This window comes from Ascaphus truei, chromosome 21, assembly GCF_040206685.1.
Source record: "Ascaphus truei isolate aAscTru1 chromosome 21, aAscTru1.hap1, whole genome shotgun sequence".
NCBI lineage: Eukaryota > Metazoa > Chordata > Amphibia > Anura > Ascaphidae > Ascaphus > Ascaphus truei.
The window spans coordinates 10,371,033-10,492,928 of record NC_134503.1 but is presented as its reverse complement, the minus strand read 5'-3'; the positions used below and the strand labels follow the sequence as shown (position 1 = coordinate 10,492,928).

The 121,896-nt window shown below is 43.7% G+C and overlaps 3 protein-coding genes and 1 non-coding gene across 10 annotated transcripts; 2 read left to right on the top strand and 2 right to left on the bottom strand.

Annotated features, from left to right (window-relative positions):
* Nucleotides 1–2,872: 2,872 nt before the first annotated feature.
* Nucleotides 2,873–4,612, top strand: BRD3OS (BRD3 opposite strand). Its single transcript, XM_075578944.1, has 2 exons — nt 2,873–3,080; nt 3,776–4,612. Exon 2 carries the CDS (start codon nt 4,243–4,245, stop codon nt 4,495–4,497), a length of 255 nt encoding a protein of 84 aa, XP_075435059.1. The 5' UTR covers nt 2,873–3,080; nt 3,776–4,242; the 3' UTR covers nt 4,498–4,612.
* A 3,579-nt stretch (nt 4,613–8,191) lies between these two features.
* On the bottom strand, nt 8,192–55,809 carry BRD3 (bromodomain containing 3). Of its 6 annotated transcripts, none has more exons than XM_075578932.1 (16): nt 55,533–55,809; nt 51,884–51,955; nt 50,425–50,542; nt 35,788–35,944; nt 35,017–35,331; nt 33,987–34,124; nt 33,040–33,187; nt 30,451–31,101; nt 29,147–29,364; nt 26,005–26,376; nt 21,356–21,484; nt 19,790–19,990; nt 17,687–17,928; nt 16,451–16,749; nt 15,412–15,534; nt 8,192–14,134 (listed from the first exon to the last, which is right to left on the bottom strand). In XM_075578932.1, the coding sequence occupies exons 5-16, from the start codon at nt 35,215–35,217 to the stop codon at nt 14,016–14,018; spliced, it is 2,841 nt and encodes a 946-aa protein (XP_075435047.1). In that variant the 5' UTR covers nt 35,218–35,331; nt 35,788–35,944; nt 50,425–50,542; nt 51,884–51,955; nt 55,533–55,809; the 3' UTR covers nt 8,192–14,015. The 6 variants fall into 6 exon arrangements, with proteins under 6 accessions (XP_075435047.1, XP_075435045.1, XP_075435043.1 ...); XM_075578930.1 differs by having other exon boundaries at nt 30,451–31,104; nt 51,855–51,955; nt 55,533–55,807; XM_075578928.1 differs by having other exon boundaries at nt 30,451–31,104; nt 55,533–55,807.
* An 82-nt stretch (nt 55,810–55,891) lies between these two features.
* Nucleotides 55,892–69,736, top strand: WDR5 (WD repeat domain 5). 2 transcript variants are annotated; one of them, XM_075578927.1, is made up of 14 exons: nt 55,892–56,138; nt 57,361–57,548; nt 58,435–58,543; nt 59,698–59,771; nt 60,726–60,815; nt 61,478–61,567; nt 62,647–62,730; nt 63,412–63,467; nt 65,068–65,114; nt 65,218–65,293; nt 65,967–66,000; nt 66,749–66,823; nt 67,457–67,544; nt 69,348–69,736. In XM_075578927.1, the coding sequence occupies exons 2-14, from the start codon at nt 57,468–57,470 to the stop codon at nt 69,446–69,448; spliced, it is 1,005 nt and encodes a 334-aa protein (XP_075435042.1). In that variant the 5' UTR covers nt 55,892–56,138; nt 57,361–57,467; the 3' UTR covers nt 69,449–69,736. The 2 variants fall into 2 exon arrangements, with proteins under 2 accessions (XP_075435042.1, XP_075435041.1); XM_075578926.1 differs by having other exon boundaries at nt 55,892–56,144.
* Nucleotides 69,737–78,163: 8,427 nt separating this feature from the next.
* On the bottom strand, nt 78,164–78,293 carry LOC142472473 (U6atac minor spliceosomal RNA). The gene has a single exon (XR_012789722.1). It is a non-coding gene; the product is annotated as a U6atac minor spliceosomal RNA (small nuclear RNA).
* Between the last annotated feature and the right edge of the window lie 43,603 nt (nt 78,294–121,896).

Genomic DNA, 121,896 nt, shown 5'->3' with positions numbered 1-121,896 from the left:
CTCTTAAAGTGTTGATTCAAAATAACAGAATTGGAGCTCTCCAATAATTAAAGATGCTGCAATTAATGCAATGGGATTGAGGATGGAGACCGCCGCAGTAGAATTGAAGACGTGTTAGGAGACTGTGGCACAGGGCTAGTTTGCAGGTACAAAAATGCAAAGAGAAGTCGCTTGAGATTGGCAGGATGTCCATAGCAATATTGCTGTATCACTAAACCTATCAGTGCTTTTTAATAACGCATATACTTTGCCCTCTGCTGGAGAAGAGAAGTACTGTATGGTCAATTCTAGTGGTTCTGCATGGCACTATAAAAATAGATTTTTTTAATCACTGATTTGTGCGACAAATCCAATAAAAGAAATGATGTTAAACAATAGTCTGATTGGGATCGTGGCTGCTGCATTTGAGAAGAGCAGGGCAACACAAATAAGGTCTAATTCCAATGTATCAGACTATTCCACGCATTGTGGAAATAATATTACACGCTGAAAAGTAGGATATCATGGTGTTCTGGGTCAATGCCTTCCATCCCACAATAGCCCACCTGGAAAAGGCATAGTCACTCTTATGGCCTAAGAGAGATTTGATTCTGTGAAAGGTATAGTGGTCAGATCCACCGAATTCTGCCAAGTGGGTACAAACCTAAAATCCCCTTTCCATCCTGTACAGGCTGACCTATTAAAGACTTCTAGATCTACCACCTGATTTCTCCATGCTCAGCTAAGGGAGATATGGCCCTTTGACAATAGGCGTCTCTGAGCTAAACATAAAGACCCTGACTGGCTGAGGGTTAGCGAGGGATGTATTGACGGGGTATTTCCGTAGGCCCAACCAGGTACGTACACCTGGTTCTGTATATGTTCATAATGCACCTCCCTCTCATTAGGACATACTTGTAAAAGACATTGGTAATTGTGTTGTTCATTTTATTTTATTAGTCTGATGGTCTTGTTTAGGTTACATACACAATATATTTGTGCTATCAGAGTAGCTTTATATGCTTGGATAAGAAAAAGTTATGTATAGTTTTATGCAAACTGAATTTCAATACAATGCGATGACAGAACTAATACCATTATCTGATCCATGCTACAGTGGCCTATAATATGTGACGGAATTGATGCTCTCCTATAACGCTTGTTACTGTTTGAGATAGGCTAGAATACTCATCTTTAAATCAGTCTCTGTCCATTCTCCTGTACACGACAGCAGATACCCATAGTCACTAGGCTGTTTATATTATGTGAAACTCTGGAATGTCTCGAATAGAAATAAAATACATGTATTGGGCTTGGTTTTATTGCTGTTCTATCATTCAGTTGCACTGGGCTGGGTGAAATCACATTGTCACATGAACTTCAAAATCCCACCAAAGTTTTGATCCTTAAATAAAAAATCAGAATTGAAACGATGGGGTGTTTTAAATTTGGGATATCTCTACATCCGAATACGATGCCATCCCAGGTCTGAAAAGGTCACACTAAAATCTCTGAAGAACTCTCATGTTGCTCCATTAACAGGTATTAACATCTACTGTGAAGCGCTATGTACATTAATGGCGCTATATAAATAAAGACATACAATACAATACAATCTGTATGTCTCCAGCACAGCTACTGTAAGTCCGTGTCCATAGTATGAACGACGGCACATGCACAGAAAACAAAAGGCCATAAGGCAATACGTACGGCCATAGAGCGAGCGTGCACGAGCGACGAGGTGACCGATACTTGGCGGGACAAAATGTTTTGATTTTGCGCGCGATAGACAGGTCACGTGCGTGACTCAGCCAATGAGGGCGAACTGCTCACATGACGTCACGGGGATGTCTTCATCACGCCCTCGCCCCCCCCCCTCTCATCGCGCAATCCTGCAGGCCATAAATCGCTTCTAGTACAGGCACGCCTGCACTATATATCTGAGGCCTAAGGCCTCGGGCATGGTCAGCGCTTATGCGCTGACCCGTGCTGAGGCGCGCTGCTGCTCGGCACTGAGCCCCTGCAGCCGCAATGAGAGCGGCTTTAGCAGGGGCTCGCACACGCTTGCGGAAGCGTGTGTCTCACGAGTCTTCAGATTTGGCGCTCGCCGGAGCGCAGGGCCAGTCACGTGAGGGCGAACCAGCTCCGTGACGTCACTGGCCCGCCCCCAGGCCCGCCCACGGACGGCGCGCTGTGTAAGGCCAGGGAAAGCACCGCTTTCCCTGAGCCTCAGCAAGCCTCCACCCGGATACAACCACTATGTCCCAGGCCTAAGTCTGCCCCATCCCATGAAAGCTTGACTGCACTGGATTCAGGAGTCAGTAGTCATGGTAACTCAAAGCATTAATGTTGCTCCTCCTCCATCCACTAACTGGAGAAAATATGTAATGGTTTTAATCAGTGCTTTTTTTTCTAGAAAAAGGGTGAGGGAACTCTGGCGTGAGGATAGGACAGGTGGGGGGGATTATTTTTGGAGATGAGCAAAAAATATACACATTTACTGACATTTCAAAAGCGAATCTGTTATTTTTGTAAAATAATAATGATTACATTCTAATTATTATAAAACATAAAAATTCTTTTTTTTTTTTTTTAAATATCATCATAATAATGCTATAACGTGGTCTATGAAAAAAGGCACAGGAACTGCGTCCACCTGAAAAAAATCTCAATTTATGCAGCCCAGCTGTACTCTCTGTGTGCAAATGAAATATTCCAAGTGCTGCCAAGTGTAAGTATGCCTTTTCTTGTAATGTGTGCGCGCGCGCGCACGCACGCACACACACACACACACACACACACACACACCTTATTCTAAAGTAAACAAAAATAAACTGTAATCTGCATCTAACATAGCACTTGTTCAATAATGGGGTCTCTATTTTTCCATTCTGTTCCCTCCCTAACACTTCTCTCAGACTCTGGGCCGGAACCTCATAGGCGACGCTGTGTTTCCGGGGAAGACACTTTGCTGCTGTCCTCAGCAGATCTGCTTCCGGCCTGACTGCGAGGGAGCGTTACCATGGCAGCGAGGTGCAGGAACCCTGCGGAGAGATGATATTGGGGCTGCCCGGGAGCGGTTAGTATCCCGGAGGAGGAGGGTAAGTATGCGAGTGTGTGGGGGCATCATGGCCTGTGCCTGGCGGCAGGCATTATCCAGCGATAATAACAACAAGATCAAGGGTTGGGAAGGCCCTCTCTGCTATACAGGGCATCCTGTTCTATTAAGTGCCAATACAATCCTATTGTTATGAATGCAGCAGCAACATAGACTGCGGCGCAGTACACCAGATGAAAACATAACACCAATGTAATCTACATAAATATTTAATTACAGTGTGCCAGTACAATAGGGGCACAGGAGTACACTGATGTAGATGCTACAAATAAGGTGGGAAATTATATATATATATATATATATATATATATATATATATATATATATATATATATATATATATATATATATATTAAAAAAAAAAAAAAAAAAAATATATATATATATATATATATATATATATATAAATAAATAAAAATAAAAAAAAAACATTGAAACCGTTCGGAATCTTGTTCAGGAAATAAATTATTGTAATGATGATTTTATTACCCCTTTCGCTGCCAGAGGGGCGAGCAACGCAAGGGTTAAAGGTTAAAAAATTTCTGTAGTTGGAATATCTTTACATATTGTATTTGACACACACACACAATCTGATATCATGTACATATGTAACGTATCTGTAGGTATATGTGTAGGATGCAGTGTTGGTGTCGGTATAACAGATTTATTTTGTGACAGGTACCATGATTCCCAGCGCCTGGCGAGGAAAAACACATTTAAAAAAAACAGTTCTCCCCTCCAGCAGAGGTTGAAGGAACACTGCTCGAAAGTATTTGATGTAAAGTAAACGACACAAAGAATGTCATTATGAATCCAAAACAAACATTTCCAAACCGCTTCTGGAAACAGCCGATTCAAAGAAGTCTTCGCTTGTGTGTGTACAAACTCCTAGACTACCTACAGCTTTCCAGTCTCGCTATATGAAACATGCATGCACGGTGCACCTTAAACAGCAACTCTGATTTTAGACTGAAAACACTGGTTCCTTAACGGTGCTTGTGAATCAGTAACATTGAGACGATCCCTCAGGATTGAGTGTGTCTATTCTGGGACTGGTGTGAAAGACGCCAGCTTGAAGATTAAACGGAGAACACTTTGCCTCGGTGGACAGCACTCTGTCTATTCTGCGTTTCCCTCCTAAATCAATGAGCGGGCGTGTGCCATTGGCGGAGAAGGCCTTGTCTGAAGGATATGCCAGACTGAGGTACAGAGATACGTCACTGCTCATCTGGCAACAGCAGCAGCAGAAGTTGGAAACGGCCCCTCCTGGAACATATCTTAACCGCAGCCATAGCATGTGGTATTCACAGTATGGTAACCAGGCCATCTTAGTCCGTGACAAAAAGACACTCACTATTTCAAGAGACACTGGACGGTCAAGGTTTTGCTCAGTAATGTGACCAAGTATTATACACCTATAAATGTTAATGTACTTTGTGTCATGCCAAACTGTGTTGCATGTATGCTTGAATGTAAACCTAATTATTAGGTTATTTAAAAACCTACATTGCTGTGTGTCATTTGTTCACAATTGTATTTAAAGGAGGTATTTGTGCAGTTTGCCTTATAATGCTAAAAGCACATTAGTAAGGTGATATAATGTAAAACAGATTCTTACATGTAATATGAACACTCCTTCACAGCAACACATGTCAATATTTTACCTTTTCACAACTGTCTTTTGTAAACCCTTATTGGCTAAATTTGAAACTTGTAAGAGGGGTGGCTCAGTAACCAAAGACATGCACTCTGTAAATGATGACACTACGTTTGAATTGGGGACCCTGGTTCAATTCCTGGTATCTGCTGCTTGTAACCTTGGGCAAGTCACTTTATCTCCCTGTACCTCAGGCACTAAAATCATAGATTGTAAGCTCACCCGGGCAGGGACTGTGTGTATGTAAGCTCACCCGGGCAGGGACTGTGTGTATGTAACATTCCTATGTGCTGCGTACGCTCACTATTCTGTAATTGGGAAGCGCTTTAAGTCCCATTGGGGGGAAAGAGCTATATGGAATTATTGAAAAAACAGCACCCCTTCTAAAATTAACATGCAGCTAGCTTTCATCTACTGCAGCAGTTTTTTTCCGAAGCAAAATCTTATTTTGCTTTATTATATAATATAAAAAATATTATTCACAAATATTAAAGTATTCATATTTTTATGTGGTTTCTATGCCCTTTGAATCCATCATTGTTTTTCAGGTCTCAGCAATGTAACAGGATACAAATAAACAGTATTTTAGAGTGTGATTGCTAGTTTTAAATTGTATGAATAAAAAGAAAAAGCTATTGTTGAGTTCAGTAGTGCTGGCTACCAACAACTACTATTGTAATTACTCTAAATGTTACACTTTTATTGGTATTTAGAATGTATGTCGGGCTTGAGACTATTGTCACCTAATTTATGAGTATCTCATCCTTTTCACTTTAGACTGCTCTGCATAAAGCTCTCTCATTATCTAGTAACCGGTAACTAAAAGTTGCTTTATTAACAAACTGTGACAAATAAGCAAGTTCCAATAAACTACAGCACTTCGGTCATCTTGGAGAGATGGTTGGCATCATAAATGAATGGCACAGATTAGATCTTTTTCACTAGGCTGCAATATGCTAGAGATTTTAGCTCCATTCATAAAAATAGAAATCAGCACAAGCAACAGCGGATTTCCCATTTCCCCGGGTGGCAAAAGTGTACGACAACACGGCATTTGCCGTGCTCTCGGGCCTGATGGGAAGGCACTTGGCTGTTGAGGCAGTCTCCTTGCTGCTCCCCTCCTTTTTCGGAACCGCAATGCCACGTTTGTGACCTCGCTGTGGTTCAGAAGGAGGGTGGTGGCAGCAAGGAGGCGGCTGTCAAAGCTATGTGCCTAAGAGCGGCAGATTTTCAAAGCCGCCGCTGAGCACAAGGAATACATTTACATAACATTTAAAGGGTCTTATTTATCAAGTCAGTGGTAGGCAACATGATATACCTGCATGTGCAGACCTTAAGCTCTCTGAAGGGATATATAGCCAATAAAGAATATCACTTGTGAGCACATTCACGTGTAAAAGCTGTGTGAACAGCAGAGCATTTGCTTATATGGGTTTCATGTTTATGGATGTCAGGCAAAAGGTGACACGTGTGCTCATTTGCATGTCATTTCCCAGAATCCCTTGCTGCAGTAGAAGCTCTGCGTGCTAGGTGATAATGGTTGAAAGGCAGGGTTGCAGACCTGCCTAAGACACTTCTATATTTTTGTAGTAACTGTGAATTTTGTGTGTGTGTGTGTGTGTCAGTGTGTTGTGTGTATGTGTGTTGTGTGTATGTGTGTTGTGTGTATGTGTGTGTCAGTCAGTGTCGTTCTTCTCCCTATGTCACTGATGGCCTCTTCTGCCAGCAGTGACGCCACTTCCATCATGGAATTTTGTTACAACACATGGGAATTTCCTATCAAAACTCTGCAGGTGCAGGAAAGAAGTTTCACTTTAAAAAAAAAACCCCCATTACATACCATGTGAGCTAACACTCAGACAATATAGCTATTTAATGAAAAGTTTAATAGGAAGGGTACAGTAGACACAAAAATAGATTACATACAGTTAGCAGCAATAAATACAAGGGAATGGTACATCAGAAATGAAGTCTACTGGCCACACAAAGCTTGGAGCCTCCGGTAGAGGTTAGGTCCGTGGGGATCAGTCATCTGGTGTAGAGCGTAGTTCCAGGAATGAGGCGGGGTTTCAGGATGCTCCAAGGAGAGACTTGTACAACATAAATTGTTCCCCAGCACAAGACGACTGGCAACTTGCCAGGCAGGGACAATTAAACATTTTCCCATGGATTTGCATGGGGTTTCAGCTGGGGCAATCAGGGAACTTCTGGGCAGGGGCCAATCAAAAGGGGTGTGTGCCTTGACCCCATGCAGCCCTCTGGCCCAATCAGGGACACTGGACGGGACCTAACTGGTAGCCAATTGGAGGGCTGAAATTTTACAAACGAAGGGCTCCTTTTCTGGCGGGAATCAGCACACCTGTGAGAGGGGCAACGGGTGTGGGTATGAGCTTAAACCGGAGAACAATAACAACGGGCAGGAAAAGCCCCAAAACCTTTTTTTACCTGCAGAACCCAAAAAGGGAACACAATCATCCAACTGTAAGAACAAATTTCTAGCCATGCTCAACAGATCATTATGTGTGATTGCTTGAAATGTTCAGCTTCCTCTAGTGATTGGAGTAGAGATTGTATCTTACTTAAATCATGATTTGACCCAATACTCTGGACTAGACACCAACCACCACACATGGTGCTCAAGCTTGAGCCTCCAGACTGATAGAACGTCAAAACAGTAGCAAAAGCCTTTTCAGATAAGCAGGAGAGCATAGCTTGGCTCTCCATACCAGATATGGAGGGGCATCATTTAGTACGATGGCTAGCACCATCTTTTTTCACTCTTCGTCAACACCCTGTTCCAAGATGTACCGGACAATGTAATTCTGTGAGGAGAAGCTACCCCAGCAGGACAAAAATAACTGCTGCAGTGAGGAGAGCAGCAAGCCTTGTAGGGGCTGATGGAACCAGATGTTATAAAAGTTGTCCTAACCCCCCACAAGTGGTCAGGGCTTAAGTCCCATTCGTTTATACTGGCATATTTGGACCAAAATTTGAGACCATATATTTATGCTGCAGCGGTTTACTGTAGTTTGTTGACATGTAAACCTATAAATTCAAGAAAAACCCTGAATGCATACAGTATAGAACAGGAGTTCCAAACTCCTGAAAAACCCCTAACTGGTCAGGTTTTAAGGATATCCCTGCTTCAGCACACGTGGCTGCATCATTTTGACTGCACCACCTGTGCTGAAGCAGGGACATCCTTAAAACCTGACCCGTCGTGGGTTCTTGAAGACTGGAGTTGGGAACCTCCGTTCTATACGGTATGCATTCCATTCATGTTTTTTCCGCATAAATATATGGTCTGAACTCCAACGTAGGCTAATGGTTCAACGAGTAAAAATACATTCCACAGCCTGCAATTGTTCCATTGATTAAACAGCATTGATTTGTAAAGATTGGAAGTAGAATCAAACAAATTAAAACCATAGACCAGCTAAGATTTTGTTGTCGTTTATTATGAAAAAACAAAATGCCCAGGAGAGGGGCCCATAATTACTAGAACACCAACGAGTACGTTCTACCGGTTTTTTTTTAAACTTTTTTTTTCTTAATGTTGTGTTGAGGCCAGCATTGCAATAAACAAGCTAAAACTACTTACATTGACTTGTTATCAATATAACTGACATGTACAGGAATATACTATGAACAGCACTAAAAAGATTTTGGGGGAAAAGGTTACAGTAAACTTGCATGCACAGCAGAGATAAAAGAAACATTTTTAAAAAAATGGTATGCAATCAGAACAGAGCTAAACGGTCAAATTATGGGGGGGCTTGTTAAATTGCGTTGACCCTTTTCGCTGCTACAGCGACTTGCAGTCTCCTCTGGCAGGAAAGGGTTAAACCTTTTGTGCTGGTAGGCACACAACCCGAATACAATACAAAAGCAGGGCGTTCCGTAACCCTTCCTGCACAAAAGGGTTCAATAAAAAGTAAATGCAGTTGGAATAACGTGCAGCTTACAACACAGCATAAAATGGCTGCCAATATTATAGCTTTTCTAAAAGTCACTTCCTAACGAAATTCACGACCTGCCCTAAATCGTTTAGGTTACAGCTTTGTAAAGGGTTCCCAACTTTACCCTGGTATCAAACCTTTATACCCAGTATTAAAAGCAGTTCACTCATTCATTTAAAGCCTTACACACTTTGCATTTGTTAAAATAAAAAAAAATGAAGATACAAATTAAACGTTTGCACTGAAACATTACATTTGCACTGGAGTAAATTAAAACTATCACTATTTCTAAAAGGATTCCTTCCCTCCCCCACCCAGAGTGGTTTTCTCCCGCAGGTTGTAAAATCTTTATGGACTGGCACAAGTGGAGATATATTGAACAGAGGAGAGGAGGCCATTATTTAACCCAGGGGCGGCCAACTCCAGTCCGCAAGGGCTATGAACAGGTCCGTTTTTCAGGATATCCCCGCTTCAGCACAGGTGGTTCAATCGTTGACTGAACTGAAGCAGGAATATCCTGAACTTGATTTGTTGGTGGCCCTTGAGGACTGGAGTTGGCCAACCCTGGTCTAACCCATCCTTTCCTGAGGTTTTCTGTAACCTCCCCACTAAAGGAGGTTAGTTATCGGGAAGGGCTGTAGCACAAGTCAGCAGGCCTTGTATTGGGATTATCTGATGGTAGCCAACATTTCTATTGTTTCCTTTAGCAATTATAGACAACAGTAGCTTCTGAAAAGCACACAAGACCAGGGATGCCGAAGAAATGTAAATAAATATACTAGCACGTCTTTTAGAATTACATGTATAGACTGAGAATATTTGTTCAGCCCAGCCAAATGAAGTATTTACTTACATTGTATTACCAGTTCTCTTGCTGTAAATGTGTAGGCATCTGCAGAATAAGTCCTTTCTATTGTTTTTTTTTTTTAAATTGAAGCAATAACAGTTTACATTTCCTTTTTATTTTTCCATTGTAAAGCCAGTTTAAAAAAAAAAGAGTTTATTTACTGGAAGGCAAGGGAGTTGTTAGAACAAATGTTTTTAAGCCTCATTGGCAAAGCATGCAATTCATGGACTTCTCTAGGACCTTTTAGTACGAAGGAAACAAACGTGAAAGAGCAGATGCAAGAAGACTACACAAAACAATCCTATTGCATTTGCCCCTTGAGCACTTGTAGGACACAACAGCAGGACCCTCTACCACCGACGCGTTCTACATCCCTCCACTTATCCAGGCATTAATATTCACGCACTAATGTCCTGCGTGATCAGACCACTAAACACCACATTACTACAACCAAACGTAACTTTCCAGCCGGTTTTGGCAGTGCTTTCTGTTGAACGCCTTTACTGTGGTTGAAATTGAAACGTCTACAGCAGACCGATATTATTGAATACAGAAAGACAGACCTTTGGATAATGCAAAACTAAAACTGAAATCGGAAACTTTTCAACTGTCAGTAAGACGGATTGATTTTTTTTTTAGTCAGGCCTATCTTGAATTGCTTCCAGTTTTATTTTTTTTTATTTAGGGTGAACATTAAGATTGTGATGCCACTATTCACAAGTTGATTCTGCTTTCAGTTTCGATGACTGTTACCTTCAGTGCCAAAATGTCCCAAGGCAATCTGTTCAAACATTAAAAAAAAAAAATATGGTGGTATTTTTAAACTATTGGACATCCCATATGCTCTAAAGAAAAAAAAGCCATGTCTGATCATCTAAAGACATGACAGTTGTCAGGGATTAAGGGGTCCAACAGAAGTGTAAAAACATGACATATTTACTGCATAACTGTTAAAAATATGGAAGAAAAAAATTGCATTTTTACTGCATTCCCCATTGCGGTGTAGTTTGGGGTTCTCCATCCCCTTCAAAGCAAGTGCTGTGACCTTCAAGACTAATAGGTATTCAATTTGTAGTGGAAACACAATGCTGCAAAATAATGCGTTATACACGAGGGGTTATCGTTTCTAAAGGGCCATTGAATTGTACAGCTGAAACCTCATGGCTAAGCAAGTTCCCAACACGTTTGGGGACACATTGCACTTGTATTTTACATCAAAAGTGCAAAAATCACTGGGTCTACTGGACGCCGATATACTAAAGAATAAGGACAACTTGGTAGCAGCGAGATCTTTGTTATCTGCGAGTGCTCTAGGACTTCCATCTCATATTCACTCAGTCGACAGCTTCAAGTTCTCTTATGTTCATTCAGTTAATGCAGGGGTGCTTAACTCCAATCCTCAAGCCCCCCCCCCCCCCCCCCCAACAGGTCAGGTTTTCAGGATATCCCTGCTTCAGCACAGATGGCTCAAACAGATGTTCAGTCTTTGACGAAGCCTCTGATTGAGCCACATGTGCTGAAGCTGGAATATCCTGAGGTGTTGGGGGGGGGGGAGGGGGGCTTGAGGACAAGAGTTGAGCACCCCTGAGGTTAATGCACAATGAGAGTGGAAAGCAAGGCACAGGTGAGTTCTCGAGTGATAGCTCTAAGATAGTCTTGAATAATTATTCTATTGCCCAACAGCCTTAGAAATCATCCAGCCTTATATTCCATTCTGTTGTGATGTAGCTAGAAAGGATGGTCTTATCACACTGAAATGGTTAATGCTTTTCTACTATGACATCGGCTTATATTGACTGAGAATCATATAGCCAATTGTGGTATTTCGACGACATATTTAAACGGTCAACGCGTTTCACGGCTGGAGGAGACAAAGTGACCCAGGCAGTAAAAAAAAAAAACATTTGTTTAGCATGGTGTAACCAATATTTTAAATTGTGTTATGCTAAACTCTGGCTTGGAAAAAGACTAAAATAAAGAACAATCCAGTAACATAGTCTTTTATATTAAAAGTACAGATAATAAAAGTAAAATTATACATGAATTTAAAAACAAGAAGAAAAACTAATTTCCCGTGTTACCACAATCCCTTTAAAACTGGCAAAGGGAGCTATAGACCTTCGAAGAGCCTTTTATATTTAAATTCTGAAAGAAGCCTTCTTTGGCAACCCTTGAAATAAAACAAGCCCTAATGTGCTCCTAAAACTCTGCATATTATTTTTTTTACATGTAATTTTTTTTATCCCGATTACAACGTTTATATTAAAATTGAAAGGGTTCCCTAAAAGTCTTTTTGTTTTGTTTTTTCCTCTTTTTTAAAGCCTTTCTAAAAGATCTGTGACAAAATACAAAAAAAATAATATATATTTATACGTATGCTGCAGCTGTAGGGGGACCATGAGCTACAAGTCTCTGAACAAACTGTACAAAGAGAAAAAAAAAACATTTAAAAACAAAAATCAGCACCAAAGGATGTGAAAGTGATGAGACACAACAGACCCAAAAATAAAAGAGGGTGCGAGCCCAACGAGAACTGCTAATGCTTGTGTGGTTCGTCCAAAGTTACTACCAAGGCAGCAGGTACATTGCATTGCAATCATATATAATAAACCTTGTCTCTCTCCATACGACTCCTCGATTGGGTGGATATTACCTAAACACAGTGCAATTCCCGAGTGCCACTAAACCTCAGCTCCTTTGGAAGTATAAAGAAACAGCATAGAGCAACACCTAAATTCTTCCTCAAGTATTAGGTAATGTAGTATGGCGATGCTAGAAATCCACTGGTGGATATGTCCACATAACTAGTGTGGTGCAAACAAGGAATTGGAGGAAAGAATACTTTAATATTTCTCCATGGAAAAATAGCTCAACCAGTCTGAAAACCACCATGTCCTCTCTCAGATTTTCAGACAGGCTTCTTTGTAAAGGGAACAGACGCGTCTTTTGAACCCCAAATCTAAAACGTGAAAGGACACCCCAGGCAACGTAACTCAAGATGTTCAGGACAGGCCAGTTTGGCTTTTTTGTTTTGTTTTTACTCATGCTAAAAATCTTCTGTTTCCAAATATATATAAAAAAAGGAACCAGATTACAAATCCCAAAGATTAACTTTTAAACGAGCCGGACCACAGCAGTCCTGATGAGCTGAAATTAGTTCACAGGGACGGTAGAATAAAAATCTACTTTTCCAATGATGCCGTCTGCTTTTTTTCCCCTCCTTTCAGATCCACGTTCCCCGTTTAACTAGTAAATCGCTTTACGATGCAAAATCGACATACAGCCCAAAAAGACCCCTCTTCTTCCCCAGTTGCACCTTTCATGTGTAACCCACAAACCTGTAGCTAAAAAGAATGATATCTATGCCGTGTTTCAGAGATGTTCCTTTATCATTCTAGTTTTTTTTTTTTTTTTGTCCTCTGCTTATTTCCTATGGCAATTTCTTAAAAAAAAAAAAAAAAAAAAAGAATCCTGTGATGTTAATAAATAAAGTGTATATATGTACATGAAGAATCAGGGTGAAAGGCTAATGGAATGTGTTGCTGGGGAGAAGATAGAACTCTCTCACTTTGGACCATCAGTTTAAAATCAAACAAAAAAAAAAATTGCAATGCCTTACAAAATTGTGTCTGTCTTGTTTTGAGGTAAATATTTCTGCATGAACCAGTTAGGAAGAGATTGAAAAAAAAATATATTTTTTTTTTCCCCACCCCAAACTGCAACACGAATTATCACCCATAGTTCAGCTATTACCTACAAGTGCCCAGTTTGTCCATTTTCCAGAAAAGAAAGAAAAAAAAGGGCATGATGTTATAAAACTGTAAACCTGTGATTAAGAATTCTAGGTGGTAACACACAGATACAAACACCTATTTAATTAAAAGGCAGACCGTCGTTTCGAGACAGTACCATGTGCGACAAGAAATTTTCGTTTTGGGGAACAATAATCCTTCGAGTTAAGAGGATCAAGCGTACATGGAGAAAAGTGACATTAGGCTGGGCTACTACCCGTCTGCGTCTGGGCACGGTTATGGGTTCAAAGTTCCTGTCCCAAGCGATACCTTTCAGGCCGAACGAAGAAAAAGAACCTAAGTTAAAACAAATTAAAATCTTTATGCAAAGTAAACCTTCATAAAATCCAATGTAAGCAACAGGGGTCTTCCACGTTGCTGGTTATTGCTGACACCCGTTTGCCAAAACTGGAGGATTCTGCTTTTTCATCTTCTTAAAATAAAAAATAAAAGTCAAAAAAGGAAAATAAAAGAAGTTTTTTTTTTTGTGTGTGTGTTTTGTTTGATTTTTTGTTGTTGTTGTTGTTGTTTTTTTTTTTTTTTTTTTTTTTAAAACTGCACACCAAAAAAGGGAGAAGTGTTACACGAGCCTCGGGTGGGAACAATGCAGAGAAGTAATATCGTTTGTGCGCGATGTCCGTTTGATAGAACCCCACCCCAGGGTTTACTCTGAGTCGCTGCTGTCTGAACTGGAGCCGCTGGAACTGCTGGTACCGGACTCCGAGGAGCTGCTGCTACTGCTTAGCCGTGACGGTCCCCCTGCTGCTCCTGAACTGGACTTCTCTGCAGGGGAGAAGAAAAAGGGTGAATTTTGGACTATTCGTACTCATTCAAGGGACAGCTCCACAGAGCTTACCAAAAAAGAAAAAATAGGTCGTAAAGTTGTATTTGCCAATTCGCACAGTGTTGGGAGATTGGAATCGCCAAATAGTCCTGATTTTAAAATTGACAACGGCAATTTATTTATGCGAATATTCACAAAAAGTGCCAAGTGTTAAACCATATTAGCCAGTATATTTGCAAAAACGTTGCCAATATTTGAAGCCCATATTCTGGAAATATTCACGAAAGTTGGTATCGAAGTGCTCTCCCGGTAAGATATTAATTGTTTCCGGAGATATTTCAACATCTTTGTGAATTTCCCACCAGCCGGAAATATTCAAAATTTACAAACGTAAACAAAAGGATTTGCCAGCGTCTACAACGTTATGTAATCGGCTTCCTTAAACCCATTTAAGCATTATGGAAGAAAAATGTGCCTTTTTTCCCCCCAAACTAGGACCCTAAAAAGCACAATGCATGTCATTCAAACATTTCCATTACAATTCACCCCTCTCTGTCAGAAACCCGGTTCTGAGACAAGTTGGGAGAGGAGCAGTCATTTTGCCCGAGCATGGCCCGGCTTTGCAGGATGGAGGGATACTCTTATGCTTTTGTTGTCTATGCAAACACAGGGTGATTCATCCACAGTAGTGTTTCTTCACTACAACAAAAGCGGGCTGCAGAAAACCATATTATTATCCAACACTTAGGCACACAAATAACCGTCAAGTAATTGTTTTCTGATTATGCAGCTGGACACACAATAACCAAAAGGTAAAAATTAATCTCATTTGTGCACAGTTAAAAAATATAGCGACACATGCACGTGCTAATTGTAACTTCTCTTAATACTGCATGATTGCAAATCCCAGTCCCCTGTGTATATGTATATCTTTATATAGTGCCATCCATTTACATAGCACTACACAGCAGTAATACACGGGACATAATAATATATCACACAGTGGGAATAAGCGCTTGAGACATAAAAGTAACATTAGGAAAAAGAGTCCCTGTCCCGAAGAGCTTACAATCTAAGTGGTAAGTAGGAAGAACATACAGAGACAATAGGAGGGTAACATGTTGCTTAGGAACTTATTCTACACTTGCCCCATTGATTTCAATGGGAAATTTCAGCTGCTTCGGCGGATATACAACAATCCTTAGTATCGAGATGAGTGTGGCAGTCTGACACAGCTAAAAGTTGTAATGTACCCATTGGTCTCCTGAAATCTTACCTTTTTTCGGAGGTTTCTTGTTATTCAATTGGCCGCTCACATCTTGGAGACGCTTTTCCAGCTCTTTCTTCTTTTCCTGAGCCATCTCTTCCTTTGATTTGACTGCTTGTTTCTTCCCCGTTGCTGCAGTGAAGGTGCAGAGATCAGAGACACACCAAAACATAGCTGTGTTTATTACACCTATGATCTCCTAGCTTGCCGTTTGGTGATCAACTGGCCTTACCGCGCAGAACAAAAAGAGGGCAACTCTGTCCCCGGACTACAGATCTTAAAGAATACCAACTAACCACACGCTTCCATCCCTTGCTGTAGGATAAGGAGTTGAATTACAATTATGTAACCCGCTTCTGTGCACCAACAACCTTAGAATTGTTAACCAAAGTTGCTCCTTAATCTGATGGCCAATTCAGCAGCAGGGAAATGTTCCACACTTCCTGCTCTCGCAATTAAACTGAATTTACAGAACATTAATAACAAAGGAGTCTCAACAATTTATAGTGACTGGCTTGACCTTCTTGGCACCAATAGAATAGTCCTGTCCCATAGTAGATTGTTATGGCTATTACGGGAATCATACGTCATTAGGTAAGGTACAAAGAGCAGCAACAGTAGAGCTTGGCAATATTGGATGTCAACACTTGGAAAGCAGCCTGCAGTCTCTGTATTAGTTTGTTGAGAATTATATATTTCTTTCACTATATCTAAATGTAAGCTTATCTACCCTGCATGCAAACTGCTTTATTGCAACCATATAGGCTGTAAAGATTTAAAAATGGTATGTTCCAGCCTAGAAGTAAATATGCCAACACCATCTACATGAATACCCAGAAAGTTAAAGATGAAATGTTGATCTATAGGAAAGAGGTGGGACAAAAGACAGAGAATGACATGATGCGGAAGAACGAGGAAGGAGCCAAGTTGATGGCGACTGGAGTCCTGAGGTGGCTTTCCATTCACGTGCCAAACCAATGACCACATTATCACATTCAGTACACGTTAAAAAGAAAAAAAAACCACTGACAGAAATCTCACAACTTACAAAATGGTTTCCTTTGCTTTTTCTGTAAACAGGACTTGACATATCGCTCCAGTTCTCGTAAAGTGGTAGGTTTTAAAGTTTCAAAATCGATTTCTATCTCGTCGGGGTTGGAGTCTCTAAGGGAAGGTTCCCGAGATTGGATGATGTGAACTACACGTCCAAGTTTCTCTCCTGGGAGTCGGTTGATGTCCAGGCTGAGCTGTCTCTTTTCATCGTAGGTCATGGGCAAACCTTCCTCCTCTTCTTCCGAGTCGTAGGTGGCGGTGGGTGGCTGCTTGCCTCCTTTTTTCGGTTGCTTGCTGGGATTCAAAAAGGAAAGAAATGAAACTTTGCACAAGCACATTCGCTAAAATTCACTTCAATTGTCGGTCCCGACGTATATAACCCAAACTACGATACGTCACTTCTGATTAGGTTTAGACATCTTTAGTCCTCATATATCCAAGTCCTACTAAATGTTTCATCTTACATCACCGGGCAATACTGTATATATCCTAAAGCAGGAGTGGCCAACTCCAGTCGTCAAGCTGGGATATCCTTAAAACCTGACCTGCTGGTGGCCCTTGAGAACAGGAGTTGGCTACCCCTGATCTAAACATACACCCATTTCAGAACAGCCTCTCAATATCAGGGTGTCATCCTATCTAGCTCGGCGTAAGACCTGGAAAGTGTTTAGGTCTTATAAAGGAGTTGCTCGGAAGACCGAACATAGAAAATATTACGTATGATAAGAGAGATCTTTGCAGGACCTATAATGTTTACCGTCAAAATGGAAAGGTTGTGGTCACAAACCAGAGAGCCAAGCTACAAGAAAGTAGACCTTCAAAACATCACATCTAGGATAAAGGCACTCCACAATGCACCTCTAACAATACAATGGGTTATGATAAAGGAACTGGCTTCACAGGTACATCTTGGTTGCGATCTCTTGCCCCAACACTGCCACCAAATCCTTTGGAAAATTTGTTATGGGATATGTTGTGTGGGAAACAATGGTCTGCTAAATCTGAATGATAAAAGGGGCTTGTTATGAAACCTAGAAAGCTCCAAGCCAGGGGTGGCCAACTCCAGTCCTCAACGGCCACCAACAGATCCGGTTTTAAGAATATCCCTGCTTCAGCACAGGTGGCTTAGTCAGACTGGAGTTGGCCGTCCCTGCTCTAAGCTGTTAAGACTGAGCTCCTCACAGGTCTCTGAAGGCTTAGTAAGGATAAAGGATCCGAGAACTGCACACACCTGTTGGTGGTGGTTGTACTGTTGGCTTTCTTCACTGGAGTTTTCTTCGGGGGCACAGGCTTTGCTGGCTGAGCGGCCTTGATTTTTTTCTCCTCCTCCGTTTTCACTTTGTGCTTTTCTTTTTCCTTGTCCTTATCTTTGTCTTTTTTCTTCTTCTCTTTTTCTTTCTTCTCTTTCTTCTTCTTTGGTTTGTTCACTGGCGCCTGCGACAGTGCAGCCAGCTGCTCATGGACTGCCTTAAGCTAGGGAGAGCAAGAGCAGACCCAAATAACACAGTTAGCGCTATTGGCTTGAGACATAATATTCAGTGCCGATTTAGGAGCTCATGGTTCATTATTAAACGCAACCTGTATCAATGTGCTGCATTATGTAAAGAATCTACCTATATTTTCAACTTTCCAAATCATTCTATAAAAGAAAACGCCAACTTAATACAGCTACAACACACAAGTGGGCATATTTTATTAAGCAACTAACTGAAAGTACCCGCGGTTGCTTGGAAATTCTACGAAACTAACCTCATCGCTCCCCTATCCCCGTCTCGCTCTCCCCCCTCTCCATCCCCGTCTCGCTCTCCCCCCTCTCCATGCCCGTCTCGCTCTCCCCCCTCTCCATCCCCACCTCGCTCTCCCCCCTCTCCATCCCCGCCTCGCTCTCCCCCCTCTCCATCCCCGCCTCGCTCTCCCCCCTCTCCATCCCCGCCTCGCTCTCCCCCCTCTCCATCCCCGCCTCGCTCTCCCCCCTCTCCATCCCCGCCTCGCTCTCCCCCCTCTCCATCCCCGCCTCGCTCTCCCCCCTCTCCATCCCCGCCTCGCTCTCCCCCCCTCTCCATCCCCGCCTCGCTCTCCCCCCTCTCCATCCCCGCCTCGCTCTCCCCCCTCGCCTCGCTCTCCCCCCTCTCCATCCCCGCCTCGCTCTCCCCCCTCGTCATCCCCGTCTCGCTCTCCCCCCTCGCCATCCCCGTCTCGCTCTCCCCCCTCGCCATCCCAGTCTCACTCTCCCCCCTCGCCATCCCAGTCTCGCTCTCCCCCTCGCCATCCCGGTCTCGCTCTCCCCCTCTCCATCCCCTTTTCGCTCCACCCCCTTCTCACTCCACCCCCCCCCCATCCCCTTCCCTTTAATACCGTATGATGTCCCCAATTCTTTTCGCCTCTCTCTGCTTCTCCAGGATTCTTACTTCCTCTTTTACTGCTTTCTGTGTAACCTTTATAGCGATCTCACTCTCCTTATCTGTCACCAGGCTATGTGCATTACGATGTCACCAGATACATAGCCTACCAGGTACAACACCCAGTGCCTGACTTGCTTGAGAAATTGTAATAACGTATAGAATTAAAAATAGAATGTATCCAAACAGACAAAAATCTGCTCTTTGATCTCAGGAACCATCAAGCAAATGTGGTTACAATATCTTAAGAGGTGTCCAAATGCATGGCGAGCAGACACAATTTTCTAAATATATTGTGGGTGCTCTTCCATTAGACACCATACAGCCCATTGACTTAATTAGGCTACAAAAGGTTTCTCCCGGGGTGCGGATATGTGTCTTATGGAATAGTACCGCTAACTAAACATGGGACAATATCTCGTCAGGTCTGTAATCTGCTTTTTGGTACCGGTCCCTGCTGCTCGCTAACCCAGTTCAGTAGAGTTCTTGCCACAGCACCCGTTTATTCACCGGTGTATGCAGAGGGGTTGCAGGATTCCAGATTGGGAACGACTTATTGTCATGAGCTGCTTTGCGCAGGTTTTCTCAAAAGAAACTGTGCTCTTGCTGTGACAAGATTAGCAAGCCAGTATCGGCAGTATTATTTTAGACATTGCCTTCCCGTTTGCCCAAAAATCCCACGTGCATCTTTAAAACAATGGACATACAACATTTGGACTGTTACTCCAGAAAGTATAAAACACAAATTAGTCAAACTTCAACATTTCAATACAAAAGAAACAGCAGTTTTACAAATTGGCAGTTACGTCTTTCCAGCACCGCCAACAAGAGATAAACCGCCAAGCGTAAAACTTGTGCCCATGCTGTATTAAACAAACTAAGTAACTAACGCTCATTAACACATATTGATAAGAAAAGGCAGTTTTGGAGCTCACTTCTCTCACCTGCTCCTGGAGTTCGGCCAGGCGCGTGGCTCTTTCTTCCTCGGAATCGGAACTGTCGGAGTCTGAAGAACTTTCCTCGCTACTGTGACTGCTCTCTGTACTTTTGCTAACCACTGGAGCTGCGGTGGGTGGGGGAGCCGGTGGCTCTGCGGGTTCATCTGGCATCTTTGCGAACCTCATCTCAAACACATCCTAGGAAAATGCAATTAACATGGTCACCAAAAATGCACCGAACATGAATTCCCCTCAGGCTTGATATGAACGGCCACTGGCCACCTTCATTGGAAATCCAGCGAGAAGGCAGATTATCCGTATTTGTATTAAATGAACCTCTGGCGTCAACTATTGGGTGGAAAAACTAGCAAATACATAAAATCGGGCCAAACGGAATATGCCTTAATTACAGAAGGTGGTTGGTTTATCCTTCTGTGTCAATTGAATCTTTCCCACCATATTGAATTTGGCAAGATAACGTTCTAAGCTCAGTATCTACCAAAATCCGCAAACGCTTCAAGAATTTGATTTTCTGTATCTAGAACATTATGAGTTCCTAGAACAGGGGTGGCCAACTCCAGTCCTCAAGGGCCACCAACAGGTCAGATTTTAAGGATAGCCCTGAGTTCGACTTATCAGCCGTTGACCGAGCCACTGATTGAGCCACCTGTGCTGGCTCAACCCCCCTCACCCCAAGATATCTACATTTTAGATATCTTGAAAGTGTTTCTACATTATAATCAGGGATTCCAGTTTTAGGTTTTAACTGCCACTTTTGGTTAAAACCGATAAACCGAAATAAAGCATAATTTCCTATTGATCTCCACCTCTTGTAGCAGCCTTGCCATAGCGAGGACACGAAGAAAACACAAGTGGAGCAAGGAAAGGTTAAAAAAAAGTGCACTGATAAAAGCCAAATTCAATGTAGGTAATTCCCCCCCCCCCATTGTTTACACTAATAAACACATCCTACCCCCCCCCCCCACACATACACATACAAAAACACCAAAAAAAAATTGAAAGCCGAAACCTGGAATCCCTAATTAGAACACGTGCCATAATCCTCGTTGCCACATGTAACACCAGAATGTGTTTTTTGGCAACCAGGAGATGACAATTCAACAGCATAGAAACGGTGAAGATCAAATAGTAGCAAACCAATGACAGTCAAAGAATAGTCTCCTCCTGTAGGCCTTCGGAGGGCACAATCCCGTTTTTCCTACAACTAAACATTGCCAATTTGGGGTGGATATTGTAACAGGTAAGACAGTTTCCTGCAGATAGCTTGTTGTCCCATTTGCTTAACATGCCTCCCAAGGGACCAAAAGGTCTCCATCACATCCTACTGTACTCCACTTTCCCAAGTTACAGTTCTTGCTATCACATCTCACCATGTTGCCAAGCTACACATACATCCCCACCGCCCTCTTTACACATCAACTTGCACCTAACAGAAAATATAACCAGATTATAATTACTGTGAAACAATACTTCCAAATGAGGGTCAGAGTTTTCATAAATGCCCGTTAATTATTGGTTTGGAAATTAACAGACTATTATTACCTGCAGTTTCCTGGCCATTGCAACCACCTCATGGTCGGGAGGGTTGTATTTGTAACAGTTTGAAAACATTAACCGTATATCCGCCGCAAAAGCTTGCGCATCCTGGTACTCCCGGACGTCCATTTTTTTCTGCAATCCAAAAATTAAATTAACATGTTAAAAGAACTAGAAATTATTATTGCCAAAAGCCACAGCCCAACAAATTGCATTCATTTTTCTTAAACAATGGATTAAAATCGTATTAAACGGGACAAATTATTCCCAACAGGGGATGAGAGGGGGGCGAGTACTTAAAGCCAGACCACTGCAAAAGCTAGTAAGAGAGCAGGCTTCAACTTGCTACTGTTAAACAAGTTAAGAGTGACGTCACGGTAGGACAGAGGTGGCCCACTACAGTTCTCAAAGGCCACCAAAAAGGCCAGGCATGAGTGATATCCCTGCTTCAGCACGTTCTTCTAGAATCTTGACCAGGGGTGGCCAACTCCAGTCCTCAAGAGCTACCAACAGTTCAGGTTATTAGGATACCCCTGAGCCACCTGTGCTGAAGCTGGGATATCCCTAAAACCTGGCCTGTTGGTGGCCCATGAGGACTGGAGTTGGCCACTCCTGCTCTAGGAAAACCGCAAGAACAAAGCCAAACAACCCCAACAGAAGCGAATAACATGTAACCATAAGCTGCAAAGGAAAAGAATAGTGTGAAAGGAATCAAGTTTACTTTGGAGATTGTATCGCTACACCGACATATTTGCACATTGTGGTTCCCTTATATTGAATTAACAAAAACATATAGGAAAACCTAAACAAGGTTATGGATCGGAAGAACAGAGTTTAGTTTGAAAATCGTCCATCATGGAACTACGTGTTGAATGAATCTGTGTATGAACTCAATGTTGGACCAATAAAAAGGCATGACTACAGCTAGACAAGAACTATACATCACGCATAGTCCAACAATTGGCCAGCTATGACTTTTTAATAATAACCAATATAAAGATATGAAGACTAGCGTCTGATCCAACTGGAAAAAGATACCAACCTAATATGGACGGGTTATAAAACCCTAAGGATAAGGAAATCCTTAGTTCAAAAGGCAATATCTAATACAACATTTGCTTTACTAAATATTCACCCAAATTACATATTATTAATCTTTCTATTGCTGAAACCACTGGAGAAGCTCACGCCTCACATCTGTTCAAAGTTCCTCGGATTATTTTAACATAGTAAAAATGAAATATCTTAACCAACCTACATCAGAAAAATCAAGCTCAGCAAATATTACGGAGCGATACCTGGTTCAATCTCTTCTGCTTTGTCAAATCAGATACATGTCTCATCTTGTAAGTTACTGTAGCCTTAACAAAAAAAACAAACCTGAGCTTTCCAACACTAATCTTAGTGCACGAGCGTGGTTCAGTTACAGGTGAGAAATGCATCAGGACCAGCTTATCCCTTTCTCAAGCTCGAAGTAATAATAGGAAGTTTGGGAACCTGTTGTAGCTAAAACTTCTGTCATCTAGAACAGCCTGTCTAATTAGTATGTGTTCACCTTTTGTGTGCCATTCATTTTCTATACTTCCTAGACTAGAATATTATAACACTCTTCAAATCTTTACATCCACAGTCTGGCAACTCAAGCCCCTTTTCCACTGCATACATATCGGTAATTATGCATCCTGGTCCCTTTAGACGCCCCTCTCCTTTGGATCTACAAGTATGGTGGTTAAGTTCTTCTTTTTACTACTTATATCACAAATGAAGCAACAACCCAGATTAGCTTGCAACCTCTCATTTCCTGATTTAAACCGGACTACATTGTCTTAATATAACAGCTTGTATCATTAATTCAAGGAGCTTTTGAAAACCCATGGAAATTAATGAGGTTAGTTTGAGTTACCTGGTTCCTTGTTTTAGTAATGTAGAAGCTCGGTATTCCAATTCACCATCCAGCCTCAAATGCCACAATTACTCACACAAAGTGGATAAAGACACCATTCACCATTACCAGGATCCCAAAGTTTGATTTGGACAACGTGAGATTGGAAGTGAGCCTCCGTTCAGCAGCCTAGATTGGAACCATGAATGTCTCTCTCTAAATGGGCACGTCATAGTATGTGTGTGTGTGTCAATGGGCATGTCAGTGTATGTGTGTCAATGGGCATGTCAGTGTATGTGTGTCTATTGGCAGGTCTGTGTGTGTGTGTCACTCTCTCTATGGGCACGTGTGTGTGTCTCTTTCTATGGGCACGTGTGTGTGTGTGTCTCTATGGTGTGTGTACCAGCATAGCACCAGTTGGAGATGTAGTTGGTTTTTACAGGCTGGATCATGGAGTGGAATATAATTTGATGCTCAACAAAACATTAAGAATTTGAAATTAAAAGGAAGAAAAAACAAAGTAATGAATTATAATGGAAAACAGCATATCGCCACTATTTCTGACTTATCACTCTAGATTGTCAGCACCATTTTATTCACAAATTGTGATTTTTGCAAGCATCCTTTCCTGATCAAATGATCAATCCCTACTCACAAGAATGGGATCAGGGGCAGTGTCCACCGCTGTGCAGTGCGGCTGGTGCAAGTATGTGATCTCTTCATTACAAAGACTGTTACTATTTACTGTATATAAGTACGTTTTCTATTTACAGCAGCAATACTGGTTTCATTTTTGTTTTTATTACAGGGTTGAAGCAGGTCTTCTGAGCTGAACGGTGTTCATTTCAGCTCCGGGGACCCCCTGCTTCCTGAGATACTTACCTCTGTAGGGGTGCCGATATCTCTCCAGTTTAAATGTCCCGTCACACAGACCAATAGGAAGCCGCACCGCATGACATCACGGCTTCCTATTGGCAGGACATTTAAATGCTGACATTATGTTAGGCACACAGTTTCTCTGACTGTAGAGATACCAGCGCCCCCTACGGAGGTATCTCTGAAAGCAGGGGGTCCCCGCACCCGAATTGAACAGTTCTGCTCCGAAGATCCCGTTTCAATCCTGTAAAAATTAAAAAAATAAATCCTATATTTTTTTTAAGTCAAACTGCCGTATTGCTGCTTTAACAACATAGAAAATGTTAGGCCAAGAATGGAATAGAAATGTTTCTGACAAGTGCTTCCCTGTTGATATGTCCTTGCTAACAAACATCTAACTTGAACTGTTTTATGAGTTCATTAAATCCACAGTATCTCTATGCATAAAGAACAAAACTATGCAAGCTCTATTTTTTCCTAGAGAAAGAGACATACATTTCAAATCAATAGGAGAACGTTCCCACCAAATCCAAAAAAAAGAAAACTGGGTTCTCAATTGTTGTTCGGCATTAAGGCCAAGACAGTAATATTAACTGTAATTATCTACAGAAGGCAATTATGTTAGGATCTTCGCTCTCCAAGTTCTGTAAGCTTGGCTGGAAAGGTATATGCAGAATCAGCACTGCTACACATAGCATGCACATTTTCAGAAGCAGTGGACTATTAAAGATAAACTACTGCTTTCACGGAGTTGCTGAGAAAAAATGTGTATCTGAGCTATACATAAATACAAATGTAGTGTAGATATTCACTGGCTTGTTACTGGAGAGCCATCAGTACAGAGGTTAGTGTGTTGTAAATACTTGTCAAAGTGAGAAATACTACCTTTAATTATGGTGGATCTAGGAATTTTTCAAGTTATAGATCGATATACAACAAAAACAGACTACCTAAATTTGTCCTGTTGGAGAGACTGACTTCTGGCAGCCTGACTTTGGAGGCTACATAATTCCAACAGGTGAAAATGCTGTAATCAACATACTTTAAGTCAGTAATACTTGTCAAGCATCTTTCTAGCACTAAAGATGGACTAACAAACTGTTGCTTTGTCATAATGTTAAATAAAACCTCTCATTCTGAGATCCTAGTGTATCCTGTTGCCAACACTTATTCTAAATGAGCTTCAATGCTCACATGATAGAACTTGCAGCTGAATCTGTCCAACATGCACTCAATGCCCAAACCAATCTAGACTGCGTAGACATGCACCATAGATACGACTATTCTCCACAAAGAGGACTATTCTCCACAAAGAGGTATTCTGTTGGAGAAGGGGTTTTAGTAAATTCACTGAAACAGGACTCCAGGGGGCTAGCACAACACAGGCTTTAACAAATACTTTATCCAACACTTAGATAGTAGATTTGGGAAAGGATTAGGTGCTTTTTATAATAAATGTATTCTGGTACAAATGTATGCAGGGCTGGAAATATCATTAAACAAGAACATGAGTCATTTAACCAAACAGCTTGCAATCTATTTTTTTGTGGACTATTAAAACATCAGGGGCGATAAGGTGACTTTACCGTGATCTTAACAGCATTTGGGCTCAAAACTGGGTTCTTCCACTTTAGAGCAAAGGCTTAAATCACAAGGCTAACTTGGGGAGCGATGCCTGCGACTCGTACTGACCGCCAAAGCCACACACAAAATGTTTCAAACTAATAATCCTTTGTCTGGAGCCTACTGTAGACCATTCTCTTGGGTTACCTACTGGAGAGCACCGTAATAAAAACAAATAAATAGATACTACTGTAGGGAATTGGCTCTGCCGAGCGCGAGAATGGGCATTGAAACAACAAGCAGCATGCAGAGTTGAAGGTCACGGTGGACATACTTTAACACTACTGAGATCCATTGGGTGCTTGATAATATCGTGATAGTCATGCAGTTCCAAGGCCTCTGCATCCACAGGTTTGTAAAAGGGCCAGGCATAGGCAGCGTGTTTTTTCGAAAGCATCTCCTTCAGGATGCTATCACAGTACTTGAGGTGCTCGGTCAGCTTGCCCTTTTTGCCTGCGTGTTGGGGCACCTCGCCCTCCTCCAAGTCCTTCTTTGGTGGCTTAATGGGGCGACCGCCGCTCTCCCGTCTATTCGCTACCTTTGCTTGCTTGGGCTCTAGGAGAGGGATGGGTGACTCACTGCGGCTGGCAGTGATGGCAGACGTTGTGGGGGTGGTGGTGTCGGCTTTTCGCTTCACTCCTTTTTTCTGGCGGGAAGAAAAAATAAATACAACGGGGCATTAAGGAGAGGTCGTTAGACAAAGAAAAAGCACCAGCTATAGAAGTAGCTTGTGTTTTACAAAAGGGTTGTCACCTGTACCTACAATCTACCTCAACAAGTGCACTTCACCATGCTTCTGCAGCGGTCACAAGATCGCTCTTCTATGTGAACCTCAAAATCAAGGAGTTATGTGGTGCCCATGGAGACTATGGAAGAACAGCGATCAGACCATAGCCTGTCAAATGCTGGTGCATGATTGATCATCCTACTTCCACCCAAAACGTTGGACTGAAGCTCAGGGAACATCTACTGTTGGCAACATGGAGCAATCGACACAACTTACTCAAGGTGCTGTAGGATAAGGCACCCCCTCTCAGCCTCCCAACTACCACAGCTGCACCCACATACTTACAGAGCAGGTAATGATTAAGGTATTTTGCACTTTTGTTTCTCCATTCTACACCCCATACATGTGAAAAGGAAACTTATCAAATAGTGGCGCTCTAAATAAATCAAATCTTGCTAGAAATAGTGGAAATGGTGATTCAATAATCTACGGGTGATACTTGTATAGACACATCAAATAAAAATAAAATGAAAACAGTGATTAGATAATCAAAAGGTGATAAGATAATCAAAGGGTGATACTTATACAAACACATAAACTGATGCTGCTATAACCCGGTAAGGATTTCTCTGTCTGTCCTCTTGGTAGATAATGGCGATGATTCTCCAGGAAGCGCAAGGATATGTGAAAGTAAAAGAATATATTGATAGTGCAATATTGTATGTGATGAATATAGATAAGGCTGTTCTATTATAAATATACTCACAAGTGTGAGGAGATTAAGGGCACATAAAGGTATCTTTGAGTGATATGGATGTCACACAACGGTCAGGAGTTCAGTTTCGGCCCCCATGTAAACTCCAAAACACCTTAAATAAGAAGACTGGACATAGTGCAGACTGTATACAAAGGATTTTTAAAAGGTAAGTGGAAAATATTACACTCACATGGTTTCAAAAGTTTAAAAGCATTTCGACCACACGTAGTGAATCTCAGCAGCCGGATAGGTGGTAGCGATGGTTCCCCTCCTCTGTGGCGTGCGTGTCACGGGTTGCGTTCCAACGGCACCGGAAGTGAATCAGAGCCACTACCTATCCGGCTGCTGAGATCCACTGCGAGAGGTACCTTCAGCATTGGCCGGAACCCCTGGAAGTAGATGACATCACTTCCGGTGCCGTTGGAACGCAACCCGTGACACGCACGCCACAGAGGAGGGGAACCATCGCTACCACCTATCCGGCTGCTGAGATTCACTACGTGTGGTCGAAATGCTTTTAAACTTTTGAAACCATGTGAGTGTAATATTTTCCACTTACCTTTTAAAAATCCTTTGTATACAGTCTGCACTATGTCCAGTCTTCTTATTTAAGGTGTTTTGGAGTCTACATGGGGGCCGAAACTGAACTCCTGACCGTTGTGTGACATCCATATCACTCAAAGATACCTTTATGTGCGCTTAATCTCCTCACACTTGTGAGTATATTTATAATAGAACAGCCTTATCTATATTCATCACATACAATATTGCACTATCAATATATTCTTTTACTTTCACATATCCTTGCGCTTCCTGGAGAATCATCGCCATTATACACCCCATACATGTAACACAAACGGGACTTCACCCCAAAAAGGACAGGCAATTATTGTCCATAAATTGCCAAAAATGCGGGAGTGAATAGACCGTGGCACCCGAGACCAATTGTATTATTAAATGAATGACGTATCCTAAGACAATGTTTCCCTTCGTCATAGCGCTTTATCAGCAATTCCCCGACTAGGAGCTATAAAGGACTGACCCTTTGGTCCAAACGAGGATGCTAATGAGAAAAAGAAAAATAGTAGTGATGTACCAAGTACCCGTTGCTTTTTCAGCTACCCGGAAATTTCCTGGACCCGGCAGCAGGGGGCTGGGACCGGCACCGGGTCGAAACCGGTGCCAGGTAATTTCAGAGTAGCTGAAAATACTTCAACACTTACCTGCAGCCGGCGACGGAAGGTGAGGAAGACCAGTGAGGACGACGGCGGTGACATCTGGGAGCAGCAGCAGATGTCCAGGTGGCGGTGGCAGCGGCAGAAATCCGTGTTCAGCCGGCGGGAGCAGCAGGAGTACAGCACACAGCCGATACCAGTGTGAGCCGGGGAACCCTGTGACCGGAGCAGGAGCGTTCCTATTGAACAGCCGGCTCCTCCCCGGCTGTCCACTCATGCTCCGGTCACAGGGTTCCCCGGCATCAGCTGTGTGCTGTATTCCTGCTGCTCCCGCCGGCTTAATACGGATTTCTGCTGCTGCCACCGCCACCAGGACCTCTGCTGCTGCTCCCAGATGTCGCCATGATCCTCCTCAGTCTCCGCAGCGGTCTTCCTCACCTTGCAGCCAAGTGCTGTCCGAGTAACCCGGCACATTGGTTCATTTTGCCCGGGTACCCGTTACCCGGTTTTCTGAAAATGTAGGACACCGTACAACACAAAAAAATAGTTCATGCACATTCGTGCATAGAATTGTTGTACCATGTCTGCATCTTTTTAACTCTAAATCTCTGAAGAACAGCCGCACATGAACTCAATCAAGTACTGCTCTCCCTGCTTGTCAGCTACGTTAGGTGGCAAGTTCTGAGCCAAGGGAGCGTTTAACTTTAACAGACCCTATACACGTGAGGCAAAGCTTAGCAACTTTTTCTTCCCATACCTTAACAACAGGAGGTGCTGGAGGTACCACTGGAACTATGGGAAGAGTGGCGGCTGGAGGTGGTGGAGGAACAGGTAGTGCAGCTGGTGGAGCTACACTTGCCGTTATAGTTGGCACAGGAGTGGCAGCGATGACTTGCGTCTGAGAAATCATGGGGGCGATATTGGTAAGCTGCACCGTCGGGCTCACAGAGGAGATGGCTGCAGCTTGCTTCATTCCTGAACACAGAAAGCCTTCATGTTAACTATTTGGGGATTCCTACTGCATAGAGTACTGTATAAAACAGGAGTGGCCAACTGTAGTCCTCAAGGGCCACCAACAGGTCAGGTTTTCATGATATCCCAGCTTCAGCACAGGTGGCTCAGATTGAGCCATCTGTGCTTCATTAATTTAGCCACCTGTGCTGAACCATGGATAACCTTAAAACCTGACCCATTGATGCCCCTTGAGGACTGGAGTTGGCCATCCCTGGTACAAACCATTTTAGTACAGCAGGGGAATACTACCTATAACCCAGGCAATAAAGGGATTGATCAACAATTGATCCATCAGTAGTAGAGCAGGATAACTAAAAAAAAAAAAAAAAAAAAAAAAAAAAAAAATCCAGGTGCTAGCACAAAATTTGGGAGCCAGAGGTCTGTCCTCTCTTTTTACGGTAGTTACGATTTTCAAACTACAATCCTCAAGAATACACACCAAGAAAAAAAAAATAGCCTTTTTTCACCTTTAGGAACCAACGCCTACAACCAAGTTAATTGCATTTAGGACCAAGTGCTTTTCAACTTAGGCCCCAGAGGAATGCGTTGCTGGACAGTCGTAGAAAAGGGGTTGAACCCTGTTCTGTTATTGTGTCTGAAGAACTGGAGTTGGGCAAAAAAACAATGGGACGTTAGCAGTTACACTACAGGGCAATGAATCAGGACATCCTGGAAAAATTCCTTTACCTCCCTGACCCATGTAAAAAAAAATGCGTATTAAGACAATTGGAGTTGAGATTTAATCCACTCAAGATGAGTGCACAGTCAGTGCTAGATTATGAAAATGAGGCCAGATGTTGAGACTTTCTACCTTCCTATCTGCATGGGCATCAACCATAATAGGCCTGCATGTATATGCCTTCACACAAATATAAAACCAGTGGTTGAGCTCTGAACCTCAAGGATGTCCAGTTAGGTTATCCCACATCACTATCAACTAGAGGTACACAGCATCTCTATGTATGTTCTTTGGGCATTGGCATGACAAAGATCTGAAGACAGTGGCACATGGGTGGAAATAAATAGTTTCTCAAGTATATAATAAACCTTTGTAACGTTCCCGACGGCGTTCCACTGCCGGTACAGCCCGTCTGCCAGCACCACGCGCCCCCACTGCGGGCTTGGGAGTAGGAGGTGGTTTCTCAACGGGAGCAGGTTTGAGTTTCTCAACGGGAGCAGGTTTGAGTTTCTCAACGGGAGCAGGTTTGAGTTTCTCAATGGGAGCAGGTTTGAGTTTCTCAACGGGAGCAGGTTTGAGTTTCTCAACGGGCGCAGGTTTGAGTTTCTCAGCAGCTGTAGATTTAAGTTTCTCGGCCGCAGATTTAAGTTTTTCGGCGGCCGCAAATTTGCGTTTCTCGGCGGCCGTAAGAGGTTTCAGTTTCTCAACGGGTGCCGGTTTTGCCTTCTCAACAGGCGCCGGTTTTGCCTTCTCAACAGGCGCCGGTTTGGCCTTCTCAACGGGAGCCGGTTTGGCCTTCTCAACGGGAGCCGGTTTGGCCTTCTCAACGGGAGCCGGTTTGGCCTTCTCAACGGGCGCCGGTTTGACCTTCTCAACGGGCGCCGGTTTGGGCTTCTCAACGGGCGCCGGTTTGGGCTTCTCAACGGGCGCCGGTTTGGGCTTCTCAGCGGGCGCCGGTTTGGGCTTCTCAACGGGCACAGGATTTTCAACCAGTGGAGCTGTCTCAACAAGTGTTTCTTCTTCTGAAACAGAGGGCAAAACACTCAGCAATACCTGATCACAATGATTCAAATTCTGTTCTATCGGGATATCTGCAAATCACTAAGGCCAATGTCATCAAATGGTACTAAACCTTAGCCCACCATAACTCCTATTCAGAAGGAGGAGACTTAACAGTGCTAAGAAAAAGATTTGGGCTTTAATACACATTACGTTAACCCATTTTTCTTCTCAAATACAGAAAAAACATCAACCATAACTTTTGTTTTAACTATACAGCAAATTATATTTTTGGGAACTTTGGTTATGATGAACTCCCCAATATAATTCTATTTGAGACGCAAATACAGGCAGCAAAGTTGGGATGAAAAGAAGTAGATAAGTGATAAAACCCCAGTTCTTTGCCAAACCTTGGGTACAGATGTGTAAGTTGCAATGTACGCCTAAAGAAACCACCGTATGAAACGTTTGTATGTGTTCTGCTTTGGCACATATATCAAAAGGTTCTCTTTGTGTATGAAACATAAAAAAGGGATGAATATAGGGAAATCAAATGGAAACAAGTTGATAGTATAAGAGGAGTGGTGTACATGAAAACACGGGGATACAGGTCATTTTCTATAATAAAGTAAACAGTTTCCTAACTTGAGTGATACATGCTGCCGTTTGTGTAGTCGCACTGGTGTGTCTAAGTATCAGGGGATAGCTACTCTGAAGTCAGGGCACGAGACTAAAAAGGTACCTTACAGGACATTTTCTCAACCGTATTTCTTTATAAAAAAAAATTCTTCCTAAACTACCACTTGTTCAGATGCTGCGCTATCGAGATTCATTCATTGGAATTTTGCAGATAACGCACTACAGACGGGTTTAAAAAAAGGAAGAAAAAAGTTGTTTTATTGCCAACGTCTTGGTGATATAACCACCCCTCTGCCAGGACAAAAACAGTGAAATGTATAGTTCTTTACATAGGCCGACTACCCGCCCAAAGAAACGTCAAAGAGAAAGCTCCGACATCAGAGGTCATGAGTGATGCCAAAAAATGCGTTGGGGGGGGAAAACACATGAAAGAAAAGGCAAAATAGGAAAATAAATATACAAACCACCATATTAAATAACTGGAAGGAAAACAAGAGAACGAAAAAACCCAGGAAGGGGGGGAGAAATAATAATTATAGCACCAACACTATAATAAAACGACAACAAGTCTGGGGTGCATTATTTTCAAAATTCTCCGCGTATGTGAGCAGCTTACAGCCGATAATGACCAACAGCACCCAGCACCTTTTCCAAAATGCTGCCATGGAGCCTTACTTTGAGTAGGCGTGCAAAACTGTGTACGGTGTACTGTACCAATGTACTTTCTATGGGATTTATTCATGGCCCATAAGAGAAAAGGGCCGGGATTACAAGGTTGCCTCAACAGTCTATTAACAAACAACCCATCGACCGCTCCCGTTCCCATACTGACGGGAGTGTTCACCCTCTCAGCCGTCTTCTCAGTGAACAAAGATCTTACTGGAGCTAGCATAAGGCATCGTTTCACAGGGGGGCTGCAACCCGACGCATAACCATGCATGGATGGCTACTGTGGCAGTGAAGTGGTTAACCTCTTGCAACCATCCCAAAGACATGTCTGCTGTGGTAAACTGCCTTTCTATTTTGGCATAACTGGGATTTAGAGGAGTACCCTCTCCCAAATCAAAAGGGGCCAAGAGGAAGTATTAGTGTGGAAATTACCCTAATACAGAAGGATTTTTGTAACGCTGATACAATGTTGAACAATGTTAAAATATCCCTCAATTACACAAAATTATTTTTAGACCCACATATGAAACATTGTTTTGAAGTTTTATACGGTGCTATGAAAACCCCAGAGAGATTATCTGATGGAATTAGGAGTGTCCCACGAGCGTCCATGTGCTTTACTACAAAGGTAAAAAGGCTGGGTTAGTTACCTGTTTGCGGTTTACTTGGTGCTGCTTTTCGGCCTTTGCCTTTTGGGGCAGGGGGTAACAATTCTACTTCCTCCTGGGGCATCTGGGCTACCTTCTGTAAAAAAATCTTCTCCAAGGCTTGTGCCATCAAAACGATGTCGTCGGTGGACTAAGAGAGAGCATCATCTATTAACTATAATTCTCTCAAATGAAGGGGGGGAAAAGCACACAACTACATTTATTGTGAGAGGCTTCTGTGTAAAATATATTTGAAATTATAGGCAATAATTTCCCTATACTGAAATAATCAATTGAGGCCTAAACATGTAGCCCTGCATTCTGCCACTCAGCCCTGGAGATGGTGTGCACAGTTTCTTGGCAAAGGCTGATTAGATTCCTTAACTCCTACCTTGATTCTGTACAGAGTCAGAAAGCCCAGTGTGAAGCTTACACTGCAGCCCGAGCATGGAATGCTGCAAAGGCAGCTGTGCTGACAGCAGAATGGGAGAGCACTGAGCCTTCATGACAAAGGTTGATACCTGACTAAAAGCCGCTTCTGCGGTTGCTTTGAAGGGGCCGGCCGCTCCCTTTGTTACAACAGGGAAAGGCTCTGTGCCGCGTCTACACATGTTAACAGGTAGAAGTGTAATGTACCAACGCAACAGCAGGAAGCAGGCACAGCTGGAGATTCACTCTTACGTGGGAGAAATAAAAGCTCATTTATTGGAGCGCACAGCTATGGGATGTCTACAGCTTGCAAATTATTCAGCGCTTGGGTTAAGGAGGAGGTATTTGTCCAGGACATTTGATGTAAGTGGGTAAGTGTTTCTGACCTGCTGTGCAGACAATGATGCTGCAGAGAGCCTGTTACCTGCCAGTCTGCCACGTTAAACGGCAAAAGCAGCCACACCAGAAACCATTTAGTAGCAAGAGGCTTTCCCACTCTTTCAAACGCACGCATATTTTACCTTGTTATAGATGTAACAGTTTGTAAACATGGTGTTGAAATCCTGCATACATTCGTTGGCACTCCAGTAATAGTTACTCTCCAGCCTCTTCTTTATTGTCCCCATATCCATTGGGTTTTTAATAATCTTGTGGTAATCCTGTGCAATTGCCAAAGCAAGAGAAAAAAAATAAAGTACATCATGCCACTATAAGGGAATGAAGTCTGAAATGTGTTATCAGGAGCATTTACGGTACTTTCATTATTCGTAACCACCCCCATCCCCCCGACCCATCTTCAACTTAATGGTAGAACAGTGACAGAATCCAAACTCTCCACAAGCCACAGGTACATGTTTTAGATGAGGTTTTAATGATTCCAATGTGACAACCGTTGACTTTCTGTATCAAACAGAGGTCACGGACGTCTTCAAGATGCATCAATGTGATTCTAAAAGCTTATTCACAACAGCTATAAGTAATGTAATATGGTTTTCATTAAAAACAAAAACAAAAAGGGTACCAATGGTGAGAGGACTATATTGTAAGCACAATGCAATGACTGACCATTATAAACATTGTGAAATTGTACATACAATTGTAAGCGGTTCATCTGTAGGAATGTACAAGTGTGTGTGTGTAACAAGATAAATAAGAAAGGCTTAATAAATGTATATTTGAATATGTCTATTCCAACTGTAGTCAACATAACATTGAATTCAGAATGATTTTAGATGCATAGGTTTATATTTCCAAAACAAAACTACCCCAAAGAGCGATGCAAATTTATGTTTTAACAGAGGATGCCCTATTCCACCACTAAATACCTTCTATTATCAGTTATTGTATTGCTGCTACATAGACTAGCTAACATCAGTTAACAGTATAGTGACGTATTATTCGCTTGAATGGAAGTGAATGTGTTGTAAAGTACCCTTTGACCAAACTTGTCACCTTATAGAGACCAAAGACATGATAAACTAATTCTACACTGAAAAGGTTTATCCAACCAATATGGATTGCTGAGGACCACCCGTCCGAACCTTTACTTACAGGTAAACTTAGCTTAATGCAATCCACGGGTTGGTAGAAAGGCCAAGCAAACTGATGCTTCCAAAGGGTCTTAACCACCACATTCTGCATGTACTGTAGTTGGTTGGTCTTACGGCCAGGCTTGGTGGTGTTGGTGATTTCTGGGGGTGGAGGGTTCGCTGGGCCCTGGGGAGCCTGGGTTGCTGGGGTCACAGCTGACATTTCGCCCGACTCGATCTCTCTCACTTCCTTTTGCGGCAACTCTGCAACACAATCTTTTCCTTAATGGTCCCCAAATGGGAAGGACATCCCATTTCAAGGGCCCGACCATAGAACCTGAAAGTGAAATACATCAGTAAACAACCCAAATCCAGACCATAAAACCAGTATTACTATAAACTGATATTATTTATCAAATCATCCAAATAAAATGGGAAATCTGATATTTTGGCCATGCTCCTTTTGGCAGTCCAGCAAAGGACACAGCGATTCTGCGGTATAGTGGATTCATTGCTAATATTTTCAGAGGCCATGTTTCAGATATCTAAAAAGTATTGGGTATGAAGTATGAGTGCTTGGGAAGGCCTACCAGACAAGCTACTTTTTAATTTCACTGTAAGTGGCAAAGCAGCTTTAACCAATTGCCAACACACAAACACACACGTATGTGTGTATGTGTACGTCTATACTGTACGTATGTATTTACGTATACACACACACAATTTAAATATGTTCTACAATAAATATATACACACACACAAACTATATATTAAACAATACAACTTTGCTTACTTTCTCTTCAGTAGTCAGGATGCAGCCATCTTGGTTTGTGATGTCATTCCTGACACAGGAAATACCAGAAAGGTAAGCAGTACACTGAAATTCCCCACCAACCCTCGGTTCTGCTTCTCGGAAAACAGCACAAGGCCCTTTTTCTCGGTTCTGTAGCCTACGACACCAGGTGAACAAGAAGGGAGAACGTTTAGGATGTTCCCCGAAGGGCAGAGCAAAGAGAGATTAGTGATGAATCTAACTAAACTGCAAACTCTTTGGCACTTTACAATTCGAACTAAGAAAAAAAGGAAATGTGTTTCAGAGACAACCTGTATATTTTTCCATTCGTGTTTTTTTTCTTTCAACAAGAGGAGTTGCACTTTGCAATGCTCAGTACAACTAAACGGCACTTCCAAATAACAGTAGTTTCTCACTCGTTCACCGGAGAGGTTAGATGGTCATTGCCTGTTACTAACACAATCAGCAGCATTAATTAATTGAATCAAGCCAATCAAGGCATCTCTTAATGTCTACGTATTTTAAACATTGTCATAGTTACAAAGTCTCAATACTTGAACACACACAACGTGTCACCAGCACAGGTAGCGGGAACAGCTCACAATTCCTGACTCATTGTTGCAGCCCACCATTCATGCAAAGACCATTCCCGGAGTCCCGCATAGTAATGAAAGGCATCAGCGAGGGGAATTTTTGAACTGCAATGTGAATCTGGTTTTCCTGCCAACACGAAAATCGGCAAGGAAGCATCCGCAAAAACTGCAGGTCGGCTATTCTCAAGACATTTACAAGAGACTTCTGTTCAACCAGATACCAAACCGGTGAACAGAAAGTCTGTTATTGTCGTTTATTTGGGAAGCGCCAACATATCCAGCCGCGCGGTACAATGGGGTACAGAGTTATGGATATTACATAAACAGTTACATACAAAGCGAGGACAACATGCACAGACAGATACAAAGGAGATCATGAGGGCCCTGCTCGTGAGAGCTTACAATCTAGAGCAGGAATGGCCAACTCCAGTCATGGGCCACCAACGGGTCAGGTTTTCGGGATCTCTCTGCTTCAACACAGGTGGATCAGTGACAACCACCTGTGCTGAAGCAGGGATATCCTGAAAACATGACCTGTTGTTGGCCCTTGAGGAAGCAACCTGGAGAATGAAACAGTGATTGTACTGGCTTTAGAACTACTGGTTTCAGAGGTCATGGCTCGGATAACCAAAAAAAATACCAGATTTGCCCATGAAGTATGCCTGTGAGAAGCACAGTCGTTTTAAAGGTTCAAGTTCCCCCACCGCCTTATTTTGTGTGTCAGATTGATAGGGAGCAGGCGGGTTCCTTTTTCGCAGCTCTGGGGACCCGCTACATTGGAAGCAGGGGTCCCACGGTCTGTTATCGAGATACCAGCCACTGAAAGTAGTGTCAGTCTGCCCCCTTCAGGGAAAACGAAAAATGTAGGTTTCAATCTCCCTGGTCAAGCAGGCCAACAGGGAAACACAACGTCATTGGCTGTGGCCTCATATTGGCCCATGTGACGTGGGGGATTTGTACACAGGCATCAATCCTAGTAAGAATCCAGGGAACCAATAGGGGGGACCCCCTACTTCCAATTTATTTTTTATAAAAACAGGAATGCAGAGAGGGACTGCTCCTTTAAGAAAACCTCTTGCCACATATACAGTGTGTGATCTAACTATTTGTCGTCAAGCTCGGTGGTTTCAGGTAGCATCTGTGCAGCTAAAGACAAACACTTAAACATGGTGGGGAGAAAAATAGGAGATTATAAATGGCTTTGCGTTTATGGGCAATCACTTGGCATCTTGGGACATCAAGTGGTGTGGCTATGCTTTACTAAATATGATAAAAGAGACGCAACTATGAGAAACTTGAAATAATAATAATTGTATTTATATAGGGCTTTTCTCCCAATGGGACTCAAAGCATTTCGCAGTTACAAAAAGGGAAAAAGAAGAAAACATTTAAGCTTATAAACAAGACCAAACACAGGGAAAGATACAATACAGGATGGGACGGTGCTGTAGTTATTAAATGCCAGACAGGGTGTGATTCATTAATTAAATGCCTGGGTAAACAGGTAGGTCTTGAGCCTGTTTGTATAGATTCCCAGAGAGGGGCCTCTTCAACTGTACGAGGCAGACTGGACCAAGGAGTGGGAGCAGCGCGGCTAAAAGCTCGGGCGCCAATGGAAATAGAACTCAGTTTCATAATAAAATGAAGAGGCATTACCGTGCTTTCGTTTGATACATTTTGTGAAATCGGACAACGCCTACCAAGATGCGTATATACAGTAGCGACATCTTTTATTGCACTGAATGCCGCCGGCAAGCCGGGATCTACCCCAGCTGCCGCCAGTAATAAACGCGCGCCGCCGCGTTTCCCCCACGCACCCCCCCTCCTCTTCGCGCGCAATTTACCCCCCCTTCCGGACCCCGAACCCGGCTTCTGCTCTGCCCCTCTGCTTCCCCGCACCCCCGCTTACCTTAATTTGATCTCCAGGGGTGTCGGGGAAGCCTGCGGAAGCCGGGGAAGCCGCGGAAGCCGGGCGCGCATGTTACTGTGACGTCACAGTGCGCCGCCACGCGCCGCGGCTCCCCGCTTCCCAGACGCATGCAGCCGGCGGGTTTTACTCGAATAAAAGCTGCCGCTGCTGTATATCTATATACTATGTATGTTTTGCGTCATCTATGGCCACAGACTTCCACTTATTTTTGGTGCATAATTTAATGATGTATTCGAAGTAAAAAGTGACATGGTGTGCGCATTTGCATGTCATTTCCCAGAATCCCTTCCTGCAGTGGAAGCATTGTATGCTAAGAGATCATGTGGAAAAGTGGTTACAGACCTGTGAATGTGCTCACAGGTGGTATTTTTATTTGCATTAATAGTACATTGTTGCCTATAACCAAGTAAACCTAGAGGAAATCTGTTTAACTTCATAAACAGAAAGGTACATTTTGCCTTAATTATTCTGCTACACAGAGGCACAAGTTGTACTTTTGCATACGCAAAAAAAAAACACTTTATGATGGTTATTTAAAGCTGCAGACCACACAATATCCTACCTGTGTTTTGTTTAAATAAATCAGTTCTGTACAATGAGAAAATAAGTGTAGCTTTTTTTTTTAATCGACTCTGAATGACATTTTTAATGTATTATAATGTAACAAGCATTTTTTTTCCTATAGTAACCAATTACAAAGTCACATCCCCTTCCTCTTCTGAAACAGGCTCTGGCACACCACTTTTTCAGCTCTGCCCTCTCTCTAGCAGTGCACCAATTGTATCTAGTAACTTCCTGGTCACATGATCTCCCTCACAGAACTTTGCATCTTTGGTCCTCTTCTGCTGCAATGACAGCCATTTAGTGAACCCCATAAACCCCAACCACCCCCCCTTCCCAAAATACTTACCTCTGTAGGGAGTGCTGGTAGCATCTCCGGGTGGGCTGTGCGGGGCTATAGAAACGGCGGATTTAAAGGTCCCGCGGATTGCTATTGGACCGGGAGCTTTAAACCTGCGGGTGTGCGGACCTGAAATGAACGCGGTTCAGCTCCAGACACCATACTACCAGCCTAAAAAAAAATAATCTTCTGCTGCTTTAAAAGGGATCCACATTAAATGGGATAGGAATCAAAGTGACATGCACCGAGTGATCATTTTCAAGTCATTAACCAGAATCCCTGGCTGCAGTGGAAGCATTGCTGAAGACCACGGATATAGTGGGCGTGCGCGACTGACATCACACATGCCTGTCGGCCGAGCGATCCACAGTGACGGGGAGGCGTGGCCGTGACATCACATGAGCGGTTCACCCTCATTGGCTGAACCGCTGAAGTGACCCAGCCGTCACGAGACAAAATCAATTTTGTTCCTTTGGTCGTCTGAAAACGCGGTTGCGCCGTCGCACTCTCTATGGCGTGCCTCAGAGGTGCGGCCTGTACGCGCCGTATGGACGCAGCCTAAGGCAGGTTTAGGGACACGTGAATGTGCTCAAAAGTATTCTTGTTTCCCGAATCCCAGTAACGTGGTTTAGCAGAAAGAATTACAGACTTAAATTTCAAATACTACAAACTATATTTTAACAACAACAAATGACAAACACTGCACAAGACGCTGATAAAGACACTGCAACGCGGTTTAATTCCCAATATTTGGGGGACAGAGGCTGCACATTGAATAATTCCCGTCTGAGTAACGCATTATAACACATGGTTGAAGCAGAGGAGAGGGTTATTACCTTGAGGATGCCGTAAGTAGGACCATAAGGCATGACTGAGTGCTTATGTGCACTGGGAGATTAGTCAGCGGGGGTTGTTCGAGGAGTTAGAGAACAGAAGGAATGCAGGAGGAAGTGAGTCAGGAGACAGAGCAGGCAACCTGCTCTTGGTCACAGCAGGTTGTGCTGCAGTGCCTGCACTATATAAAGCCAAGAGGGAAAAAAATACTAACGTGTTGGCGATGCACATGATCGACTACAGTTGCGAGCAGAGTAGGGAAGAGTAGCTCAGTGGATAGGAAGAAAACATGAAAGTCAAAGCCCCCCGGAGCATATTTTTTGTGACCTTCAATCTTACTGCCACAGAAAGGTGGTGTCAGCATATGGACATACACAGCTAAGATATCCTATAACCTTTTTTTTTTTGCAGCAGGACTAGGGGATAGCTATGCAACAAGGGGCAATCAACACAGCCAGACATAGCTGCGGTGTAAGCTACTGAATGTTGAGAGTAGTGCAAGCCTGGATCCTAGCACATTACTTGGCTTCTTCTCTGCTGCCACTTCTGCTTAAATCCGCTTCTGTTTGAGATACCTCCAGAACATTGTGCTGCAGAACAATGACAAATGAGGGCATTTAATGTGCTTTACTTAAGGTATTTTCTAATGCCAGCGCAACACACAAATCTCCAGTATTTTAAAGCTCCCCAAAGTTCTACCTTTGCGCAGTCCGTCCAACAAAGATGAGAGGTGAAATGACAAAATGCAGCGCGACCTGCACATTTTGTGTAGGTGCTCCTCCGGATACATGGTTAATCCTTCCTTTTCCATCTATGGAGTATTCTAATTGGTGTACACGTCTGTGACAGAAGTACTCTCTTCCCTTAGCATGTTTGACATTCAATGCCGGTGATTAATCTCAGCATCAACCGCTATTGTGGCATCTATAAACAGTCCCAGCTCTTTCTGTGCCACCTCCCATTCAGACTGCTGAATCAGACAAAATGACTGGCCAGCACTAAGTAGGGAACCCTTTATAACTAGGAGAATGCCAGCACATTTCGAGAAACTTTTCTAATACTTTTATTGCCTTTTTTTTGGGACAGGAAGTATGTACAACAACCAATGATCAGTGGAAAGCGTACACCAGCTACATCAGAAAAACCTAAATGCAAGCAAGATAAAACAAATTCAGCAGCTGATTCCCAAAGCATTTCCTGACCACAAATGTAGGAGACATGGAGGGGTTTATAATACAGGAAAGACTTGACAATGGCAACTACAAGTTATTAGTACAAGTCCCACACCGCAATACATATGTATAGGTCCTCACAGACACAGCCATAGCTAAAAGTGGAGTCCAAATGTGTTCTTTATCTGTGCATATTTTCAAATACTACTATGAAAATAACATAGTATACCCGCGGCTGTGGTTAGTCAATATTTAGGGAATAGCAGAGGAAAGAAGGTTGCGGAAATGCCAACATTGTAGTGATCACAGCAGAGTCGTGAAAGAGCCTACACAGGAAAATGTCAACACCGATTCATGTCTAAAATAGAAACCTACCAGAGGAGTCTTACAATAAAGGAAGTAATCAGGGTGACAGGCTGGCAGTAAAGGTACAATTCACAGAAAGTAAATCAGTCTAAGTGTTAGCTTGCCAGTGGGTTTTATCTGCCCTGCAATGCAGTGGGTTAAATGCCAGTGGGTTTTATCTGCCCTGCAATGCATTGTAGGCTCCCAGTGGAACACACACTGAAGTCTGTACATATTGATGACTCTCTGTTCCAAGCTGGTCAAGAACGCACTCTAGTACCGAGTTTCTGAGCGAGTAGCACATACAAAAATAAATACGAATAAACATAAGGGATTCTCTACTTAGAGCTGCAAATAGAACTCATTAGTCCGCATTTAAAACAAGAGAAGTAGTTTGTATGCGTTCATATAAAGAACAAAATATGACCTCATAGTGCTGTTTGTATGACGTAGGGCACACAACACAGTCTTACTAAACAACTATCCAAAAGCTTGCAATCTTATGCAAGTGAAAAGACTTTCCTAAACCCATAATAGTGGCGTTCTGAAACCTAATCCAATTTCTGTTGCATTTACTCATCTGACAATAAGAATTAGTGGCAAAGGTGTTTGAATTTGGCAGAGCTGTAAACCAACAGATTGATCCCTGCATATTTTTTTTTTTTGTTCCCCGTTGAGAACTTTGAAATCTCCTCTAACATTCCGATATGAGCGATGGGCCACTTCGGAGCTTTCTATAAATAAGTGCCTTCCGAAATGTCACTAATTTAACAGATTGGGAGGAAAAAGTAGCCATGTAGTAACAAAGTCCACAAACTGTGCCAACATAAAGTGCAGCTTCATCTGACCTAGTGGAAATACCTTCTCAGTTTAGAACACTATTTCGAACCTCCAACAGGTCAGGTGGCTTAATCAATGGCTCAGTCGAAGTGCTGAAGCTGGGATATCCCTAAAATCTGACCTATTGGGGGGTCTTGGAGTACTAGTGTTGCACACCCCTGGTTTAGACAATACAAATTAGACCCTTCTCTTCAGAACATGGATGCACTGTGCATGGAAATTATCTGCTCTTTGGCTGTGCAATCGATAAATACTTTCAACATTTATACGTATTGGTGAACATTTTTGCACAGAAATGTACCAATGAGCGCAAATAAGACTTTAAAAAAACAAGCTGGTTTAAATTTAGTATGGACATGCTGTGGGTACCCATGAGAAAAACAAAAACTACACAGGACTAATTTCAAGTGGAGTCAACACACCAATGTGTTATTTCCCAAAAGAGGGATATAATCTCTCTCATTGACACCACATTCCCAAATGGCGACATAAATAATCCAACTACCATCATATTCCCTAAAGGAGTATTAAACCAACCTTCTGTATGCAGTACACCACTGAGACACCGATGAACTAATCCCACTAAGGTAATATCTGAAAAATGATGGGTAAATGAACCTATTTACTACAATGCTCCACAAATTACAAAATTACTTTAGTACAGGGGTTCTCAACTCCAGTCCTCGGGACCCCCCCCCCCCCCCAACCGGTCAGGTTGTAAGGATATCCCAGCTTCAGCACAGGTGGCTCAGAGGCTTACTTGAAGACTAATTGAGCCACCTGTGCTGAAGCAGGGATATCCTTAAAACCTGATGTGTTGGTGGGGCGCTTGAAGACTGGAGAAACCCTGCTTTAATATACGTGTCCCCATGTTTACTCACAACTCTGTCATGTAGTTAGCTACGCTTCGTACAGGGTCAAAGACCAGCATACTTCAGTGACATTTTGGTGCCACATTTTAGCATTGATTGTGCATAATAAGGGATGGATTAGGTCGCAAGGAAAGGGAGCAGTGATCTGATGTGCCCCAAAAAACTGGAAGCCATGACCCAATGTGATCACAAAAACAGACTATGCATGACCAGTGCACATGTGCAGAGGTGTCCTGTTATTTTAGGTTAAATAGACATCAAGTGGGCTCATTTTTCCCTGTGTAAAACTACAGCTTAGTTTGGATTGAGCTCTTGACCTTGTATCCTTAACTTAATTCCACGTTAAATAATGGGGCTGGCATGTGTAGGGTGATAGGTTGCCAGCTCTATATTATGTGCAGTACTTTTACCTGTATTAAGACAGTGGGGAAGAACAGGGTAAGGCTAAACAAATGATGCTCTGTTGCACAATCAACAGAAACGTTTGCTGGTAGGTTTGTTGATTATGAAGAAGAAGAAGAAAGTTTGGGCCAAGTCAGGTTTGAAATATGCTTCCCAAGTTGTATATTTATAATAAATGCTATCACGGCTGTCAGTAAGACGGTGTGCGTGTGTGCGTGTGTGCGTGTGTATACACACACACACACACACACACACACACACACACACTTATGCAACCAATGAAGGAAAAATTGCATGCAAGTTTGAAAGTTTTTGTTAACCGTTAAAAAAAATGCAAATATGTTGTATATAGGATTAAAAAGAAATAAAAAGTTGTTAAACTATCCTGAGTTCCTATCTATAAATCTCAGGTCGTGACTGAAGTCAGGTCTTGAGCATGACAACTGTCAGAACATCTGCAACATGACATCAAGAAAAACAGGGCACAGAGAAGGGAGTAAACCCAGATGTTATTTCCAAGTGGTACATAAAGTTTCTGTTTTATCAGAACACCTGAGGCAAACGAAGACAGACCCAATTTAAAAGCCGATCACTTTCTACGCCTTGCAGCAAAGAGGAATTAATTTCCAGTTGCGGTTTTAGTCAATATAAACAAAGAACAAAACTACTAACTTCAGGAGTATACTGCTGAAAATGTTCTAAGGAGATAACGACGCAGACTTTTACACTAAACAACAAAGTCAAACAAGTGCGAAAAGAATGAATGTTTAATATAACTTGAGAGCTAAATAAAAGGTATGTTTGACACGAATATTTAGGGGGTTATTCCCTAAACTGTGCTAGTACCGATCAGAGCACTACTGCACAGAAAGTCACAGACTTAAATAGGTGTTAGTGTGACAGTGCCGCATTCAGCACTATTGCAGTTCAACGAATAACCCTGCGTGTTTGTCATCCTTTGCTTCCCCCAAATAGTAGCATTTATCCCATTTCAATAGCACCCTAAAAACCCAAAAGTCAACTCTCCATATGCCTTCCTTGTGCCCATTCACCAGATCACGACCAACTCCTCATGATTTCATCATTTGTAAGATCTCAATGAAAACTGTACTACTTGATCTAGTGTACTCTCTGAGTGTTACATTTAATATCAGTCATTAGGAAGCAGAATCCCCAACAACACACTTTTGACACAACAAGCCTTTCATATTCCAACTCTTATACTGGAGGATTATTACAGCCTAACCAACAAGACAGAGACTTGTCCTCCAAGAAAAGGCAACAGCGGGTTCAGTCAGCATCCAAACATCTTCCAAGTTATACCCACTTTATTTTACAGAGACAAGATACCCACAGAAAACAGAATCCCAATCAACATCTGGATTCACACCAATAACACCTGTATGTATAATGTTATTTACATCGCGCCAACAATGTACGCAGCGCTGTGCAACATTACCACAGAAGGGAAATACATGGGAAGAAGTGCAACAGGTAAATAAATGATCACATCAGGCAATAAGGAGAGAGACCACCTCCCTGTGATCAAGAAGATAGAAGAGAAATCCTTTATTGGAAGCAGTGTGAAGGAGAGGCTGGGAGGAAGCAGTGTGTGCACTTGTGATGTCCCCGGGAGGGAGCTGAAAGAGAGGGGGGTGGGGGGGATCCCCGATCTCACACAGCCAGACCCACTAGCTGCAACCCGCCTCTCCACCCAGCGCCCCCCCATCCTCCCCTTCAAAAGATGGCGGGCAGGGACAATCCTTCTCATAGGGCTGGCTCTGTCTCCCGCCTGCTCTCCGGGATGTGCAGCCTGCAGCATAGAGGTGCTGGGTGCACACACCCGCCCCCTCCCCGCCTTGGGCCTGTTGGAAAGCGAGAGAGAGCGAGAGAGCGGCACCCCCCCACCCCCATGCCCTACGCGCCCAGCTCCTGCACTCAGCCCCAGAGCGCGCGCGCCCACTGCGAGCAGGAAACCGGCCACAATGTATCAAACCTCCGCGCTGGCTTTGTTACATTGTTGCACGGTACAAAGGCTGCAGCGGCCGGCGCTGGAGGAGGAGGGGAGAGCCCCGTGTATCTGCTGCTCCCTCCCTGGCCTTCCGGCTCCTTACTGCACCCCGTGCAAGGAGAGGTCACAAAGAATAGATAAGAGTAATCGTAAAATATATTACTTTTCCCCCAGCGGCTCCCGTAACGTTTGCCGTACAGTCCCCCTCCAGTTGCTCTTCTTTTTTTTTTTTTTTTTTTTTTTTATCCTCAGCAAGGCAGCATAATAGATGAGTTCGAAGGGGAGGGGGCTTACCGGCGCGCAGGCGCGGGGACCCCGGCCGAGCCTGCTGGGAGTTGTAGTTCGGGGGCCGGATGTGAGGCGTGGAAAGGAAATCAGAAGGGGAGGATCGAGTGACTACAAGTCCCAGCAACCTTGCCCCTCCCCAACCCCCCTCACCTTAATCGACTGGCCGGGGGAGAAAAAAAAGAGAGACAAGTTCGGGGGGTGACTCCACGGTCAGCGGGTTGATGTGACCTTTGTTCTGGGGCTAATGCACTGCGCATCCATGCAGAAACTTAATGTAGTAATGTGCATGTATCAAGTACACAGAAACAAGAGGTGCTGCAATCAGGCTGACTGAGGAGAGGGGACAGTGGGAGCTGCTCTCCCCCCATCTCCCGTGTACATTACTCCCCTCCTATTCTACTTAGGTAAAGGCAGAGAAGCCCTCACAGGCAGCAGCACTGTGCTTATTGTATGCATGCAGTGGGAGCTGTGCAGAGATGTGCTGCTGGTCATTTATATCCCCAGCAAAATACTAAACATTAATGGTTGGCTTCTATTTTTTTTAAAGCATTCACACTACTATTATTTGAACCACTATCTTTATATTCCAAAGAGTGTGGGATTTTGTTCATACTAGATTTGGACTGCGCAATATGAATGGCAAAGAATATTATGGGGCTACAAATACAATACCATGTGGCACGAATAACACAGGGGTAGCTATACACCTCTGTATAAATCAGAAACTGGTAATTCCATTTGCTGCCCTGACTGCTTTTCATAAAACGTCACCGTACGTTATATTATTATTATTACCATACGTTATGTCCCACAAATCGTGATTGAAGAAAATGTATACCGGTATAGTGTAAGAGGTCAGTATAGATTAATTTGAACTCCTTCCCACCCCTGAACATTATCTTGCTGCGATGTAAAACAATTCAGTTATAACAAGTTACAGATTACAGTCTAATGAATGCTCTGGTTCCAAAACCACTATTTAAAGTTGCCAATACATACAGCAAGTGAGCATCTGCCTGCATCTATGGCCCTTTATCACAGCTCATGCGTTAACCCAAAGGTTCTCAACACCCACCAAACAGGTCAGATTTTAAGGATATTGCAGCTTCAGCACAGGTGGCTTAATCAGTGGGTCAGTTGAAGACTGAGCCATCTGTGCTGAAGCAGGGATAGCCTGAAAACATGACCTGTTGGTGCTTATTGAGGACTGGAGTTGAGAACTGCATTAACCTGTACTATACCCAATACTATCTAAAGTCATGGAAAAATGTGTTCACTCCCAATTAAGCGATTACTATACCAAGATAAATTTCCCTAGACAATTCCAATCTGGCTTTCGCCCCAAACACTCTACCGTAACTACCCTGCTAAATGTTTGCAATGAAATCCAGTGTGGAATGGAAAGGGACAACTCACTGGTGCAATATTTCTAGATTTTGCAAAGGCTTTTGATACTGTTGACCATGCTATCCTGCTTAACAAACTCCAGTGCTCTGGACTTGGGAAACATGCTTTAAAAACTGGTTTCATTCCTACCTATCAGATAGATCCCAAAATGTGTCCATCTCAGGCTCTAACTCCGACCCCTTGGATATCACCTGTGGGTTCCCGCAAGGCTCTGTTCATCAATGATCTTCCTACAGCTTGTAAGGAAGCTTCAATACACATGTATGCAGATGACACATTCTTATGCACACAGCCATAGCGTCTCCGACCTTTAACACAGGGGGGCGCAAACTTTTTTCCTGCGCCCCCCTGCCGGCGGTCCCCTCACTCCCGCGCCCCCCCCCCCAACCCCCACTTACCCGCGCTCCGGCGTCATGATGTCACGTTGCCATAGCAACGTGGCGTCACATGACCTCGCAGCGTCATTTTGACACCGCGTTGCTATGGCGACACAGGGAGGAAGCCGCGGTAAGTTAGGTTTACAGAGGCCCTGCAGCTCCCCCGGCACCTAATTTAAGTGCCTTCGGGAAGCGCGCGGGGCCTCTGTAAACCCAGCGCCCCCCGTCGGCAGTCTCACGCCCCCCAGTTTGCGCACCGCTGCTTTAACACATACTTCAATCTGACGTTTTCAGACTTGAAAATTGGATTTCCCAAAGCAAACTGTTTCTAAACACTGACAAGACTGTAACAACGGTATGTGGGACCAGGCTACATTTTTAAAGCTTCCAATGACTGAGCTCCAGATCAGAACCAACGCTAACACAACCCTAACTCCTGTTACTAGTTTTAAAAACTTGGGTATATGGTTTGACTCCCATTTAACATTCGGGATGCACATTGATACCCTGACATCCAAAACCTACGCCAAACTAGGTGTACTTTTCAGGAACAAATCCTCCCTAAGTCTGCTTGTCAGAAAGCGTATCGCACAGCAGATGCTAATGGCAATAACAGACTACGGGGACATAGTATACGGCTCGGCACCCCAAACCCACCTTAGCAAACTTGACACCCTCTACAATTCAATATGCCGTTTTGTTCTCCAATGCAACTACAACACATCATTGCGAAATGCTCAAAGAACTAGATTGGTCATCACTCGAGTCTAGGCGCAAAGTTCATCTTTCCTGTCTTGCCTTCAAATACTTTCTGGGCAAGCTACCCGTCTATCTGAACAAGCTCCTCACCCCTACCACATGCAGCACTTATCTGAGATCTGACTCCAAAAGACTGTTCGTGGTCCCAAGGTTCAGCAAAGTATCCGGCCGCTCCTCCTCTTACCGTGCACCCCACAACAGGAACAATCTACCGGTGACTCACAGCCGCCACCAGTCTAAGTTCTTTGAAAACTAAAGCTGTCTCACATTTTAATCTGGTCTGTAACTGTTACATACGCCTATAACATATATTATCTCTAACGGTGCATGCTATGTCTTGTATATAATGTATACCCTGTTCACTTATGTAACTGTATTTGTATCCATGTATTATTTGTCTTAACTCTATGCCCAGGACATACTTGAAAACGAGAGGTAACGCTCAATGTATTACCTCCTGGTAAAATATTTTATAAATAAATCTGTTAGCTACCAAAGTGGCCTGCTATGCATTGCTATACCAAACAATACAAGTCGTTCAAACAGCCGCGTCTGCTTCCTTCACCACTCAATATTAAAAAAAAAAAAAAAAAAAAAATGTACTTCCAAGAGGTCTACTGTTACAATATACCCTGTTCAATGTGCTACCTGCCACTCTGAGAGCACAGAGGTTATCAGGGGCGTGCTATACCGTTCAATATTAGGCCAGGCCCCAGTGGCCGTGTGTGTGCGCGCAATGCGCGATGACGCGTACGCTGGCAAGGAAGACACAAATTTTGTCTTCCCGTGCCGCAACGGGGTCACGAGGTCGGTGGGCAGCCAATGGAAGGGCATATATGCCCTGTCAAGGCCGCGCCCCTCTGTTATGGCCCAGTGCATCCCATCGCTCCCCTACAGACCGCCGATTGCGACTTTTTATCTGTGCACGTGCCACCAGGTCGACAGGCGTGCGTGCAGCAGTAAATACTGGGGCCGTAGCCTTACTGTGGATTAGAAGGCATTGGGGCAGACACTATACAGAACTTAGTACTGTATGGTCGAAATGCCATGGGTGTGGGCAATATTTTAGGTTATGGTTGCTCTACATTTAAGGATGTTTGGTGCACTGGAAATGTATAAACTGGAATAAATGACACAGGGATGAGCAACTGCAGGATTGCGGATGTGTATGTGGTGAGAATGGGCAAAGAGAGAGGGGAATGTGTCTCCAGCTTGTGAATGAGTTTTTAACCTTTCTTTACCAAGGGAAAACGCATAGCATCTTTGGATACTTCAGACATAGCATGATAAATAAAAGGTCCAGGTTTACTAATCACGTTAAGTCTTAGCGAACAGTGAATAGGCCCTATAAGGCTTTACTAAGGACTAGCACTCTAGTTAGGTAAATATGTCCCTTACCCCAGCCAAGCACATTCTAAAACTGCAAACGTACAATTGGGTTTTACTGCATTTAGCCAGACTGTTCAGAATTCGTAGGGAATGTCCCAACTGCAGCTGATTTGGACAGCAAAAGTCCTACATTTGAAAACGTACTTTTCTATGGTTTTAAGCAATTTCGTTGATTTGGATTTGAGATGAAATTATGTAATAAAATATGAAAGTTGGCATTTTGTCTTGTGACACTGGTAAGGGGACAAATTAAGCCGTTGAGTGTACACGAGAGGTGCGAAATAGGTTGTTGACTATTGGCCTTCAAAGAGAGCGGTCATCTCTGTTATAACTTTTGTTTGTGAGCAATCAATATCAATATAGTTTCAAGCATTAAAAGTAATAGGGGAAAAAAATACAGTTCCCAACCACAGTTCACAGTTAATCGAGCTATTAAAACAGAGCATCTTCCATCCACTGAAACACAGTTTATGGTTGCGCACAAGTTGATGCAGTTAGTGAATTTTTATTTCAGTACCTTCACTTATGTTCTTCAGTTAAAAACTGAAGTCTGCCGGGCCAAAAATAGGGCGATTGGGCAGGCTGGAAACAGGTCGATATTTGGTCATACCGATTCATTGGAGAAACAGGAGACCCTAGAAAATAATACAGATATTCAAACTAAGTAACAAACGTGTATCTAATATATATATATATATATATATATATATATATATATATATATATATATATAAAAAAAATCAGTAGATTTTAAAATCAGATCCACCATCCAAAGATATATAAAGATCTATATAAGCTAGAGCTGCTTTTGAAGTCCCTGTAACATTAAGGAGTTCAGGATCTGTGTCTCTGTTTTAGCATCGGCATTTGGATAGCAATTAAATAGTGTTCTTGTTATTATGAGCTCACAGGTGACATCATAGTCGACTTAATCTATCAATGACAGCAAAAGTTTTCATTTTTATTGTGATGTAGGCAGAAATCGGTACTTTTGTTGCCAGAAAACCCTGTATTCTGCAGCAATTCAATGAAAAAGCCTTCAATTATACAAGACACAGTTCTAATAGAATTCATACAAGACAGGACCCTCAGTCATCAAGTCACTTATCCTGGGTGTCTTCTTAGACCAGGAGTGGGCAAGTCCAGTCCTCAGGGGCCAACGGGTCAGGTTTTTGGGATATCCCTGCTTCAGCACAGGTCACTCAGTCATTGAACCCTTCAGGTTAGTCTGACAGGGGTTGGCAATTCCATTCCTCAAGGGCCACCAACAGGTCAGGTTTTGGGGATATCCCTGCTTCAGCACAGGTGGCTCAGTCAATGACTCAATGACTGAGCCACCTGTGCTGAAGCAGGGATATCCCCAAAACCTGACCTGTTGGTGGCCCTTGAGGAATGGAGTTGCCAACCCCTGTCAGACTAACCTGAAGGGTTCCCCTACTAGAGGCAAACACATTCCAATCTGATTTAATTTTATTTATTGAATATTTTACATTTAAAATAGAAACAAAATAGGCATTTACAGATCATCTTATGATCATACAGTTATTCCCAAAACGTTGCAATTGTAAATGTAACATTTGGTAATTGTATTAGGTATTTCAAGTTAGTTTCTAAGCAGTTTTATAGGAACATTAATTGAACTGCTAATATCTGGATGTGTGTGTTAGCAACTTGATCACATAACAGGTGTTTTCCTGTATAATAATGGTTGATAATGTTGAACTCACACACCATCAGAAGCAAGAGGTTTCTGCAATGTGCTGCGGGTTCCCCTGGCATTGATATCTTTATGGAATTAACCAGGCGCTGATTCATATAATTAATATCTGGAGTAAGTCACTTTGATCCAAATCTTCTAAACCATATTAAGTCATTCTACACCTCAAGTTCCCTTAATAATAAAAAAAAAAATGTATAATCTAAACAATCGCTCATTACTTTCCTCACCAGCAACTCAAAACTAACTCATATCCAACCTTTGCTTGCAGTATATATGGAGAAATCGGGGACATCTCTTCATTATCTCCTGATGCACTGGGATGAAGATGCTGCAGGGGAACAAAAAAGTTGAAAAATTGCAATATCCTCCTTACTAAGTATCAGATTATCTCCCTAATAATTAGGGAGAGTCTGCCAGTTAATAAAGACGAACCTGGAGTGGAGCAACCGCGGCAGAAAAAAAAGACATTTACCATTCCTCAGGGTCAAATTAACAGCCAGACTGATGGTCATTACTAATAGAAGAAAAACAAAAACAGCACACAACTCATAGTGTATTAAAAATTATTATTGTATTATCATTATGAGTTGTGCGCTGTTTTTGTTTTTCTTCTATTAGCTTTTTGTGATGCTGAGCCATCATTGTTGAAATAGCAGCAGACTTGTGTATTATCTCAACAGAAAAGGTTCAATTTTCATTCTTTTTTCACTTCACTTAAGTGATTCACTGACATTATTTTGACACACTTTTCTGATACACTTATTTATCATTATTCACTTTGTAGGATATTGTTTCTACCTTGGTTTATCACTGTATAATATTATTCACCTACACTACTACGTATATTTATCACGATCTGGTGCACATTTATTTCTTGTTTTATTGATGGTCATTAGTACTGAATTATTCCATCTAATAATTTTAAAGAAAACCATTTAATTCTACCAAAACATCAGCAATTCTATTACGACTAGATGTTGAGGAGGCCTTTGATAGAGTTGATTGGCCGTATCTATTTACGATGCTGAAAGCCTATGGGTTTGGAGGTAATTTTCTCACACTTGTGCAAGCCCTCTATAGTTCCCCTTCAGGTATAATCAAAATGTCAACTTTGCCTCAACACCCCTGAATATCATGAACAGCACTAGACTGGGTTGTCCTCTGTTGCAACTCCTAATTGTATTGGCAATAGAACTAATGGCGGCCAGTATTAGATTAGAACTAAAATATAACAGTAGTCAAAACACAGATGACCGAGACTACAAACTCAGCCTTTTCGCCGACGACATATTAGTTATTATCACAAAACCCATAATAAACACGTCCCAATCTTTAAAATACCCTTAAATAAATTTGAATCCCTGTCTGGTTGTAAAGTCAACAGTAGCAAATCAGTGGCCCTAAACATCAATTTGACTCCAGAAACAGTCAAATGTATAATACATTTTTATTTCAAATGGCAAAAAGATCACCTGACTTATCTGGGTGTCAAGATAACACCTACCTATAGTACATTATTCCAAGCCAAATACCCTTATACAGGCATACCCCGGTTTAAGGACACTCACGAGTAAGTACATACTTTAAGTACACTCGCGAGTAAGTACATAATTGCCCAATAGGCAAACGGCAGCTCGCACATGCGCCTGTCAGCACGTCCTGAACAGCAATACCGGCTCCCTAACTGTACCGAAGCTGTGCGCAAGCGGGAGACTATAGAGTCTGTTACAAATGCGTTATTTACATCAGTTATGCACGTATATGATGATTGCAGTACAGTACATGCATCGATAAGTGGAAAAAGGTAGTGCTTCACTTTAAGTACATTTTCGCTTTACATACATGCTCCGATCCCATTGCGTACGTTAATGCGGGGTATGCCTGTATATACAAAAAAACTGAACAAATCTTGAATCCTGGCCCAAATATTCCATATCCTAGATGGGACCAATATATCAAGCCAAGGTGACATAACTGCCCAGAATTCGATACCTTTTCAGATCACTCCCTATGCCCCTGATCGAAGGAGACCTAAAGTCCACGAAACAAAAACTACAGGTATTTATATGGGCAGGTAAGAAACCTAGAGTTGGACAACACATTTTTTTCACTCCCCACATAGGAGGGAGGGGGGGACGGGACGCGCGGTTGGGAGTACCAATTCTCCAACAATAGTACAGCACAACGCAATTGGCCCACACTAGCCTCTGGCACAAAACAAACACCACTATCAGATGGGTACACATAGAAAACGCTAATACCAGACCAATTAAATTAGCCACATACTCTGGCTAAACAAAAAAAGATAGGCAACTGCAGCTACCAACACTTCCTACTATAATTCATTCCCTAAAAATGTGGGATATCTCCATAGTAAAGACTAAAATGACCACTCCAACTAGCAGCAGGACGCCCCTGTTTAATAACGCAGCCTTTCCATCGGGTTTGTCTGCAAGTCAAATTTGATTGGCGGCTGACAAAGGGTCTTATGAGAGTTGGACATATCTTAGACAGAGACCAAATAAAGTCATTTAATTCATTAAGAGAAACCTATCAAATATCCTCCACTGAACTATACAGATTAGACACATCATATCCAAGGGCCCTACCTACACTTCCAGCAACACCACATATGAAAATATTTGCAGGGACAACCCAATATACAAAGGTCTACTTTTCATACTCTACCAAGAATTACTCCTCCATCGCACAAATATGTCTTATATTAAACAATAGGACACAGCTTGGAATACCTCTTGAACCGGAGGATTGGGAAGAGATTTGGCAGACAATAGCTACCATCTATCAATACCCCTTTAAAAAGAGAAAAAAAGAGTTACAAACTGCTTTACAGATAGTACCTTACCCCTGACAAGCTCCACAGAATATTGCTCCAGACTTCATCGCGTTTATCTACATAGTTGGTGGGAATGTTCCTTATTAATAACTATGAACTCAAGTGTTCCAATTTATTAGCCATCCATTACAAACAACAATTCGCCCCAATCCAGCTTGATTTACCAAACGACCTCCTAACATTAGCAAAGTAGCACACAAACTTATTACCCATGTTTTCTCAGCAACTAGATGCTGCATGGCCTTTTTATGGAAGCAACCTGCTCCAGTAATTACAGAATTAATCAAACCATGGTATTCAAAAAGATGACTCATTGATAATTTCAAGAAATCCCAAAGGGTTTAGGATCCATGGCGCTCAGAGGATACCGCCTTCGCTTGCAATAGAAATGTGCTCATTTTTGAACGGGGGTCCCCACTGAGGACAAAACTCTAAAATAATCGACATCAGTTGACCCATATACATGGCTAATGTCAGTGGAAAGATAAAGCTGTATGATACAGATTACACTAAAAGAAAAAAACCTGATGTATTTGCGGATCAGAAAACGATCTCCTAGCGTTTAACCGTACAAATGGTATGTCATGATGTAATATCCATGTAACCCATTTATTTACCCCTGCTATGTTTAATCCCACCCTAGCCCTTATTTGCTTTTTGTATCCCCTCCCTCTTAAAAAAATAAAATAAACCTTTACCAAAAAAAATGTTCAAAGTAAAAAGAAAAGTTTCCCAGACATAGCAACTGCAGTACAGGTAGTCCTTATTATCCAACGTTTCACTTTACGAATAGTGTATGGCTAACGAATGGCATATCCAACGCTTTACAATGAAACCCCAAGGGCTGTTTTTCAACGTCGGAATGCGTTATTTGATGCCGGAATTCGTTATCCGATGCCGGAATGCGTTATCCGACCCCTGAATGCGTTATCCGACGCCAGAATGCGTTATCCGACCCCTGAATGCGTTATCCAACCCCTAAATGCGTTATCCAGACCCCTGAATGCGTTATCCAACGCTCACCGTCACTGATTAACATGGGACTCACTTTACAACGGTTTCACTATCCAACGCTACTTCCAGAACGGATTCCGTTGGATAACCGAGGACTGCCTGTATAGCGATTTGAAGCCAGTCTGACTGATATTCACAATCACATAGACTTAAATGGAGTCACTGTTACAAATCAGCAATAAGGGGGATTCCAGAGCCCTCAAATCTCACTGCTTCAGCGCTTGGGGTTTGCTATCTTTGATTTAATACAGGCGAACAGTACAACACACTTGCTGAATCTCCATTTAAAAATGACAGTGGTAACTTGTCCCTAGTTGCTTGCCATAATTTCCACCCCACCCTTCTTACTCGATGACGTCACGCCACCCAATTATCGTGCTCCGCGCAAGCGCAGTATAACCCAACGAATCGGCCTACCTCGCGCAACCTGCGCCGGCGTGTTCGGGGGGGGATTTGGAGTCCTGCGCATGCGCCATTGGCAGCCTCGGTGTTCCCGTGCTCGCGCCTGCGCTCGCTCCGCTCCCCCTCCCGGCCTGGCGCGCGCGCTCCCTCCTCGCTTCCAGTGTCTGCGGATTCAATGAGCGGGCGGCGGGCTCCGGGGTCACGTGACAACGCGCCTTTGCTTCCAGGCACCCACCCGGTGCGGGTAAATGACGGCGGGGGGAGGGGGCGTACGCGTGGTTATACGGAGGGAGGGAAAGGATGGGAGGGACAAAACCCGGGAGAGGCCTCATATCCATCCTATGAGAGGCCTGCTGTGCCCTCACATACAGGCAGTGAGTGTGTGAGAGGCCTGCTGTGCCCTCACATGCAGGCAGTGAGTGTGTGAGAGGCCTGCTGTGCCCTCACATGCAGGCAGTGAGTGTGTGAGAGGCCTGCTGTGCTCTCATATTCAGCCTGTGGGTGTGAGAGGCCTCCTGTCCCCTCATATGCAGCCAGTGAGTGTGTGAGAGGCTTGCTGTGCCCTCACATTCAGCCTGTGGGTGTGAGAGGCCTCCTGTCCCCTCACATGCAGACTGTGGGTGTGAGAGGCCTCCTGTCCCCTCACATGCAGCCTGTGGGTGCGAGAGAGGCCTCCTGTCCCCTCACATGCAGCCTGTGAGTGCGAGCGAGGCCTGCTGTGCCCTCACATGAAGCCTGTGAGTGCGAGCGAGGCCTGCTGTGCCCTCACATGCAGCCTGTGAGTGTGTGAGAGGCCTGCTGTGCCCTCACATGCAGGCAGTGAGTGTGTGAGAGGCCTGCTGTGCCCTCACATTCAGCCTGTGGGTGTGAGAGGCCTCCTGTCCCCTCACATGCAGCCAGTGAGTGTGTGAGAGGCTTGCTGTGCCCTCACATTCAGCCTGTGGGTGTGAGAGGCCTCCTGTCCCCTCACATGCAGCCTGTGAGTGTATGAGAGGCTTGCTGTGCCCTCACCTGCAGACTGTGGGTGTGAGAGGCCTCCTGTCCCCTCACATGCAGCCTGTGGGTGCGAGAGAGGCCTCCTGTCCCCTCACATGCAGCCTGTGAGTGCGAGCGAGGCCTGCTGTGCCCTCACATGAAGCCTGTGAGTGCGAGCGAGGCCAGCTGTGCCCTCACATGCAGCATGTGAGTGTGTCAGCCTTCACTGCAATTGTACTTATATGATCTATTATCTGTAAAACTGAGATGCCCGAGTCTCGCCCTCATTTCAATGGCAGGCAAAGAAATCTCCCTTATTTTCCTTACAAATCTGAGCGGATTACTCGCACCCACATACATTCAGGCAATCATGTTACAATGAAATGGCCATTAAAGGGATGGTGTCCTGTTGTACCTGAAAATGACTTTGCTTTCAATGTTACCTGCTTGTCAATTTTTGTTTTCTTTGTATCTCCCACCCCCAGCTCTGCTTGGCAACTTTCTGCTGCTTTCTCCAATAAACAAAAAGCGACCTGCGCTGAGGGAGCACGTCATTAGCTGAAGCGCCTAACGTTTTTCCCGTTTATATGCCATGGCAACAGAAGAGAAGAAGCCAGAAACTGAAGCATCTAAAACACAATCCACACCATCATCATCCACAAATCAGAGCAAGGTCTGTCATGTTTCTTTGCCACTTTCAAATAACCCATCACACCGCATTCGGTTGTATGTATAGAGGTGAACATGAAAATATTGAGACGCTCCCTGGAGAAATAGGCTATGAATATGCTGTATATTTGTCTCACCTGCTGCTAAGCGTTTTAACTTAAAATTTGGTGTTCATGTAACTGCTCCGGGATCTAATCAAAATTACGTCTTGTCCTCTTGCACGTCTGAAGGAGTGTCATCACATCGCAAAGATTCTGTTATCCTCAGTATCGTTTCTGTTACTCTGTTATTGTCATCTTTTACAAAGTACCCTGTTTATCAACCTGATCACATAATGATATATTTTATGCTCCTATATTGTCATAGGGTTCACAAATCCTAACGTGGTATTTTTTCAGAGTACCTCCATAAATCCACACCCCAATGCTCCATCATATGGTAGACTACTCAGTAGTTTTGGCATAGATTGCAGGTTCCTGTTATTGGTGTCTGCTACATAGCATAACAGTATTTGCTCCTGCAAAGAAGTTCTGGACCTAGAGAAGTGTAGATTCATCATGGGTTGCGATATCTTTTAATGGTTCTTCATGGGATTTCAGACCTTCTGTACATAGTATTGCATTTATCAAATCTGTTCTTTAGATTAACACTGATACACAGAAGCGGTTTGTGAAGGCTACAAAACATCTGAATGTCCTATTATGTCTTGGACAGACAGTTTATCTTGATGGTCCATTGAGAGAGAACCTAAAATGCAAGTTACATTGTTTTTATTATGACGCTGACATTACAGTTGATAGGTGTTACATTAATTGACTGCAGTTTACAATGTATATGTGAACATCTGTTCCTTATGATATATATTTTAAATCACATTTTTTTTCTTGTAGCCTGCACCAGTAAAACCGAATTATGCGTTAAAGTTCACACTAGCGGGACACACCAAGGCAGTATCATCAGTAAAATTTAGCCCAAATGGGGAGTGGCTCGCCAGTTCGTGTAAGTATTTTCACGTTGTTTCTAAAAATAAAAAAAAATACTAATTTAAGGGGGTGGGGGAAGAGAATTGCCCGGCAAGTATTAAGGCTCATTGACTGAGCAGGATTCACCTAGACTTGGGGGATTGTTCAATTGACTTGAATAGAAGTTGTCTACAAATGCCTGTTCAATAAATGTTGGGAGAGGATTTTCTTTGCAGTGTGCCTGTAGATTCCTATTCTTTTATTATGTTCATGTTATTAAGAACTAGTTTGCTGTTTTGGCAGTGTTACAGGCCTTCCCTCAGAAAAAGAATCATGTACTTGTCTTTAGGGATGGGATTCAGGTCCACTTGATGGACAATTACTGTTCCATTGCTGTTTCATTCACCTTTTGATAGAGTGCTATACAGTTAAAACCCATGTCTACTAGGTAAAAAGCAAAAGTTGTTAACCTCCATCCACACGGGTAGTAAGTACCTCTTTACAGCAAATGGAGCAATGTGATTCCGATCTAATGTGATATAAAGACACGACTGGGATGAAATAGACTTCCTTCCATAATAAAGCAAAATAAAAAAAAAAATTGCAGTCAGCCCTGTACAACGATTTGTTTGTGCAATTATATACTGTAGTAACAAAAATGTCAATCAAATGTGTCTAGGCTGGACTGCTTTTTAAAGTGGTTGTTCTAAAGGAAATGGTGCTCTGAGAGGAAACATTTTTTTTTTTTTATTTCACCTTGATAAAGTGCTTAGGCATGAAACGTGTAGGTGCGTTTCATCTAGCTTCACTATCTTGCTTGAGCTTGCAATAAATTGATCTCCATACTAGAGTTGCCCTGGATTTGTATTCATTTATTTTTTCCCCAATTTTTGGCTGTTCTTTGCTGTGCTCTGTATCTCTCTACAGCTTCTGGACTGCTTTTTAAAGCAAGTAAATTCTTTGTGGAAAAGAGCCTTTTGCAAATGAACATGTTTAACTGCATCGTGATAATTTGGGGTATTTCTAGTTTCTACTTATTAAATATAATATAAATAGTCACCATAAATCTATCAAATTGAGATGAGCACTCTGTTATGTAGAGTAAAAGTCTGAATTTAACATCACTTTATACTTCTAACTATGATTGCTTTCAAAACATTGAGTTGTGTGGTTTTTTTTTTCTTTTTTAAGCGGCTGACAAGTTAATCAAAATATGGGGTGCATACGATGGCAAGTTTGAGAAAACAATTTCTGGACATAAACTGGTAAGAACAATCAACATGTATTTTAGGAGCAACGGCACTAACTGGGCGAAGAGTTGCATATAGTTGAAGAGTAATTGGGAGATCCGCTATCAGCTACAAATGTGGTCTGAAAAGTAACATTAATTACAACTGTTCAGTTTTACTCCTAAGGCTGCGTCCATAGATGGACCAGCCGTGCTGAGGCGTGCGGACGCTCCGCGCTGAGCACCTGCATCCTCAATGAGGATGCCTTGAGAGGGGGCTCACGTGAGCGTCCGCAGGCGTGCTTAGGCGTTGGAGGTTTCAGCCGAGCGCCAAGCTGTTTTTCAGCGCGCTGTCGGCTGAAAACTTCCAATCACTGCACAGCAGCGTCAACGTCACGGCGCCGTGACATTGACGTCAGTGCGTCGCGGGCGATTGGCCCAGCGACGTCACTGCCCCGCCTCCAACCACCTCCCCCCGGCTCCCTTCGCGCACGCTGGCTCGCCTGCAAGTCCATGCAATCGCGCTGACTGAAGCAGGCGAGCCTCAGCGTTAGCGCGCCTCCGCTCTCCCCACACCTCTATGGCCCGGGCCTAAAACAACTGAGGAAGACGCTGCTTTGTGAGTTATAAATGCCTTTCACTGAGACCTCGCTGCAGCATCAGCTTCTGTGTAGCCCAGTTGTAGTGGTTTTGGAAGGTGTTATTGAAGTGGATGTTTGTAAAAATAATACATTCCCAAGAGGCAGGTGTAGGCTTTATGTAGACCGTAACCCAAGACCGTTTACCACCTTATTCCCTAGATTTCAATGGCAATCAACCAATCAATTAGGAAGTCTGCACTTCTCAGACAAACCTCTGATGAGACATGCTTTATTTAGGGTTTATAAAAAATGCATAGGGCTTTTGCTGTATTTTTGTCCTAATTTAGGCAAAGTTACGAAGAGCTGTATCATAATAATTCATAACGCGCTTTTTTATTTTTTACTTTTAGGGTATCTCAGATGTTGCTTGGTCTTCAGATTCTAATCTCCTTGTTTCTGCCTCCGATGATAAAACTCTTAAAATCTGGGATGTGAGCTCGGTAAGGCTTTGCTCTCCGTATTTCTGACGTTGAATCGCCATAACAGAAGCGATGTACACAAGCTATTCCCGTGCTATTGTTTTCTTTTAAGCGAGGTTGAATTCCACAAATAGTCGCTGCCACCTTTAGCTTAGCTCAGGGTCTCTGCTTTGTATAAAGGAGTGACTGTTTCAGCTCGGCTCTACAAAGCACCGTTCAGTCTGTTAAACTCCTATTCTGGTGTTACAATAGGCATATTTGGTAATGCAGCTTTTCTATACACCAGGGATAGTGATAAACGTTGTGCTTGTTTGTTTGGATCCATTGTATTAAAACTAATACAAGACTCTTTGCATATGAAATGTTTTGGTGATTTCTTTCTTTCTTCACGAAACTGGTGTTTTTTTAATAGCTGTGTGTGTTGGCAGAAATTGATATAAAGCTATGTAAAGTTCATTATTTTTGGAACAACTCATTTATTTTTCTTTTGTAATAAATAATTGCGTCTTTGTTTGTTTTGTTTTTGTTTTGTTTTTAGCACGAAAGCATAATGGTTTAAATGTCATAAGACTTTTAGGTCTAAAACTAAAGGTTTTTTTTAATTTCCAAGTTTTATTTGTATACATCTGTAAAATGTACAATTTTGGAAGATTTTCTGCAATTGTTGTCCCTTTTTCTTACAGGGCAAATGTTTGAAGACCTTGAAGGGGCACAGCAACTATGTGTTCTGCTGTAACTTCAACCCACAGTCAAATCTCATTGTTTCAGGATCAGTAAGTTACATAGTTTACCCTCAATTACCGGTATGTGCATTAACAACCTCATCAAGAGCAGGGGTGGACAACTCCAGTCCTCAACCTAACCTGTTGGTGTCCCCTTTCAGGATTTCCCTGCTTCAGCACAGGTGGCTCAAACAGTCATCGACTGCCCCACCTGTGCTGAAGCAGGAATATCCTGAAAAACCTGATCTGTTGATGACCCTTGAGGGCTGGAGTTGCCCATCTCTGCTCTAGAGAACGTAATAGTTTTAACACTTATGGACCAAAGTAATGTAAGTAGTAATTGCTGTACGCTTGTGTTTTCGGCCATGTGGTGTGCTCCTACTTTTCACCTATGCCGTGAAGAACCGTACGGCTCTATGACCCTAATGTAATATCCTGTAAAACCCCCTTTTTTTTCATGCTGGGAATATTTGTAGTCTCATTTAATTGCATCTAAACTCTTCTGCAGCACTGGGAAGTGTCTTGACAGCATATTAAATAGGGGACTGTGTGTTTTCAGATGCTGTAGATAGTATGTGCAGCAGAACTCCTGGGTTTTGCGTATGAACATTTTATTTAATTCACCGGGGGGGAGGGGGTGAATTAAATAAAATGTTCATATGCAAAACGCATTATTAAGTGAATTGGAGTTGAGTACCCCTGGCTTAAGCAGCTGGGGATAAAATGGGTCCCAAGGATTGTGGTACCTGGTGAACAAATGAAGAATAGTCCTGTACAGTATGGGTGCGCAAACTGGGGGGTGGGGGGCTTACAGAGGCCCTGTTCTTTTCCTCAAACCAATTAAATGAAATACTGGGGGAGCGCGCAAGGCCTCTGTAACTTCCCTTACCTGGTCTCCGGTGGCTCCTGGCAAAGCGGGGTCACGGGGCGTCAGAAACGCTGGAGACAAGGTAAGGGGGGGGGGGGGGGGGAGAGCAAGGATGGGGGTCGCAGATGAAAAAGTTTGCGCACCCCTGCTGTACTGTGTCACTATATTTGTGTTGTTTTGCACTTAACTCTTGTCATATTGTCTGATCGCTCGTATTGTGCGTTCATGCAGAAGTGAGTTACATGTCTGTTAATACTTACAGTTTGATGAAAGTGTGAGAATATGGGACGTGAAGACTGGGAAGTGCCTCAAGACATTGCCCGCTCATTCTGACCCTGTCTCAGCTGTAAGTTTGCTTTTGTTTTTTGCGACACATTTGACCACCTTTGGCATATCTTATACTCTTTAAGAAAAAAATGTCATATTTAAAAATACTTATTGTGTATACAGTATTGAGTTCCAAAAAAACCTTCATTGTGTTGCATGCATCTTGGGCAGTGAAGGTATTAAAGACTAGTTGGTCCAAGTCGTACTTTTCTGCTGTCAAATTCTATGTAATACAAAATATATGAAGAATAACAATTAAACAGGACAATAGTCTTTATACATTAGGCAAAGAATGTATGTTTGTGTATATATATACTTCTCTATAGACATTCATCAACGTGTGTTTAACATGCAGTGTAGTCACCTCCGCCATTGTGTTCACTTCTGTTTTTAGTGTAATTGTGTTCTGTTTCGTTCGGTTTTGTGTGGTACTGTATAAGTGTGTTTTCCCATCCGGATCGAGTTTCCTATTTAGTGGCTGTTTTTGTCTCCTATTATTTTGGAGTAATGTTGCATCAGACTACTACAAGTGGGAACACCTTTTTGGCAGCACGCAGGTTATCATGTTTCTCTATCCTGATGCCTGGAGAGATTTTTCCACTAGGGGATACATTAGGAGAGTTGTAATCAACGTATGTCAAGTTCGTCTGGTTCTTTTATATTTTCTTCCTCTTCTTCCCCCTTTCCCCTCCCACAACAGGTGCATTTTAACCGCGACGGTTCCCTTATTGTTTCCAGTAGCTATGACGGCCTGTGGTGAGTGACGGCTATTGTTCTGGTAACACAATAAGCATATATATCCAAGCACCTTAACCTAAAATATGATGGTTGTGCCAATAAATCAGTTCTAAAAAGTATAAACATTGCAAGCGGGGCAGTGGAAAGGCTAAAATGAAAAGGTTAAAAAAATTATAATAATTTTTAAATAAATGTATTTTTTTTTTTTTTTTGTTAAACACTTGTAATTATCCCAATCGCACAGCTCCTTGTCAAATACCCTAGATGTTTTTAATCACCATGAAATATTTATTATTAATGTCAGATAGTTGTGGTGGGTCCTTCTGAAATATGTTTCCCCCCACAAGTTACATCTGTCAATGTAAGTATTGCATGGCTAAATTACTTTCCCATGTTGAAAATGCAGTATATATTTGCTGTATATACTGTAGTATTAATGAGGGAAAAAGTATAAATGCAGTATATATTTGCTGTATAAATGCTGTATAAATACAGTATATATTTGCCTTTGTAAGTGGGGCATGGCTATTGGCGCGTGCAATCTGTTGAATTCCTGTGGATCCTTCCAAAGACAATTTGGATGAACAGTTAAAGTAGGATTTTTAAAAAAAATTTTTTAATGCATTACTCTGTGTCACCATTGTTGATGTCTTTTAAGGATGGAAATATTAAAATAGATAAAAAAAAATTAAATGAGCAATCTGTTTGTGTTTTTTTACACTGCTTTATTCAGGAGATATACGCATTTGGAGTATGATGTCTTAGGGAGGTTCACATGATACATTCCTTGTTGCTGTCTAAAGATTACCATGGCAGACACTAGAGATTACATGGGGGGGGGGGCAGGGCATGCTTGAGGGGCAAGATACTAACATGACTTGAACCAAGGGTTCTCAACTCCAGTCCTCAAGACAACCCCCTCCCCCCTAACAGGTCAGGTTTTAAGGATATCCCTGCCTTAGCAAAAAGACTGAACCACCTGGGCTGAAGCAGGGACTGATTGAGCCAGCTTGGATAGCCTGAAAACCTGACCTGGTGGGGGTGGGGTGGGGTGTTGAGGATTGGAGTTGAGAACCACTGACTTAATCTCGTGTAGCTTCTGGGAGGGGTTGGGGAGCTGCCGCTTTAAACCTTCCTGGGTAACTGTATAATAGCGAATGTGGAAGCATGCTTCTCTTTGTTAAGCATGGGTCCCGCTAAAGCAGTGTGTGTTTCATAAATCCATGGATTTGCTATTGGGCTATCTGGACTTATGTTTTTGAGCCTAAAAGGTATTTTATTTTCCATCTTAAAACGAACAGATATTACATAGATGTACAATTTCCGTGTAATTAAACGTCTAGACCAGGAGTGGCCAACTCCAGTCCTCAAGGGTCAGGTTCTAAGGATATCCCTGCTTCAGCACAGGTGACTCAGTCATAATGATTGCAGGGATATCCTTAAAACCTGACCTGTTGGTGGCCCTTGAGGGCTGGAGTTGGCCACTCCTGCTCTCTATCTCTTGCCAACTGGCACTTGTTGAGGTTTACACTGACTTTGAGCGTGGACAGTAAAATGAGCTGTTTGGGCCTTGTTTGTGTTCAGATAAATGAATGGATTTTTTTTCTTCTAATTGTAGCCGAATCTGGGATACAGCATCAGGCCAGTGCTTGAAAACGCTGATTGGTAAGTAAGACCGGGCTTTCCATCATGGTTTTTTTTTATTATTCATTTCCAGAACAATATATCAAGACTTACTCTTGACTATTTATTTTGTGTTTTTTTTAAGATGACGATAATCCTCCTGTATCTTTTGTGAAGTTCTCTCCAAATGGCAAATATATCCTAGCAGCGACATTAGACAAGTAAGTACGCAAACATTTTCCAGGCATGGTGTTTCGTTGCCAACAATTTTACCTCCGTCTTCGTTCTTCCTTTTTATTTCTCAAATTCCAGCGAATTTTAATTTTCACATGAAATGCAATGTTCTAGGAGTTAGAAGGATTATGGGATTAAAGCAACAATCCAAGATGGTGTTTTTTTAAAAAAAAATTTTTTTTATTTATTTATTTTTAACCTAGGATTGAAGCAAGGGGTCTACGGAGCTGAACTCTGTTAATTTCAGCTCCTGGGACCCCCTGCTTCCGGATATACATAATTCCATAGTGGGTGCCGGAAGCCGCTCCGCTCGACTATCAGGGTTCACGTAATGGCGGAGTTTCAAAGCTCCCTCGTCCTGCGGGCCAAAAGGAATCCGTGATGTCAGGCTTCCTATTGGCCCAGTTGACCCGGGAGCTTTAAACTTTGCTGAGATCCCAGCACCCCCTTTTGCAGTTCTGTATCTCCTGAAGCAGAGGATCCCCGGAGCTGAGATTAATGGGGTCCAGCTATAGAGACCCCCTGCTTTAATCCTGTTTAAAAAAAAACAGTAATTAAAAAAATGCATGAATTGTTCCTTCAAGGTTGGTAATGTGCAGAGATATTAAACTGTTGTGAAATATCTTGACTTCAGAATTCCTGTGTTTGCTTCCTTTTTAGCACGCTTAAATTATGGGACTACAGCAAAGGGAAGGTATGTATGAAGAGTTTGTTTTTCTATCTAGTCTGGGGTTGTTGAGTATACAGGAAATAAATCTTCTATAAACATGTATCACAGTTTTCCCCATGTACACATGGTTTTTTTGCCGTGTATCCTGTGGGAGTGTGGTTACCATTGGTAACTAGCACATTGATGGTGAAAGTACCCAAAATAACCAGGAGAATCAGTAGGAACTGTCAGCGGTATCATTGCGGAAAACTTGTGACCTACTTTAATAGATATGTGTATACAGATGTTAAGATAGCGCTACACTTAGCCATAGCTTATTCACATGCAAACTAGGTGTGCAAAATGCCTTTGCTATTTCTAAACACTGCTGGTCCCTAGGGAGAGGTTTTAGAATCACTAATAATCTCACAATCATATATATAAGGGCCTATAACCCACAGCTCTGTGCAGTGACCACCGTGTGCTCTTACCCTTAACTACCAGTACAGCATATGACCACTCTTTCCATGCTGCAACTTCAAAATACTCATGATAAATAGTTCTGTTTCCGAATTAGGGTTTTTTTTTTTTTTGTAGTCTATACAATTAAACCATGAATCCGTTTAGCACCGCGTCTGCCTCTTTACGGGACTGCAATTGATTGTTACCTCAGAAGGGATTTATCACTCTTGCTGCTCTGCTGTAAGGGAGCAGAGTCAAGGGATCTTGTAATGTTGTGCTCGGCAGGTTGGCCTCTGTCATGCTATGAAGTCTTTCTTGTTTCCTCTCTTAGTGCCTGAAAACGTACACATGCCACAAGAATGAGAAGTACTGCATATTTGCTAATTTCTCCGTGACTGGTGGCAAGGTGCGTGTTGCTGCTAATTGGTGATGGATATTGCTGCTGTTTGTAGCGAGAATGAATGCCCCCCCAAAAAATAGTTTTTCGTCCATGTTATGTACCTGATGAACAGATACGTTAATGCAGCAAGATCGCATTGTGCTGCTTACGGAGAAATCTTTAAAGCCCCAATTACGTTCACACTAAATAGATAAATGCTGCAAACATTGTAAATCTTGATCTGTTCATTTCGATAATGTTATGGAATGAAAAATACAAATTGTGTCTCTCCTTCATTCCATTTCGTGCCTACAAGGTTACAGTCATCATCTTAATACATATTGTACTTTTACTAGTTCAAGCCTCCCTTTTGGCCTTGAACCCATTGATTGCTGGTGCCCCTAGCAAATAAGATCTCTTGTGGTGATTTGTAAGTTTTATAAACCGCTCGTTAGTGATCAATGGGTTCTGGTCTTTTAAACGGGTGAACAAAAATATATATTTTTAAAGTAACTTAGGAGCCAGGTGGAATTTTTTATTAGCCCGAGTTTTTTTGAGCGGCACCCACTGACACACCCTCTTACAATGTCGCGCACACACTCCTTCACCATACAAACTCCTATATTTTAATATACATTTATTTTTTTCCCCCCATCTCAGTGGATTGTGTCTGGCTCAGAAGATAACTTTGTGTATATCTGGAACCTCCAAACTAAGGAGATAGTACAGAAATTACAAGGACATACAGGTAAGAACAGGATGTGACTCGAACCTAAATGCTGTACTTGCAACTCTTTTCTGCCAGTTGTACGAGTGCCTCCTTTCCGATGAATTAGGGCGGCGACGTACTCATGTGAGTCTTTGATATTAGGAGGGCTACACTGAGGCCTAACTGCTTCCACAAATCCATCGGAGGAAGGTTACACGAAAACTAATAGCTACTTTCAGTGATTAAGTTTGCTTTTGGGTGTCTCCTTATTCAGCGTGAGACTTCATTCAACCACTCCCTTTAATTTAAGACTGACAACTAGGCTACTGGCCAAAGAGCATAAACCTATAGGCACTCCGCTTCTAACAGAATTTAAACTTAAAGCTCTAGCTTTCCAAAATAATGTTGTAGATATCACAAATTGATATATCCTTTAAAGCAGCATTAATACCCCCCCCCCCTTTTCTTTTACTTTGTATATGTAAAGCCTGTGACAATGTATAATTCTGCATTCTTAGCTAAGCTGGCAATCGTTTGGTGCTCCTGTTATAAATCTGTCAGAATCCTGATTGTGTGCCTAACATAATGGCTGCCTTCTGACTCTATTCTGCAGTCTGTGAAATGCTGCAGTTGATATGTAATATATTACCAAGTGCAACACATTATTGTTAGAGCTTTCAGAGTAATAGACAGTTTGCCATTTGGAACACAGCAATAGATCGGTTTGTGATACTTTGTTGCCAAAGGGCAGAGCTCAAAAATGTGTTTCAGAGCTTGTTTCCAAAGAGGAAGTGGATATGACTTTCTAAATGGTTGCTGTAGCAACCAAAGGATGATCAGTACACAAAAAAATCATTAAAAAAGGCATTAGGAGTAAAAAAAAAAAAAAAAGGAAACTGCAGACTGTATTATCTAATACAGAACTGATTAAAAAAATGTAAACAAGATTTTTCACGTTTTGCTGCTTTAATATTAAAACATCCTGTTTTTTTAAATCGTCACGTAAGCATTTTATTTGCACTGGTCCCATTGTTTTTACTTCCTGGCAATAAAAATGCAATCAAACCCATCACTGCAGGCAGAAATGCAGTGTATTGCAAAAAAATGCTTGGCCAGCTCCCAGAGGAGTGAAGGGGTTAAATACATCTAAAAGAATAAATAAATACAAATCTTGGGTGAGAATCTCAACCGACTAAATCTAACATAGGTTGAGCATCATGTCTCTCTGCCACCACCTCTACTACTATGTACAACCACATAGGCGAGGAATTACTGCGGGAACATTCATATGTGGTAAAGTTGTATGAATAAACAGACACTTGCCAAGGCAAGAAAAAGAGCCCCTGTTAATAGCACAAAATTCCTATGATGGATAATTAGATTGTGATCTTAAAACTTATCCTTTTATTAAGGTATGCCATCTAAAATATTGATGGACAAACACGTGTTCACGACAACATATACTTGTGTTTGTCCATCAATATTTTCTATAGCATACTTTAATAAAGGTCAAGTTTTAACATTACAATCTAATCATCCATCATAGGAATTGAGTGCTATTAACAAAGGCTCTTTCTCTTGCCTTGGCAAGTTCTGTTTATTTGTGTATCCTTTGGTCCTAGCATCGCTCCATGTTATAGACTGTAGCAACAGCTTTGATCTCCCCTTCCTTTTCCCTTCCCCATGTATCCATCGTAAAGTTGTATGACCATGAAGTCTCAATCATTTACTTTGCGAACAAGTATGTCAGGCGCTGCTGCTTCAATGAAAAAATGTTTTCCTGTGAAGCCCTGCCTTCTTAATGCAGTTGTTTTATTCATCACATTTTTATTTATTTTTTAGATGTCGTGATCTCCACCGCCTGTCACCCGACGGAAAACATCATCGCCTCAGCAGCGCTAGAAAACGACAAGACCATTAAATTGTGGAAGAGCGATTGCTAGAACCTTTTTTTCGCGGTTCTGTTTGCAGACTGTATCGGCCGAGGGGAACACTCCTCACCCAATGCAAGACATCCTTCAAAACAAAAAGCTGTCAAGAATCTGATGCATTTTATATATTTTTATTTTTTGGGGGGAGAGGGGGCAGGTCTTCTATCCAATCTGATTTTTACGAAATCATTACACAATTAAAATGAAACCAAGGAAAAAAGGATGTGTTAAAAAAAAAAAAAATCAAACTCTGGCATATGAGCTTTTCCAAAGCTAGAACCTCACCCGTGACTTTTTCAACGCCATCCTCTTTGCCAACCGCCTATCGACGCTGCTGTCAGGGTGGATTAGGTGTTGTGGGTCTCAAAGGGGTTTGATGCAAGTTTAGATTTGGCCAAAGAAGTTGACCAGTAATAAGGGAAATGTAAAAAGGGGCAATACCTTTTTTTTTTTTTCTCTTTCTCTCTCTTCTTTCTCTCTCTTCTTTCTCTCTCTTCTTTCTCTCTCCCTCTCCCTCTCCCTCTCTCTCTCTCTCTCTCTCTCTCTCTCTCTCCCCCCCCCCCCCCCCCAAGTACATTTTTGTTCATTTCAAATTCTTTGTGCCCTCCCTTTTTTTTGTTTTTTTTAATATATCAATTATCACTTTCTACCTCCCTCTCGTCTATTTTTCCTTCAGTGTTTGATCACCATTGAGGAAATGGCATACATTCTCCCAAACTTTCCAGATCAGGGGTTGGCCAACTCCAGTCCTCAAGAGCCAGCAACAGGTCGGGTTTTCAGGGTATCCCTGCTTCAGCACAGGTGGCTCAGTCAATGACTGAGCCACCTGTGCTGAAGCAGGGATACCCTGAAAACCCGACCTGTTGCTGGCTCTTGAGGACTGGAGTTGGCTACCTCTTTTCCAGACCGATTTGGCTTTTCTACTATGGGGTGCTACAAGAGCCCCCAAAAATAGTGTGAAGTTTTAAGCGGTTTATAGTTCATATGGTGTTTTTGATTTGTCTTGCTTTTTTGTTTTTTCCGGTTGGAATCACACCCAGTTCTGACTGTTTTTTCGTGACCAATTGAGGCAGCTGGGGGAAGCTGCAGTCATCAAAGTTTAGTTTTTTTTTGTTGTGGGGGGGTGGGGGGGAGAGAGTAGGGGTTTAGAAAACAAACATCACCCTCTTACGTTCTACCCTTGTATAGTTGCCTATGTTTTCTTGCCTAATTGTGTTAACTAGATGCTTCTGCAGAGCAAACATTGCAGCGTCTCTTTCTGTCCCACTGCTGGACAAGGACCTGTCAGACAGATTTCCTCAGCAGCAAAGCTGCTAACCCCTTCAGTGCTGGAGCATCACGCCACTCACCGCAGAGCAGCATGCCCCAACATTACAGGACTGTAGGGGTTAACACATTTCTGCTTTGTCCTGGTTCTCTGCCTCAAGTCCTTTTTTTGGGGGGAGGAGTTTGCACCCCATTGTAAAATTATTTCAATGTATAAAGCAACCGCTGTTTTTGTATTTTGGAAATTCATAGTATTGTATTGCTTATGGCATGAGTCTGTATTTACTTAAGAGTTTGTTTTTTTTCCATTTAGTTTTTTTTCTCACATTTTAGTGATCTTTTTTTTTTTTTTTGATGATGAACATAATGCAGAACCATAAGCTGTAATAAAGAGGTGGGTTTTTACGTGCATGGGAGCCAAAGGTTAATGTTCCATTTGCAGTATGAGTTAATAGTTATACCACCTACAGTTTATTTAGGATTCATCCAGTTACTGCAGTTTTCAGTAGATGAGACCCAAAAGAGTCAAATATTTAAAGTGACGGTTATTTTAGAAAACAAACTAATTGGATAAGGCTTTGCAGATATGCGTCCCACTGTATAAAATACATACTGCCTTTTTGGGGATTGCTTTGCTTAAGGAATTAGGATGGGGTGCTCAATTCCAGTCCTCAAGACCCCCCCCCCCGACCCCTGATAGGTCAGGTTTTAAGGATAACCCTGCTTCAGCACAGGAGGCTGACCAAGCCTCTGATTCAGCCACCTGTGCTGAAGCAGGGACTTGTTGAGCCACCTGTGCCAAAACAGGGGAAACCTGACCTGTTGGGGGTCTTGAGGACTGGAGTTGTCGAGAACCCCTAGATTAAGACATACTGTATACAAAGAGACAGGAAAATAGAAAACTTTGACCATGGTTACTATATGGGTATTCTTATAAACTTTGCTCAAGCATAAAGACTAAATCCAATTGGCACAGAAAGGAAGGAGCAGATAAGATAACTGAACAGACTGAAAATCTTAAATGCATGCTTACTAATGCAAGAAGCCTGACCAATTTAAAATGGGTTAGCTTGAAATAATAGTTACAAGGGAGTATTGATATAGGCATTACTGAAACATGCTGGGAAGAAACTCATGACTGGGTAGTCAATCAAGAGGGTTCTTGCCTTTTTCGAAAGGCTAGAGCAAATAGAAGAGGTGGTGGAGTATGTTTCTGTTAAACCGGATCTAAAACCTGTTATAAGGGAAGATGTTTATAAAGGGAATGATGGAAATGTAGAGACCTTGTAGATTGAAATTAGCAGTGGAGGTAAAAGTACAAAGAAAATGTTTGTAGGGATATGCAATAAGCCACCAAATATCTGTGAGCTAAAATACTTTTGCAAATGGAGAAAGCATCAAAACTAGGTTATGTTTGCATAGTGTGTGATTTTAATTATCCAGATAGACTGGCACAAGGAGCCCAGCATTACAACGAAAGGAAACCGTTTTTTTGGGGGGTGCGTGAAAGCAATTGCATGACCAAAATTATTTAGACACCAACCAGGAGAGGGACAATACTGGATTTGGTAATATCAAACAATGTAGAAGTAATAACCAGTATTCAAGTTCGGGAACATTTGGGTAACAATGATCATAACATGGTCTCATTTGAAAGAAATTATCAAAAAACATATTATTTGGGTTCAACAAAGACTTTTAAACTTTAGAAAGGCAGATTTTAGTAAACTGAAGGCTAATCTATAAGGAATAAATTGGGATGATTTTTATTTTATTTTTTTGCAGGGAAAAATGTGGTAGATAAATGGGCAGTCTTTAAAATATTGTTAAAAAAAAAAAGCACACTAATCAGTGTGTATATCCTTGGGTAATAAATATAAAAGAAACAAGTCTAAACCAATGTGGCTAAATAAACAGGTAGATTCTTAGTCAGAAGGGACGGAGGCATTATATAAGAATTATAAGGAATATAAGGAATTTAACAAGTTGCAAAAGGACAATCCAATTAGCAAAAATGTATAGTAATAAAAGGAGTGCAATAGAAAATAACACCAAACCTAACGTGTTCCTCACGTACCTTAATAGCAAAATATATATATATATATATATATATATAAAGAAGATACAGGACCCGTTCAGTTTGAGATGGACAGGCAGATTATTGGAGATAAGGAAAAAGCAGAGGTATTAAACACATTTGTTGCCTCTATTTGCCAGGGAAGAATCAATTCCAATAGTAGTACCGCAGGAGGAAGCTATTGGTTAACTGAGGAAGTTTGTAGGCGGCTTGATAAAATTTATAGTAGATAAGGCATCTGGCCCAGATGGCATACATCCAAGAGTTCTTAAGGAGTTAAGTTCAGTAATAGCCAAATTATTACATTAAATATTCGAGGACTCCATTTCCACAGGCTCAATACCACAAGATTGGCATAAAGCAGATATGGTGCCTATATTTAAAAAGTGTGCTAAATCATTACCGGGGAATTACAGACCTGTAAGCCTGACATCAATAGTGGAGAAGCTACTTGAAGGTTTAGTACAGGATAATATTCAGGAACACCTAACGAAAAACAAAATTATTAGTAATAGCATGGATTTATGAAGGATAGGTTGTGCCAAACTAACCTTATTAGGTTCTGTGAAGAGGTAAGTAGACCAGGTTAATGCAGTTGATGTGGTCTACTTAGATTTTACAAATGTTTTTGATACGGTTCCACACACAAGGTTTGTGTACAAAATAAAACAAATTGACTAAAAATATTTCCACCTGGATCGAAAACTGGTTGACGGATAGAAACAGAGTTGTAATAAATGGAACTTTTTCAGGTTGAGCTAAAGTCGTGAGTGGAGTACCTCAGGGATTGGTACTGGGATGCCTGCTTTTTAACTTGTTTATTAATGACCTTGAGGTTGGCATTGAGAGCAAAATCTCCATCTTTGCTGATAACACTAGATTGTGTAAAGTAGTAGAATCAGAGCAGGATGTAATTTCTCTCCAGAAGGACTTTGATAGACTGGAGACTTGGGCAGGTAAATGGCAGATGAGATTTAATACAAATAAATGTAAGGTTATGGATTTGGTAAAAAAAACAGGCAACTTACAATTTAAATTGTGATAAATTAGGAGAATCCTTGATGAAGAAGGATTTAGGAGTGCTTGTAGACATCTGACTTCGCAATAGTGCCCAAGGTCATACAGTAGCGGCAAAGGCAAACAAGATCTTATCTTGCATTAAACGAGCAATGGATGCAAGGGAAGTAAACATAATTATGTCCCTTTATAAAGTATTAGTAAGACCACACATTGAATATGAAGTACAATTTTGGGCACTTCTGAGGAAAGACATTTTGCAACAAGAGTGCAGAAAAGAACCACCAAATTAATAAAGGGGATGGGCAATAATAATACATTTGAGGAGAGGCTAGCTAAATTAGATTTGTTTACATTAGAGAAGAGATGTGGCTAAGAGGGGATATGATAACTATATACAAATATATTCGGGGACAGTACAAGGAGCTTTCAAAGAACGGTTCATCCCAAGGGCAGTATAAACGACATGGTGTCATCCCTTAAAGTTGGAAGAAAGGAGATTTCCCCAGCAACAAAGGAAAATGTTCTCTACTGTAAGGGCAGTTACAATGTGGGATTCATTACCCATAGAGACTGTGATGGCAGATACAACAGATATCTTCAAAAAAAGGTTGGACATCTTTTTAGAAAGGAAAAGTACAGAGATATACCAAATAAGTAAACATGGGACGGATGTTCAGGGAGTAATCTGATTGCCAATATTTGGATTCAGGAAGGAATTTACTTGTCCCCTTATGATATATAATTAGATGATATTTCACTGGGGCTTTTTGTTGGCCTTCCTCTGGATCAGTGGTTTTCAACCAGGTTTCCTAGGAACCCTTGGGTTATGCAAGCATCGCTAGAGGGTTCCATGCAATATTATGATCATTTGAAAATAATGGCTATAATTATACATGTAAATTGTAGAAAGCTATTACATAATACAGTGGAACCGTGCATTTCAGTGTAGCTTTATAATCACAGACACAGATGGGTTATGCCTCATCATACTTAAAAGTGAAGCAGGGTTGATACTGTTGGTGTGAAACTGATTTGCAGAAAGCTAGACAGAGCATCCCTTTTACTTTACTTTTGGATCCCTTGCAGGATGTCATACTTTATAGGAAGACCCAACATTTAGGGTTCTTCAGAGATGATGTTGTACTGTACAGAGATTTCGAAACCTGAGGATGATGTACCTTGCAACTCAGGAATAAAAGCAGAGTTAAGGCTCTTCGGCAGTAGGGGCTTCTTAGGAAAATCTGAAAGTGCTGGAAATGTCAAAATAGGATTGTACAACAGCAAACCTACTATTGTGAATAAGTGAATATAAGGCGCTAACAACTTAAATACATACAATAGTGATACGTTCAAGTGTAATATTAATTAATATAGGTGCTCAAATAATAAACCCTGCTCAAACCCTCTGGTAGAACCTGTTTCCAGGGTTCCAAGTAGAAAGATGTATTTCAAACAATCCAGGAGGAGCAAAATATAGGGAAATAAAAAACAGAAAACAGTGCAAATTTAAGTGCAGACGTTGAGACTATGATGAAAATATAATGACATTATCTTGGCTCTGTCGGTCTATCTACTCACAAGATGTAAGTGGTAAGTATGCAGTAGGCAGATTGGGCTGCCACCCCAGGTAGTAGCTGTGTATTGTGGATATCCCTCCAGGCTTATCTCGTCAGGGTAACCATGGTGTACATAGGGGAGGAAACAAAGCTACATAGCGCGATCTGTCTTTCCAAAAACTTTATAAAATGAATATAAGCATATAAAATGTGCACTTACAATGTGCCAGAATTAAAAATGCATTTATCACAATCACAGTGATTCTAGGGTTTTTTTTCCGATCTCACCGCCTCCTCTCTGGCTCTGGATATCAGCCGTCTGCAGCCTGGAACACTCAGCTCCGTTTCTCCTCCGGTGCTTGTGACGTCACTGCTCAGTGGAAGGTACAGCTACGGATCCCTCACTAGACCAAAACACCACTCTACGCGTTTCGCCCAGCTCAACAAGCTGTCAATGGCTTCGTCAGGAGTGTGACAAAGGGTGAACTATGAACTACTTAAATGGAGTGGATTTCTGCCTAGGGGTTTTTGTTTTGTATTAGGTGGGAGTCTAAACCCATTCATTTCAACTCCAGGGACTCCTTACTTCCAGGGGTACTTAACGCCGAAGGTGATGCTAGTAGCAGCACTGGCTGAGCATGTAACATGGCGGATCAAATCTCTTGCAGCACAGGAGCCAATAGGAAGCTGCTGTCTATTAGCCCATGTGCAGTGGGACCTTTAAACATGAATGAGATTCCGGCATCACCTAGACTAGAGAATTAAGTATTTCGGGAAGCAGACAGAGATTCAGCTCCGGAGCCCCCTTGCTTCCCACCTAGCATTTTATTCACTTCTTGAAGGAAATGCTGTTTTTTTATACTTAAGTTTTTTATTAAGTTTTTCCAACAGTTGTGTGAGGGGAAGGGGGGGGGGGTGGGTGGTACAGAAATAAAAAAGGGGATGGGGAGGAATGCTATAACATTCCCGATGAGCACATATTACATTATAAAAATACACAATGAATGACCAATGGCAAAAATAAGTAAATATATACATACATATACTTAATATCCAATTATACCCCTCTGTATCTTATACTTTTTTGGTTGGCTGCTTCCCTGGGCGACCCGGGAAACGGAGAAGGTCTTCACTGGAGACTATTGGACTGGTTTATAGGTGGGTGTCCTTGCGTGTTGAGAGTCTCATAAATCAGCCATGGCAGAAATGCTCTTTTAATAATTTGAAGGAACCATCCTACTTAGTTCTTTTGATCAAATTTTTTTTTCTTTAGCAATACAAAATGCAGAGAGCAGGGAATAGAGTTATCTAAAATTAATTTTGAAAGGCTCAGTTTGAGCACCACTGGTGTAAGGCAATATGGTGGGGTTTTAGTCCCCCGAATCCAGAAATACTACTCATTTCTACGGGTGAAGAATATTTCCTCCCGGACATAAAATAGCTTTGTCATACTTAATCGGGGGGCAGCCCAAGGAAGCTTAACCAAATACAGAAGAATTTACAATGCATCTGATCAGATTTTGCGGGGACCAAGACTAGAGTTATGTCCGCCCCCCGTGTCGGCAGTATTGCAAGCCCCCTCCCCCCCATTTCACACCTCTATTTCCCACCATCTTCCCATTTCTTTCTCTCCTCTCTGTCTCACTCGCCTCCCTCCCGCCTCACATGTATTTCTCTCCCCTGCGTCTCTACTCCTACTCCCTCTTTTCTTCACTCCCTCCCTCACCCCTCTCTCCTCTCACTCGCCCCCACCTTCCGCCAATTACCCCATTCTAACTCCATACCCCACCACAAAATACATACCAACCCCCCATTCCATATTAAAAAGACCACCACTCCCCCCCATTCCATATTAAAAAGACCCCCACTCCCCCCATTCCATATTAAAAAGACCCCCACTCCTTCCCATTCCATATTAAAAAGAAACCACACTCCCCCCAATACATATTAAAAAAAAAACACCCACCCCAATACATATAAAAAGACCCCTACTCCCTCCCCCCCCCAATACATATTAAAAGTAGACTTGCCTTGGGGATGGTAAGGCCAGGCCAGGCCCGGTGACCGGTGCTGCAAGCTGGGGCCGACCTTTGGTCAGGCCAGGCCCGGCTGTGTCCCACGCCAAGATTCCAAAGTCAGCGCGCACCGGAAGCTGAGGCCCAGCTTACTTCCGGCGCGCTGACGTCTACGCGCGCAGCGCCGCGGGCACTTAAGGAACTACCTTACACAATCGGGTAAGAGTCTTAAGTGCGCACGGACGCACGCTCACGTAGCGACGCCGCCACGTGAGCTCAGCCTAAGGCAAGGGTGCGCAAACGTTTTGTCGCCCCCTCCCCCCTCTTACCTGCTCTCCGGCATCTCTGTGACGTCGCGGCGTCATGTGACGTCGTGCTGCCATGGCGACCCGCCTTCCCTATCAGAACATGCAGGAGGAGAAGCCGGATAGAAGGTAAAAGGAAGCTACAGAACAGAGGCCTCGCGCTCTCCCCCGGCAGTCGGTTTAAACGCGGTGGGGAAGAGTGCCGGGCCTCCGTGAGCGCGGGGCTCGGTTTGGCGTCCCCCATAGAAAACGTTGTGCCCCCCCCCCCCAGTTTACTTACCCCTGGACTAAGGCATAGGATGTGCCAATCACAAATCCTAATGAACTGCATTATAAATCATAATAACCGTTTTGCTTTTCTTAGTATGGAATGAAAGTACCATTCCTTTTCAGCGTACGCACAGGCAGAGTGATGGTAATGATAGTTTATGTGTGATACAGGAACTGGAAAGCATTATCACCGTATTGTATATTCATTTTATTTTAATAAAAAAACTTGGTTAGAGATGCCACGAAGTAAGTGGCAATGCCTTAACCGTATATGTGTTGTAAAGGCCACTGGGACCTCTTCCATCCTTGTCAAGGGGAGTGCTAACCTTCTCTCCTTTCATACAACACAATTCTGCTCTCAGCCTGAAACGATTATATGTCTTGTCATTTCGTGATTCCTTCAGATTAGAGAGAGTAATTACATTCAATACATGTTTGAATAATTATATCATTAAATAATATATGTGTTGGTTAAAGCATCCGAAGTCTTCGTTTTACACATTTTCTGCAGACTTCAAAGTAAAATGTTCCATGTAGAATGTCAGGATTCACCGAGCCTGCTACTATTTAATTTATGCATAGAAGGGCCCAATGACTGTGAAGAAGGCGGGGCCAACAGTAGACATTGACGATTCTATATCTAGGTGGACGGTCAGCCATGTTGGGATTGGCACGTACCCGGAAGCAGCGTGTCCGCTGCGCCCCCACGAGGTTTGTTGAATTTAGAATCTATGATCAGTTCAGTTTAAAGGGGGCGCCTCATTATGGATTCACATTGTGCTATCTAGTACAGTGGCATTCTCACTGCTTTTAAATACAGTCTATATGGACATAATAACACTTATATTGTCCCGCATTAAAGGTGCATGTCCTATATAAATGGGAGAATTGGTGTTGCATGAGAGGGCAACCCTGTTACATTATTTAGAGAAACTGTCAGGGTCCAATTATTATTATTAGTTTACAATATACTAATGGCAATAAATATTACCATGCTGTTTTTCTTTTCTTCAAGCAAGCAGTAAAAGAATATATAAAGTGTGGTCAAGAGAGGGGAGTGGTGGGGTTAAAGGTTGGGGTGGCCTAGGGCTCCCCCCCTTATAGATTGGAGCTGAACCCTGTTCTTTTACTCTCCGGGGACCCCCTTGTTCCTGAGATATGTACCTCCCAGGTGCCCCTTGTAGCATTAAACATTATGGAGGTTTAAATCCTGAGCGGAACGGGAGCCAATCGGAATCCGCTGCGTCATTTCCTTTTGGAAGGCGCGTTGCAGGAGATTTAATAACCAAGAAGTACAGGCAGCACCTATGGCGTTAAGTGTCACGGGAAGCAGGGGGTCAACAGAGCTGAAATTAAGGTTCCCAGGGACACCTTACTTCGTACCCATATATTAATATATTGTTTTTAGATGTTTTTACTTGGAATGCTGCTTTTAACCTTTTGAGTGCCGGAGCTGTCATGGTGCCCGAGTGCCACGACCCCTCCGGCTCCATGCGGTCAAGGGACCACTGTGGCTATTGTTGGAAGAAACGGAAGAAAGACTGTCCCCCCCCCCCCCCCCCAGCTCTTTGCGCATGAGGTATGCACCACCTGTGCTGCAGCAGGGATAGCCTTAAAACTTGACCTGTTGGAGGGGTGGGAGGAGGAGGGGGTCTTGAGGACTGCAGTTGATTACCCCTTTACTACGCCCCGGAGTACCCGTCCTCGTGCCTCGGGCACTCAAAGGGTTAAGCCGGACAGGATAGCAAATTCGTAAATTCCAGGCACTCGGGACTTATTCATACTGCATATCCATGTTCAGAGACGTATTAGGAGCTAATGCAAATCTTTGGAGGGATAACTGAACGCTGCAGCAGATTACACATTGGCTTAAGACTGGAAGCAGAGCGTCTTCCATGCAGCTGTAGAACTATAAGGAGGATTTGCGAGAGCCGATCTATTTAAGACGGTCCCCATTTAGCGGGGAAGAATGGCAGTGCCAAGTGTCATATGCTTTTAAGTGGTCATGCCTGAACCTCAAGGAGGGGCGAAGGAGAGCAGTACAATGTTGGATTGATTTGTATCACAAATCTTATAAGGAAAGACTAAAAGATCTCAACATATGCGTTGAAAGAAAGGCGGGCATATAATAGTGTGCCTAAAAGGGTGGTGGGTCCATGGAACAGCTTCCCAGCAGAGGTAGTGGAGGTTAATGCAGTGAAGCAGTTTACATTCTCGTGTACTAGACAGAAATGTATCTTAAATATGGGTGGATGGGGTGAGGGGCTTTACACCATGTAGCAACATAGAAGAGGGGGACCATATCTGCTGCCCATTTTCTGTGTTTCTAGGTAGTATATAAAACTTCTGTATAGTCCTGTTATCCGAGTCAGGGGTGCTCAGCTCCAGTTCTCAAGCTCCCCCAACAGGTCAGGTTTTCAGGATATCCCAGCTTCAGATGCTCAGTCAAAAGCAGCCCCTGATTGAGCGATCTCTGCTGAAGCAGGGACTGATTGAGCCACCGGTGCTGACGCAGGGATATCCTGAAAACCTGACCTGGGGGGGGAGGAGGGCTTGGGGATTAGAGTTGAGCACCCCTGATTTAAGTGATACATGGCTTATTTGACTGCAGAAAATAAAGCACCATGAAATTAGATTTCTGAAAATATTTATGAATTAATAGAAATCCAAACTTTTGCCAAACTAGGTGTACTTTAAAGGAGCAAATCCTCCCTAAGCCCGCTAGTCAGAAAGCGCATCTCACAGCAGATGCTGATGCCAATTATAGACTATGGGGACACAGTATATGGCACAGCACCCCAAACGCACCTTGGCAAACTAGACACCCTCTACAACTCAATATGCCATTTTGTCCTCCAATGTAACTACAACACACATCACAGCGAAATGCTCACAGAACTAGATTGGCCGTCACTTGAGTCTAGGCGCAAAGTTCACCTTTCCTGTCTTGCCTCCAAATACTTTCTGGGCAAGCTACCCGTCTATCTGAACAAGCTCCTCACCCCTACCACACGCAGCACTTAACATCTGAGATCTGACTCCAAAAGACGGTTCATGGTCCCAAGGTTCAGCAAAGTATCCGGCCGCTCCTCCTCTTACTGTGCACCCCAAAACTGGAACAGTCTACCGGAGACTATCACCGCCGCCAGTCTAAGTTCTTTCAAAACTAAAGCTGTCTCACATTTTAACCTGGTCTGTAACTGTTCCATACGCCTATAATATATATTATCTTTAACTGTTCATGCAATGTCTTTATATATAATGTATGACCCAGTTATTTAATGTAACTATGTATTTGTAACCAAGTATTTGTCATCATAACTCTGTGCCCAGGGCATACTTGAAAACGAGAGGTAACTCTCAATGTATTACCTCCTGGTAAAGCATTTTATAAATAAATAGCCGTGTTAGTCCAGTTGCGAATAAATCAGTATTAGATGATACCTTTTTTTTTATTTTGACTAACAATTGATATTTTAAGACAAGTTTTCGAGAGTTCTCCTCTCTTCCTCAGGTGAAGCAATTCTGATTCAGGCCGAGTTTATATTCGGGGCGACAGCGACGCGACCGTGTGACATCATCTGTCGCCGCCACACAGCGATTCCTGCACTCAAGAGACCAGAGATCGCGACTGGGGGGGGCGTGGCCGTGAGCGGTTCACCCTCATTGGCTGAACCGCTCACGTGCCCGTGACGTCACCCCTCGATCGCTGGAAATATCAAAATCTTCTGGCTTCCAGCGATCACGCCGGCTGACGTCACACGGTCACGCCTAATATGGGCACCCGTGACGGACAACGTGTACTTGATTCGGCGCTGCGCAACGTTGCTGTCGCCGTAGCAAGTACTATAAACTTGGCCTTAGAAAGATTCCATGAGTTTAACACAGATGTAATAAAACAGATAATAAGCTCCTCTGCTCTGCTCAGGGCCGAAATTCAAACAAGCCTGTCTGCTGAAAATTTCTGAGCCTCCGCACGCATGCGGAAGCGGCTGCTAAAGCCGCGCTGATCACAGATGCAGGGGGTAAGTGCATCTGCTCAACGCGGCTCAGCACGGTCTGCTGTACTATGTCCCAGGCCTAAGATAGGCTATGTGGAGAATGCATTGCAGAAGGTATATAAACAGACAATTGTTCATCCAAATAAAAAACGTATCGGCTAATACTGACGCGCTCATTTACTCTAATAAAAAAAATACGTATGTAATCATTTATACACTAGATTTGCCACTTTGTTGTTTAGAAGCAGTTCTCCCGGTCTGATTTTAGTATACATGTTTTATACAATGATAATGTAAGCCTTTTCATTTTCAGCAGGATGCCATTTTTATATCCTCTATAAGAGGATTGAGACCTATGTAGTTACAATGATTTTTAATGAATCCTTTCAGGTTTTGTATTTTTCCCATTTTTGGGGGGTTCAGTACTATGTACAAATGCATCAGGTCCGTAGTTCAGCGTAGAGAGTGCAATGTCTGTGTCAAAAAGAGAAAAGCGAAAGAAAATGTTTCAATGTGACTTTTCTTTGGCACTATACAAACTACCCAGAATCCTTCCCTGCAGCGTAACTGCGGTATGGCATGACAATGGGGTGAATGAAATGTGTTTGTGGTGACTTGTGGAAGACTTTGCTGTACTTTGTATGCTTTATCACGCTTACCCATCCTAATTTAACTCTTATGTTTTTGATCTATAGGTGCCTACGGCCCCGTGTATAGTGGCAGCGTCGGCACACGCATGCACACAACAAGCCTCTTCTCCTAGAGGCCGCCCTTAGAGCACAAATCTCGGGAAAACAAAGACTTTTGTCTTTGCCGCGCGACAGCCGGGCCACGTGTGCGGTTCAGCCCATTGGGGCGAACCACTCGCGTGGCGTCACGACCACGCCTGCGACATGCCTCTCCGCCGCCGCAGACCTCAGTGCAGGTTTCACGCGAGCGGCAGGCGCACCTGACATCATGCGTGGGGCAACTTTAATCACGGCCTAAGGCCGCGGTTGCCCACAGTGGACGCGACGGCGCTGCGTATCAACATGGCGACCGGAATCGCGGAAGTCATGGGATTTTGTCTTTGTGACATCAGCGTCACGTGAGCAGTTCAGCCAATGAGGGCGAACCACTCATGGCCACGCCTCCAGAGGTCTCCTGAAACTGAAGTTCAACTATCGCTATGGCGATGGCACATATTGCCGCTACCATAAGCGCGGCCTTAGGCAACAAGCTTTGCAGTGTTTGGTTGCATCAGATGCATTGTAACAGGATCATCAATACGCCTCTATATTCCCAAGAGTATCATTTTAGATGTAGCAAACTACCAGACTAGTGACGTTTAAAGAAGCAACCCACGCAATATCGTACGTGTTTTTTTTAAATCAGTTCTGTAGTATTAGATAATATTTACTACATTTGTATAATATTATAATGAGCATCCTTTGAATTCTTTAGCAGGCTTTAGCCACCTCCCCAGCAGTGCAAGATCTTTGCAACACTTTCCTGTTTGTGATATTATGTTGCCAATGTTCCCAGCAGTTTGAGCTGCAAACTGTAACAATGGATACCTTAGTAATCTAAGGCTGCGGCTATGGTGAGAGCGAGGGCACGTGCGCCGCAAAACAAAAGGCCGCACCTCAATGAGGACGGCCATAGTGCGCGCGAGAGCGACGTTGCAGGCGATTTTTCGCACGACAAAATATTTGATTTTGTTGCGCGATGGCCGGGTCAGGTGAGTGGCTCCGCCAATGAGGGCGAACCAGCTGTGTGATGTCACAGCCACGCCTTCCCGTCCGTCCTAAAAGCTATCACTCCTTTTAAATCACAAGTTTGCTCAAAGGCATCACTTCTACCCTACTTGTGTAGTGTACGAGCTCACACGGTATCAGCCTGTACTTGTGAAAGAAAATATCAAAAGTAAGATGTGTACCTTTAACACATCTCATCTGGGAGCCCTGTTTGTACATTCTAGCACATCACTATTTGTACTGTACATTGATTTTTAACCTTACTTTTGTATAGTGTTGACACGCCCACCCCGCCCACCCCCCTCCAGCTCCTGAGAAATTTGTCACTTTTTTTCTGTCTGTGATGACACAAAAAGCTTCAAATCTCCCGATGTTACAACTTTTTATTGGACACTGGGGCGAGTCACAGGCGGATATTTCCTGGTGCTGCTACAGCGCTTCAGGTAATTGTGTTTGTGTTTGTGTGTGTGTGTGTGTGTGTGTGCTTGTGTACACAGAGATATATGCACACACACGTGTATATATAGACACACACATATTTGCGCGCATATGCAACCACAGTGCCTGGTAGATCGTTGAGGAGGCCTTCATCTAGCAGTCAATCTACAAGGGCTGACGCAGAAGATAACACGCATGCATACATGCATCTCAAGCAGCACAGACTGCTGCTTTAAATGTGGATTATAGGAAAAATGTAAAGAAAGTTTAAAAAAACAGCACTGAATCAGATTAACCCCTTCTCTGCAAGAGAAATCAACCACACAGTACAGGTCGCTGTAGGATGGATTAGGAATACATTAGTTCTGTGTTTTCTCAAAAACCTTTTTTGAAGAGATTACATCACTGGACAAAAATATTCTCAGTTGACGGTGAACAGCCTTCTCTCTCTCCCTTCCTCCCCCCCCCCATCCCGCTTATCCACAACCCCCTCTCCCCCCCCCATCCCCGAAGCCACGAAGACGTAGAAATGAAAAAGCTCGAGTTAGCATGAAACCCTTCCTAATCCTTCTGAATCAGAGGATGGAGATTTAGCCTTAAACCTTCATTAGAGAGGGCTGGACTAACGGTGCAACGCACAGGGCTTATTACTCAACTGAGTTGTAAGGTATTGAGCTGGTACATGGCTGAAATCATCCACAGAGAAAGCCTTTCAGTAGAACAATCACCTGTGCTAGTCTCGACTCTAGACTGCAAACTCTTTCGCCCATGGACTCCTTGTTTCCTTCTCTGTCCATCACCCCTGTGTTGTATCTTGTTTTATTCTGTTCAACCAACATGTCATTCATTTTGTGCAGCGCCGATTTAGATGTTCGGTGCTTTACAAGGATATTAGACGGTAAGAATAATAAGAAATATATTCACACGTGTACAAATATCCCTATTTTATTTGGACACGCACACCAACAAAAAAAACACCCCCCCCCCCCCACCAGAACACAGGATGCAATGAGAGGTTTATTCGGGAAGATTATTTCCTCCCAACGGATATAATCCACGTGTCCTTTTTAAGAAGGTTTACGTGACCATGAAGCAAAGCCCGATTTGGCTGAATAACTAGCACAATGAGACGCTGGGTTTTGAATTGCAGCTTGGCTCCGTGATGCTTATTTCTAGGCAAACGGGGTCTCCATAACCGGTCCCCAACATGCGATGGCCTTTGTCGGCGTACGTCTTCTTTCTTTCCTTTGCTGTAGCTTTCATCTCCCGGGTAGGTAAGTAACGGAGTTGATTTTTTTTTTTTTTTTAGGATATGTGATTCAATATTGGGAGGGGGAGGGGGGGGTTGTTTAACCCCTTTGCTCCCTTAGGGGACAGAAGGACAACTCCGGCCCCGGATGGAGTTCAATTGCATGCAGATCAGTTACTGGGTTCCTACATATTAATGATGTTGGAGGCTCTGTTAACATATTGTTTTGCTGTGTTTTTTCAGCCCTCTTCCATGAGAACCAAGTGGAATTTATTCCATTTATTGAAGTTTTCGGAAAAGGCTTTTTTATATATGTGTTCACATTCGATTGAAAATGTTGGCGTATTACTGGGTGTACATTTCAAGCACAGCGATGCTCGTACATCCGCAGGATTACCATGCAGGGCCGCCGAGAGCGGGTTCGGGCCCCGGTGAAATATTTTTTTCTGGCCCCCCAGCAGCTCTTTTCTCTCCCGGACTTAGCTGTGGCGGCCGCCTCCTTGCTGCCGCCCTCCTTCTTTTGAACCGCAGCGTCAAATGACGCCGCAGATGTCACCAATGTGGCGTCACGTTGCCATGGTTACGCGATGCTGTGACGTCATTTGACGCGGCGGTTCACAAGGAGGAGGAGGGCGGCAGCAAGGAGTGACAAATAACGATGCAACATAGTCGGTCCCCGGAGCCCCTTCTCGGCCGCCGGGCCCCGGTAATTTGTACCGGCTTCTCCCCTCCCCCCCCCCCCCTCGTCGGCCCTGTTAATATGCAATTCACCAGCGATGATGAACACAATGGGTGACCGCTAGAAAAAAGATGAAACAAACAAAAAAAAAAAACTACAGCACATACATCAACGAGAAGTAACCAAAGCCATCGCAATCCAGGACGGATTTGGTGTGGGTAATTATACAGGGGTACAACATGCAATTTAATATCAATGTATTCCTCTTTCCTTGTGGGAGGATTTGGATGGAGTTTAGGAATAAAAGATCATATTGCCGATCCTTATTTGTTCCAGTGCAGAATTGTATTTGTTGTTTCTCCTTTCTTTTGGATGAAGAGCCATAGTCCTCATGTTTTGGGGTACAGTAGTTAGGGCCCTCCTGCCTGTCATTGTAGCAGTTATCCTACAGGGGGCCTCTCCACTCATTTCTCTGCCTCCTTGCCTTAGCGTCCGGCCTCCAATGCTACAGCTGCAATGTTATCCCTGGCACCAAGTACATGGACACAGGATGCACCAGCCCGGAAGTAATCACCTGCTCCCATTCGCACAAGGGGTTCAAGCAGCGATTCTGCATTCAAACCGAGAGCGGTAAGTGCCAGGGGACGCTGCATGCAGTCGTAACACGATCAGGTGTCACAGAAAGCATATATGGGTGCTTCATTAATATGAGTTACATTGCTGTTCCCTCTGGTAGCTAAGGGGTGAAGTAGAAGTGCTGAAGATGTGCCTGAAACCCTCCCACATACATAAATAGCACATTTAAAATGACAGCTTCCATTTCTGTATCATTGTGACGGTAAAGGGTAGCCAGGCTATCCAATAAAGGGTTAAGCCCGTTTGGTTACCCATGATCCGTGTGTTGGGTTTATAGAGTGTCAGCTCTTGAGCTCAGGGTTTGTACATGCATAACCTGTAATTGTACTGTAATTATTTGATATGTTTTTACCTTTCCAGAAGTGCCAGCAAGCAGAGATTGCTGTGGTATGAGTTTCAAGGGGGGGTTTGCGGAGAAAGTGTTGTAAGATTGTGTCCATCTATCCAGGGCCCAGAGTTGCTGGTTCCCCTAAAAATGTACCCAGGAATCCTGGATGCATGTAGACACATGGTCTCAGTAATCTCTCCCCTTAAACGCTTTCGCGACTCACCATTAGGGGTTCCCTGCTTCAGCACAGACCAGAAAGGTAAAGGGGCATAGGGATGTGAGGTGTCCCTGAATGGTAAAGGGTTCCCTAGTATAAGGGGGGATGCCTAGTTAATGCACAGATCATCCTGAACCCAGTATAGGGGTTCAGAGGGTGCTCCAGTTATATATAATGTGAGGTTTTGTTAAAGTCTAAAGTCAGGTTTTGCAGTGTGTGAGGCATATGGCTAGTGGGACTAAAAAAGTACAAGTTCTCATTCTATCCCTCATCATCAAAAAGACAGACATTTTAGCAGTATAAAAGTGCAAGGTATATTTTATTAACAAAGTGTGTTAAATACATGTATGCTTTGTGCACAGTAAAATGAGGCACAGGGATGAAACGTGTTCATGTAGCTGCGGGGATCCCTAGGTAACATAGGGGTACCCCAGTTAGTGCGAAGGTGTCCCAGAGCTTGTATTGGGTTGTGGGTTATGGAAGTCCCCTGTTAAGTATAGGAAAACCTGACCTGTTTAGGGTCCCCAAGGTTTATACTTTATTAAAGTAAGGTTCAGAGGGTGTTATACTGTATGTATAAATATCATGCAGTCAGCCTTAGCCATTTGCATAGGAGACATGATGGCTACCCCGCCTTCTGGCTTCAAAGGAAAACCAGGATATGGAGGTGTCAAGACCATTTGGGCAGGAGGGAAGGACATCCTGAGATCAAGGGACCCCCTTTGCATTTCCATTTGATCCCACCAGACTTAGCGGAGCCGGCAAGGGGTTAGCTGGGGGGAAGTTGCCGCTTGTGGGAATATTTCCCATTGGCTGATTCATATTTCCAGCCCACATGTTTTTTTCAAGCTGGCTCAACACACCCCCTGCCTCTGACATCATCAGCCAGGTGAGCCATGCTCTGATTGGCTACTGAGAAATGTCTCACACTTATGATTGGGCTGTAAGTTTGTGAATGAAACTGAGAGGTTTTAAAAACCCTTACGCAGCTCAGATTTTCAGATTCTCCCAAGTTTTAAAGTTCTCCAAAGTTTAAAGATTCTCCAGATTCTAAGTTTCCAGCAAGAAAGGGCCGCTTCAGCTAAAGCTGCCTGGAATTTTCTTTCCTGCTTTTTTGCAACTGGTATCGGGAAAATCCTTAATTAAGGATTCCCTGCTCCTAGGAAAGTTAGGTTGTTATCCCAGATCCCAAGTAAGTGTGCCTTTTTGCCTGTATTTTGTGTATCATTGTGTGTATGCCTATTGTAAGGGAATAAACTACAATTTATTTCATTATCTTGTTTTGCTCAATGTATGATCTGGATAAAAAAAGTGTAACTGGCCTGGTCTTCCGTGACAATCATAAACACTCACAGGTCAGCAGTATCACTGCTGTGTGTCTGTGTATCTAATTCCTCACAGTCAGGGCGGGCACCAGGATTTCATGCGCCTTAAGCGAAATGTCAAATGTGCGCCCCAGTTGTATTTCGCCGCCCTTAGGCACTTGCCTGTGTCTGCCGCCCTGCTTCTCCTTCAGAATCCAGCGTCCAATGACGCCGCGGACATCACAACCGACGTCACACGGCGTCTTGTTGCCATGGCAACCGTGACGTTGCGACGGCAAGTGACATCGCGTTACCATGGTAACAAGACGCCACGCGATGTCACGTTGGTGACGTCCGCGGCGTCATTTGACGCTGGATTCTGAAGGAGAAGCAGGGCGGCAGACACGGGCTAGTGCCTATGGGTGCCGCCGCTGGGCGAGCTATCGGGGCTGCAGGGGGTGCGATTTATTATTAATGCGCCCCTAGGACATTTGCGCCCTAGGCGACGACCTAGGTTCGCCTAAAGGACGCGCCGGCCCTGCTCACAATGCATTAAAGAAGGCAATACAACTGGTATTTACACCAATAAACGGATATTTAGGAGAAGCGGAAGGGATTTATCATTCAAATATTTCCTTTAACAAATGTATAGCTTCCAGTATGTAAAAATGAATGCGCTTTAAATGGGATTTATACTCGGCACTCAAGCACAGCATTTCTACTTTGTAACATGCCGCAGGGTTCATTGTAATCTCAGGTGTGATATGTTGGGGAATATTGGGATATAATGCACCAAAATGACCATTGAATCCCATGGACACTTGTTGATATTGTTCTACCAGATAATGCATCTTATTCCAGTATCTCATGCGACATGCTACATCTGTACTGCAACGCAAGGGTTCTCCACTCCTATCCTCAGGACCGCCTCTCTCCCCCCCCCCCAACAGGTCAGGTTTTCAGGATATCCCTGCTTCAGCACAGGTGGCTCAATCGCAGCAGAGGTAGCTCAATCAGAGGCTCAGTCTTTGATTGAGCCACCTGTGCTGAAGCTGGGATATCCATAAAACTTGACCTGTTCAGGGGGGGGGGGGGGTCTTGATGACTGGTGTTGAGCACCCCTGTTCTCATGGACCATCACAGTCACGCTACTCTTTCCTAGATCTGTCTCAGCATCTCCCCTCATGAAATCCCTCTCCTGGCTTCCGATCAAATCCCACATCTCACACTCCATTCTTCTCCTCACTTTTAAAGCTTTACACTCTTCTGCCCCTCCTTACATCTCTGCCCTAATTTCTCGTTATGCACCATCCCGACTCTTGCGTTCTTCTCAAGGATGTCTTCTTTCTATCCCCTTTGTATCTAAGCCCTCTCCCGCCTTAAACCTTTCTCACTTTCTGCCCCACACCTCTGGAATGCCCTTCCCCTCAGTACCCGACTAGCACCCTCTCTATCCACCTTTAAGACTCACCTTAAGACACACTTGCTTAAAGAAGCATATGAATAGCACTGTGGATATTCTGAACACATGATACATAAAGCTTGGCCCCCTGCTGACGCACTTACCAGAACTCCCTCCTACTGTCTCTTTATGTTCTCCCTACCTACCAATTAGACTGTAAGCTCCTCGGGGCAGGGACTCCTCTTCCTTAATGTTACTTTTATGTCTAAAGCACTTATTCCCATGATCTGTTATTTATATTATCTGTTATTTATTTGATTACCACATGTATTACTACTGTGAAGCGCTATGTACATTAATGGCGCTATATAAATAAAGACATACAATACAATACAATGGGTCTTCATAGATACATTACCCCCCAGTTTACTTAACCCAGATAAAACTGTAAATGTGACATATGAGGATGAGACTTGTAACCTTTAAAATATGAATGTATAAATGACGTCTTTGAGCTCTCCTGATGGTTTGTTATACAGCATTATACAGCATCACTCATTGCAGAGCACCGAGTTGACTCGTGCAGCCAGTTCACTGTAGAACGACATGTTGTGCTAATGGTGCTGTTTCCTGTTGCAGTGGTGCTGGGAATTCTCCTGACGAGTGGTTGTGCCACGTCCCGTCACTGCCAGCAGCAAGAGCTACCAGGAGTGAGGATACGCTGCTGTGACACGGATCTCTGTAACAGTGGCCCACCTCGTGGCATCCACACCCTCCTTTACCTCTGCATCTTTCTCTTCTGGGCTATCTATGACTTCATTCTTTGAAAACCAATGGTTGGTTTGCGGGACTCTACAACTGTCCCATTACGCGGACATTGTGGTGTGTGTGTGTTTGTGTGTGTCACTGTGACCACCAAAAGACAAACTCCGTGAAGCATGAGTTCTGTGAGTCGATGAGTTCCTGTGATGGAAGAGGCCAAGTCATGAAACACCAGGGTTCAATTCCCTTCTTTGCCAGTTCCTGACTGCGTAGGCAAGACCACCCTTTTAAACTATCATTTCTAACTGTTGGCCATTACATCAGCCAGAACATAACCGCGTGCTTTTCCATTAACCGCCAAAACAGTCTATCGATCCCGTAAGAGCTTACTTGGGTTCTGGAACACAAAATTAGTGGGCATACGTCACGACACAACCCCGCGGCGTAATTTGGCGCCGCATGGACTGAAGCCGGTAAGAGAATTACAGAGGCCTCGCACTCTGATCGCGGTGCCTCTGTAAATGCTGCACCCCCCCCAACAAAGGGTCGCACCCCCCAGTTTGCGCACCACTGACCTAAATCGCTTAACTTTAATTCCCTGCGTTACCCGGAACAACCTTTAGTGGAGAGGCGATGTTAAGGGGAACTCCTTTTACCCATCATTGGCTCTACTGGACGGGAAATGGAACCATGCACGATTTCAAGGAGTAACACTGGACTAGCGTTGGGTTAAGCGTTATGAATATCCACTAAGGCGAATAACAACGCTTAAATTAGGTCAACGTCAGGTTAAATAGCCTAACATGTTATATTTCCGTCCTTGACGTGCATATACATCTTCGCATCGCAGCAATCGGAGGAGAAAGAAGTTTAGTGTCTGATTTAGGTGTTTTCAGTGACGACGTTACATCCTTTTTGCCACTTTCTTCTCTCTTTATAGTTCAATGTCTGGATTTGTAACTGGCCTACACAGTAACGATCTCTAAGGCCCCAATTGTACATGTTCTCAAACCATGTTCCTCGTACTGAATAACATGCCGAGTCCCATTCATTAGAGTGGAGCTAATATGTTCTCCGGCCTTTGTAAAGGAGACTGTAAATTGAATGTATAACCTCTGTTCATGTAATGTAACCTGGTATTGTCACCATAACTCTGTCCCCAGGACATACATGAAAACGAGCGGTAACTCTCAATGTGTTACTTCCTGGTAAAACATTTCATAAAGAAAATAAATAATGCAGAGTATATAAAAAAAATAGTGCAGCTTTAAAACGGCAATCCAAGCGCTCTTGTTTTTTAAATGTTTTACCCCGGATTGAAGCAGGGGGTCTCTGGAGCTGACCCCCATTCATTTCAGCTCTGGGGACCCCCTGCTTACGGAGATACCGCCATAGTAGGTACTGGTAGCCGCTCTGCTACCAGGGATCACGTGATCGCCGCTGTTCAAAACTCCTGCGGGCCAATAGGAAGCCGTGACGTCATCAGGGTTGGCTTCCCATTGGCCCGTGTGACGCGGGAGCTTTAAACTTTAAAGCCCAGCTAGCCGAGCGGAACAGCTACTGGCACCTACTACAGAGGTAAGTATCCCTGGAAGCAGGGGCTCCCCGGAGCTGACATTAATGGGGTTCAGCGCTGGAGACCCCCTGCTTCAATCCTGGCTATATAAAAAAATACATGTTTAACGAGGCAATCCAGCACTTTTTCCTTTTGTTTTTTAAAACCGTGCATTACTGTTTACCATTTTATCTAAGTCCATTATAACTGGTTGCAATATTTAACCTACCCTGCCAGTCTGCACTGGTCACGTTTGAGTTGGATCACATTCCTGTAAGAGAGCTCTTTCTAGCTCAACGCTGTTATTTATTGTTTAAATCCCACGTGCCGTTCAGGAGATACAGGCGGTAGAAATATGGAACTTCCGGGAGGTTAAAATGGAGCTCTCCCCAGAGCCCAGTGTGTAGACTTCGGTTTCTATGGTAACCTCAGACGCTAGAGATTAAGACAATCAAGATTTTTAACATTACATTTTTATTTATTTATTCAGAAAAAGAAAAAAAAGTGCAGAACCTGCTCAGGGGGTAGTATACTAACATTTATAGGAGTTAAACTGGAGTAAACTTCCGGGGGGGATTGCTGCTTTAACACTTTCGCTGCCAGGGGGCTATAAACTCCGTGCACAGCCTGTTATAGTACATTAAATCACGTTCCTGGGAAGGTAATGGTCTGCTTTTACTATAATGGCACCGTGGGAGGGCACTTTGTCTGGTTCGACTGATTGAGCAGAACAATTGCGACTAATATGAGTAGGCACAATAGTATGATCCAGGGGTGGCCAAATCCAGTCCTCATGGGCCACCAAACAGGTCATGTTTTCAGGATATCCCTGCTTCAGCACAGGTGGCATAGTCATTGACACTACCAGTCTTTGCTTTGACAGGGCCACTGATTTAGTCACTTGAAGAAGGGATATCCCGAAAACCTGACCTGTTGGTGACCATTGAGGACTGGAGTTGGCCACCCCATGTATAATCAACATAATCCTTTTCTCCAACCTACCCCGGGTATTGAAATGGGTATGAACCTGCAACAAGTGCTTCCCTCCTATGTGCAGACTCGCACTTTGCCACAAGGGGGTGCTGTTGGGCCAATATCAGGTTGATGAGCCAATAAATCATGGTGGTTGGTGTTAATTCAAATCCAAGCCAGCAAAGAAAGCTTCTACTGTAGCAAGAACACGTTTCCCCTCATCTTTATATATTTTTTTTTCCAATCTTTTTTCCTTTGTTGGATGCATGTATAAAACAAAGATTACAAACAGTAATAACAGACTGGTCAGTACAGAGAGATTAGAAGTCATAGGCACATGGCTGTGAGTTATAAGAAATGCACCAACAAGTCATTTTCTTGTTTTTGAGTTGAAAAGAGGGGGAGACGGAGGGAGGGGAGATAGATGGGGACGACGAGGTGCGAGAGAGAGAGAGGGGGGGAGAAGGGGGGAGGGTTGTGGGTCAGGGGAGTCTCCGATCACTCCCAGCCTGTGGTGGGTCAGTTATTAGCTAGGACCTGGAGAAGGGACGGTGCCCCCGAGCCCGGCCATGGTTCCCAGGTTTGGTAAAATTGGGGCATTCTCTGATTCAGCACGGCTGTGAGCCTTTCCATGTTCATAACTGTGTTTATCCTGTTCACAATTGTCCTCCTGGAGGGGGCTTTTATTTGTTTCCAGGCCGCCGCAACTGAGCATCTGGCTGCCGTTAGTATAGCAGATAACAGTCTAGCTACTGGGGCGGGAAGGTCTTCTATTGGTTTTCCCAGCAAGCATGCCAGAGGGTCCAGGGGGGACCTCCCAGTCCTAGGGTTTCGTATATGAGTCTTTGGACCCTGGTCCAGAACTTCTGGATCTCTGGGCATGACCACCAAATATGTGCCATGTCACCCTTTTGACCACATCCTCTCCAGCACAAATCATCCGTGCCGGGGAAGATCTGGCTCAGTCTGCTCGGAGTCAGGTACCACTGGAATAGAATTTTGTAGATGTTTTCCATTGTGATGGAGCAAATCGATGTTTTGGAAGCTGCTTCCCAGATATCCTCCCAGTCCTCAAGGTCCACTTGCGTGTTTCGATCCGCGCACCATTTTTGCATATAGGTATTGGGTAGGTGGGGGGTGGGAGGCCTCGATTATTCTGTAAATTTCAGAGATTAGTCCTCTCTGGTATTCGCCTTTGCGGCAGAGGGACTCGAATCTGGTCTGCGGGGGGAATTTGGAAGTCTGGGACAGAGCTCCACGGAAATACCTTATCTGAAGGAATTTGAAAATGGGGAGGTTGGGGGCTAAGAATTTAGTTTTGAGCTCTTGGAAGGACAGAGCTTCGTCATTCTTCAGCAGATCTGCAACCATTCTAATATCTAGGTCCTGGAATTGACCAAATTGGGTACGGGAGCACCCAGGCGGGAATTCTGGGTTCCCGAAGATTGGGGTGAGTTGGGAGGGGGATGAAGCTAGGCCATATTTCCCTTTGTTTTTGGTCCAGATGGATGATGGTCCCCTCATCTTTTAAGCTATGGGAAGCAATGTTAGATGGTTGCCTGCCACCCCTAGAATGCAGTGTTGGTGTTCCCTGCACAGAGAGTAGAATGACAGAATATATAAGTAATCTCACCTTCAAGAGACAGCCCAGTATAGTGCAGCGAAGAAGGCATTGTAATTGTACATAATAACTTTTAATTTGATTTGTTATACAAGTATCTTTTCCAAGGCTGCGCTTATAATGCCGGCGACGTCAGACTGCGGAAAAATCAAATTGAGATGACTTCCAGCGATTGCGCCCAAGCTGTCGCTCCGTCGCGCTTACTATAAGCGCACGTGACGGCGGCAATGCATTTGTTTTGACGCGATGTCGCGTCACTGTCGCCGGCACTATAAGCGCAGCCTTAGGTTAAAACCTAACCTCATTTGGATTGTTTTGCTGCATGTTGACAAATATATGCATTGTCATTCCAACAAATAAATAAAAAAATTCAAAAAGCATTCACATGTCTCTGACTTGTTCCCATATTCACTCTGCATATAGTGCTTCCACAGCAGCCAGGGGTTCTGGGTAATACCAGGGACATTCAAAAGAACTATTCATCCCATGGGCAGAACCTTGAGATCAGAGGAAAGGAGATTTCACCAGCAACAAAGGGTTCTTTACAGTAAGGGCAGTTACAATGCGGGATTCATTACCCATGGAAACTGTGATGGCAGATACAATAGATATCTTGAAATGGTTAGATATGTTTTTAAAAAGGAAAGATATACAGGGATATACCAAGTAAGTACACATAGGAAGGTTGTTGATCCAGGGAGTAATCTGATTGCTATTGTTTTTATATTTTCCCCCTAATGATATGACAAGATAATGTTTCATTCAGGTTATTTGTTTGCCTTCCTCTGGATCAATATACTGTAAGTACAAATATAGGGTGAGTATCTGTCGTCTAAATTTAACATAGGTAGAATTAGATGGACATGTCTCCCCCTCCCCAAACCCCATCTACTGTGTGTGTGTGTGTGTGTGTGTGTGTGTGTGTGTGTGTGTGTGTATATGTATATAGCAAAGCTCAATCAAGTATTAGCATAGATTGGCTAGTGCATTATAGTGTATTATAAGAATACAATATATGTATACCTTACCCAAACCCAAGATCCAGGAAAAGGATAAGACCCATGCCCCCCTGGTTATGTGCCCCCTATTTGTTATTTGATTTTCCTTTTGTTACCAGAAATATGAAATGTATTGTTACTTGTATACTGTATTGAAACTCAATAAAATGTAAGTTACAAAAAAAAAAAAAAGAGAATTTGACAGCATCAACCAACGTTTCGGTCACAGCCCTGACGGAGATCCCGCTGTGGGAACGGAAACGTTGGTCTATGTGAAAAATAATTCACTTTTTTTTTTTGCCACCTATGTGCAATGTGCTGCATCTTCTTTTGACTCGAGTTTGGGTGAGATGTCTCTCGATCTCCCAGGTACGGCGGTTACAGCCTCTCTTCACCTGGTTGCGCCAACACATTTTCAGATGTCATCCTCCCATCTTACTTGCGATCGTCGTCTTGGTCTTTCGATACCGTGTGTGTGAGTTTCCTGAGATGTTACATGCTGGTCCCTGGTGTTTGCCTTTTTGTCTATTAAAAGCAGATAGCCGGCAGAGTCAATACTACGGCCACAATAAAAAGATATCTTTATCTTAAGATCTCATTGGTCCCAGGGCCATCTTAACAACATTAGGGGCCCCCGGGCAAAGCAGTGCACGGGGCCCTGCCTACACTGTCGCTCCCAGCCTCCCACGCGCTCACTAGCAGCAGCAGGCACTGGAAGTGCTGCACTGCTAGGGTTCCATTTCCGGACGGGGGAGAGCAAGCGGTGCCCGGGGGGAGAGCGAGCCGGGGTGCTGGGCGGGGGGGTGGTGGGTGGGTGGGTGGGTGGAGGGAGGGAGTGAGCCGGGGTGCCGCGGCAGGGGGAGAGCGAGCCCTCCTAGCTAGACTTAGAATGGTGGGCACACGTGGGGCCCCCCTATGCTGTGGGGTCCCTGGGCAACTGCCCAGCGTGACTATACATTAAGACGGCACTGGTTGCTCCTTCAATGTTACCCCCCATACAGTTCATGCTGATTCATTTTTAGGGTCGGCTCCTGCTAGATCAAGTTTATTAAGTATACTGGGAGATTTTAAACCCGGTATTTTACAATTACTGATGCTTTTTGTCCTCATTTCACTAGAGATGAATTCTGAACAATATTTCTCTGCGTCGATGTATCGTGGTTTTTCTCGTGTGTTACCCTACCTGTATGTGATTGAGGGCAAGTTTACACACAGCAGTAATACGTGTTGGTGAGGAATAATGAGGCACACACTTATTATGATGGACGTTATGAATAGTCGCATGTTTTCCCATTTATCTACAATAAAGCTTTCTTCCAAGTCTTAAGAGTTTTGATTTATAACATGCTGATGATATCCCCAAGGACAGCATCCGTAAATGTGCTTTTATCCCAAAACCATGATATAGAAGACATATTCTGTAATGAGAAGGCACGAGGCAGTTCTTTTCAGCACCTACTATAAAATCGTTTAAGTGCAGGATTTGCCAAGCCTGGTTTTATATCTTCCCATCCGTTTGTGCCTAGACTGCAGATTTAGTTGTAGGTTGGGATACCTTTTTAAGGAATCAACATGAGTTCTTTATAGATGAAATTAGAATGTTCAGAGTTTTCAAAACCTCATTGGTCTCCTTCAAGTTTACTGTCCTTTCAACAGGCTATAACAGCCCTGTATATCTCTCCAGGGCTAATCTGGCTACTAGAATGTTGAGTTACAACCTTGAGTAGACTATATAAATCCATAGGGATATCTCTCCGGAACAAGAACTGCAAGGCCCCTACAAGATTGAACTTTCCCGGGTATTCTGGAGCCACCTGGTCATACTATTTGTAATGCAAAGGAGTTACCACATCAATCATGAACCTAGCAAACATTCATGCACGTTACTGTAGTTCTAAGGCTACTGGGGAACAGGAGGAGTCTGGGTGTGTAATGAGACGTGCCTTAGTCACTGGGATGGATGTGTGTTTACAAACGGCAAGCACCTCATTGTGTTCGAAGGCAATGCATTGAGCCGTTACGGGTATATCCCCATTCAAGCACATTATTTGCCAACTGGTGACCAATAAATAAAGAACTGGATGGAAATAAATGTGGGTACAATAGCATAGTGCAGGGGTACTCGTCACCAGTCCTCAAGAACCCCCCCCCCCCTCCTCCAGGTCAGGTTTAAAGGATATCCCAGCTTCAGCACAGGTGGTTCAATCTGTCCCTGCTTCAGCATTACGGCCGACCAAGCCTCTGATTGAACCACCTGTGCTGAAGCTGGGATATTCTGAAAACCTGACCTGTGAGGGGGGGGGGGGGGGGGTGGCTTAAGGACTGCAGTTGAGCACCCCGCCCTAGTGGAACGTGGGTCAGAACATTAGAGGGAGGTGATAGTGTCAATTTACTGTTGAGGACCCCCGCCTTATTCCTTAAGCAAACCACTTACAGTGGTTATATTTCTAAACAAGAGACAAAAAATCTGCAAACTTCGGCTTTCAGGCGTTCGAAACAGTTTGTCACATTTTGTTGAAGGGGGGGGGGGGGAGATCGGGAAACCTTTTTTTTTTTTTTTCCCCCATCATTTTTAAAATTTTATTTTTAAAGAATTCCCAAACCAATCGAGCTCCAGCAAAACCAAAATGGGAAAACGTATAGAAACCCGAATCAAAGCGCCCACTCTTAATAATACTGATTATGCAGTCTATATACTGTCCTGCAGTACTCCTGCTGTAACACTAGGCGGCAGCATTGCCCTAACACTCGTCTCCCTGCGCAATCATCCATTTTGTCAGGGAGGATGAGGCCTGCTAAGAAGGGCTAAGTGTGCTTGAACTTTTTAACCTTTGCCCTGCAACTGCTCCTTTAGCCTGAGGGGGGTGGGTGGGGGAGGGGATTTTCGGCTCCATTGCTCTCTCCAAACAGTGGACTGCTACTTAGCCTGGCATATCTTTCTCCTGCTGGATACTATTAGCACCCTCAGGATTAAAATGCTACTTTGGAGTGTTGCAAGGAATGTGATTGATGCTGGGATCTAGCGGGAACCTGTAACTCTTTCTGTGCTGGCTGCTGTGCGCAGATCTCTGCTGTAGTGTTTCGTAGTTCTGAGTGTAGCCGTGTTTAGATTTTAATCCCATTTTGTCCTTCCCTACTCCCCAACGGTACCTTTTTAGCAGGTACTATACCTATTTTTATGTCCTGTACCAGGAGTACCTATGGTACTTTTTTCTGCCTGTGTTAGGCCAAGCTCATGTTTGTGGCGCGGGCGCGCGTTACTGCGTGCACTCCTGCAGCCCCAGCGATGTGTGTGCTAGCTGCAGGAGATGCAGGGTGTCATGGCGGACGCGTCACGGAGCTGGTTCGCCCTCATTGGCTGATATGGCAACTCTCACTGAATTTCTGTGACTCTGTGATTTTTATGGTTGGCACTACTTAAGCAGGGGTTATTTATTTATAAAATGTTTTACCAGGAAGTAATACATTGAGAGTTACCTCTCGGTTTCAAGTATGTCCTGGGCATAGAGTTATAATTACAAATACATGGTTACAAATACATAGTTACAATGAGTGAAGAGGGTTATACATTATATACAAGACATTGTATTCACAGTTAAATATAATATATATTATAGGCGTATATACCAGTTACAGACCAGATTAAAATGTGTGACAGCTTTGGTTTTGAAAGAACTTAGACTGGTGGCGGCTGTGAGTCACCGGTAGGTTGTTCCTGTTGTGTGGTGCACGGTAAGAGAAGGAGGAGCGGCCGGATACTTTGTTGAACCTTGGGACCATGAACAGTCTTTTAGAGTCAGATCTCTATTGATAAGAGCTGCATGTGGTAGGGGTGAGGAGCTTGTTCAGATAGACGGGTAGCTTGCCCAGAAAGTATTTGAAGGCGAGACAGGAGAGATTAACTTTGCGCCTAGACTCAAGTGATGACCAATCTAGTTCTTTGAGCATTTTGCAGTGATGTGTGTTGTAGTTGCATTTGAGGACAAAGCGGTATATTGAGTTGTAGAGGGTATCAAGTTTGTTGAGATGAGTTTGGGGTGCAGTGCCATATACTATGTCCCCATAGTCGATAATTGGCATCAGCATGTGCTGTACGATGCGTTTTCTGACCAGCCGCCGTTGAAGTCAATGGGAGCCTTCCGCCGTAGCCGGTCAATGGGGTTTGGCCGCCATTGGAGTCTATGGGAAAAGTCCTGGTCTTTCAAGGGGGTCCATACTCCGTCGGGTTGGTCCAAGAGGGTCAAGGATGGTTCTGCAGCGATGCCGGAGCAGTGGCTACAGATACCCCAAACCCTGACTCTCTGGGCCCTCCAGAACCAGAACTATGAAATACCAAAATACAGCTTTTGACACTTAGCCGTTTTCCTGAGCCGGTTCTGCCGCCGCCATTGGAACCTATGGCGCGGCCCGCTCTTATTGGTTCGACCCTTATCGGGGGTCCAGGATACGGGGACCCGGTTGTGGTCGAGTGGGGGGTGGTCCAGGAACTAGGGACAGAAAGATTTTTTATTTCTAGGGCCCCTAGAATGGTTTATTCCCACGCCACTTGTCGTTGAACTTGACTTGTTAGCGATCAAAGCTCTCCTATTGAAAATGTATCCGCTTTGCGGTTAAGCGGTTTGGATGGCAGCCAACTCATTCCTGGAAAGCTCTCTCGAGGATTTCTCCATTGAAGTCAATGAGCCCATTGACTTACAATGGGAAACCGCCGCTCTCCCTCTCGGACGCCATCTGCTGGTCTTCTCAGGAACAGGACTCCACAGCAAGATTCACCATTAGAAAGCATTGTGCCCTAATGGTGGTCTAATGGAACCTGCAAAATGGTGCCTGAAAAGGCGGGAAAATCTACACAAAGAGCTATAATCATTAAAGGACTAATTGTGTTCCCGGATGGATGCTAGTGTGTGTGTGCAGACACTGCCTAATCCAGATGTTATAACAGAACAGGGGAACAGGGGAATACACATTTACATGTCATAACAGGGGTAAAATCACAATCCTGGACCTCAGCCCAGTTAACCCCTTGTCTCCCTGGTGAGGTCAGGGGATGGCCAAATGGGGTGTAACCCCTTTAATACCGGGCCACCCCCTTTCTCCCTCTACAATGGTATTATAATTGGTTCTGATCTGTAGCCCAGTGAGAGCTGGGAGAATCACGCTGAGAGCCTTGTCTTCATCTCCTCCCAAACCCTCAACCAGGATTTTTGTCCCCATCATCCTATTCGGAGACACCTTCAGGACCACTACACGGGCCTTTGTGGACTCTGGGTCAGGGGAGAAACTTCATCGACCAGGGGTTCGCCGAAAGGAACAAGATACCCCTAATATACAAGGATTGCCCCATAGGGCTATAAGCTATAGACGGTCGTCCACTACAGCCTGCCTTTATATCCTTGCAAACCACACTCATCTCCTTACGAGTCGGCGAGGATCATTCTGAAAAGTTTCATCTGGATGCCATCCATACACCGTCAGTAGATGTTATTCTGGGTCTACCTTGGCTCCAATTACACAACCGTCGTATCGATTGAACGGAGTCCCTACCTCTTTACTGGAGTCCCCAGTGTCAAGATCAGTGTTTGATCTCCTTCAAAGGTCTTGCACGGGTATCTATACCAGAACAGGGTAAACCGAACTACCGGAGACTTACAAGGAATTTTGGGACGTCTTCGACAAGGTCCAAGCTGAGGAACTTCAACGTCATCGGGCGTATGACTGCCCCATCGATCTTTTACCAGGCGCCATCCCTCCGAGAGGTTGCTCCTATCCGCTGTCTCCTCCCGAAACTAAGGCCATGAAGGAGTACATCCAAGAAAACCTTCAGAGGGGTTTCAGCCGTAAATCCTCGTCACACGCGGGTGCAGGGTTTTTTTTTTCGTAAAGAAAAAAGGTGGTTCACTCAGGCCTTGCATCGACTAACGTGGACTCAACAAGATAACGATTAAGAATCGCTAACCACTGCCGCTGATCTCGGAGCTGTTCCGCAGACTACCGGGCACCACCATCTTTACCAAGTTGGATCTACGAGGAGCGTACAACTTGGTGAGAATTCGCCAGGGAGATGAATGGAAGACTGCCTTTAACACAACGAGTACATGGTAATGCCCTTTGGACTCTGCAACTCTCGGCCGGAGGGGGGGAATTGTCAGGATCGGGGCTAGGCTCTACCCCACACCGCCTCTCGTGACGCAGCGGAGGATGCTCCTGTCCCCAAAACACGGCGGCGCCGCATTTCCAGAAGCACACGAGGGGTTAATTCAGTCAATTACTCCTCACCTGCGATGCACTCTGCCCCTGCCTATCAGTGGACAGCCTATGTCTGATTTCTCATTATCCTGCAGCTGTGTGCTGCCATTACCATTGGCTGCCTGCCCTTTAAGTACTGAGCCAGTCCCCCCATAGACTGGCTGAGCATGAACTACTGTTTATGTACCATGCTTGCTACAAGCTGCTCGCTGCTGTGCTGTTCCACTGCCTTGTCTTGTTCTCTTCGTTGTGACCCTAGCACATGCCCGGACCTCTGTCTTCTCGTACCCCTGGACCTTGGCTCGTTACTGGACTCCCTCTCTCGCCTCGGCTACAGATTACGACCACTCTTCTCTCTCCAAACCCTGACTACGGCAAGTACCTCGATCTACCCAAACCCTCCAACCCTGACCCGGCTACACAACCGCGATTCTGCAATCCGGACCTGATCTCGTGGTTGTAGGTCGGCGGTTGTCTGTATCCCCACCTCAGCCCCGCGGTCTAAGTCCTGTTTGTGGTGAGCCCCGTTACACAGTCTTGTCAGTGTTTAGAAACAGTTTGTTTTGGGAAATCCAATTTTCAAGTCTCAAAAAGTCAGATCGAAGTATGTGTCCAAGGTCTGAGAGGTTAAGACTGTGTGCATATAAGAATGTGTCATCTGCATAGATGTGTATTGAGGCTTCCTTACAAGCTGTAGGAAGATCATTGATGGAACACTGAGAAGAGTAGGGGCCTCAGAACAGAGCCTTGCGGGACACCACAGGTGATATCCAAGGGGTTGGAGTTAGTGCCCGAGATAGACACATTTTGGGATCTACCTGATAGGTAGGAATGATACCAGTTTAAAGCATGTTCCTCTATTCCAGAGCACCAGAGTTTGTTTAACAAGATAACATGATCAACAGTATCAAAGGACTTTGCAAAATCTAGGAATATTGCACCAGTGAGTTGTCCCAGTTACATTCCACACTGGATTTCATTGCAAACATTTAGCAGGGTAGTTACGGTGGAGTGTTTGGGGCGAAAGCCAGATTGGAATTGGCTAGGGAAATTTGTCTTTGTATAGGAATCGCTTAATTGGGAGTGAACACATTTCCCCATGACTTTGGATAGTATTGGGAGAAGAGAGATTGATTGGCCTGTAGTTTGAAACAGGGGTTTTGTCCCCACTATTGAAGATTGGGACAACTTTGGCAGTTTTCCAGGTTTTAGGGATATGGCCTGAAGACAAGATAGAGTTGATTAGGGAAGCAAGCGATTTGGCAATGGCTGGGGCACCAAATCTTAGGAATTTAGATTGCAGTAGATCAGGTCCACATTGGCTGCTAAATTTTAATTTGAGGAGCGCTTGTGTAATCTCCTGTTCAGATACTGGGACAAATTGAAAATTGTGGGCAGTGTTGGGAGAGGGTGGGGCTAAAGAGGTAATCCCAGAATGAGCTTCATATATGTAGTTTGGGTTGCGTTTCGCTAATAAATTGGTAGCACACCCCACAAAGTAATCATTGGATGCATTTGCAATGTTAGTGGGATTTGCCAGGGCAATATACTCTTTAATGATATTACATGGTTGTTGATGGCATTAAGGCTGGAATATATTGTTGATATCCTTCCAGACGTTAGCTGGATTTGATCAACTTTGATGAAGATTGTCAAAGTAATATTATGCTTTTGCATGTCTTGTTTGCCTTGTGCACATATTCCGCAGGCATCTGTAGTTATTAAAATCCTTGGTAGTGCCAGTTACTTTGTAGCTTTTCACAAGGCATCCCTAAGATGGTAGAGCGCTATAAGGACAGTTATAACCCACAAAAGGTGCCCCCCCCTGTACTCTTATTCTGCATAGTGGAGCATGGGTATCACAGAGGTTTAAGAACTCGGATTGGGAATACTCGAGTGCAGAATTGGGGCCGGGAATTAAGTTGATTCTGTACCAAGGGTTACCAGGTGTCCAGTATTGATGAACCGGACTGTCCTGTATTTGGACACTCTGTCCAGTAAAAAAATTAGAGATAATACTGGACATGTATGTGGTATCCGGTATTACCTCTCTGGACATAGTGACCTCTCTGGAGATAGTGACCTGACTGGTTTGGGGGGATTTACCCGAGCAGGGCAGTTTCTAGGGGTTCAGCCATCCTTATTTGCTGCTGGGTAATGCAGCCAATCAGAAGGAGGAGTCAGGAGCCTGGGGGTGGGGCCAAGGAGAGGAGGAAACAGCATGGAGTGGTGAGAGGGGTGTGTGTGCGGGTTGAGAATGTCACACCGGTCACCAATGTGTCCAGTATTTTTGGAGAAGCCACCTGGCAACCCTAACAGCCTCAGACTTAAATTCGGTGTCACTGACATTTAGTATTTTTCTATTAAAATGTCATTTTGTGGCCGATGTACTCCGGATCTGCGAGTCTGACTCCAGATCAGTGAGAGTTGAGATATTATAACAGAGGATAAGCATTGAGATTTGTCAATCCTATATAATCCCATACTAAAAACCTAGGCCTAGAGCCCCAAAAGGGTGCTAAGCTTCAGCACACCTTCGCTCCCATTCATGTGAGCTTGGCACCCATTCATGTGTGCTTAGCACCCATTCATGTGAGCTTAGCACCCATTCACGTGAGTTTAGCACCCATTCATGTGAGCTTAGCACCCATTCACGTGAGTTTAGCACCCATTCGTGTGAGCTTAGCACCCATTCATGTGAGCTTAGCACCCATTCACGTGAGTTTAGCACCCATTCATGTGAGCTTAGCACCCATTCACGTGAGCTTAGCACCCATTCACGTGAGTTTAGCACCCATTCACGTGAGCTTGGCACCCATTCATGTGAGCTTAGCACCCGTATGTAGATCTGGACCTCCTATGTACAAACGAGGAGCGAACGCCACATTGTTAGCACATTGCTTGACATTTGTCCCACCATGATTCCCTAAAGGTTACCCTGGGGGGGGGGGGGGGGAATATGGCTGCCAAATTCGATATCAAGAGAACATTTCTACGGCATGTGACATTCTTGTTACTGATTGACTTGTGCTAGGTTAAACCCGCTGTGAGCTCTGAGAAGGACAGAGACAGAGCTCGAGGTCTCCCGGAGATAAGATAAGATTAGGTATTAATGTTTGCCGGAGGGATTGAGGCTGTAACACTTTAACTGCCTGGAGGTCTTGTAACACCTCTGGCACGGATGGGGTTAACGGTGCAGCAATTAAAAGCAATATATGGTATATTAGGGGCAACTGGTTTATTTTAAAACATGAGTTTTGCTGCCAGGTTTCCGCTGGACTCTTGTTATAATGTTTGGGGAAAAAAAACATTCATTTTCAGCATTTTTCCAAACATTGCAATTAATATTTAATTGGCACTTTGCATCAAGGACACTGTCGATGCTATAAGACACTTCAGTGTCACAATTTACGCATGGCATGTCACCGCAGTCTTAAGGGGTTATGCTCTAAAGTGCAGACCAGGCACTATTTTTTGTCTCTATTTTGCAGCACAGTCTTTTGGAACTTGCTGCGTTTTAGAGGCAGTGAACATGACTGCAGGGTCAATGAGGTTCAACCCTTGGAGTGTCCCCTATGATGTATTTCTTGCTATGCGCCATCCCGACTATTGCGTTCAGCTCAAGGATGTCTTCCCTCTAACCCCTTTGTATCTAAAGCCCTGTCCCACCTTTCTCACTGACTGCCCCGCACCTCTGGAATGCCCTTCACCTCAATACCCGACTAGCACCATCTCTATCCACCTTTAAGTCACACTGAGCCACTAATTGAGCCAGCTGTGCTGAAGTAGGGATATCCTGAAAACCTGGCCTGTTTGCGGCCCTTGAGGACTTGAGTTGTGCAGGCCTGCTCTATGTGTGTGTGTGTGACTCTGCATATGTGTGTGTGACTGCCTGTGTGACTCTGTGTGAGGGGTCTTTTTCAGCACCGGGTTCTCGGGACGCGGCTCTCCCACTCTCTCCCTGCCCGGTGTTCCCGGCTCCTCTCCTCCCCCTCGGTCAGTCCTCTCTTGTGGCAACTAGCACCCCCTATGGAGGTGAAATGAATGGGGTTCAGCTCCAGGGACCCCCCTGCTTCAACCCTGTGCTAAAAAAGAAAGTGCCTGCTTGGATTGCCTCTTTAGGATGCAGCTGCATTGGTTCTGCGAGGAAAGATTCACGTGTTGTTATGACAATCTGAATGTTATAAATCCCTCGAACAAATCGGCCCCGATGTTATGCGAGTGATTGAAAGCAAATGTATTCAATTAAATAGTAAGTGGTGTGTAAACACTCCTATCTCACTTATTCCTGTCCTTGGCCATCGACAATAACGAGTCATAAAGAGGTGGCTTCTATTGTGTGGAGTAGATAATACATTTTAATAACAGAATGCAAGAACTTATAAAAATAAAATGTGGTGTTTTTGGTTGTTTTTTTTTTTTTAATGTGCGGAAGTGGAAAATAATGGATGTATTGGAACGAATGCAAAGTTTTAGAACTCCCACCATTTCCCCCTGTTTCGGGTCCCCCCAAAATCTTTGGTTACCGCAATTAACGAATGGCCTTTAACACTGCTAGGCCGCCAATGACTATATTCCGCCTGACCCCAAACCTGTGACTGGACATCCATTCTTATTGGTACAATAACACAAATGTATTTTCAAAAGCACACCGTGACAGATTGTCTTAAGGCGACAATTAGATAAGAAAGAGCTTTATTTGAATGTCAATTACAATTCAGTCTGAAGAATCAACCAATTGAAATAGTGCAAGATCAATTAGGCAGTGAAAGCATGTCAAGCCAATAACACAGAGCCGTTCTAATCAGCCCACAGCAATTTACTGTGATGTATGAAGCTGCATTTCTCTGGAGTCCAGGGGCGTTTGTTTGAGTATTAGTATATTTCCCAGGCTGCATGATTTACATCAGGGGGGCTCAGCTCCAGTCCCCAAGCCCCCCCAACCAGGTCAGTTTTACAGGATATCCTAGCTTCAGCACAGGGGGCTCAATCAGAGGCTCAGTCAAAGACTGAGCCTATGATTCAGTCACCTTTGCTGAAGCAGGGACTGATTGAGCCACCGGTGCTGAAGCTGGGATATCCTTAAAACCTGACCTGTTGGGGGGGGGGGGGGCTGGAGCTGAGCCCCCCTGATTTAGCCCACTGGTCCTTTTTGGTTTTGTTTTACTGGGAAAATAATGGGAACCCAGGAAGCCAAGATTAAGACAAATGGAAAGGGGGCAAAGCAACTGGTATGTATTCTCTATATCTGGGGTAACACCCCCCCCCCCCCCAACAGTTCAAGGTTTAAGGATATCCCATCTTCAGTACAGGTGGCTCAGTCAAAGGCTGCACCACCTGTGCTGAAGCAGGGATATCCTTAAACCTGACCTGTTGGGAGGTCTTGAGAACTGGACTTGAGCCCCTTCTCGTCTAAATCCTGGAGCTGTGGGAGTGAGTGTTACCCGATACCGACGGTTCTACAGTCACACCCGTTCCAACTTAGGTTTTCATTCCTGGGTACTGTGTTTGGCAGGTTTTCAGCAGGCTTTCAGGTTTCATTAAGCTTTCTCTGTTAGTTGCAACCCAGAGCTCCAGTTAGCTTGGGTAGCCGTACAGTGGCCTGTCTAAGGATAGGCGAGTTCTGAATTGTTATGAACAGAAGCCGTAAAAAGGGTGTAATTACCATTACCGTCTGTTAATATGGTAATGGGTGGAATAAAGTTATCACTTGTTAGTGTGGCAGCACTTGTAACCATTCAGCCAAGCAAACATGTAAATATTATATATACTGTATATATTTATTTTTACATGGAATTAGTACACTTCATGCATGGGGATATAGCTAAATAAATTGAGGAAGGGATTTCTGCTTTGCGATTTAAGGCCTCAATTATACCAGAAACTGCAGCGCGATCCGGTGACGTCATCGTAACCGCGCTACATGTGCACATGCAAAAGCGATGTGTAGCGCTACTGCAGGGAGACGTGTGTGTGTGTGTTGCACTGTGATTGGCCCGAGGCAATCACGTGACGCGGCCGTCGCCTGTGAGAAACAAAGTCTCAGATCTCTTCATGAGACAGAAGCTTTGCAGCACGTCGCAGCGCTACCGTCGCGACTGGTATGTGCGCTTTCCTTGGATTCTATTGCTTTGTTTTGAAGCAGAGCGGCGGCGTCGGAAATTTCTGGTATGATCACGGCCTTCGCTCTGCCATATGTTGCAGGCTCCTTTGACAGCAAAAGGGTTAAAAAAATAAAGGAGATTCCTTCAGAAGAACCGGTAGGAGTTAGATCATGGGATCCGGCGTCAGCTGCCATTCCAATCAATAGGCGCTTGATGAATCGTCCCCAATGTGTTCAGCAAATACAAATATCACTTGTGAGCACATTCACGTCTCAGACAGGTCTGCAACCCTGCTTTTCATCATTATCGCTTAACATACAATGTTTCCACTGCAGCAAGGGATTCTGGGAAATGACGTGCAAATGAGCACACAGTGTCACCTTTCACTTCATGTCCATTTTAACACGGACCCCTATAAGCTTATGCCTACCACATTACACAGGTTTTCAGCACTGCCTGGGTTAAAGAAGTGCAGAGCCAGTAAACCTACTCACGGACAGCTATTTCGACTTGTATTGCAGCCCCACTGCTGGAGGAGTCCGGGAGGGGACTTTTTGCTATTATTCCAGCTAGAGATGATAGACACATTCACTCCCAAATATGAAACGGTCTAAATTTGTTTATTCGTGTATGTTGTAAAAGTCGCAAAAATTAACAGACGTTGACCAAAATCTCTTAAGTACCAATATCTCAAGAATTAGAGTTGGCCAAAGTATTTACAACAGAATTGTCACCATTAGCAACGCTTGACGTTTTTTTGCCTCTTCTTTTTTTTTTTTTTTTAACATTTTGTGATTATATGAATATTTTTGCAGCAATTCGGCAGCTAAAAGTTTGTTAATGTGTAAAAAATGAGCAATGTAAGGTTTCCGCCCGTGTGCTAATTTCACAATACATTTAAGCGAGCATTCACCACACAGACAGACAAATACTGCATGTATCTATCCCTAACGCCCAAGGATGTTTATGTTATGAGAGCATAGGAAGAGGGGATCTTAAAAGCTTACCCTTAAGCCTACATGGGTTAAATAGTGGGGCAACGTTCTTTGGTTTCCCTAGAACAGAAATGGAGAGACCATTTGTGAAATAGTTTCTTCATAAAGAGGTACGCAGACAGTAGTATTAAGGATGGGGCAGGCTTGCAAATATTGGCGTACATTCAGATGTGTGTGTGTGTGTGTGTGTATATATATATATATATATATGTAATGTATGTATATATAATGTATATGTATATATAATGTATATGTATATATATATATATATATATATATATATATATATATATATGTGTTACTCTCCTGTAAAAAAAAGCCCTTAGGGGCTGGTAGCCATGTCAGGTAAATAGAGGAGATTCATATAGGGTATATATCCACTAAATATCGGCACTGACAAATATGAGATCAAAGATCAAAAGATCAAAGATGGTTTTATTTAATCCATGGACACACGAAGTATCCCGACAGGGACTGAAACATCAGGATACTTGGTGTTTCCATAGATTAAATAAACCCACCCTTTGATCTCATATTTGTTAGTGTGTGTGTGTGTGTGTGTGTGTGTGTGTGTGTGTGTGTGTGTGTGTGTGTGTGTGTGTGTGTGTTTTACAAACTCAGATGTTTACAGACTTGTACAAAATTTGGAATTTCCTAAAAAAAAAAAAAAGTACATAAATGTTCCTGCTTATTTGTATATATTTTTTTCCCGCATACGCTTTTACAAAACCCTTACTAAGTATCCCCTAGAACCGTTAGATTTAGACCAGAGCTGGAAAGAGACGTTTCTAAGGGCTCCAGTGTAGCTGAGTAGGCTTCTGTGCCCTTCCTCCTGCTCCAAGCTTTTCCCAGCATTGGATTCATGAGCTGCCAAAAGAGGAACTTTACACAGCGCAGCCTTGCTGGGGAGCTGGGGAGAGCGAAGCAGGCAGCTTTTCCAGCATCCTCCAGCATGGGCTGGTTACTGTTGAGTAGAACAAAAAATAAATAAACAGACTTGGCTGCAGATGTAACTGGGCTACTACAATAAAGGCTTATTTAAAGGTCCCTGCTCAGCTGAGAAGCAGAATGAGGCCAGAAACGGCAAAATGACTCCTTTTTATGTTCTGTTATCCAATCATTACAAAGCAATGATTGGAATTGTTATTTGTGTGTGAGTGTAACTGGATCACCCTAATATTTGCACACATGTTAACAGCTGCCCTAATTAATTGGAGCTTCCACGCGCCAACCAATAAGAAAAATAGAAAGAAAGTCCATTCGATGTTCTGTTCTGCTCTACGGTATGTAGACCACCTGGAATAAGGTTGATACTACAATAAACAATGGCCTAGTTGTTTACATGGGATATTCTGAAGCTTAGCTATTGTAGCAACGTGTGTTGGTTAATGTAAATGTGTTTTGCCGTAATTATACACCTGTTAGGCTACGCTTATAGTGCTGACGACGGCAGGCTACGGTCGCTGGAAAAATCAAATTGAGATGACTTCCAGCGATCGCGACCAAGCTGTCGCTCCGCGGTTACTATAAGCGCACGCGATGGCGGCAATGCATTTGTTTTGACGCGACGTTGCTGTCACTATAAGCGCAGCCTAAGTCTTGAGATGTGAATGACCCCCAAACTCCTTCAGTGGTTGCCCATTTGGGAGGTTCTCACAAACAAGGAGACACAGCTTATTCATAATGGATTTGGAAAGGACCCCTCCCCTGCCCTCTGAGAACATTTATCCTGTGGGCTGACTTTCCTCCACTCTTGTGATTCAATTAGTCAATGGAACAGATCCCCAGTGTCACCTCTCCCCGCCACAGACCTCTACACATGATTGATTAACACAAACATCAATTCTCAAGACCGCATGCCTCACTTTTCCAGATTGAATTGCTACTGTGTGCTCAGTGTAAATAATAAACCCGGAGGAAACAATGCTGAAGATTTGTTTCCCATTCTAGAGCCGGACTGCCACCCCCTCCCCTCTCTCCCCGCACTTGTTCCCACTCTCTTCTGCGCCTACTCTCTCTTAATCCCCCAGATTTATCTTTGTATTCATCCTTTTTATCTCTGCTGCTCTTTATCTGTTCTCCAGCTCCCCCCCCCCTGATCCTGTCTTCATTATTCATTCATTATTGTCTTGCTCCAGCTCCACTTTCAGCCCCTGGTCAATTTGGCGATCCTTGTTTATCACAGTCTTCTGCCTGCTAATCTGGGGGGCAAAAGAAATGGCACCAAATTCACCAAGCAATAACATTCCCATTGAAACTCCTGGGATTTGCCAGGAAAACAAATACAGAAACCCTGCACCCCTCTCAAATTGGCTTGCAGTTTAAGAGTGAATTGTAACATTTTGATCCTAAATCTTATAGCAAAGTAGTTGATCCCCTCCCAACATATTTACACCTGCTAACCATGTCAAGATAAACTCAAAGTGGCAATCCAAGCCGTTGATTATTTAAATTTTTTACATTTTTTTTTCAAATATATAATTGAAGCAGGGGGTGATGAAACCCATTCATTTCAGCTCCGGCGACCCCCTGCTTGCCGGACATACCTCTGTAGTATGCGCCGGTAGCAGCTCTGCTCGGCTACCAGGGATTACGTAATGGCTAATGTTCAAAGCTCCCGCGCCCTGCCGGCCAATAGGAAGCCGTGATGTCATTGACCCACGTCTATTGGCCCACGTGACGCGGGAGCTTTAAACTTTAAAGCCAAGCTAGCTCAGCCGCAGGGGCTACCGGCACCTGCCATGAAGGGAAGTATCTCCGTAAGCAGGGGGGGTCCCGTAGCTGCAGTTATTGCTTCAACCCTATGTAAAAAAAAAAAAACGAAAAACTTTGCACACAAAATAAAAAAAATCTACGGTTTGGATTTCTCCTTTAAGCAGGAACCTGCCCACAATGTTTAATATTTCTTATTGTCCTAGGGGCGAAACTTCTTCACTGTTTCAAGAGAAGGTAGCAGGCTGGGACCGGACAACAAGGGAATGTGCGACAGTGTCTCAAGGGTTAAAATGAATGAAGCATTTATGCAATACGCTATTGCCTGGCATTAAAACTGGGGGACGACACAAATAAAATTCCCTTAGCATTAGGAAGAAAAGCTGGTCAGTGCACAAGTTCCTAAATGAAAAGTGATAATATACACAGGCACTTCTCTTGTTTGTGTCAGTCACAGACACTTACCACCTTCTCCTGTAGAGGGAAGTTCAGACTGCAACATGTAGAAGTGTCCTGTACCTATTCGATAATTGGAGAATTGGCAGAGGCTAAAAGGAGCGGCCAAACACCTCCAAAATAAATCTATTTGGCAAAACGGAATTAGGTGAGCTCGGACCTACCCCTAACAGAGTGAATCAGGAACACTACTCAATACAATTTAATACCTCCTTCAAAAAAACTGACTGGCACTGAGTTTGAAGCAGGGGAACCTGGTTCAATTCCTGGTGTCGGCTCCTTGTGACCTTGAGCGAGTCACTTTATCTCCCTGTGCCTCAGGCACCAAAAACATAGATTGTAAGCTCCACGGGGCAGGGACTTGTGTCTGCAAAATGTCTCTGTAAAGCGCTACGTAAAACAAGCTATTATTATTATTAATACCTTATGGGTGTATTGGCCAATTGCCTATCCCTAGCAGCATACGCCATAAGGCAGGGGTTCTCAAGACTCCCCAACAGGTCGGGTTTTCAGGATATTCCTGCTTCAGCACAGGTGGCTCAATCAGTGGCTCAGTCATAATGACTGAGCCGACTGTGCTGTAACAGGAATATCCTGAAAACCTGACCTGTTGGTTGGACCTTCCCCCCCCCACCCCCCCCTGCACTAGAAACACTACTACGTGCATCAATTCATTAAAGCTTTGAACTGGTTAATCTTTTAGATCCCTGGCAGAATACACTGACCTATTTTCATTAAACCTAGAACAATTGGATAACAATTATTTTTCTTTTCAAATGTTCCACATTCTTTGAAGTTTCTTCATTGAAATGCACGAATCCTTCACAAAGGTGTCAGTCCTTCCGGGAAGAGTCTGTATGGATCAATGTGAAACGAGTCAGAGCACAGATGGATAAGCCGTCACACTGGAGAGTCAGGGATGTGGTGTTAACTCCTCAATTTTGTGGTTTCAAAAAACACTGTATCGCCAGTTGAATATGAAGGAGCGGCTCAGTGAATAAAGACGCCGAGACAGAGTTGGAAACGGGAACCCTGGTTCAATTCCCGGTGTCAGTGCCTTGTGACCTTGGGCAAGTCACTTTATCTCCCTGTGCCTCAGGCACCAAAAACATAGATTGTAAGCTCATCTGGGCAGGGGCTGTGTGTGTAACATTCCTGTGCACTGCGTAGCGCGCGCTGTACTGTAATTGTGACGCGTTGGGAGGAAAGCGCTATACGAAATAAAGTTATTATTATTTAAGTGTTTTTCCTACTTTTATAGCACAGTGTTGCAGAACTGACACCAGCCTTGGAGACGTGTAGACGGATAAAGATGTACAGGTTGTGATATCTTTTAATTACCTGTAAACCGAATTTTGAGAAACACGTGTTTCGGGATTATTGCACCTACTACTGTTTTAAGGATTTTTTTTTTTGCTGATTGTCCTAAACAAACGGAGTACTAAACAAACCTAGTACTATACTCCCAGGAGTTTTCAACTCCAGTCCTCAAGACCCCCCAACAGGTTAGGCTTTAAGGATATCCCTGCTTCAGCACAGGTGGCTCAATCAGTCCCTGCTTCAGCACAGGGTGTCGTGAGGACTGGAGTTAAGAACACCTACTCTACTCCATTTGTTTTGTTCACATTTTTTAATTGGCCAACATGAGTTCTCTATAGCAGCAGTTGTGCTGCATACTTCAATATCTTCTTCTTCAGGTGGATAGTAAGGTGGTAGTGTACGTCTGAAGAAAAGACTGAGCACTTCAAAGAAATATGTACAAAAACATCTATGAAGAAAACTTATGTTGGTCTCATGCAGGGATTCCCAAACTGTGTTCCTTGTGTGCAACGAGTGTTACATGCACCATTGGAATACTGCTCAAATCTCTCCCTGTCATTCTCATGTTGTTGTCACTTCCCAGAATCCCTTGCTGCAGTGGAAGCATCGTATGCGAAGAGATAATGAGGGAAAGGCAGGGTTGCAGACCTGTCTGAGACGTGAGAATGTGCTCACAAGTGATAAATATTTTTTTAATTTCCTATTCTTAAAAGACTCACTGATATTTAGCCGAAACATAGTTTGCATTTTTCTACTTTCTCAAAGAGAAAAGTTCACCCAACACAATGCAAGTCGATGGAAGATGAAGGCAACTCCACTCCACTCTCCGTCCTGTTTTTCCTGATGATACATGTTGGCCTGTATGATCCTAGGTTTGTGAAATGCTCACCCAACCCGGTGCATTTACAAGGCCAAACAGCCTCTCTGGCGTTGGTTTCATTGCAACTATTCCTAATGTATTCCAACATGGCAGTCATACCATGTCCACAACTAAAAATTCTGAGGCAGAATAATACCCTGCTACAAAGAGCTTACAATCTACATTCCCTGGGGGAACCAGCAAGATTACGTTTACAAGAAGCCAACACTGGTTATCCCCTCCTAAGGCTGAGTTCAGGGTAGAATTACAGCCGCAAGCTTCCGTTTGCGCCTCTTCCGCGCGCTCCTGCAGCCCAGCCATCTGTGCCTTAGCTGCAGGAGTTGGGTCGCGGCGTTGGGGGGCGTGGCGGAGGCGTGGCGAACGTGTCACGGAGCTGCTTCGTTGAACCAGCTCACGTGCCGCGACTGCAGCCCCAAAAAGGCATTTCGGTTGTGGCGGCAAAATGTAGCAGCGTCAACGCTCCTGAGTACTATCCCTGCTTCAGCACAGGGGGCTCAGTCATCCTGACTCAGCCCCCTGTGCTGAAGCAAGGATATCCTGAAAACCTGACCTGTTCAGGGCCCTTGAGGACTGGAGTTGGCCACTCCTGCTTCAGTGCAAAGCAAGAAACACATTTTTTACTCCTAGTGCATGCACGGGTTGAGAGATTTGGTACAGTACATGGGACGAGAAGGGACCGTACAGTATTTGAGCAGCTTGAAGCTGTCTGACCAGCAGAATCTCAACTGAATATTAGAACGTCAGAACTCTAACCACATGCTTCAAAATGTTTATGATTAAAATGATATAGCTCTCTAGTAGCAAATGCACTGCACCTTTAATAAAACGTAGCACGAGACGAATTATTTTTGCACATAGTGTAAAGCCCGTTCATTAATGTTTCAGTGATATGGGGTTGTATGCTGTGCCTATAGGAGCCTTAAGGGATGTCATAAAGCATACTGAGCACCTTATTTGTAAGAAATAAACATTTTTCTGTGACACACTTGGAATCTATTTCAGGGCTAAAGTGTATATTAAAATGACGGCTGTTTATACATTGGTAATAACGCCCCCTTAAATTCTAGTACAAAAGCCACATTGAACGTAGAAATAGCCTCTCCCCAAACAGTGCAGTTTTCACAGCAGATCTGTCTCTATCTCTAATCAGACATAGTTTATCTGTACATTTTTATACTGACTGATGTGGTATGAATATGGATTTCCGTGGCATATTTGGCAGGACATATTCCTCTGACTGATGCACGGTCCGTGAGGTTGCCTAGCAACCCAGGAAAATGTTTGGAGGGTCTAATGTTTTTAGTATGGTAAACACATATTTATGCACAGTTCATTTAATCAAGAGTCTGGCAACTACACTAAGTATGACCTAATTTTATTCATCTTTATTTCATGCAAAGTAAGGTTTTTTTTTTAAACTAACGAGAACCGTAAAGATTTAATTCTCTAAAATTCCATTCTCCAGACGTTTTCAGGGTATTATTCATCTGAAATAAACTCTGAAAATCCATGGTAACAAATTGTTAATTAATGAGTACAGTGCACATTAGTGGTAAGGAACCAAGAGCAGCTCTAAATTAACACAAATTATAGGACATTATTTGATTACCATGGTAATTAACTGCTGTTACACTAGAATGGTCCTGAGTACAGCTATTAATTGCTTGCATTTTTCCAACGTGCTCAACAATGGCTTTGACTTATTAACTGGATCGTTGAGGAAAAGACAATATTTCACTGAAGGTCGCTCCTGCGCATTAATTTTAATATTGTTTAGCTCTGCTTTATGAATGCAACAGGTCAGTAAACACTGATATAATCATGTTGTGGAGGTAGGGTTGCCAGGTGGCTTCTCCAAAAATGCTGGGCACAATGGTGCAAGGTACGACGCGCTCAAGACATACACGCAGGGCCGCCGACGGGGGGAGAGCCAGGACTCGTGTCACTGGCCCGGTGGCTGGGGGGCGTGGCCGGCCGTGTCCTCTGGCCTGGCACAACTTCTTTGCCCGGCTGCTGGTCCTCTCGTTGCCGCGGGGCCCGGCTCTCCCCTGCTGTAGGCCTGCCTCACTGGCTGTCCCACGCCGAGCTTCTGATACTAGTCTCTCTGGCGCCGGCAAGCGCCGGCATGAGAGAGAGGGCCGGTGTGCACCGACGTCAGAGGCTCTGCATGAGACATTCAGTGAGGGAGGCCCACAGCTGGGGAGAGACGGGGCCCACAGCTGGGGAGAGACGGGGCCCACAGCTGGGGAGAGACGGGGCCCACAGCTGGGGAGAGACGGGGCCCACAGCTGGGGAGAGACGGGGCCCACAGCTGGGGAGAGACGGGGTCCGGCGGCAACGAGAAGACCAGAAGCCAGGCAAAGAAGTTGGGGGAGAACCGGGATAGCAGAGGCCTGAGACCATCTCCAAGATAGGCAAGTTTATATTTTGCATGTATTTGTGGGGGGTAGGGATCTTTCTTTGTATGTATTCAGGGGGGGGGTGGTATTTATGTATTTGGGGGGTAGCTTTTTTTGTATGTACTGGGGGGAGGGGTTTGTATGTATTTGGGGGTAGGTTTTTTGGGCTTGTGGGGGGGGTTTCTATGTATTTGGGGGCAGGTTTTTTTTTTTAAATGTATTTGGGTGGTGGCGGGGGTTTTGTATGTATTTTGGGTTGGGTTTTTTTGTTGTATATATTTGGGGAATGGTTTTTTATTTTGTGTTTGGAGGAGGGGGGAATTGTGTGTGTGTGTGTGTGTGTGTGTGTGTGTGTGTGTGTGTGTGTGTGTGTGTGTGTGTGTGTGTGTGTGTGGCCGGGAGGGAAGGAATGTGAGGATGGGGGGGATTGAGAAACAACCCCTAGAAACAACCCTGCTCTGTCCCCTCTCGGGGAAATCCCACGGCTCCCTCACGCCGGTCAGGTCACTATGTCCACAGAGGTAATACCGGACACATACATGTGCAGTATTACCCCTCATTTTTTACTGGACAGTCCGGTCAATACTGGACACCTGGCAACCCTATGTGAGAGCATTGTTATATTTCACTCATCAGAAGCGAGTTTCACTCACAGGAAGCCATTCTCAAATTCTAGCGTTGGCTTCAATTAAGTCTCACTCCGGGAATTCATTATTCATACAGCAAGGCCCCGCTTCTCGGCGGCACCGAGAAGGGGGCCGCCATGTCTGCTCAGAGGTCGCGCATGCGCAGAACGGTCTGTTTCCGCCGGCGCGCATGCGCAGAACGTAGGTTGCGCGTTCAGAACGGTTTGCGCATGCGCACAAGGGGGGGAAATGATGGTTTGCGCATGCGCACAACTGAAAATCGCCGGTTCCGCTTTCCGGCGATTTTCACTATACGGCGGGCCCTTAGAACGGAACCCGGCGTATGCCCGGGGCCCTGCTGTATACGAAAATATCCCTTCTTTTTAATCAGAACCTGCCTGTCTCACCCGTTTGGATCCGCAGACATTGACAGCTATATTTAATAGAATCTCATTTATTTTAAGATCAATTGCCCTACAGACCTGTTGAATTAAAACATTATGGTTTGTATTGTGAGACCTTATATCCTAATGGTTTGGGAAATTCTATTACAAAAGGTAGGACCCAAAACTCTTCTGTAAGCACTTTGTCCATGTACACAAATGTATTATTGCAGTGGTTACCCAACTGCAGTCCTCAATCACCCCCAATGGGCCAGGTTTTAAGGATATCACGGCTTCAGCACGTGTAGTTGAGTCAAAATGACTGAGCCACCTGTGCTGAGGCAGGGATATCCTGAAAACCGGACCTGTTGGAGGTTCTTGAGGACTGGAGTTAGGAACCATTGTATTAGGGTGATCCAAAATAGGAACAACAGGAAGGAGACAGTGAACTTTAATTTATGCCCAAGGGACGCGACAGTTGTAAGATTAATGGGTTAAACCAGGAGTGGCCAACTCCAGTCCTCAGAGGACACTAACAGGCTAGGTATTAGGGATATCCCTGCTTCAGCACAGGTGGCTCTGTCATTGACAGAGCCACCTGTGCTGAAGCAGGGATTCCCTGAAAACCTCACCGGTTTAAAGCATAGTAACTGCTGCCTTTAGTGACACAATTGCAAAGATCGCACCTAAACCTCCGTCTCTGCCATAAGGCTCAGCAACGTATTAACCCCTTCACGTTCCCATATCCAATATGTTTGCACTTTATTAGGGAGGTCTGAACTGTTCCCAACTCGCTTTGCGTTTGTTTCGCTCTTAAAAAGTCCAAACATTTGCCAAAAAGTTTTGAAGCTACATTTTTTCGACGACTATACCCTGAAATATGGCTGGTTCTTTTTTTTAAATGCCGTTTCTCTCATCTACACAACACATCAAACGGTACCTGTAAACACACCTGAGAAATAATCTGATTTGCGTATTGAAATGAGCGCATGCGCATAATACCTCTCTGCCTCCATATTGCAGGACGTGGAGATTTTTATTTTTTTTATTAAACTTGGCGCACTCCTTGCGAACTTTAACCCTTTGGGTGGCAAAGGGGACTGCGGTACCAGCCGTCTATAAAATAGATTTTTTTTTTTTAAAAGAAGCTTTGGAAAACTGTACCTTTTTAAAATATACAATACGTGATTAACTTTGCAGTGTGTGCCTTAGGCCCGGGCCATAGAGGGGTGGGGAGAGCGGAGGCGCGCTAACGCTCAGGCTCGCCTGCTTCAGTCAGCGCGATTGCACGGACTTGCAGGCGAGCCAGCGTGCGCGAAGGGAGCCGGGGGGAGGTGGTTGGAGGCGGGGCAGTGACGTCGCTGGGCCAATCGCCCGCGACGCACTGACGTCAATGTCACGGCGCCGACGTCACGGCGCCGTGACGTTGACGCTGCTGTGCTGTGATTGGAGGTTTTCAGCCGACAGCGCGCTGAAAAACAGCTTGGTTCTCGGCTGAAACCTCCAACTCGTCAGCACGCCTGCGGACGCTCGCGTGAGCCCCCTCTCAAGGCATCCTCATTGAGGATGCAGGGGCTCAGCGCGGAGCGTCCACACGCCTCAGCACGGCCTGTCCGTCTATGGACTCGGCCTTACAGTGGAAGGGTTAAATGTGGTCCCAAAAAAAGTGTTTGGCGGGGAAGCACTTTCCTTTTAGCTTAGGGATTCTGCACCTTTTAAACACTATAGTACAATGTACGGGAGAGGGGGTTCGCGCAAAAACTTTCAGCCATCATTTTCACCAGGGCGTCTCTCCCCTCCCGGACTCCCCCCCCCCCCCCCCCCAATTCATAAATTCATCACGATTTTCCCAGGATGTCATCTTTTGGCAAATGATCCCCGTGCATACCTCCCGCTAATGGAGCAGTGGCAGCCTGACCCCAGGAAATCCAAAGGCCTCATGAAAACACAGAGCCGGGTTCAAGGCTAGGGCTGTGAACTCCAGATTTCATGGTGAGGTCGGACCGGGGTCAGGGAGCCATTGTGTGACGAACACTGGTTTCTATTTAAATCCTTTCATGTTAAAGAAGAAAAAAAAAAGGGGTCTTATTATAGAGGCCTAAGAGGGCTGTGGTGTGGAGGCTGTTGGGAACGATTTTGCAGATCCGGGGATTATCGGCTATCGAGTGTGATCCATCAGTCTCCATTTTTTTAACCCGTTGAGTACCGGAAGACCGATGGCACTCACGCCGTCGCTTGACGTAGCGATCACGCGGTCGTCGGCAGAGCCTCCTCCGCAGGATGTGAATGGAAGTGGTGTTCAACGGTCTCCCCCTAGAAACTGAGCATTTAATGCATGACGAACCCTGTACGTCATAGCGCCACCTATCCCCCCCCCCCACCCTCCCAAGACTGCCAGCGCTTTTGACATGTAGGGTATATCTTGGGGCGCACAAAGGTTAAAAGGAAGCTTGCTGATGTTGTACTGTAAATACATGAAGGCCAGATGAGGTCTTTATTGCTTTCAAGGACAGGGTATCAGCTGTGCAATGCATTGCAGACCCACATAGCAGTCCTTACATTTCTCCTTGCAGGTCCAATTTAACGTTATTAAATTATACTGACACATTTTTTTCAGACGTATCAGCATTTGAAAAGAATTGGCTGAAAGTCCCGAAAATCTCCCTTGTTTTCAGAGAATCTTGCTGTTTGTACCGCGGTGACAAGCCAATTTACGGACAACCCCACTCGTGGCGTTTTAGGGACCAGAAGGAAAAAGGGAGACAGACAATGGAAATATTAGGCAGAAATACGGGCCGTGAAACGTACGGTAAAGCTGCAGAAAGAGCAGGTAAACAAAGTTCGTCAGGAGAAAGTTTCAAAAACAGATTTCCACATATTTCTACTTTCTTACAGAGCAATGTGTTGCCTTTTCCTCTGGGATTAAGCAACGGGTGAATGTTAAATACCCCTAATAAATTACCTCTTATAGTCCCCACCAGTTAACATTAACAGGAGAAGCTTTTCATTGGCGCAGACATATGGATGTATGTTTTTTGTTTCTCGTTGGGGCCTCTTAACCACCATGTGCTATTCATTAGAGAGGATTTTTTCTATTTTAGAGCCCGCACAGTTTTCTTCTCCTATTAGGCCTTGCTTACATCACTATCTGTAATGAACAATGCCATGAATGGTTCTTAAGTAGCACACGGCGTACACATGGAGTGGATTCATATTTATTTAAATCCCCGGCTTGTTGGGGATGGAGAGCGGTATTCTGGTCAAGTTGTTGTTTTGCAAGACATTATTAGATTGTTAAGTGAATTCTGAATCACAGAAGCCTCCTGAGACTAAAAACAAGTGTTTGTCTAAGTAGGATCCTCTTCAGCCTGGAATTTAGAACATGGGAGTAACATGGAAGAACATTAACCCATTTGCGGCTGGAAGAGCCGGTATTGTCAGGTTTGTCCTCTGCAGTGCCATCTTCTGTTGGACCCTTACCTTACCCACAGCAGTTTATAACCGGGGTCCCTTGCTCACAGTATGGGTGTCTGCATTGGTTTCTTCACTGTAGTGTGTAGGAGGACATTAGGGATGAAAAGTGAGTTCATCAGTCGTGCAGACTCCTTGGGCATCATAAGGCAGATTTAGATAATTTCCTCAATATTAAACCTCTGTTGGTTTTATTACGTCTTCTCCTTTCTTTCGGTTCCCAAACGCTATTTTTTTTTTTAATACCTCCACAATTATAATAAAATGTGCATTTTTATTGTTATTCCTCTCCTTCCCGAAATCCCTCTCCAGCCGTTCTGCTGTTTTTATACTTCAGAAGGATCAGGGGGGGGGGCGCTCGAATACATTTTTGATAATGCGCAACACAGATACACCTACATCAACTTACTTACAATGTTGGGACTGGCAAAGCAGCAGAAGCTTTTAGAAGTGTTTAATGC

What these genes read in the sequence shown, in the direction of transcription:
- WDR5 (XM_075578927.1), top strand. Translation starts at nt 57,468, where the DNA reads ATGGCAACAGAAGAGAAGAAGCCAGAAACTGAAGCATCTAAAACACAA. An exon ending in CAATTTCTGGACATAAACTG is followed by an intron (nt 59,772 to 60,725) that starts GTAAGAACAATC and finishes TTTTACTTTTAG; the next exon opens with GGTATCTCAGATGTTGCTTG. An exon ending in GGGACTACAGCAAAGGGAAG is followed by an intron (nt 66,001 to 66,748) that starts GTATGTATGAAG and finishes TTCCTCTCTTAG; the next exon opens with TGCCTGAAAACGTACACATG.
- BRD3OS (XM_075578944.1), top strand. Translation starts at nt 4,243, where the DNA reads ATGAGCGGGCGTGTGCCATTGGCGGAGAAGGCCTTGTCTGAAGGATAT.
- BRD3 (XM_075578930.1), bottom strand. Translation starts at nt 35,217, where the DNA reads ATGTCAGCTGTGACCCCAGCAACCCAGGCTCCCCAGGGCCCAGCGAAC. An exon ending in TCCAGGAGCAGGTGAGAGAA is followed by an intron (nt 17,929 to 19,789) that starts GTGAGCTCCAAA and finishes TGCTCTCCCTAG; the next exon opens with CTTAAGGCAGTCCATGAGCA. An exon ending in CAAGAAACCTCCGAAAAAAG is followed by an intron (nt 14,135 to 15,411) that starts GTAAGATTTCAG and finishes TCTCCCCTGCAG; the next exon opens with AGAAGTCCAGTTCAGGAGCA.